At 45.2% G+C, this 144,179-nt stretch overlaps 1 pseudogene; it reads left to right on the top strand.

Moving 5' to 3' along the window:
* Positions 1-40,940: 40,940 nt before the first annotated feature.
* LOC138568818 (ralA-binding protein 1-like) lies at positions 40,941-124,815 on the top strand (annotated as a pseudogene).
* The last annotated feature ends 19,364 nt before the right edge of the window (positions 124,816-144,179 follow it).

The raw sequence follows: 144,179 nt of genomic DNA, 5'->3' as shown, positions 1-144,179 counted from the left end.
GTAATCATGAAGCTAGCTCTAAGCTTATAGTAAAGTAGATTGCGGCAAGCACCATCGATTACATACATAGGTATTAGAGAATTATGGATGTTTCCACTAAACGTATTAAAGCAGTTGGACATTAGCAAAAAGGACGCAGTTCAGTGTGTCAAAGTTAAAAAGCAGACATTAAATTACAGAAGCAGAGCTCAGAAAGGCGAGGTTGTCTGAGCCCCAAAGAGCCAAGGTCTTATCAAACTGGAGTAAACTGACTTTGGATACAAAATCGTGTGAAAGAACAAAACAACATCACGTCCAGAAGGAATGAACATAACAAGGAAGACGTTAGAGGTCTATTGGAATAAAATATGAAATGCACGAAAAGGCTCGATTTTATGGTCTCTAGTCACATGGAAGCATGAAGTTGGACGAACGAAGTGATCACACCTACGCATGAAGGCAGAGTGTGCTCCTCACTCCCTAATTTTCTCAACACTCTCAAGGACGCAGTTCAAAGGCCTAATTGACAGTAGACCACTGAGGTGATGATGGATTGATATGCTAATTGGTGGGAAGCTAAAGTTAAGGCAACCTCACCAGCATCTGGATGGCAGCTGGCAGGCTGCTAATGTAGGTGGAAAAGTACTGAAGATCGATAGAGTGACAACCAATTGTAGAAGACCTGCATATTTGGGGGTCCTATAGTGTGTAAACCAATGAGACGTTGTGTATTTACTAACGTTCATAGTGGTCATTTTTAGGGGAGGGCTTAATTGCCCACCTGATGTTACATAACCAATCACATAGTTACACTTTTTAGACTAGTATGGATCATATATTTAGATATTCACTTAGAGCCAATCACTCCCTCCGTTAGGTTTTTGTAGTTTGCCATGAAGGATGACGTTGGTAGTGATGCAGGTCGTCATTGATGACACATTCTGCTTATAAAAGTACTGTTTTTTCAAAAATGCTTTGAGTTTGAAGATCGAGCGTTTGCATTGATGTTCGTTATGCTCCCTGTTTTAGATAATTGATATTAAAACAGTCTTCCTTTTGTCAACTTCCTGAGTCGACTCTATTATTTGGTGTATGAGTAAGATCTGCATCCCCATCCATCTCAAGGGTAATTGCGGCTCATCAAAGGGGCTGGACTATCCAGTTCACAACCCTTTAAACACACTATGTAAGCCAATGTAGTGAAGCAATTGCAAAGATTTATATTGTGTGAGCATCAGCAGCAATAAAGTTCCCATCTATATACATGTGCCCCAATAAGCCAAATCCATATTGTACCCACTGCCACTCTGTAGCAGCATCTACTTTGGAAAAGGTTGGAATACAGTTCCATAAGGGAAGCCCCCATGGTAAGTATGCTACACCTAAACCTTCCCACATTTTACACCAGGCCAAGGCAGTCACACTCGCAGGGTCAAATGGGAAGGAGTCTGCAGACACAGGGGGGCGCACCAGAGATCTAATATCTCATTCAACCGCAGAATACCTTTTTGAGCCCAACATGTGGTTTAGGTGCATTCTGCAAAAAACAGAAAGCTGCATGCAGCGCCTGAACCACAAGCCAGTATACCTTGAAATCAAGGGCGGGGAGCCCTCCCTCTGTGTAGGGTATAGTCAGTGGATCCCACTTGAGGCACACTGCCCCAGAGTGCCAGACAAAAGTGTTCATACCAACTTGCAGCTCTTTAAAAAAATTTGTTCCAGGCCATATCAGTATATTTTGGAAAAAGTAAAGGAGTTTTGGGAGGACTATCATTTTGAGCAAAGCTAGTTTACCTGCAATGGTCAATGGCAACTGTGTCCAAGCCTTAAGCTCAAGTGTGAGGTGTGACATCTATGCAGCATAATTGCAAGCAAACAAGGTAGTGTGGTGTCCAGTTACTACAATCCCTAAATATTCCATGGGAAGCCAAGCAAGTTGTGTGATTTATTTATTTTATTGAGTATTCATAAAGCGCCTGTACAGCAAATGGTGTTTCAAGGTGCCACAACACAAAAGGGGGGGAGGCAGGGAAGAAATATAACAATAACGGTCATACTAGACCTTGTTTCATTCGGATTGTGCAAGTGCAGTATCAAGAAGTGCAGGGGGGATGGGTGTCGGGAGAAGTGCCGGTAGGGGCAGAAGAGATAATGGTAGGGTGGTAAGGGAAGTGCGGGCAGAGAGGAGACATACAAATGCAAGGGGGGAGGCGAGGGGAAGAAGAGGGCCCCTTGGGCTAGGCGAGTGTGAGGGGAGGCCAGGAGGGCAAGTGCCAGGGGATGCATGGAGTGCAGGGAATGAGTTTCACATGCTAAGTGTGAGGAGGGGGTGGACCAGACTCGGTAGGGATGCACACCTCACCAGGCTAGTCAGGAGAAGGGGCCCGGAATGGCAAGTGCAGGTTAGGGGGCAGGGAGACCGGGGTGCTGGGGTAGACTGGGCGAGGAGGGCTTGGTGCCCTGTAGGATTCAGAATGGACCAGGCAGCCTGTCAATGCGTCAGAGGTGGGCTTTATCATGGGAGGGAAAGAGGGAAGGAAGTAGAGAAAAGGAGGGTCTTGAGGAGCTTCCAGAACTTAAGGAGATCTGGCTCAGGCCTGATAGGGGCCGGGAGGCCGTTCCAAAGGGAGGCTCCTGCAGAAGAGATAGATCTTCCCGCCGTTCTCTGCTTGGAGACGCTTCTGCTCTGCAAAGAGTTGGAGCTTGAAGACCGAAATATTTAGGGAGAGAGTGTTGGATGTAGCGAGGTCCCAGGCCCCAGAAATCCTTGTGGATAATGCAGAGGGGCTTGAACTTGACCCTTGCCATGAGTGGAGAGATTTTAGGGCTGGAGAGATGTGGTCCCTGGGCTTGATTCTGGTCTTGATCCTATTCTGGATTAGTTGAAGGGGGCAAAGGGAGGATAAAGGCAGATTGAGGAAGAGGCTGTTGCAGTAGTCCAGCCTAGAGAGGATCAGAGCTTTGAAGACATTGAATTTCTGGGGGAAGGTATGGAGAGAGTGAATGCATCTGAGGAGGTGCAGCTGAAAGTGGGCCTTCTTGGCAAGGTCCACAATGCGAGGAGAGAGGAGTCGAAGATAACACCAAGGTTTTTAGCCTCACAAGAGGGTGAGGGGAGGGGAGACCCATGGAGGGAATCTGGAGGGAAGGAGGGAGCAGAGGTCCCAATGAGAAGGATCTCTGTGTTACTGGCATTATGGCAGAGCTCGCTAGCAGCACACCATGCCTGATAGCAGTCAGACAGTCAGGAGTGAGAGAGGAAGAAGAGGAGGAAGTGGAGTCATGCTTGAAGGAGGGATGAGTGTCATCTGCATAACACTGGAAGTAATGTGATAAGGTGGAGATCGAATGAGCCAGGCGGGGAAGGTAGATGTTGAAGAGCCACAGCAAGAGGATAGAGGCCTGGGGGACGCTCAGGTGGAGAGTGTGGTGGAGGAGAGAAAAGGGCCCAGTTGAACCTGGGAAGTTCGGTCAGAGAGGAAGGAGGTCAACCAGTCCAGTGCCACTGCCAGATATGTGATGCCAAGGGCATCACAGAGCTGATTAATAAGGGTGGCATGATAGACCTTGTCAAAGGCAAAGGAAAGATCAAGAAGGATGAGAATGGAAGGAGAGTTAGAATCGAAATTTGAGAGCAAGACTTCCTAGGTGTTGAGGAGAGCAGTTTCCGTGCCTCTGGCTGCTCTGAAGCCAGACTGGTGGTCATAGAAACAACCAACAGACTCAGTGTGGTGGATAAGTTGGGAGATGACCAGCTTCTCCAAGAGTTTGCCCAGGAAGGGGGTAATGGAGATAAGATGGTAGTTAGCCGAGCAGGAAGGGTCAGCAGAAGGCTATTTGAGGAGAGGGTGCACAAGGGAGTGCTTGAGGGGTAGTGAGAAGGGCCCAGTGGCAAAGGAATGATTCCAAAAATCAACCCAGGCTGAAGCAAGGGAGGCAAGATGACCTTGATAGTTCTGGAGGAGCAAGGGAGCACCTGTTTGGAGGAGACTTTCATAGAGAGAACTTGTTTATTGTTCTCATCCAGTTCTATGGGCGAGAAGGAGGGAATGGGAGAGGGGGGCCAATGCAGGCCTCAGAGTGGGTGAGGGAGGCGGGAGGGGACAGGATGTCCTGGTTTTGGTTGTGAAGTGGGAAGCCAGTGCAGAGGACCAGGCAGAGGAGAAGTGTAGACTGAAGTGGGATTGGTGAGTTCATTGCAGATTTTGAACAGTTCAGCTGTGTTGTTCGTTGCCCCAGAGATGTAGGCTTCTTCAAGCGGATGGAGAGTCTATATTGCCTTTGGAGCAGGCGGCGGGCCAGTCTGTCAGTGGATGTGCTTGAAGCTGCTACTTCCGTTCAGCAACTCTGCATTTGCGTTTCAGAGAGGCTACATCGGAGTCATGCCAGGTGTTGCGCTTGGAAGAGGGCTTCATGTGGATCCTCGTGTCAGGGGAAGGGATGTCCAGGGTGTTGGAGATGGAGAGGTGAAGGTTAGCAAGCGCTGGGTCGATGTAAGAGTCAGTGGCTGGAGTGGGAGGGGGAATGAAAGTGGCGGCAAAAGCAGCAACTGACACTCCCTTCATTGGTCGAATGATGGAGAAGGAGACTGGCATTGCAGGCAGAGGATTAGCCAGGGGACCCAAGGGATCCAGGTGAGAGGACAGGAGAGCATGATCAGACCAGGAGAGAGGTGTGGTGAGAGGGTTGGAGATGGGGATGTCAGCTGAGATGAGAGCATCCAATGTGTCAGACCGGAGGGAAGAATGGTGAATGAAAAAGAGTCACAGAAGTTGCAGAAGAGTCCAGTGGCTACATCAGGAGAGTCAAGGTGAATATTGAAGTCTCAGAGAAAGAGAAGCTTGGAGGTAGAGGTCAGGAGAGTAGAGGTGATGTCAGACAACTCATAAAGGAAGAGGGACACTGGACATGGGGTCCTGTAGATGGTGGCAAGAGTCAGCGAGAGGATGGAATTAAACTAAGCCTGCAGACGAGGCATTCAAAGGAAGAATAGGACTCAGTAGGTATGATGGTAGCAGGGACCCATTCAGGGAAGATCAGGGCCCCTCCGCACCCAGACTGGTTAGGCCTGGGCTTAGAGAGGATCTTCTAGCCATCACGAAGGAGTGTGTCAAAAACAGTGACAGAGCTGGCAGTGAACCACATCTCAGTGAGTGCAAGGACATCAAGGTCAAGGTCTTCAAGGAGGTGACAGATGTCAGAGGAGTATTTAACTGGAGAGCGAGAGTTGAGGGTAGCTAAGTGAAGCTGGTTGCCACCTTTGAAGGTCTTCCGAGGAGGGGTGCAAGGATGTGGTACACCCATCGGTGGTGGCAAAGAGGCCGGGGACTGGCAGAAGGAGAAGTGGCACTAGAAGGGAGGAAGTTGATGAGAGAGACATTAATGATGCACCTGGAGGATGGGAAGTGTGCCAAGAGTACTTCCCATCTGGTTCCACCATTAATAGGTGAAGAAGAAAAAGGGGAGAGGACTGAGACCATATGATGATATGATAGGTTATTTATAACGCGCTTAATACCCAGAGGTTTCTAAGCGCGGACCCGGGGATCGAACCTGTGTTGCTCCATGTCATCATGTTGCCAAGGTGAGCATGTTGCCCCAGAGCTATCCCCCTGAGACATGGGGAGGATATGGGGAGTCCATTGGCCCGGAGAGGGAGCGACAAAGAGGATCTTAGTGACAGTCTACCTAGAGGAAGCATTGACATAGGTGTCAGTGATGGGCAGGCCTGTGTTGGAGACCAGGAGATCTTTCTTAAACTTTCTCCTTCCAGGCTTCGAAAGAGAGGTAGTATACGTGATAGAGATGCAGCTAGAGTAAATAGGGGAGAGAGAGAGCACCATGGAGGGAGAGAGCAGAGAGATGGAGAGGGGAGAGAGATGGAGAGGGGAGAGAGAGAGACAGAGAGAGATGTAGAAACTGTACAATGCACAATTAACTCACCAGGCGTGCTAGCAGCAAAACAGGTGCAGACGAATCGGGGGCACAACGTCCCACAGGTCACCGAAAACAGAGTTTTGCTTTGCTCCAGTAGGAGAGGAGAAAGGAAACACAAATACAGGTGGGATGAACCCTTCTCCCAAATACGAGCAAAGTGCCTAAATCACCAGTCAAGGCACTTCTTGGAGCATGGACAGTAGGTCTTAGTAACTGGTCTTAGGCACCATACCATAAGTGCCTAACAACTGCGGTGCAGAACACTGTGCCCTTTGCCGACGCAGGCTTTGTCGCAGAGGGTTCGTCCTCAGTTGTTAAAGCAAAGGGGGGGGGGGTCAAACATGCAATATGTAGCGTGGTACACAGCACAGCTGTATAAACTGCATATGTCTGTTGTAGAGTGTGTACAGCTTTTGTAAGGCACAAGAATGGTAAATGATGACAAATGACTGCACTCAATCAGCAGGAACCTCAAAATTTTGGAAAATAGATCCTGCTCTCATTCCAACCGCTGGAACCCTGCACGGCCTCTGGAGGGGTAGACATGCAAACCTGCCTTCTGGTACTACTCCTCCATTCGCCAGAGTCCTGCTGTGTTTCTCAGAGCTGTCCGCCACCTCCCAGGCCCCAGCTCAGACTCTAAATAGTTCTAAATGTGACCCGCTAGCCCCTCTCACGCCAGCGCCTCTTCACCATAGCACTTCTATTCCAGGTTAACCCAGTTTTGCATTATGAGTTCAGACTAGCAGACAGCTTCTCTGGTGCAGTTAGTGCTCTGTTTTGTCTTTCTTCAGAGGGCAATCTCACTCCTGGCTCATTGCAGAGACATAACTTTTTAACAGTACTCTGTGGTCTTTTCATTGCAGGTATTCTATAGGTTTGTAAAACTTTTTTTTTTACTGCTTTGTATTATCCTTTATTACCGAACGGGGAGAGGAGAGGGCCTTCAGGGCCCAGTCTAATCTGTTCTGGCATGCCCAATGGGCCAAGCTTCAACCTTGTCCTGTCCCAACGGTTTCTGCTGTATCTTTGGCTCTCTCCTATCAGGGCCTGTAGCAGTGAGTAGTTTATGCCTAATGAGATCTGCCAGTTGTTCTATAATTCTGGTGAATAGCAAGGGCGATAAGGGAGAGCCTTGGCTGTGAGCATCCCATTTGAACTATTTCTTGCAATCGTCGAAGTGTAAAGTAGTTGCAGACATGATGCAAAAGTGGGGCCGAAGATACATTTTTCCAAACGGCATACATGAATTGCCACAACACCGAATCAAAGGCCTTTTGTATAGCAAGTGTGGCCTCCACCGCCTGGGCTGCCGGATCTATTTGAGAGAGAATATTAAAAAAGATGGCATAAATGGAACGCTGTGGAACGGCCGGGTATAAAGCCTGATGGGTCCGGGTGAATTTTGTGAAGCATGTACTGCGTTAAGCGAGTGGCCAGAATCTTAGTAAAGATCTTTTCATCAGAGCTTATCAATGAGAGGGAGCAGTAGGAACCACAATTTTGGTGGGTTTGTTGGGCTTTAGCAGTACCATGATGACTGCCTCTCCCATGGTGGTAGGAAGCATTTGTAACTCAAGGGCCTCAGCCCACACCTTATGAAGATCGGGAAGCAGGGAAGACATAAAGTGCTTATACAATTCTATAAAATTTGGCAGTTAGGCCATCATGGCCAGCGGCTTTCCTGGTAGGTAGAGCATTCATTGCTCAAGCAATGTCTTATAGAGAGATGGGGTGATCTAGCTGAGCTCTAGCCTCTGTTGGTATTTGTGTAAGTGGGAGACCCTCCAAAAATCTGTCAATGTCAGCATCTGAGCAAGTATCTTTATTTGAATATCAATCTGAAAAGAAGGCCTCAAATACTTGATTGACCTCAGTCAGTGTATGCAGCAAGTTGCCCGATCCGTCCTTAATGAGCGGGATGCAGCAACTTCCACTCACCTGATGGACTGTATGAGCCAGCAACCTACCCAGCATTTCACCCTCCCCGTAACCCATCGCCACCAACGGACTGTCAAGGAACCTTAGTTCTCTTGCTTCATCGGCCCTACATTTGTCTAATGCTTCTTTAACCTGTGAAAGCGTGGTGGAGGGAGGATGAGTTGACAGCTGCTTTTCCAAGTGGCAGAGGTTGTCCTCAGTATATTTAATGTCTTGTCTAATAATTTTGAGAACCCCAAACTCAGTGGACATTGCGATGATACAGATGTAGCCCCTGAAGGCTTCCCACAATATACCCACCGAGGATACTGACCCTTCATTGTCTCTAACTATAGCTTTACGCGGTCACTGAGATTAGTTTCAAAAGCAACATCTAAGAATGCTTGAGATTTAAAAACCCAATTGGTACAGGGTTTAGGCAGCCCATCAAGAAGAAAAGTAACTAGAACAGGGGAGTGGTCAGAGTATGTTCTGGGCAATATATTCGCTTTGGTGACACCACAAAGAAGAACATCTGAAATAAGCACTGGCGTAACAGGGGCCCCCGCAGCCCCTGCGGTGCAGGGGGCCCCACCAGCACATGTTGTGTGGGGGGGGCCCTGGATAAAAAAAAGAAACTTTTTTTTTTCAATTTTTTTTTTTTCTTTTTCAATTTACTCTGCGTTCATAAAGAAAAGATTTCTGTAACCGAAATCATTTCTTTATGAAGGCAGTGACTACAAAAATAAATGTTCTTTTTGAAGTCTGAGGGCTCTGCCCCCCCATGGCATGGAAGACCTAGGCTGGAGGCCACCATGTCATGGGGTTGGGGGAGCCCTATGACTTTAAAAAGAAATAGTTTATTTTTGAAGTCACTCTGCCTTCCCAAAGAAATTATTGCCATTATGGTTCGGTCCTTAACAGAAATAATTTCTTTATGAAGTCAGACTGACTTCAAAAAGAAACAATGGGTCTCATTACGGGTTTGGCGGTAACCGTGCCGGTGCTACCGGCAGGTTGCCGCCGGACCCGTAATGATTTACCGGTGCCCGACTTCCCGGGAACACAGGGAGATTACAAGCCTGTCGGTCCGGGAAGTCAGGCGCCGGCAAATGATAAGTCCCCATTTCCATTGGACTCTATGGGAATGGGGTCCACGGAAGCACCGGCACCGTTAATAATGCGGGTGGATGTCGTTCCACCTGGCAGGTCTGGTCTTACCTGCCGGGCGGGATAGCAACTGCCCGCAGAGCTGCCCGCAGAGCTGTAATATGGCGGTCCGGAAATAACGGTGCCGGTAAGCTTACCGGCACCGTTGTTTCTGGACCGGCAAAGTTGTAATGAGGCCCAATTATTTGGGAAGCATTAGGGCTCCCCTCAACCCCATGACGTGTGTGTGTGTAGGTGAAAGGCTGCACAATTAAATGTATAGGTGGCTGCCTGTGTGAGCGTATGGTGAAAGGGTGCACACTTTAATGTACGGGTGGCTGCCTGGGTGTGCCTGTATGGTAAAAGGGTGCACACTTAAATGTATAGGTGGCTACCTGTGTGAGCATGGTGAAAGGGTGCACACTTAAATGTACGGGTGGCTGCCTGGGTGTGCCTGTATGGTGAAAGGGTGCACACTTAAATGTATGGATAGCTGCTTGGGTGTCCCTGTATGGTGAAAGAACGCACACTTAAATATATGGATGGGTGGGTGCGCGTGTGTGTATATGGTGAATGGTGTGTGTGCTGGCGTTCAGGGGCTCAACAAATCTACATTTCGGGGGCTAACTCTTCAAATGTTGGGAGAGGCGCTAACTTCATGGGTGGTGAGGGAGGGGCAAACTTATTTGTTTGGGGCATCTCATTTCTTTACACATTTTAATGAGACTATTCTAGTGCAGATTCAATGTTACAAGCAGTTAACTCTCTCCTTTAAGTTTGAAAGCACCCACGTATGGACTGCTGTGAGAATGAGTGATCTCCTGCTGCCTTCCTACCCTTCCAATCACTCCGCTGGCATGCAAGTATTAAACCCACATCACGATTTCAATTGCCTCAAAAATGTGGCATTTGAATGCAGGTGCTAACAGTGAAATGCTTTATGTTAGTAATTGATGGGCTCTTGTTAAGAGCAAAACCCAGGTGCCATTTAACATCTGTGTCCTGTTCTGTCTGCCAACTGCTGTGAAGGTCGACCAGGTTGAGTCATCATAGCCCAAAATTTGAGGGGGAAGGGTGAGGGAGTACTGAATCCCAGTCAACTCAATGGTGTTGCACCAATACTTGCGATTAATGCCTTGATTACTCATTACACCTAGCCCTATTCTTCCTCGTCCCAGAGTGTATGAGACAGCACTTGTGTAAGAGGCAGAGTGCCTTATACAAAAGTACTGGGATGAGGTAGAGGTACATGGAGGTAATGCCTGACTTAGCTACCTGTAATCATCATTACTCCTAGTCCCACTTTTCCTCATCCCAGTACTTACCTATGAGGCAAAGAGCCTCATCCATAAGCTCTGGGACAAGGAAGAGGGATGTGGAGGTAATTCTCGGCCCAGAAGCTGAGTTTGGAGGTTGGGGTAGGGTTGGGAGGTAGAGGGGATGTTTGTGGTCGGGGGGTGCAGGATTGTGCAACAAATCATAAAGGCTGTCCATGTCCAGGCTAATCAGGCATGATATGTGGTATTAGTGGCTAGAAAGGCATTTTGGTGTAGCCAATCTAGTCATTCCTCCGTTTGGTATGACATTTTTTTAACTGGGCATTTCTAATAAAGCAGTCCTGCTAAGTGAATTACCTGGCTAGAATGCCATTTGGTTGCTGCCAGTCTAGCCGCTTCTTACTGCGGCTTTGTATATTTTTCTGTGCATCTGTGACCAAATGATATGATATAAGTCATTTATAATGCGCCTGTACACAAGTGTTTCTAGGCGCAACAAGACAAGGGCGGGAAAATAGAGGGAGGACAAGACAAACAATCTCACTAGGCTTTGTGCCATTCAGATCGTGCAAGTGCAAGAATGAGAAATGAAAGGGGAAAGCGAGGGGGAAATGCAAGGGAGAGGAGAGGGAAAAACAGGGCAGAAATGCTCTGAGTAAGTGCAGCGCAGCTCTGGGTAGCGCAAGGAGAACAAGGGACTGTAGGGTTACAGATACAGCCCCTAAGTGCGTGGTAGGCCCAGAGGCGGTGCAAGGGTGACTGATCAAGAAAGAGTCTGGACTCAGTGAGACTCTGAGGGTAGCCAAGCAACCAGTCGGTACAGCAGACAGGTAGGTCAGGTAGGCCAGCAGGGGAAGGAGAGAGAGAGAAAGCAGAAGAGAAGAGGAAAGGTTTGAGCTGCTTCCGGAACTTCAGGTGGTCCGGCTCAGGTTTGAGAGGGGCAGGGAGGCTATTCCAGAGGGAGGTGCCTGCAGAGGAGAGAGATCTACCACCCACTCTCTGCCTGGAAAAGTGTTTAACCCTTAGAGAGTTGTATGTAACAGAGGAAAGGGCTTGAGAGGGAAGATATCTAGGAAGAGAGCGTTGGATGTAGTGTGGGCACCAGGCCCAGAAAGCCTTGTGGACAATGCAAAGGGTCTTGAACTTGATCCTTGCAGCAACTGGGAGCCAGTGGAGATCTTTCAGGGCTGGAGAGATATAATTCCCTGGGCTTGAGGCCAAGGATATGCCTCTCAGTCCTGTTCTGGATTAGTTGCAGAGGGTGGAGAGTAGAGGAAGGCAGATTGAGAAAGAGGCTGTTGTAGTAGTCCAGCCGAGAATGAACCAAGGCTCTGGAGACAGTGAGCTTCTGGGGGAAAGTGGGAAAGGGAAGAGTACCTTTGAGGAGGAGCAGCTGGTAGTGGGACTTCTTGGCGACGTCCGCCATCTGAGGAGAGAACGAGAGAGTGGAGTCAAAGATGACACCAAGGTTGTTTGCCTCACAGAATGTCGAAGGAAGAGGACCCAAGGTGGACGGCCAGAGTGAGAGAGGGAAAGCAGGGGCAGGAGTCCAAATGAGAAGGATCTTCATCTTACTGACATTAAGGCAGAGCTCATTAGAGGCACACCAATCCTGAATCGCAGATAGACAGTCAGGAATGAGCGAGAGAGGAGAAGAGTCTGAGGGGAGCCTGAAGGAAAGCAGAGTGTCATCCACATAACACTGAAAGTTAGAGGCGAAGGTAGAGATCAGGTGGGCCAAAGGGGCCAAGTAGAGGTTGAAAAACCAGGGTGAGAGGATGGAGAAGAGAGAAAGGGACCAAGTTGGACCTGGGAGGGGCTGTCCTAGAGGAAGAAGGTCAGCCACTCAAGGGCCTGATCCGTGATGCCCATGTTCTCATGGAGTCGATTGATCAGGATTGATCAGGATGGCGTGGTTGACCGTGTCGAAAGCAGAGGAAAGATCAAGGAGGATGAGGACAGAAGGAATGCTGGAATCAAGGTTAGAGAGCAAATCTTCACAGGTGTTCAGGAGAGCAGCTCTGAAGCCAGACTAAAGGTCATGGAGCACAGCCAACAGATTCTGTGTGGAGAGTAAGCTGGGGGATGGGCAGCTCTACCAACAGTTTGCCCAGGAAAGGGGTGATGGAGATTGGGCGATAGATTGCCAGGCAGGCAGGTTCGGCAGACAGCTTCTTGAGGAGTGGATGCATAAGGGAGTGCTTAAGGGGAGAGGGGAACGTGCCAGTGGTGAAAGTGTGATTACAGAAATCGGCCAAGGCTAGAGCGAGGGTGTGTGCATTAAAACACATATTTATATCGTTCTGCTAGTGCAGTGTGCGGCATATACCTTCAGCAGCACATTCGTGGGTATTGCACAAGCGTGATGATCTATGGCGGCCCAGAGTGTGGTGCGACCAGTGATTTGTTGCTGAGTTGGGGGGGCCCCCCTCAGCATGGCTCGCAGGGGGGGGCCCCCAGTTTGTGTTACACCACTGGAAATAAGGGGAATAAAATGCGTATGCACAGTCGCATGGATTAAAATCCCTCCACATGTCCACCCTGCACAGCTAAACCATTCTGCCACGTACTATTTGAGCAGCCTTCGGAAGTGTCCTACAGCTCCGGCCAAACCTGTCCAAATCTACATCCGAGATGGTATTGAAATCGCCACCCAACAGTGAAGGTATCAGGGGATAGAGAGCTAACATATCTGTGATTTCAGTGTAGAACACAGGGTCATGCAAATTAGGACCCTACACATTCAAGAAAATCATCTCCCTACTGGCCAGCACCCCATAGACCATGACATATCGTCCCAAAGTATCTGTGTGAACTTTCTTATGCTTGAATGGCAGAGAACTGTGAAGCAGGATCATCACTCCCTTAGATTCCGTGGAATATGTGCTGTAAAGACAATGTTGTCCCCAGTTTTGGCAAACCCTTCACATTCCGCAGCCATAGCATGGGTCTCTTGTAAAAACAAGAGCTTGGGCTTATGACGTTCAACGTGGTGTATGAGCTTTCGCTTTGTAACAGAATTCTCAAGCACTCGCACAATTCAGCTCAAGCATGTGAGCTCACCCATCCCACCATGCAGAACATACATTCTCACCTGCCGAAAAGTCCCCTTTAAAAAAGTATATCTCCTCAAAAATTGTCCACGAATCAATAGAACTTCATCATCCAGACTCCTCATTGGAAACATACATTTCAAACATGTCATCGACATACAGGCAAAATGCATTTTTGAAAACCCCAACTCTACCTCCCCACCCTCAACCTGCATCCCCTTAAAACTGGGGTGACGAATCCCCTAAAAAACATACCCAACCACTATTGCACCATTGCATGTTGAAGGCGGATGAGTGGGTGTGGACCTGGGCCACACAATTAACTTTGGAATATGAAAGAAGAATTCACACATTTCCTATACCAAAATCAAACTACAAGGTGTTGGGGAATACTGTGAAATATACACCTCTGCAATACATTTCCCCACAGCATACTATCTAAGAGTGATTCAACTGCTTAGGTGTAGCATAGGAGCAAAGAGAATAAACCTTCAAATAAACTTAGGCTACAAGATGTTAAAGTAATGTCGCAGGTAAGTTCTCATCTAGGAACTTCATAGTTTCCTCCAGTAGAGTGAAAAAATAAACCTTGCCGTTCCAGTCAATTTGTAGCTTGGCAAGGTACAGAATTGCATATTTCAGGCCTTTGTCGCAGAGCTGCTTCTTCACTGCCAACACCGATTTTCTCTACTGTTGCACAGCCACCGAGAAGTCAGGGTAAATATGTAGTTTGGCGGAGCCCAACCTAAGGTCCCCTTGCTAACGGGTTTTTGAAGGATGGTATCCTGATAATTAAAGATTCCTGCTATTATTGGACACAGTGGTGCACCCAGTTTAGGCTTGGGTGTCAGGGATCGATGAGCATGTTCCACTGCAAATTGTGGCAAGATCTTGGGGTTGCCTTACAGTGAGAGGAGAGTGTCCTCGAAGAATGCTTCTAGTGAAATTTCTGTATTATTTTCAGGCACACCCATAATCTGAATGTTATTACGGTGTGGCCACCACTCAAGTTTGTCGTTCTTCTTAGTGACTCTTTTGGCTTGTTTTTACAGCATTGCCACCTCTGCCTTTAAGGTAGAGACATCATCCTCAACCAAGCCCACTCTTGTCTCGGCGTCTGTCAGCCTCTGATCAGTCTTCTCCAGGTGTGACTTAATGGACCCAATTGTTGTTGTGATGTTGTTCAACTGGTTATGCACTGCTGAGAACCCCTCTTGCACACAGGCCATCAGTCGCTGGGTTTCGGTGAATTCAGCAGGTGCAGCATCAGTGTCCAAGGCCGCGGATAAACTCGCAGCATCGGAATTTATCAGGGTATTTTTATCGTATAGCTTTATAGAGCTTTGCTTCTTCACATTGCCCTTCATCATTTCGGTCAGCTGAGGACTGTGTGCCTGGAGGACAAGCAGTCCAATATGTAACTTTTAAATGCATGCTGCAGATCACCGAGTGAGGCAAGCGGTATCTCCTATGGTGCCGCTATATACCTCCTGGGGGTTACCAAACCGAGTGGCGAAAAAGGGTCAACACTGGTTATGTTGCATATACGTGTATCCTTCATCAAAGTCTGTGCGCTTCTGTTGCAGAACTGCAGCTTGATTCCAACACTGGAGGTACTATACCGCCCTGTGCAGCGTGATAAGGCTAGTATCTCTCAGTGTCTCACCCCAGCTGGAGCCCACGGGCACGTAGTAAATTATCCGCACCGTGGTTAATGGTAATCCCCGCAGGAGTCGCTCTGCCACTTAGCCCCATGAACTAGGAAGGGGAAGGCTCCCCAGAGCTCTCCCACCTCCATGACAATGGGATTTCCAGGGAAGCCAGCACCCTCCTAGTAAAAGAAAGGTGTTAAAAATATGGGATTGCTGCGATGCCATAGGGCTGCCAACCTGACCCAGGTATCCCAACCGCTCCCGGTCGGCCGATGTACCTGGATGATGCCGCTGTCACAGGTGTGCTGGTCACAGGCCACAATGTCAGGAAGGAGGGTGCTGGAGGTAAGCCTCAGCTGTCCCGTTACCCGCCGCTGCAGACTTGTGCTTCGTTGTGCTCCATTTCTCCAATGCAGCAGCACAAACTCTTGTCGGGCAATTAGGCCAGCGTTGCAAACATCAAAGGTGCCTATTTTGTTCTTGGGCCCTGTGGCGCGCTGCAGTTTGGCCACTCAGTGCTCCGCTGAGGGGCTAGTCCAGGAATTCATTTTCGGACCAGAAAGCTGCTTGTGTGTTCACGGATGCCTGTGACCGTGTAGAAGCAGGTACACCGGTTTTAGGAGTAGTTATTCACTGTGGGCGCCGCTGGGCTGCTTGAGCTCTAGGACAGAGCCCCATCTTAGAATTCCACCATGGAAAGTCAATGTTACGGCTTTCCTCCAGGCTCTAAGATAAAGACTGGGTAGTATTCCCAAAGGAGGGAAATCGGGTTCTGTAAGCTCTCCATTGCTCACCTATCGATAAACCTTACTGTGCATTAGGGGGGAGGCTCTGGAGAGTAGTGTACCAGATCAAAATATTTTTCAAAAACACTTTGAATTATCGCTTCCAATGGAAAGCTGGTCCAAATAGGTATATTTTAGATACTATATATTCTTTAATTCACATATATCATTACTGTTGTGGGAACCCACTCAATACCTCTGATGCGATTACTATAGCAGCAGCAACAGGGTCAGGTTTGATTTCTGTGCATTTGTAGACAATTGGACAGAGAAACTAGCAGAGTATCCTCCTTCCCAAAAAAAACCCGCAGATTTCTCTGGGTTTTCGTATGGTTTTACACAATGAAAATCATACATAAAAAATGACGTTTTAGTCAGCTACATTAACAGTAAGCTTCCTAACACAACATCCTGGGACTTTAAGGGCATCACGTAGCAACACCATGCTTGTGCAATTCCACTCGACCTAACCACGTGACACAATCTCACCCACGGTAGGTCGCTCCCTCATACTTTATAATCCTTGGTCTGGTTCCCATGTGACCCTTGTTCTGGTTCTCAGGTAAGGGTGCTTCGCCTGCATGTGTGATGTGCCACGAATCACTGAGAGTGCCTGTGTCACCACCATAGACAGACGTCCCTGCCACACAACCCAATGGGCTTTCTGCTTTTTGCCAACCAATCATGCTCAATCGTGGGTCTACTGCGTCATGTATCTAATGTCTGCAGTTATGCTCTGCCCATTACAGCTGCAGGGTCAGTACTAATGAGAGAACATACAATTCTTTTGGTTTTGACATTACACTTTTTGTGTGATTACTAGCACAATCTTGCTCCAGATTGTATTTCTCGTTATACCATCCAATGACATTATTTTTCCTTTGTCATTCAGGGACACTAACTGGGAGTATATTTTCTATCCCTGCCTGGACAGAGTCACTCTAAAGAAAACTTCATTAGCTTGTGTCAGTTATTAAGCTATTGCATTAACATGCATTTACATTAGGTATCTTGTAAGTGCTTAATTTGCATAAAATGAGCCATCACTCATCTGTCTTTGTATCGCTGTTGTTTTCTTCAATAATCGTAAACTCTGTACCGTCTATTAACATCTGAAGCAGTCTTTCAGTATCAAGATGCAGCACCAGCAAAGAAAAAAAGGAAATTTTGGTGGCCGCAATGACTGCAATAAGTACAGCTCACATACATGTTTCTGCTAATTTGAACATATGGGTGACATAACATAGCATAAGACAGCATATGCTTTGGAAGGGGGAGTTTAAAGGCATGTTTCTCTTTTTCCAAAAACACACTAATATTGCTTCATACCCTCAATCACCTGATCTTGGGCCACATTTCTATCAAATTATCAAAACGATATGGCACTGTAGTTGACCAGTCTAAGTCAAGCTAATATTGTATATGCATCTGCATGTTCAATTCTGAAGTCCAATAGACTTTCTGATTTTCAGTTTGCGTGGCTAAAGGAAGGTGTGCACCATGGGTCAGTTTTGGAACACTGTAGATGCAACTTTCATTGCTAATAAACAGTCCGGTTCCATTCATTACTAAACCTATGGCCTCACCTTCCCAGCAAATTCCCCCGCCAACGGTCAATACATGGTTGTCATTTGTACATACATTGAACTTGTGATGGTTTTTTTGGCCACATAGTCCTCTCGTTTTCCCATCCTAACCACATGGAAAATAAACCCACGTGATAGCAGGCAGCCTGCAAATATAATTGATTCGAATATTGTAGTAAAACCCCAGACATTATACTCAGTCTAGACACTGGGAAATCATTTAATTGCATTAATTGTAACTGTCGTAAAGTGTATTTAAGCAGATTTGTACAAACCAATTAACAACATTCCTCATCACAAGCTATTTTCCTCTTCTATGACTTTTGCCCCGCACCTCACGTGTATGCCTAGTGCATGGAACCATTCACCCAAAAATACTAGTCGAACGAAAATATGAACGGGCATGAGGTTTAAGGCAAACATCATGTAACAGTGTCATTTCCGAACAAATCCTGTGGGTATCTGCTACTACACTGCCATGTGTTCGCAATTACACTAATTCAATTAAGAACATAATTTATACACTATACCTAAGTCACTCAATCTCTCAGAACCCCAAATTCTAAACCGACAGCTGATTGGTGCATACGATTACACACTTGAGCATCAAGTAAAGTTATGTACATTGGTCTAAAATATATAATACCCTTTATAAGTATGAGTGTAATATTCCCCATGTGCTTATTGACTTCTAAACTGACCTTGGTACATGGAGAAAAAATGACAACTCCTTCCCCAAGGAGACTGGTCAAACTGAAACCTTTGGCTAGATTGTTTGATGTCGATTGACTGTCTAATAGCTCAGATAATACTTGGCTCCTCCCACAGGAAAAACATGTTACTATTGTCTTAAATCCAGTAATGTGATTTCCTGACTAAGCACTGCATTGCAGCACTGGGACATGGAGATTTGGAAGTATAAGGTGATGTTACCTTCCTCCACTTTACATATAGGGAAATGCTTTTGTGAGTCTCGTAGAGGAGGCCTTAAGAACTCGAGACATCAAATGAAGGAGAGAAATCTCTGGCAGAAACTCAAGGCAGGGGCCCGATTCTGTGCAACCAGCAGTTGATGCAGTCCTCGAATGTGATCAACGTAATTTGCAGACGCGCAATGCAAGATACCTGCCCAGATGAAAATCTCCAATAGTGTGTGGCTTTGTTGGGTGTCGCCAAAGATTTTGTATTAAACACACCAAATATGGCTGGCAATATGGCCACCACATTCTGAGTCTGGAAGTTGTATTTATTTACTGGTATTTTCCTTACTTCAGCACACACTGCAGGTATGTAGATGTTTTTCTCTGCCACATAGACTCCATTGTGCAACGCTCCTTCTTGACTGCTTAGGGCATTGGGTGGGGTGATCGGGGACTAAACAGGGGGGTTTCAGGGCAAAGGAACTGGTTGGTATGCCTGTAATGCCAGCAACAGCGACAGTACATTCCTCTCCTATGCAAGGCGAGTAGGCAAGGTTTGTGGGGTTCTATTTATGAAGCAGCCACGGAGCATGGATGAACGCCCTTGGCCCGGAAGAACAATCCTCTGACAGAAGTTCACAAAGTTGATCACAAGCCACACTCTCCTCTGTCTCTGTTTTGAGTATTGCTCTGACAATGGATGAGTCTGCCTGACGTACAGATATACTAGGGGTGGCTTTAGTCGAGATACATGAGTGACAGGATGTATTTTTAAGTCAGTCAGCTGTAATTGCATGCAAGATAACTCGATTGACAACTTCAAATAGTGTCAATGGGAAAGGAATAAGGTTGGTCATTTTTTTCTGTCCCTGGAGTTTCATATGATGGACAGATAACCAGTTGGTAACAGAGGACCTTTTTACTTTTCCTTTGCCTTTTGTTGTCCATAGGGCTGCCTGCATTTGCTCAGGTTGTATCTTAACCAATAACTGCTGAGGGGTTTCCCTGCCAGTGCTGAGCCCTTTTCTGGAGATTTTGTTATGTCGCATTCAACCCATTGTAAACTTTTTGTTACCAGAGATATCTTGGCCAAATTTGTCCCCTTTTCTTCCCACATGTAAGCGGTCATAACGTTACAAAGGAATCCGAGTTTGCCATAGGGTGATGAGAGAAAATAACAAAAAAGAGAGCAACATTTGTATTTTTTCAGAAAATGACAATAGCATGATGTGATTTTATTCTTGTAATAGCTACGAACAAATGGTTTGCAGCTCTGAATTTGTCATTTTCCAAGCTTTCAAGAACAGGATGAGTGGAAACAAAAAAACATTTTTCTATAAGGATACCATTGGTTTTGTGCGAGGTAGGCGTTTTTTCCCCTTTTTTTAATAGGACCTGCATGGATGGAATGGAAGGGGATGGTAGGAAAGCTTGCTGGGAACCCAGAGAGGCATACATTTCTGAAAAGTAGACACAATTCTAAGTTCAGGAAGGGGTGATTTGCACAGGTCAGGAAACAACTATGTACCTAAAATTTCGATAATTTGGGAATAAATTGGAAAATTGAGTGAAAAAAGTATGTGCTGGACATGTTTGGACTGCTAATGTAATGGCTTCTGACAATATTGAAGAAAGCAATGCACGGTTACATTCCCCCAACACATCTAATTAGGAGATCCCACATTTCTGGTAATGTTTCACAAAACAAGCAATACCACGAGCCAAAAACGGAGCCATGCTACAAAGGATATTTATGCTGACTGACTAAACAAACATACTTAGCATTTGAAAATAAGGAAAACGAATGTTTTGAAGAATGGCAAGCATACATTTTTGGAAAGGACATAGGCAGCCCTTTTGGACGCTAGGTAACTTGTGCAGGTTACAAAAGAGCTGTGTGCCTAAAGCAGCGACTAAATGTATGTCACGTTTGGGAAATGAAAGGGCTGTGCAACAAAGTGCAGTAGGAAATGTGGGAAAACCGATGGAAACCAACAAATGCCCTACCTTGCCACGTTCCCACAGGTATCCCGACAAAAACGGTACCTCGCATGTTTGGGTGCACCTACATGGATGCAAAGGGGAAAGGCTAAACCACTGGTACACCAAGGGTCTAGGAAGAGGAAATTCTTATGGTATTTGGTTTTGTGGACAACCCACAGATTTGGGCCAGGGGTGTCGTGGCCACCAAGTAGAACAGGGAACCCCATACATTTCTGAATAGAAGATACCCGGGGTAATCCAAGAGGTCTGACTATCGCACTAGAATGTATTACCCACAAGGCCCGGCAAACTCCAAAAACTGGTGAAAAAACCTCAATTTTCAGACATTTGCCACCAGGAAACCACCGAAACACGCTGGAAACAACACATATCCTACCTTCTCATATTCCCACAGGTGTCCCAACAAAAATAGAACCTCACATGTGCCAGTGCACTTAGCAGGGCGCAAAGAGAAAAGACTAAACCACTGGAACACCAAAGGGCCTAGGAAGAAGACATTCTCATGGTATTTGGTGTTGTGGACAACCCACAGATTTGGGCTTGGGGTGTAGCAGCCACCAAGGAAAACGGGGAACATCATACATTTCTGAAAAGAAGACTCCCGGGGGAATCCAAAGAGGTCTTATTTTTGCCAATTGCCATAGAAGGTATTACCCAAAAGGCTCGGCAAACTCCAAAAAGTAGAGAAAAAACACAATTTTCAGATATTTTCCACCAGGAAACCACTGAAACACACCGGCAACACCACATATCCTACCATCTCATGTTCCCACAGGTGTCCCAACAAAAACGGTACCTCGCATGTGTCAGTACACTTACCTGGCGCAAAGGGAAAAGGCTAAACCACTGGTACAACAAACGGCCTAGGAAGAGGACATTCTTATGGTATGTGGTGTTATGGACTACCCACAGATTTGGGCCTGTGGTGTCGCAGCCACCAAGGAAAACACAGAACCCATACATTTCTGAAAAGAAGACACCTGAGGAAATCCAAATAGGTCTGACTTTTACCAATCGCCCTAGAATTTATTACCCGCAATGCCTGGCAAACTCCAAAAAGTGGAGAAAAAAACACAATTTTCAGACGTTTTCCACCAGGAAACCACCAAAGCATGCCGGAAACAACACATGTCCTACATTCTCATGTTGCCACAGGTGTCCCAATGAAAACAGTACCTCGCATGTGTCAGTACACATACCTGGGTGCAAAGGGAAAAGGCTAAACCACTGGTACACCAAAGGGCCTAGGAAGAGGACATTCTTATGGTATTTGGTGTTGTGACAACTGTAAAGACTGGAGAGGGGTGTCTGTACTCCTGCTCTCTATATGGCAGAGGAGAGCCACAGAGGACCCCATCCAAGATTCTCTATTGTTATTCAATGGACAAGCAATACAGGCCTAGCTTCTCAGTAGGGGATGTGGGCGGGTTCTTAAGTAGTGTAGTCCCCAATCACCCACAAAGGAATGTCCACAAACGGTATTAGTTGAGATACAGTCTTTATATAATTAAGGTTCAAAGTTGTATACACAATCACAATAACTCACTTTGTGCTCAGTAAATCGAAAATGGCAAATATATACACAGTTCTACGTGGTACCACAATTACTTTGATTCCAAGTGCATTAACTAGACATTGTTTAAATGTCACACAAATCAATAAATCCAGTGAACCAGCGATAGACTTAGGAGGAAAGCAGTTGGTTAGAACAGTTAGGCAGAACAGTACTTTAGTTACTAAGTCACGGTTCTGTATGAGGATCCCCCACCAGGGCAACCTGTAAATAAAGATATATCATACAAGCCCAGTTCATATATTGTTCACCAGAGTGTTATTTCCTTCTAAATAGATCTACAACCGCAATGTACCTGGAATAGCAGAGTTCAACGTCAGGTCGTTAACGGATCCTTCTTGAGCGGCTCCCTTTAAAGCAGGATCCATGGATCTTCGAGATCCCATGACGAAAAAGGGTGAACACTGTCGTTGCGGCAGCAGCTTCAGTTCTTGCGGTGCTCGTTGAAGATTGGTCGAAAACGTCTTGCAAGCTGAGGGGTGCGGTGCACCTCGACGATGAGTGTTTGTTTCCACAAAGAGTTACTGACGAACTTTGGCCCAGCAAGGGCGTCGAGTTGTCCGGCGTCTCTGCGGTCTTCGCATGGTGGGAAACCCACCAGCGGATTGTCCTCATCCGTCAACGGCCTTAACTTTCTCCGGCAGGACGAAAGCAGTCTTCGATGATGAACAAGGGAGTCCTTGGATCAAATGTTCTTAGGCAAGGGGAGGACAGTGGCACCGGTCGGCGACGGCTGTCATAGACGGTGGACGACTGTCTGGTGCTTCTCTTCGTTCTCCTCAGCGGTCCCCTTCTCCGATCGGCAGCCTTTTTTAGGTCTGTCTTCCAGGGAGCTTTGGCAAAGATCAGCTGTTGCACGATGGTCCCTCGTAGCTCGGGAAGAGGTCTCCTAGCTAACTCCTCTCTTGGATCAGTTCTTGAAGGCACAGCAGCTTTCAGATTGCAATGAAGGGAACAGCGGTTCACCTTCTTCTTCTGGCTCGGCTTCGAGAATAAGCATCAAGTATCAACTTCAGCTTCTGAACGATTTCTAGCAGTGTAAGGCCCCCAGATATACTGTTGATCTCCCATTCAATCTGCTGGGTCACACTCATGTAACCAATCACTCAGAAGGGCAGTCAAGCAGCCAATCAGGCACACGGTGCATTCAGGCCATTCTTCTCCATCCAGACACTCACAAGACAGAATGTGGATTCGGACAAATACTCTGCCATTCAGCACTACACACTGCATTCATACCAGTTTCTGGCAGGGCTGTCGCAGTCATTGTGTCAAACACCAGATACTAGACAGCCATAACACAGAATGCGTATTCGTGACATACTTCATTCACCCAGGTAGCACCCCACTGGCGTACCCATAACATACAGTCATTGGGAAGGCTCCTGCCAGTCTGGCCTGGACCTCCCCACAACACCATATATGTAACTTCCACCCAACAGCCAGTCAGGGGGGATGGACAGAGTCAGGGCTTCCCGGGACTTTGGGAAAAGTAAGGTAACAGGCGATAGAAAGCAAGAGGCCACAGGGGCCATCTTGTTTCCTATCAGGAATCCACTGACAAGGCCTGGGCATCCCAAAATGGAGGACCCTCAGGGCACCTGTCAATTCAGCACAGAGCTGCCACCACCCCGTACCCTGCTCTGTGGGCCACACACAGGTGCTCAAAAACATACACTAGGAGTACAGGGTCGTACTCCCACGCATGGGTGTCATAAGGGTATCCCAAGGTTCTGTTCACCAAACCAAATACGGGAAGAGCCACACCGCCAGGAGTCCCAAATGAACTCCTGCGTGGAAAACAAGTAGAATATACATGATAAAGCAATAAAGGTCAAGGAATCAGAGGCCCTGTCCCGCTGATGCATTTCCAGCATCACAACAACCCACAGATTTGGGCCTGGAGTGTCGCAGCCACCAAGTAAAACAGGGAACCCCATACATTTCTGAAAAGAAGATACCCGGGGGAATCAAAGAGGTCTGACTTTCGCCTATCGCACTAAAATGTATTACCCACAAGGCCCGGCAAACTCCAAAAACTGGTGAAATAAATGACATTTTCAGACATTTGCTACCAGGGAACCACCGCAACACACCGGAAACAACACATGTCCTACCTTCTCATGTTCCCACAGGTGTCCCAATGGAAATAGTGCCTCACATGTGCCAGTTCACTTACCTGGGTGCAAAGGGAAAAGGTTAAACCACTGGTACACCAAAGGGCCTAGGAAGAGGACATTCTTCTGGTATTTGGTGTTGTGGACAGCCCACAGATTTGGGCCTGGGGTGGCGCAGCCACCAAGTAAAATAGGGAACCCCATACATTTCTGAAAAGAAGACACCTGGGGGAATTCAAAGAGGACTGACCACAAGGCCCGGCAAACTCCAAAAGGTGGAGTAAAAAACTCAATTTTCATACATTTGCCACCAGGAAACCGCTGCAACCTGCTGGCAACAACACATGTCCAACCGTCCCATGTTCCCACAGGTGTTCCGATGAAAACAGTACCTCACATGTGTGGGTGCACTTAGCTGGGCACAAAGGGAAAAGGCTAAACCACTGGTACATCAAACACCTTGGAGAAGACTGGATTTTGCCGTCTGGGTAACCCACAGATTTTGGGCCTGGGGTTCGAAGCCACCTAGGAAAATGGGGAACCCCATACATTTCTGAAAAGAAGACACCCAGGGGAATCGAAAGGGGTCTGACTTTCGTCAATTGCCCTAGAATGTATTACTGACAAGACCTGGCAAACTCCAAAAAGTGGTGATAAAAACAAAATTTCCAGATGTTTTCAACCAAGAAACCACTGAAACACACTGGTAACAACACACGTCCTACCTTCCCATGTGTCAGTGCACTTACCTTACTTACGAAAAGGAAAAAAGGCTAAACCATTGGTACAACAAAGGTCCTAGGAAGAGGACATTCTGATATAATTTGGTGTCGTGGACAACCCACAGATTTGGGCCTGGGGTGTCGCAGACACCAAGGAAAACAGGGAACCCCATACTTTTCTGAAAAGAAGACTCCTGGGGGAATCTAACGAGATCTGACTTTCATCAATCGCCTTCGAATTTATTACCCACAAGGCCCGGCAAACTCCAAAAAGTGGAGAAAAAACCTACATTTTCAGACATTTGCCATCAGAAAACAACTGAAACACGCCGGCAACAAAACATGTCCCACCTTCTCATATTCCCACATGTGTCTCGATGAAAACGGTACCTCACATGTATCAGTGCACTTACCTGGGCGAAAATTGAAAAGGCTGAACCATTGGTACAGCAAAGGGCCTAGGAAGAGGACATTCTAATGGTATTTGGTTTTGTGACAACCCACAGATTTGGGCCTGGGACGTCGCAGCCAAAAGGAAAACAGGGAACCCCATACATTTCTGAAAAGAAGACACCCAAAGGAATCCAAAGAGGTCTGACTTTTGCCAATTGCCCTACAATGTATTACCCACAAGGCCCGGCAAACTCCAAAAACTGGTGAAAAAAACTCAATTTTCAGACATTTGCCAACAGGAAACCACCGAAACACGCTGGAAACAACACATATCCTACTTAACCATGTCCGTCCCCAAGTCTAGCAGCAGTCCAAGGGAGCCCTGCAGGGTCCCCATCACTACCTAGAGGGAAAAAGGGTGGGGGGAGATGTTCTCGGGCAGGGGCACCTGTCTCCCATGTTGGTCGGCCATCCACAAGCCCAGCAGTGGTCGCAGGGATCCCCGGTGGCATCCTTGTCCTTCCCTGGAGGGAAAAGCTGTAATACGGCATAACCAGAGCTCCAGGGCGGCTGGGGGTGCTGCCAGTTACCTTGGGCACCTGTCTCCCATGTGGGTTGATGGTCCCCAAGCCCTGCGGCGGTCCCATAGTGGAAGTCACTAATGGACTCCTTCAATCATTGGGAGTATATATAGAGAACATTTTGCAGCCGATTATCCAAAAGTACACAACACACATCAAAGACACCACAGATGTTCTCAATAAACTCAAGAACATCAAATTAGAGGAGACAGGCACAATGGTAACCATTGATGTATGCAGCCTACATACATCTATTCCACATGGCATGGGTCAACAAAATTGCTATTACTTCAAGAGGAAGAGGCAGGATCATCTAAGTAATGGATCATCATACTACTAGAATTGATATCTCAGAATGCGTACTTTGAGTTCAGTGGCAAGTTTTATCTACAAACTAGTGGCACCGCCATTTGTGCCACCATGGCTCCGGCATATGCAAATGCTTTCATGCTAAAGTTTGAAGACAAACACATTATCAGGCATCCATTGTGGCACAACTGCATTCGATACTGGGGTCGCTACATCGATAACATTTTTATGGCATGGAAAGATACGCCAACAACATTGACTTCATTTTTGTCGTACCTTTACATCATTTATAATAGAATCCAAATCGGAAAAAGGTAATCCAGACATCGACTTTATGGATGTACAAATCTTCCCCAATGCCCCAGGGTTTAATACTACTCTATACCACAAACCAACGGACCACAATAACCTCCTCCACATGACGAGTTTACACCCCCATCCACCATCAGAAGTCTTCCCTACAGCCAATTTCTACGAGTGAAGCACATAGTCAATGTGGAGTCGGAGTAGACACATGAACAGGACTGTATGTCGTCCAGATTCAGAGAAAGAGGATACCCTGAAGACAGCTAAAAATAAAGTAGAGACCAAAGAACGAACAGCACATCTAACACCAGTAGACAAAACAACCACGACAGAGGGACCGCTAGTATTTGTTAGCAAATACATCATTTAGTCACCTAAAATAAAGAAAACCATATTGAAACATTGGCCAGTATTGACTTTTGACAGCAAGTTACAGAATCGTTTCACTGACAAACCCATCTTTGCATTTCAACATAGCCGCAATCTCACATATTTACTAGTTAAGACCAAACCACCAATGGCAAAAAGGCAGAAACCTAAAAGAAAGGGGACCTGCCCATGCATGACATGCAACAATTGCAATAGCATAGTTAAAGGAGACGTGGTTACACATCAAAGTACAGGAGAAAAGATCAGACTGCAGGATTATGCTACATGTAATACCTAACACATGATTTATTCAATCAAATGCCCATGTGGCCTCCTCTACTTTGGCCAAACCTGCTGCAAGGCAAGAATACGGTGGAATGAACACAAATCCAATATCAGGACTCAAAATCAGCAATCTCCTGTTGCTAGACATTTCCAGCAGCACAGACACCAACTATCACAGATCAGATTACAAATCCTCGAAGTAATAAGTACCACCAATCTGAGAATTCCTTGTAACACCAAACTTGAATAAAGGGAGGCATACTGCATCGATAGACGTGACACTGTATCTCCAAATGGCCTAAACAAAGAATTAGATTTATTCTGTTATCTGTAAGAAGTTACCCGATTGTCAGTGGATGACTGCACCTGCTGTAGCCATATCATAAATTCACAGAAATGGTCCTTAATATTTGTTTGCAGATACATTGATTGTGCTGGTCAGACAATGAACAACAAGTAATATGCATTCTGACCATCATCGTTTAGATGAAAATCATAATCATTGCATGACAAATGTCATTCATTCTGTACTTCGTCCTTGCTATGTTTCTGTGATCTGTAACCACTGCATGACACATTTCTAATGACAATTTCTTTTTTTTAAAACTCTTTTTTATTAATGGTCACGTATAGGCCGCCACATCACAGCACAATTGTTTAACAGTTACATCAAGGGTAGAATATCCGTTACATTACACATAACAATATTATGAAGACAAGTCAGGATCGGCAATCATGTTACATAGGTAGGATCTGAACGGGCCCCAAATGTCCTTGGGCCTGCATGCCGAGGGGCGGGTTAAAACAAACTGTTCCTCTGACTCGTTGACATGTGTCAGTTCTTGAAGGAACTGGTTTAGAGTGGGCGGGAGCGAACCTTTCCATTTTTTAAAAAATACATTTTTTGGAAATAGCACATGCAATGTTAAATAATCTTCTAATTTTCTCTGGTTGCTTGCCAATGTCCCCAAACAAGTATTTCTGAGGAGTCAAATCGGGGGGAACCTCAGTGAATTCCTCCAGGAGCTCAGCCACCTCCTTCCAGAATCCCCTCAGTACCTGGCAGTCCCAGTACATGTGAAAGGATCCAGCCTGGGGAGCATTACATTTAGGACAGGCGTCAGAGGCATCCGGTACAAACCTTGCGATTCTGGCTGGCGTATAATGTAGCCTGTTCAGGATTTTAAATTGAATCACCCTTAGACCAGCATTAAGCGAAACCTTCTTGGATAACGCACAATAGTTGGCCCATTTCTTTTCTTCAATGGTCCCCTGTAAATCCGCTTCCCACTGCTCCTTTATCTGATTTAATGTGGGGGTATGAGCTTGCATGGCTGTGTACAACCTAGCAATCCCCAGGCCATTCTTAGATGTTATCAATTGCACACATGGATGGGGAGGGGGCTCATCCGGGAAGAGCGGCCACCTCTTTTGGAATGCAGACCTCATACGGTAGTATTGCAACGTTTTCAGGGGTCCACCCCCCAGTGCCCTCAACAAGAGGCCCCGGTCCGCAAAAGTACCATTCACAAACATGTCACCCAGTTTCATTTCCCTGTTAGGGTCCCAGGACTCCTGTATGTTAGTATCATGCGTGGGGGGTATGCCCGGGAAGTCCCAAAGTGGCACCTCTGGGTTGTAGGGGACCTCCACACCTAGCCTCTTAAATATCGCCATCCATGCCCTGACTGTGCAGCTAACTGGATTGTATGCACATGTGTCTTTATACTTTGGATCGAAAATGACTGACTGTATATTCGTGGGATGTGTGGTGTGTTCCTCTATCCATGCGTGGGGTGTATCGTTCTCGTCATTGTACCAATATTTCGCAAATTGAGCTTGGGAGACGTAGTAATAAAGTTCGAAATCGGGGGCCGCCAACCCTCCAGAGGCATAGGGTTCCGCCATCCTCTCCCAGCTAATCCTAGCAGTCTTACCGTTCCAGAGAAATGTTACCACCATGGATCTAAGCCTGGAGAAGAAGGCCCTGCCCGGCCATATAGGAATGTTAACAAATAGGTATAAAAGTTTAGGGAGAACCACCATTTTAAGGATGGCAACACGGCCGGCTAATGAAATTGGGAGCCGCCCCCAGATCTGAAGCTTGGAGCCTATTGCCTGTAGGGATTCCTCGTGGTTATCTGCGTAGAGTGTGAGCTTGTCCCTGGAGACCAGTATTCCCAGGTATCTAATGTGGTCCGCGGACCACTTGAGTCCCACTGTGTCTGTAGGGCATTGGGTGGCAGGAGTTAGGGGAAATATTTCTGATTTCGACATATTTATGGTATACCCGGAATAGTCTGCAAACCCCTGGATCTCAGTCATGACGGGTGCTATATTAGCCTCAGGTTCCCTGACATATAATAGTGTGTCATCCGCGTAAAGCGAAATTAGTTGGGTGGAGCCCTTCATAGTGATCCCTTTGTCTGAGTGTCTAAGACGGACCGCGGCCGCCATAGGTTCAATGGTCAGTGCAAATAGTAGAGGCGAGAAAGGGCATCCTTGTCTGGTCCCCCTTTCTAGGAGGAACATCTCGGAAATGGTCTTATTGGTCAGGACCCGGGCTCCAGGTTCCGTATATAGGAGTTTTACGTATCGTATAAAAACGCCTCAAGCACCGAAAGGAGATAGACCCATGACACCGAGTCAAACGCCTTTTCAGCGTCAAGGGATATGGCCACCGCGCTCCTCGCGGGGTCGATCTGCGCATGATACCAAAGAGTCGTCTGAGGTTTAGGGCTGTAGATCGAGTAGGGACAAACCCATTTTGATCGGGGTGGACTAGGGTCGGGACTGCCGGCAGAAGGCGATTCGCCAGGACCTTTGCAAAGATTTTAGCATCTGTGTTTATGAGTGATAAGGGCCTGTAGGACGAAACGTCCTGTGGTGGTCGCCTGGGTTTGTGGAGTACCACTATTATGGCCTCTCTCATAGTTGAGGGCAATCTGCCGGATTCGAGCGCTTCCTCCCACACCTGTAGTAGTATCGGCACAAGTTCCTCGCGGAACTCCTTGTAAAATTCGGCACCTAACCCATCTGACCCCGGTGCCCTGCCTGTTGATAGATCCTTGATTGCTTCCCCAATTTCTTCCATCGTTACCGGCTGGTCCATTGCCAGTCGTACTTCGTCCGGGAGCCTAGGGAGGGAGAGGGCCTCAAGATAGGTCCTGATTTCCACTGACGTTTTCTTATCTTGGTTAGAGTATAGCCTCTTGTAAAATTCCATAAATTCCCCATTGATGTCTTTATCCCCAAGGAGAACCCTCCCCTGTTGCGTGCGTATGCTCGTGATCTGTGTGGGTTGTTTATCGTGTTTGATTAGGTTGGAGAGCGCCCTGCCAGCCTTGTTGCCCTCCCCGTACCTGCGTGCCCGAATCGGGGCCGCAACATATCGGACCTCCCTTAAGGCAAGCTTGTCAAATTCCTGGAGATTAGTGTGTATGTCGGCTAGCACTTTCTTGTCTTGCGTATTTGAATATGCTACCTCAAGTGCATCCAACTTGCCTTCCAGTGCCGAAAGTTCGGTCCTCACAGCCCTTAACATACCCGTAGTTCTAGACATCAGCAGACCCCTCATCCAGACCTTCAATGACTCCCATACCATCGAGAGTCTGTCGACCGATCCGATATTATTGGACAGAAACTCCGAAATTTCAACATGAAGTGACTCCACCACCCCGGGGTCTCTTAACATTCCACCAGACATTCTCCACCTCCTAAAGGGACTCGGGGTGTTCCGGAATAGTAGTTCCAGCAATACTGGGGAGTGATCGGAGAGGGTGCGGGGTAGGATTTCACATCGCTCAACAGAGGGCGTCATAGGCGTGGGCACCAACCAGTAATCAATCCTGGACTTGGAATCATGTACCGAGGAATAAAATCTTCTGCTGCCCGGGTGAACCTCCCTCCACGCATCAACCAGTGAGAGCTGTGCAATGACATGTCTGAGGCTCAATGCTGTCCTGCTTGGGGGTCTCATCACCATAGAGGATCTATCAAGAACCGGATCAATGGTCAGGTTGAAGTCCCCCCCCCACAAGACACCCAAAACATCCAATGCTGTAACCATCTGATATATATCCAGGTAGAAGGCCGGATCATCAATGTTGGGGCCGTATGTATTAACCAGGAGAAGCTGTTGGTTAGCCACCTCCCCCCAGACCATGACAAATCTCCCCTGGGGATCGACCTTGTGCCCACCAACCCGGAACCCAAGGCTTGGGTGAATAAGGGTGAGTACCCCTCTGGACTGGGTAGAGTAGTCCGTGTGGTACCTCTGGGGACCCCACCCGGGCAGGATGTGAGAATTGCCTGTACCCACTGCATGGGTTTCCTGCAGCATCAGTATTTGTGGATTGTGCCTGGAGACGTAGTTGGATATCTTCCTAACCTTAACTGGATTATTCAATCCCCTCACATTCCACGTTAACAGCTTGACCAGCAGCCCGTCCCCGGGGACCCGAGATGTCATATTAGCCATTTCCAAATCTCGCAGGTGCATAGTTTTCGTGCCATGTAAACAGTGCCAGCCCAGCCGCGACCAAAATTTTCCTTTTCCAACAACAAGCCGTCCCCCTCCATCCTCCTTTCAGAGGTAGCTCCGGAAGGCAGCCAAAACTTCCAACAAAATGTCCCCTCGAGACCATCCAACAACTGAACATAACTTCCCCCCCACCCTGTCCCACCCGTCCCCCCTCATCATCACCCCCAACTTGACGATGCGGCCCATATAACTTATGGAACATTCCACGGGTGGCCATGTTGCTTCACATGGCCGCCGATCAGGTCCAACAGCTCCACCGACCAAAGTGCCTGGTGTACCTCAATCAGTTATTCATATGGGCCCCGGGCCCGTGCCGGGTCGACATACAAGTGTTACTCATTCCACGGGTCTGGGCCTGTCATTTTGTGCTGGTCTGCCCCCTCTGGGAGGAAGGGGTATGGAAGTTTCAATATAATGCATGGCCTCTGCTGGGGACTCGAAGAAATGGGCCCTTCCTGCATGTTGAAGCCTCATTTTTGCCGGAAACATTAAAGCGTATGGGATCTGGCGCTCTCTTAGGAGCTTCTTGAGTGGCTCATAGGACCTTCTGCTCGCTTGTACTCCAGAGGAGAAATCAGGATAGAAATGTATGCGACTTTCCTCATAGTAGAAGGTTCCCTCCTCTCTTGCTTTTCTTAGGATTGTGTCTCTGTCTCTATAGTTTAGAAGCCGAGCGATTATGGTGCGTGGTGGCGCACCTGGTTTAGGTGCAGGGGCCAGCGTACGATGTGCTCGTTCGACCAAAAATTGTTCAGAGAAGGCCTCCGGCCCAAACAGGGTTTTAAGCAGTGTCTCAAGATGTGTCTCCATTTGGGCCTTCCCAAAAGATTCCGCTACACCCACCACCCGAATATTATTGCGCCTAGAGCGCGATTCTAGGTCCTCGCACTTGCTCTGTAGCTTCGTCATATTTTCCTTAATTTGGGTGATATCGCGGCTGTAGTGCGCGATAACGTCTTCATTAGTGCTGATACGGGTTTCAGTTTCCGTTATCCGTAGGATTTCCATCTCCACTCTTGCCTTTAATGAGCCGATGGTAGAGACTATGTCATCCAGCTTAGAGTTTATCGAGCGGAACCCGTTTTGAACTATAGCTGTTAGGTTGTCCAAGTTCTCACTGGATTCAGCTGCAGGGATCTCGGTGTCGGCCGAGTGGGCGTCGGCCGATATGGCCTGTCCCTGACCCCCCGTGTAGGCGTCCATGGGGCCCTTACTCTGCTTTCCCGGAGTCTTGGTGCCCTTAGCCGGCCTCTGTGGTTCCCCCATGAGTAATGGCATTCCAGGTGGCACAGCACGCCGTATTCCAGTTATCGGTAGGGGTTTGGTATTCCGTCCGCTCGGAGACTTGAGCACACCGCCTCAACAAGGGTGGTTGCGGGTCCGATTTAGTTGCTGCCCGGCCAACCCCGCAGCATCCCACGTAGCCCCCTCTCCGCCCAGCCCCGTCTCCTTACCGGTCGTGCGTGTGGGTATTACTACTGCGATTCACTTCGGTTCTATGGGGCTGAGCATCCGCGGAACCACCACAGGGGCCGGGTCGGGCCTGGAGCAGATACGGGCCGGAGAGTCATCCACACCGCCGCAGCCCAGAAGCCGTATCGTGTCGCCAGAAGAATGTCAGGGCAGAGCCGGGACAAAGCTCCTCCCCTTTTGGGCCCAGTCGTTCCGGTCGCGCCGCGGCTCTGTAGTAGTCTGCTCTGGAGCTCGCCTCCGGATACCTGTCACTCCGCGCGCTGGGCAATCTGAATCGTGCCGTAACTCCGGCGACCTCGGACCCCGGGCCTCAGGATTTCGTCTGGTCACCCACGGGCGGCCGGGCAATCACCCCAGCCCGTCCGAGCCGAAACAGGCAGCGCTGGACGGATAAACTAGCTCAGGATTTCTCGGTGGAGCGGGAGCTCTTAGATCAGGCGGCCATTTCCAACGTGCGCAACAGCGCCCCCCCTCTAATGACAATTTCTAACGATCTGTGATTCTATGACTAGTGGATATCCATTAATGTTGTTCTGAGAAAAGTATATGAATTTAAAATGATATACTGCATATAGTAATGGACTATAATGTATACTAGTTTGGTTCCATCTCGTTTTGTGTACAGCAAAAGACGATATGCATCTGTTTTGCCGGTTATTTATTGGTCTGTATCCTCAGTTCTTGTCAAGAGACAGGAATACCAGGTTTTTGTTCAACTCTGTACTGTGTAAAACAAGAGACCATACACTTTTGCATTATCAGATATTTCTGTACGGAATTTCATTGATATTGAGTCCTCACAATAATGGTCCATTTCATATAGAAGCATTCATAGCCAGATGACATACCATGAAGAATTTGTGCCAGCACACAAGATGACCAGCTTCAACCATTAATTGTTGCATCACTGACAACTGCACTGGGACTACATTACCCACTGACCTTAGCGCTACGCTAACACATAATACTTTCACAAACTTACCGATGGCACAGTCATTTTACGGATGGTAAACATCCTTGTCAGCACGCTCCTCACAGAGTGATGCCAGCATTAACCACAACACTGACCAATGAGAGGGCATCTTTGAACTCCCACTACATGTTGCCAATAGCGACCGCACAATGTATATGTAGGTTACTATGATAACAGATGTTTTCTGAGGCAGTGGACACAAATTACTTTCATGCAGGACAGCAGATATCGATCTGCCTCACTCAACGGATCCCTTGGCCTACGCCACAGATACTACACAGCGCTGCAGGTACATACGTTAATTCCTTAGATGTATCAAGCCATTATGGCTTGACTACACCTTAGCTAACATCAGAACAGCTTATTTTAATAAGCTGATGTGCACACTTATGCGCTTTCCTCTGAGAAACCCAGAACACCGTAGACCCCTCTTAACGATCTCGTGCAAGTATTCAGGGACCATAGTCCCTCAGCTTTGACTCTCACCCAATACACTGGCTTCTGGTTCCAATACACGGTAAGAAACCTAACAGTGAGAAAATAATTGTTTCTGCTACTGCTTGGAAACTGGCATGTGTCCTGCACACAATATGTCTCCTATCCCTTTTTATGCAGCTTCCAGCTACAAACATGCATTATTATGTTATAGGAAAATCACTGGCAAGATGACATGAACCCTCAGCCGACCTCTGACTAGACCAACGTACTACCTTTCACTGTATGTCCAGTGACGACCCCCACTACATCTCACCCCAGGTACCCATAAACACAAGTGTCTGTGTCTCTTAATAAGACAGTAATGTACCTTAAGTTTAAATAGTTGACAGAATATGTACACCGGACACTAAAACATTATTGTTATGATTATGTATTTTTAGAGCCTATCCTGAAGAAGGACAATTCGTCCAAAATACATTGGCAGAGAGCCTCTGTACAGCACCAATGAAAGATGCAAAATTAAAATGAAGAGTTAATTTATCAGATGAGAAGTTATTATTTGTGTATACTGTTATAAATGTTTATAATTTGCAGTAGTCTTTACAACACCCCATAGCATCCTCAGGTCTGGTTTTATATTAGTAATTGTTCATATCACTATTATACCTTAAGTAGCTCAGTGGTGCCCACCCCACATCTCCTTTCTTCACCATCGTCCCCAAGCCCAGCGGTGGTCCAAGGGGGCCCTAGCAAGGTCCACATCCCTCCCCGGAGGGAACAGTTGTAAGGCAGTGAAGCCAGAGCTCCAGGACGGTTGGGGTTGATGTCCCAAGCCATGGGCGCCTGTCTCCTATGTGGGCTGAGCGTCCCCAAGTCCAGCGGCAGTCCTAGACAGCCCCGGCAGGGTGCACATCCCTACCAGGAGGTAAAAGCTCTAGCGCAGCGCAGCCAGAGCTCCAGGAGGATGGGGGGGTGAAGGCCGGGGGCATCACCACCGACGATCCTGTAGTTCTGACTGCTCTGTGTTACAGGTTTTCCCTGCAGGGAGGGATGGGGGCCTTGCTGGGGCTCCCTCGGACCGCCACTGAACTTGGGGACGGTCAACATACAAGGGAGACAGGCACTCAAGTCCGGGGCCATCACTTCCAACCATCCTAGAGCTCTGGGTGGGCTGTGCTTCAGCATTCCCACTTGGAAAGGATGGGGACCCTGCCGAGGCTCCCTGGGACCCACATGGGAGACAGGTGCCCATGGTCAGGGGCAGCAGCCCCGACAGTCCTGGAGATCTGGCTGGGTGCGTTACAGCTTTTCTCTCTGGGGAGGCATTGGCACATTGCCAGGCCTCCCTGGGACTGGTGCTGAACTTGGGGATGGTCATCCTACAGGGGAGACAGGCACCCAAGTCCGGGACCATCACCATCGACCATCCTAGAGCTCTAGCTGGCTGTGTTACAGCTTTTCCCTCCTGGAAAGGATGGGGACCCTGCCAGGTCTCCCTGGGACTGCCGCTGGACTTGGAGATGGTCGTCTCCCATGGGAGACAGGTGCCAAAGGCAAGGGGCAGCAGACCAGACCCTTCTGGAGTTCTGACTGGCCTGAGTTCCAGGCTTTCCCTTTAGGGAGCAATGGGGACCCCGCTGGGGCTCCCTGTGACTGCCGGTTAACTTGGGAACAGTTGACCAACAAGGGAGACAGGAATCAAAGGCCAGGGACATCACCCCCGTCCATCCTGGAGTTCTGACTGGCCAGCGTTACAGGTTTTCCCTGCAGGGAGGGATGGGGACCCACCGCGGCTTCCTGGGACCGCCATTGAATTTGGCTACAGTCAACCAACAAGGGAGACGGGCGACCAAGCTCGGAGGCAGCACTCCCGGGCGTCCTGGAGCTCTGGCTGGGCTGCGTTACAGCTTTTCCCATCGGGCAGGGGTTGGGACACTGCTGGGGCACCCTGGGACTGCAGCTGAACTTGGGGACAGTCGACCAACAAGGGAGACAGGTGCCCAAGGCTGGGGCCATCACCCCCGACCATCCTAGAGCTCTGGCTGGGCTGTGTTACAGCTTTTACCTGTAGGAAGGGATGGGGACTCTTCCAGGGAGTCACTGGGACCGCTTCTGGATGTGGGGATGGTCGACCCACATGGGAGACAGACGCCAAAGGCTGAGGACATCACTCTCAGCCATCCTAGAGTTCTGGCTAGCATGCATTACAGGTTTTCCGTCCAGGGAGGGATGGGGACCTTGCTGGTGCTCCCTGAGACTGCCACTAAACTTGTGGATGGTCAACCAACAAGGGAGACAGGCGTGCAAGCCAGGAGGCAGCAGCCCCACCTGTTCTGGAGCTCTGGCTGGCCTGCATTACAGTGTTTCTGTCTGGGAATGGATGGGGACCCTCCCAGTGCTCACTGGGACCACCGCTGGACTTGGGGATGGTTGCTCAACATGGGAGACAGGCGCTTGGAGGCAGCACCCCCGGCCGATACCGGAGCTCTGGCTGGCCTGCGTTACAGCTTTTCCCTCCAGGAAGGGATGAGGTCCCTGCAGGGGCGTCCCTGGGACTTCCACTGAACTTGGGGATGGTCCACCAATAAGGGAGACGGGCACCCAAGTCTGGAATCAACACCTCCAACCATCCTAGAGCTCTGGCTGGGCTGTGCTACAGCTTTCCCCCTGGGAAAAGATGGGGACCCTGCCGGGGCTCCCTGGGACTGCCGCTGGACTTGGCGATGGTCGACCCAAATGGGAGATAGGTGCCCAAGGTCAGGGGCAGCAGCCCTGACCATCCTGGAGCTCTGGCTGGGCTGCATTACAGCTTTCTTCTCTGGGAAGGCATTGGCACACTGCCAGGCCTCCCTAGGAATGCCACAGAACTTGGGGACTGTCGACCAACAAGGGAGACAGGCGCCAAAGGCCGGGGGCAGCAGCCCAACCATCCTGGAGCTCTACCTAGCCTCTGTGGAGGGATGCAGATCCTGCGGGGGCTTACTGGGACCACTCCTGGACTTCAGCATGGTCAACCCATATGTGAGACCAGCACCAAAGCTGGGGACATCACCCCTGACCGTCCTGGACCTCTGGCTGGCCTGCGTTACAGTTTTTCCCCTCTGGGGATGGATGGGGACCCTGCTGGGTCTCCATGGGACCACTTCTGGACTTAGGGATGGTCAGCCCACATAGTAGACACGCACCCAAGGAATGGGACATCACCCCAACCATCCTGGATCTCTGGCTGGGCTACATTCTAGCTTTTCTCAGCCGTCCTGGAGCTCTGGCTGGGCTACATTCCAGCTTTCCCCTTCTGGGGAGACATGGGGTTCCTGCCGGGGCTCCCTTGGACCGCCGCTGGTCTTGGGAATGGTCGACCCACATGAGAGACATGCTCCCAATGCTGGAGACATCTCCTCCGACCATCCTGGATCTTTCCAGATCTGGCACACTAAACGTATTGCGGAGGACGAGATACCGCATCCTTTGCACTTAAGGGGTTAAATGCTCAGTCTAACATAGAGGTGAGGGTGGCAGTAAGAATAACTTACCAGGCAGGAAGAACATGGGTTTCTTAGTGGAGCTATAAGCACTGATTCTATGTGCTACCTGCATGATCTAAAAGCAAGTCAATAAAGCTGAACTGACAGTGGATATCTCTTTATATGACACAGAACAGGTCGATTTGGTCAACATGTCCATCTCACTATGTTATAACTCTTAGATTTCAGGCAAATTGGCTATAATATTCATACTGTAGTGGAGCAGGTAGACGCAATGTAGAGGAGCAGGTAGATGCTTTCTCACTAGTTCCCGCCCCTCACCACTGTCATACTGGACTAGCCGGAGAAGAGCAGTAAATGGGACCCCCTGTATTGTTCCCATACCACATTGAGTATATGAGAGACGTTATGCACTCAAACAGCCATACAGAATGTACCCTCACTGAAAGTGTGGAGGTATGCTACATGGAAGGGTGTCAGCACACACCTATGGATATCATTTAACATTAAGGGAAATCTGACAAGGGCAGGATGATGTCATAAAGAAGATATATGAACCTATGCTGAAACAATAGGAAAATACTTAAAAGTGATGATGCAACTGAAGCACCAAGAGAAACATGTACCTAAAGCTAAAGTAATCATGGAAATAAAGATGAAGTAATTTACTGGCCAATAGCTGTAAATACACAGTAACTCAAAGTAGAAAGGAAACGTATAGAAGCTTGCTATATAGAAATACATAATGTAGCTCGGAAGGCCATAATAGGAAAATGGACGCTAGCTCATGTCGAATTCAACCAAGCTACCTCAGAGACAAACCAAGGCTGTAGAATTAGGAGACACAGAAGAATAGTCCTGTGTGCAGAACCGACGATGAGTCAAGGTTGACCCAAAATTAAAGATAATATTTTAATGAATAAATACATAGCACAAAGGGAGGTACATGGATAAGCTCTGAATGTGGGACATACCTCATAGATGGAAGAAGAAGAAGACATCTGCAAGAGCCAACTGTTGGTCAATTAAACGTGTACCAAGTTCATGTGAGATAGAGTGAGCAAGTCTCTAGAGGCCAAGAGGAGCAAGTGCACTCAGCATAATTAAATCAAATAGCAGTAAATAAGAGGCTGAACTGGAAAAAAAATGGTCTCTTCATATGTGACTCACAAGTCGAAAACAAGGGCTATTCTTTAGAGCCTCAGACGAAGATAGTGGTGTTCTCACACTACCTTGAACGTTCCAGGACAGTGAGCAGCCTGCAAGGTCAACTACAAACGGAAAACTTTGGCTCATGGCCGACCGATGAGAGATGATGGACTAATTGGGAAAACGTGGACTAGTCTGATGGGATTCAAACGTCGAAGTTTTGTTTCATGTACGTGCTGTTAAAGGATTGAAAGTCCAAGGTTGGGATAGCATGCCAACCAATCAGTGAGTTTGAGGGACAACCTAACATACAATGTTGCATAGACAAATTCACTGCCATTTTGTCCACTATAATTAGTACTGTACGTATTTAGAGGTAGTTCAAGCCGTGCCCTACAGATAAGGGGTAGCCAATGATGCACTAATCCTTATATGTTCTATAAGTAGATACATTCCATCAACCAATCTATTCCCTCAATAGGTTTTGTATTTTGCCACGTAGAATGACGTCATTGATGATGCACCTTGGGGTATAAGACCTTTGCATAATCAAGGTTAGTTGTGAGTGAGCATGCATCAGTCTGATGCCTGTCATTTCTCCCTGCTTTATTAAATGAGAATAAATTAGTACTTTGCCATATTCCTTGAGTCTGTCTGATTATTTGGTCTGAGATGATTATTTGTAGTTCCATCTAGCACAAAAGACGCTTCAATGGGGTAGAGCACAATACCAAATGCCATGGTGCCAGAGGCTAGGTACAGACTACACATTTCCCCATTTTAGTGAGATTGGTCTTTGAGTGTGTACAGCTATTGTATGCATTAATGTGTTGTTAAATTATCTTGTTACGTTTGGCAACCCAAACTTCTGTTGTATGAGTAATAATGACTTCCTGTGTCATGAAAACAGCTAATCCCGCCCCCTTGAAGGGCCAGAAGCTGTAGATTAGACATAGGGAGATGCAACATAATGTACCCTATGGTAAGGCAGAACCACTTCGTTCACAATCATTTGGGCGGTTAGATATTTGTTCAAAACTTTGACAAAGGCGTCTGGTATTATGTTCGATAACGAAAGGATGGGAGGAATGGTGTGCTGTGGTGCCTACGCTTACAGTGCATTTGCATTGCATTTTATTACACCATTACAGAAGGTGACAACAAAGTCCTAATTGGCAAAACACTGTGATCATCAAGGCTTCACACTACTCCTGTTGTGCGTTGCTTTTAAGAACTGTGGTTTGCAATCATTCATGAGACTGGTCATAGTTTAATGGGAACCAATTAGATGGTGTCACCATTCCTGAAAAGCCACGTTGATGGCTAGCAGTTCCCTGTCAACTATTGTACATTATGTCCAGCATAAGCCATTTTGCAAGAGCAAAATGCCCCCGATTGTAGCGGATGATAAATGGAATTCATTTGGGATAAAATAACCGATATGAAGAAATTGAGGTAACCTTTTCAACAATGAAGCAAGGTTACAAAAGGTCCGAGCCGCTTCCGGCTCGGCAGTCGAGACTAGCGAGACTCCGTGGTGTGTGTGTTCTTTGTGTCAGCGCCATGGCGGCGCCCCACCACGTGTGCTGGGCCCAAGGAAGGGGCCCAGCTCCAGGACGGTGCCCCTGCCGGGCAACGCCGTCCGGACGGTGCCCCTGCCGGGCAACGCCGTCCATGTGTGTCTCCCTGGCCCTGTGAGTCGGGCCAGGGTGGCGACCCCGGCCTGGGTGCCCCCAGAGCCGGGGCCGCGGTAAGCCGGTTGCCAGCCGGCCATGTGGTGAGCTCCGGTGTCCCGGAGCGGGTGGGATGAACCCCCACCCTATATCCCGCGGCGTGATCGCCGCACGTCACCGTGTGGCGTCGGGTGCCACCCGACCCGAACACGGGGCTGCCCGGTAGTCCGGAGTAGACCCCAACAATGGTGACGAGGCGAGGGGCCCCGCGTGCCCCCAAGAGGTTTTGATGCGGGCCCATTTCCAACGGGGCCCGCGCAGGAGAAATGGCGTGGCGGGCCCAACACCAGATGGGCCCGCGGAAAAGGAGGATGGCGTGCTGCCTGCCTGTCCCCTGAGGTTGTCGGGTGAAGCCCGCGGCATCGCCGCGTGGAGGAAGCGGCTGCAGGGAGGAGGCGATCCCCGCCCCACCCTGAGGAAGGATGGCGAACTACCCGCCCGTCCCCCGCGGGAGACGGAACAAGTCGGCAGCTGCGCCGCAAAAGAAAGAAGGAAATGTGGTCCCGGGAGGAGGAGTGGCTGCCCCCGTGCGAGGGAGACGGGTGCGGCCCGCTGCGGCGATGGGCGCCGCATGAAGAGATATGAGGCGGGCCCAATACCAACTGGGCCCGCCAGGATATTGAGGTGCTCGCTCCGAGGAGCGGGCGGGAGAGATGTGGCGGCTGCGGCAGGAGTAAGGAGGTGAGTCGCCGCCCCTCCCCGCAGGGAGAGAGCAGCGAGGTTCTCCGTAAGGAAACAACGGAGGCCCGTGGTGGGTTTTCCCATCGCGGAGGAGGGGGGGCGGTGCCTGAACAACCCGGGCCCGCAGCGGTGAAAATGAAAAAAAAAATGTGCTGAGGCGGACCCACCACCAACTGGGCCCGCAAGGACAAGGGGGCGCTCGCTCCGAGGAGCGGGCAGAGTGGATGCCCGGCGGCCCTTCCCGTAACAGAGGTGAGCTGCCTGCCCCTCCCCCACGTGCAAGCTGCCGGAAAGTAAGTGAAAACACTGGGGCCCCTGCTACGGCCTGAAGCCAGACAAGGGAATGCTGCATTGGCCACGTGAGTTGCGGCTGCCCCCATCGGCCCGCGATAGAGGAACACATGAGGCGGGCCCAAAACCAACTGGGCCCGCGCAAAAAAAAAAAAAAAAGAGAAAAAGGCGATGATGCAGGCCCAAAGAAAAATTCCAAGGATGCAGGCCCAAACCAAACGGGGTTTGCTGATGGATCAAAGGAGGCACTGCCCCTCCCTCAGCAGCGACACGGAGGGGAGCTGCCTGCCCTCACCCCAACAGAAGCCGGGCCCATCCCAATCCGGGCCCTCAATGGAAAAAGAGGGGTGTGGATGCGGGCCCACCACGGACTGGGCCTGCAATGGAAAGGAGAAAGGGGACAAAGGCAGCGGGCCCAACACCAGCTGGGCTCGCAAGGACACGGGCCCTGAGGGGTGTTGCCCCCATACAAATGGACCTAGCCGATGTGGCCCCTGGGCCTCCCCAGGTGCGGCTTTGCCGGCCCCTCTTTGTCTCTGGTGAACGTGAGGGAGGACACAGACGGTGTCCAGACACGGAGATGCAGAAGATGGACGTCATCATCAGCGTCCTCGATGAATACTCCGGGGCCTGCGGAAGTGGACCAGTTCGAAATGGCCCAGTGGGGGTGGGGGCAATGTGATGTTGTGCACACTGGCACGCTCGGAAGGCGTCGGGGAGTGCCAGCGCCTCGTAGTTCTGTTGTCATAATAAGACCACTCACCCAGGTTAATAAAGGTGTATTAGTAGGGTGGTCATAGGAGCAATAGTGCGTAGTTAGTGACATATGTTTTGTTTTGCTGTTATGGAAAAGGAGGAGTGTTGCATGGCACCCCTGCAAGGGGCCATGGTAGATTCCACGGTGTTGTTGTGTGGTCACATGGGCAACCATGTGACCAACCTAATAAAAGGTCCGAGCCGCTTCCGGCTCGGCAGTCGAGACCAGCGAGACTCCGTGGTGTGTGTGTTCTTTGTGTCAGCGCCATGGCGGCGCCCCACCACGTGTGCTGGGCCCAAGGAAGGGGCCCAGCTCCAGGACGGTGCCCCTGCCGGGCAACGCCGTCCGGACGGTGCCCCTGCCGGGCAACGCCGTCCATGTGTGTCTCCCTGGCCCTGTGAGTCGGGCCAGGGTGGCGACCCCGGCCTGGGTGCCCCCAGAGCCGGGGCCGCGGTAAGCCGGTTGCCAGCCGGCCATGTGGTGAGCTCCGGTGTCCCGGAGCGGGTGGGATGAACCCCCACCCTATATCCCGCGGCGTGATCGCCGCACGTCACCGTGTGGCGTCGGGTGCCACCCGACCCGAACACGGGGCTGCCCGGTAGTCCGGAGTAGACCCCAACAGATGGGGGCTGAAGTAAAGAATGTTTTTAAAATGTGAATTGCCACTTTGGAGGTCCTCTCAAATGGTACTTATCTGCTGGGAAGCTTGGTTGGAAGAGTCACTTTTCTCAATTAAACACCCATCAAAATGTTTGAATTCGAGAAAGGATTGCCTTCCGTTAATTAGATACTACCAACCATAATAAGATTACATTCACCTGCTTGGGAGTCATCTGGACCCCTTATGGCATAAGATGTTGTGCACAAACACCACTACAGTCACATGAAACATCACATTTTTCCAACTTCGCTTACAAGCAGTGTCCTGAAAATGTCTGTTGGAGGGTGTTGACATGTTTCATCCATGTGCTCTCTTTCATCCACTAAAAAGATGAGCATATCATCATGAGAGCCAGGCATGTTAGAAATCTGCTTATGCATTAAGCTTATACCAAACGGCATCACCTGGTTTAGTATATCCCAAATATTCGCCTGTAAGCACTTTCCAATTTGTTAGCTTTTTACATGATTTCCAGATAGTAAGTTCCTCTTAATTGCAGCTTGGTGTACATTTGAGCAGCCTTAACATGATCCAGAAGGACAGAAATGAGTGGCAAAGGAATAGGTTCTAAATGCTACCCCTGTTAGTAGCCCTAGTGTCGATACAGTTGCTCGGGTCATTGGATTTCTTGGAGAGGTCACAATAGAACGACACGTGTTTTTTGTGACAGTCCAAACGCGCAGCACTTGTTTGTTGTGTAAGCAAGTCCGATATTAATATGCCCCCATAAAAGCAGCGTATTTTGGTAAACTGTATTTTGGTCCTGATAGGGAGTGCTTGCAGATAAAAGACATCCACAAAGTTTGCTATAGCCCTTAAATCAGTAAACATTGCCACTCACTCACTTTGGTTCTTCCAAAATAAATTGCAGGCTGGAACCGAGACGTGTGGTACTGCAGCACAAAGTATGTTTCAATGCTTTGCTGGACCTTCAGACTGCCGTCTCTCTGCAGGTGGCATTCAGCTATCTGTGGGCCATGCCATGGGGCAATCCTGCACAACATTACCTGGTTTCCCATAGTATAAATACAACATATGTTCCTCTTTTTCCTCAGGAGAGGGCCACGTAGGTTCCTGATCTGCATGGGTTCCCCTGCATTGGGGCCTGAGTTTGTATATGCTTACTCCAAACACTTAAGAACCCGCTAACAATCCCTAATGTCTATTTTGGTTCAGTTAGAGGTGGCACGCTAAATCCATCATTCCCGGGCAAGTGTGTGGACGGGATCATATGTCTGTACCAAAGACCTTTTCAGTGTTCCCACATACCTACTACGTCAGAAAGATTTGGGACCTAGCATTTGTGGCCGCTATGGTTGCTGAAGGTGGCTATTAAAGCTGGTTCTCGACTGTTCTTGAGTACTATAGAAAACAGGCATGGGGACATTTAGAAAATGTACTTTGCTCGTGAGAGAGGCTATATTAGCCCGGGCTACTGAGAGTTTCCCTTGGTAGGCATGATAGTTTCTGCAAAATTCTATACCACCGGTTGGAAGTTCCTATAGGTCTTTAAGCATCTCACACATGTTTACGACCATTGAGTCATTAGGGCAGAGTGGTGATTTATGATGCCCTTTTTTTTTAACACATTTTATTGACTTTTTTTTCAAGATCCTACTTTTTATTGTATTCCCTGTCTGGTCATCAACTGCATAGCATGTTTTTTCTTATTATTGAGTTTTAAAAGCTGTGATCAATCTATAACAAAACACCATAAAATGCATACAATCATTGCATTTTCCACGGGAATGTACTCACAAATGAACATCAGCATCTACTGGATCATGGGGAACATACAGCAACAAACTCCCATCTACTTCATATTTTACAACATTTCTGGGAACTGTTTCTTGCTCTATGTACCTTTTCCTTTAACTACTTACACATGTAAGGCCCTTCTTTCCACATATTTCCACACATGCCTAATCCCTCACTTTGTTGTAATATCTCTTTTCACTACAGGGAGACTAACTTAAATAAACCGGTTTTCCTATTTATGAAAGGGAATGTACACCCAGACACTAAGCAACATCATGTGGGGATCATCCCCCACAGGCTGAACCAATACCACTTCCATCTGCCTTAAAACCTTCCTCCAGTAGCTCTGGATATTAAGGCAGCTGCACAGTACATGCAACAAGGACCCAATCTCATGGTCACACTTTATGAGTGAGGAGCTTGGCCTACTTTATGAAGATCTCTTGATTAATACATCCTAAGAAATCAAAATCTAGATGACATAAATAACTCTAGGGCACCCGTAATGGCATCCAAATATCTAGGCGAGATACCAATCTCTAGGGCACACATAAGGGCATCCCGCACACTTCGTGAGCCATAGGTCCCAGATTCATCTCCCATTTAGCTTTGAAACTCTGTAGAGTGTGAGGGGTGAAAGTGAAGATGGCATGGCATAATGTTGAGGTTGGTTTGCCAATGACCTCCTCCTTGACCTTGCGGGTATCAAAGTGGGAGATGATAGTTTAATTAAACTGACCATGTAGTGCATGGCGCAACCGCAAATATTGCTAATACTCTGTATTGTCCAACTCAAATTTGGGCCTAAGTTCTTGAAATGTAACAATGGTATTATTAGCTTTCAAGTCACCAACAGCATTGATTCTCTAAACATCCATGACTTGATCTGCCCTATTTTCGTAACTTTCGGTAGATGTGAGTTTCCCCATATTAGAGCCTCAAGTGTTGCCTTCCTTGCCCACCCCATTACCTTTGTTACCCCTCTCTTATTTTTAATGACCAGTCTAGAGCCTAAAGGTTGTACTTGTGCGTGTAAATCGCCATAAAGAGTCTGTAGTGGGGTGCTCTGATCCATCAGTTCACGTTCAAGAGTGTATATTCTGGATTGCAGAGCCACCATGCAGCCATTTATCGGCAACCACTAATTGTGATTCCCAATGGTATCTCTCAATGACTGGGGACCAACCACTCCATCCCACTCTGAATTGTAAAGTGTTTGAAGTGTAATGCGCGGTTGAGTGTTATGCCACAAAAGTCGTCTTTGCTCTTTTTAAACTTTGATCACATTTATTTTTAGGAATTGTAAACGAGGTATTCTGGAGAACATAAAATTACCCAGGAAGATTTAGCATTTTCAGTAGCTCTGCCCTGACTAAATATCAAAGAGGGAGTGTCTATCAGTGTGGTGACTCCATCTGAAACTGTTTAGTAATTAGTTCTAATTACATTGTATTTAAAGGTATCCGTTGCGATTTTGAATTAGTAGTTAATGGCCACTGCCTGATCACCAACTTGAATTGGAAAAATAATTGATTTCATCCAGTTTTCCTTAAGACCAGTGTGGTTACCAAATTCTTGTGAGACATCTATTACCTTTGGTCCTTGTGTCCCATAGAGACTTTTGCAACACCCACATTACCATAGGTATCTATGCATTTGATTCCCCCTGAGCACACAGGCACCATGTATTGAATGCATGAGGGTCCAGGAAGAATCTTTCATTTGAGAGACAAAATCAAATTAGTATCCCAGCTTATCCAATTCTCTCTACTTCCCCTTTATTCAAAATACTTACTCAATAGACGTCACAATTTCAGCAGCATTCTAAATACTCAATTGCAACAAACTACTAGACCTTTATGTATGTAGATGGGTTGTAGAAAATAAAATGAATGTTCAACATATAAGTAGTGTAGATTTCTATTTGATTATCACGTAAAAATCTACCTTTCACACTTTCAATGGGAAACTTTAAAGACCGAGAGAATGGGTAGCAAATAATCACCCTCTCACTTTGGTCTGGAACAACTTAGCTTTAACAACAATATTTTGCTTGATGGTAAACCCAGGAATTACTTCAATTACATTCTGTTTCTAGGCTTGCACAAAGTGAGATGTCCATTTAACTCCTCAAGAATTTTTTGGCACTATATGTCATGAGAAAGAGTGAGGATATTTTACTGTAGACACACTGTGCCTCATAGCTATACATTATATATTTTCCAGAAGCACATATACTTCTGAAATGTTCCCTAACTTCTCAGGAATGCACAATCAATTTATATATTCCCACCCTCAGTACTGACGTATCACAGGGGCCAGGGCAACCCCACTATACTCCATGGAATCAGACAGATAAAAATAACTTGATAGATAAACTGCCATCACTGACATCAGGGGCTATCCGCTGGATCTACAAGCTAGAGCGAGGGACAACTGGGCTAGCATTAGCTATAGGTGACATGAAAAGCCTATTTGCACCCATATTGGGTGACCAGGCAGAGGACGTGTGGAAGCGAGCAGGCTATTCTACAGTGAGAGAACATAACACCGCTAAATATGACGGGTCACCATTTAATTATTGCAGAGCTAATGTATGGACAGCACTGAGGGTGCTATTTCCAGATCAATCCAACATGAGTGCCATAATGTCTAGGAAGATGGGGCCTACTGCGGACCCCGCGGCCTATATTCAAGACACCTTAAAGAACGTTGGCATTTGGAAACTAACGACCATTTGGATAAAATATACCCGTGTTTTATCATATTCTATGTCAGGGCCTACCTGAAGAAGTACAGAGACAGTTAAAACAGATTGTGGGGATTAAAATGAGACCATGGCCAGAGATTCAACTAACTATTGTCCATCACTGTAGGTTAAAGCAGGAGAAGGATCAAAAGACAGTAGAGGAAAGGCAAAAGGAAGAGGCAAAATTGGTACAGAAGAAATGGCGGTCGAAGGAGCAGTATTGATAAATAAAGGAGAACGGAATAATGGACAGGGAGTTGTCATGCCACAGCAGGGCAGGGGTGGATATTTTGCAGAAAGAGGGGAGAGTAGTTTTTACCCAAGAGGAGAAGAGGATTTGGGTTTGGTGGGGGACAGCACCGCTTTGGAGGACCTGGGGGAACTGGAGCAGTATGTTGGACATTGGGAAAGTAGGACACATTTCACAAGTGTGTAGAAGTAGAGGAGCAATGGAACAAGATGCAATGCAGTATGGGTCAAGAGGGGGGGTGGAGTATCCAGCACCATATGGTGCACTACCACAAAGCTATGAGTACTATGACTACACACAATACTCAGCAGATCAGACACAAGCACAGCAGGTGCAGCAACCCCAGGTGCCACAGATACAGCCACAGACAATGCCACAACAACCACAGAAGACATTGACACAGAAACCTCAGAGTGCAGTACAATCACAACAAGCAGTGACACAGTGGGATAGAAATATTCTGCCACAGAAACCACGGATAGGAGGAGTGACAGTGTTTGGGGGGAATCCTTCTACGGGGACAGGCCTGAACATGTATCCCCAATAGGACAGCACGCAGAATAGTTTATGTGCCCTATCGTATCAGCAACCACAGACACTGAACAGGAACAGAAGGTGGAGATATCTACAGGTGACCAGACTCTGTCTTTCTTTGTTAACACTCGGACAGCAAAACCCTGTGACAGTAGGAGAGTAGACGGTAGCTATCCCATTCCTACATTCCAGGAAAACACCTGTTAACATACTGGGGAGAGATCTTATGGTCAAATTCAATATGTCAATATCATTAACAGAAGACCGCACAATATGCTGTACACCAGGCATATACTTCCAGACAGAAAATAATACATACACGCCTTAAATTGAAAACAGAGAATACAGGGGCGCCACAACAAATAATGTTAGCTAAAAAGGTACCATAATTTATGGAAAAAGATTTGCCAAGGGCACCAGGCACACTATGGATGACCAGTACATATGCTGTGGTGTTGTTAAAAGAATTGAAGCAGTAAAAATAAAAGTAAAGAAAGGGTCACATTTACCTGAAGTAAAATAGTACCAAATGTCCAAAGAAACAAATTAGGGTATTCATGGAGAAATAAAATGGCTCATTAAGCAGGGAGTGATAGTGCCATCAGAATCTCCTTACAACACTGCTGTATATTTAATGAATAAATATCAGGAGGGTAGTGGAGATTTACTTATTTATTTTACACTTATAAAAGCATAAAACTCTTGGGCATCACGGTTTAGCAAGATTAGCAAGCTTGCACCTGACTCCTTATGAGTTGGTGACAGGCTGTGGGATGCATGTGCCCATTACCTCGCCCATGCGCGGGCAGACAGATTCCCAAAGCACTACGACTGTTTGTAAATGTTTTACAGGACTTGTTGACAGGAAAGGAACGGCAGGCAAATATCGCAAAAGACACGGAAAAAGACGATAAAATCCAAAGCTACTGCAGAAGTCAATGTTTTTTTTTATTTTTTTTTTCCTATGGGCCAACATAACCAACATAAAAACGATAAAAGAGTGCCGCCTCCCTTCCCAGCTACCAGTACCCTGAGGGAGAAGAGAACGAAGCCACACCCAGGACACGAGCTCAAGTGCATGCTGAGAAAGAAGATAAAAGGAGAAGGAACTTGAGAGCAAAGGGTCCACTTGAGGAACACTAATCCTGAACTTTGAGGATGAATGTTAACTGGAACAATAAGAAAGGAGTTGGTGCTTTGACTTTACTTGATTAAAATTAATTAAAAGTTTCTAATGCGCATGTCCCAAAGGAACAAAGCGGCAAGCCACATCTAAGTGCAGAGTTAAAATTACAGTATGCTGAGGACTTTTTGAACACATCACCAACACAGTATTTCTGCTGCTGCTGAGGACTATTGTTCACAAGAACGACCATCTATAACAGACTATTCTCTCTACTTTCCTACCTCAACATTGTATTGGGACTATTGTATATACTATTTTTCACAAGGACAATCATATTTATCTGACAATTCTCTCTACTTTCCTATCTCTACATTTTTATTGGGACTATTTTTATACTATGTAAACAAGAGCATACATCTACAATAGACTGTTTTGCCTACTTTTTATCTTCAAATTTTTTATTGGGACAATTTCTATTTTCCACATTTTTATTTTCAGGTTTTTATCAGCACTATTTTTTTAAAAAAAATGTTTTTCAATGAACCACATAATAGTGAAAGTGGCTTGAAAATCATCAATCAAATATTTTATTATTGTCATTGGATGTAAAATGTTTTTTAAACCAGTATATACATCACACCTCACACACTTGAAGATTCACTGTTGCCCGGTACTAAGCAAACTGTACAAATGTTTTCATATACTTATGTACCTAATCTCTTCATAACAGCCCGTTCAGTACACCTCAGGACACCTCTACAAACAATTGACATCATGGCTATTGCAGTACTTCTGTTTTCCTTTCTCTTTTGTTGTTTTTATTTCTTACTTTATCTCACATTGCATCTAAATTGATTATGATGTGATGAATGTGTCCCTATGGCATAAAGTTAGTGAAGAAGTTAGTTAGAAAACAAGTGGATTTCCAGTTAGAGCAGGAAATGGTATTACGTCCAGTTGTGGAGACAGTAAGGGCTATGACAAGTATTCCAGATGAGTATTTCATGAGAAGGTATTTTGATGATTAGATACATATTAAACAAAAGTAATGGTGTAGGTCAATGGAGAAGGTGGAGAAAGAGAGAGCGATCAAGGAAAAGCTGTTTTGTTTGCTCACTTATCCCCTATTCCATGACAGCGTCTCGAGCATTTATACTTCAAGAAGTACCTGAGTACACAGCACACTGCTTGGTACATCTCACAGTATGCCAGACAAGAAGACAATTTCAAGGGCAATCGGCCATGATAAAGTATGTCACAGGATCAGAATTCACATATGTAGATAACTATGTAAAAGAAGCACACATGATGGAGGGTATAAGAATGAAAAGTAATGTACTCAAGTACATACTATCAGGTTCAGAAAGAGGAGATGTTGAAGTAGTGGTTCACCAAATATTTAGGTGTACAGATGCCCAATTTAATTTGATACCTCATTGTGCTGACAGACCACAATCACAAATAAAAGGGAAAGTATATTCCTCAGGAGGATGGGTTGATGGAATAATGGGATGCAAAGCAGAGGCAAAGCAGAGGCAATATGGACTGCACCAACTGAAGTGATAAAGAAGGCAGACAGACTACAAGCACCAACATTATGCTTTAGAAATAATGGGTCAGTGAAGCCTGGTGACAATGAAGGGTGCAAACGCATTATGGATTTGCCAGGTATGAAAGTTGGCACAGCTGTACTAATGGACCATTAGTGGGCTTGCGGTATGAAAGCTTATGTGCAGCTTCCAACGGGGGTGGCATATGTACCTGTATATGATGATGAGAAATCAACCTTGACAGAGGCCACATACTCCTTGAAGGAGCGGCATGATAAAATGGAGAAGGGAGTAAATGACATTGAGGAAGATAGCTGGTTCAGTTATCTATTCTCCTGGATGCCCACATGGCTGACAGATGCATTACAATTTCTGTTGGCAATTTCGGTGCTGGTCCTAAGGCTTTTGCATCTTGAGAATAGCAATAGGCCAATGTAAAAAAAAAAAATGGCAAGAAAGCACTCCAAATGACAGTAATGGTTGATGTGGCTGACACTGTCCATCAGTACACTTAAACTGATGAGCAAGATTACTGTCCCATGTACCCATTGGGGCCACTAGTGAGACAAACTGGAGCAATGTTTACATGCCCAAAAGCTACCCATAACTATGACGTTAGTGAGTGCTGGCTTATGACATGCAGTACAGCAGAATACGTAGCACAAGGTGGTAATGTGAGGGGGTCACCAGAGTGTGGCTGCCTAAGGATGGCTTTAATATGATAAGAAAAAATGGAGGTGGTCGATGACTCGACCAGAGGGGGGAATATAGTGGGGCAATTGTTGGCTAGAAAGCAGGTGCCTCCCTGCCCTCCCCAGAAAACACAGAATTACAGAATCAGAAAGAGCACACTTGAAACTGTACTTTAAATTCTCCTGTAAAAGCAGCTGCCACAAAGAATAGTTAGCTTTGCAACACAAATAGGGACAGAGGAGGCATTAGCTTGCACAATTAGTGTACCCTTTTAAATAGAATAGACTAGGTGGCAGGAAAGCACATACCAAGAGAGGGTCTCACTACACATGTAGGGGCAGCATGGCTATAATAGGTAGGGTCATGTTGCAGCGTACCCACATGGAGAAATGTCATGTGGCAGCCATGCACCAGGCTGGTAGGCAGCAAATAAATGCAGAGCTAATGTGTGTTGCAAAAGAACCATAAACGTGACCAAGTGCCATTTTAAAGATTGCACCAGCGGAGAATTCAACCTTGCCACTTTAAGAAAAGCCAAGTTGAACACACTTGAACAAATCAGGAAAAATGCTGTAGCCCGCTTGAAGGTGACTAAGCCAAAGGAATGTCAATGCTGAGCTGCTGCAGGAAGTGCACATGGCGCATTAAGATATTATTGTGTTCGATCAGTTGTCAGATAAAGCAAGTTACAAGGACACAATAAACCGTTTCAAGTTTATACCATCCCAGGAAATCAGAAGGAAGTGACAGATGAATGCATTTTGCACCCGGCTAGGCGTGAAGGGAAGATGCGAGGAGCGTCTAAAGAAAAACAATTAAATACTTAAATGAAATCTTAGCAGGATGAGTCACATAATAATTATCCATAAATCTGTCAAGAGCAGGATGGCAATTACGGATTCCGAACAAGGCTTTGAGCATTGCATGGGAGGTAAACATGAGCTATTTGATTTAATTAAAATAAGGTGATGCACATGTCTCTCCCGCTCTCTCACCTACATAAATGTGTCAGCATGCAGCCAGTTCATGGATACTGTGACCGCATTGTACCCCATTGGCACATGTCTTTTTTTTCAATTAATTTCCAGATATGATGAGGTAGCACTTTCTTAGAGGAAGGTACAGGGGTGGGATTTCAGATAACGATTATCCAGTCCCTGGGTGGACACATATAGGTTCCATATGTAGGTTTTCATAACTGTGACATCACAGGGACCTTTCTGTACTATATAAACTCTTGTTGTCTGTTCATACATCAGAGAATTCTGGAGTGAGAGCACGGCTTTTATCTTGATTTTTCCCCAGGATATTGCAATAAACTGGTTACCCTGCATTCAACATACCACACTCTGTGTTGTCTCTTTTTTGACAAATACCAGTTAGAGGGATTTTGGCTTTTAACCTCTTCTTATCATTTTCTTATGAATTAGACTTCCCTACAAGGCACATTCATTAGAAGGCTTAACTTTCTTGGGGATAAAAACTATTGTTGCTTACTTTAGGTCTGGGATAATTTGCCCCTGACCAGCTTGATAGAAACATTTGCAGAAAATGGTTACACACCTTGTCACCCAATAGTTCTCAGAGTTCTACTCAGAAACCATTGATCCCCGGACTTGTTCCTGTTTGAAGATCAGCGATTGCTGCAGAATTTCCTCTTTTGAAATATGCTTTTCTAGATTTAGTTGCAGCACAGGAATATCTCTCATAAATGCATCAAACCCCAGTTTTGCTCATTTCTATAAGCCTGGTACAAATGTTTATAATAATCAGCAAATGCATAACCTACAGCCAAGTCATCTGACCCCTTGCAGCCATATTCAAGCAGAATTTCCTGTCCGTAGCAGGAGACTTCTTCACTTTTTCAAAATAAAGCATTCTCCTTACTTTATCCTCTACCTCCTAAAGTCTCCACATAGGTTTCGAATATGCCTGCCATGAGCAGTCAGTGAATCAATTTCGGTATTGTTCTTTTATATTCAATAGACCTCCATGCATTTCTGGGTTATTAGGATATATAAATCCACCCTCTGACTTTTCCAAGTCTTCTTCCAGTTTTTCCAGAGTTTTGATTTTAACATTTGCTCTCACTTTAAGGATTTTTACTCCAGTTTTTCCAGAGTTTTGATTTTATCATTTCCTTTTGCCTTGAGGATAGAAATGGCGTTGCTTCTTAGCCCTTTTTTAAACCCTTCCCACGGGATCCTACAATCAACCACCAAGGATGTACTTAATTCAATGTATTCAATAGTTGTCCTCTCTATTTTGAATATTATCTTGAACTAATAGGACTCTCCTGATCCTGTTGTCTTTTTTTCTCTTTTTTCCCAGTTCTAGATTTATTATGTCTCTCTTTTATTTTCTGATGCCCATTCTATGGGCCTCATCACGACTTCAGCGGTAACCCTTAAATCCGGCGGTAGCGCTATTACCGCCAGATTTAAGGGTCCGCCGAAACAGGGCTTCACTGGGGGGAAGCTCTGAGCTGGGGGGAAATCCGTCGAAAATTTGCGCTATTACTGCCAGCGGGAAATCCGCCGGCGGTATTAGCGCGAAGATTCCCCATTAAGCCCAATGGGGAATGGGGCATTCCCGAATGGGCTCAGTGGGGAATGGGGACTTACATTACTGCCGAACTCGTGATCCGGCGCTATTAGCGCCGGGGAGTTCGGCGGTAGGGCTAATACCGCCCGCGCTAATAGCGTTACCATTACCGCCCAAGTCGTGATGAGGCCCTATGTTTTGAACAATTTCTCAAACTTACATGCAAATGTCTCTGCCACTAAACTTAGCATTGTCTTGAACTGATTTGCGTATCCCCTTGGAAGATGGCTGTATAATGTATTCCATTATGTGTACTCCTTCCTTTCTAGATGTTTCAATGTTTATGTATTATTGATGGTGTGCTCAGTTCTTCAGTTACTTATTGCTGTGTAATGTTTGTATGTCGGCGCCCTTAAGCCTTAGGGTCAGGGGAGCGCGATATAAATAAATTTCAATTCAATTCAATTCTAGCATCTCACAATCTCTGGGAATCCCAGATGATATGCAGTGAGGTGCCAGATAACACGAGCCATGGGAGCCTTCCCCCAGGCATTTATTAGCATGGGTGAATGGGAAGACATTTTACCCGGCGACCGTGTGCGTGGTGAATGGTCAGTGATTCCTTAGGGAAGACATTTTACCCGGGTAACCCTGTGTAATTCACTCCAGAATTGGAACCCTCTCTGATCGGGGTGAATCTGTCTCCAAGTGTTAGCATGACCCATTGATTGGGTAAAGTTATTAAGTTATGTGTGCCCTGTTGGAATTCCTCTACCTTTGTTGGAGTGATCTAAAATGTGATTGAACACATTATTAAAATCCCCCTACTATCCAAAGGTCAGCCACATGATTCAGAAGTAGACCTTGAATATCTTGCAATAATTCTAAACTCAGCAATGGAGGAAATTCCAATGTTCTTGCTCTGCAGTTCCCCTATAACCATAACATGCCTCCCGCTATTATCCCTTTTCACTTTAGCAAGACTTAGAGGGAGCCATCTCATCAGCATGACCATCTGCCTCGCGAGCCTCGGATAAACCCTACATGAAATAATAGGTTACATGGTGATATACTGAAGAATTAGCAATCAGTGCCTATCAAATGTGTCTCCTGTAGACGCACAATGTTAGGTGTATAGATATGCACCAACTGTAAAACCGTCCCTCCCTTCGCTCTATCGCATACTCCATTTCAGGTCAAGCACGAGAAGACACCCCCACAAACGTATAACTTTGTTCCCCCATCAGTTACATTATGAATCAAAACTGCGCCTACTATACACCTTCTCTGGCCTTTTCCCAACATGCTGAGCAAATACTGTAAACATAATGCACATTATATACACACACCATCATCCTCAAACCCATACTGCAAAAGGAAATATCTGTCACACAAACGTTGACACCAACCAACCTAAAAATTAGAGGGGTAATCGATCCTTACCAACTACTCTCCACATATAGTTAACCTGAACATGTATTATTGCAACCATCCAGTCTGCGTTTCTGGTATCACTTTCATCATGGTGGCATCAAGTGCCATTCATGTGCCATCCAACCTGACCTCCTCTTGTAGATCCTTACTTGTTGCATCAGAAACCTTTCTGTCCAGCCAGAAGCCTGCTTCTCCGAGGATCTAGAGGTACCATGGAGACCCATGTTAGTGTCCTTTGTCAGCGCCACAAAATTGAGACCTCTTCCATCAAGGCCTCCTCCTCTTTGAATTTTGATCCAGTCCCATACTACATTTGGATCTGTAAAGAATAGGGATTTCATGTCCATAGCAATTCTGTACATAGCCGGGAAGACCAGGACCTACTAGATATCTAGCGAGCACAACTTCTTTTCTACCATCTCATCTGATTGCTTGGCCTTTTGAACATTTCTAGTGTAATCTGGGAAAACTGTAAAACAAGCCACTCAGCCTCCGGGGTAGCTTTCTTCCTTGCCACTTGTAGAATAACATCCCGATCTCTGTAAGTGCTTTGTCCTGGCAGCAGTGGCTTAGCTGGCACGCGGGGCACTCGTTCTGCCTAGAAGAAGTTTGAAAGTCCTCTAGGTCCCGCAATTCTTTGAAAACAGTCTTGCAAGTATCATTCCATTGAGGGCCATTCTGACCTTTCAGGTGTGTCTATTACACAGGCACAACTTCTCCTAATCCATCCTTCTAGTTCTCCCACCCTTTCTTCCAGTTGTGTGGTTTTGCTTTGCAATTCTGTAGGTTGTTTCTTTGCTATCACCAAGGTGTCCTTCGATTCTGAGATACTTTCTTCTGTTCCCCCCACTCCCATTAACATGTTCTTAATGTAAGTCTTGATGCAGCAAATTCACGTTGCCCCAATCGTCAGAAAGGGAAAGCATGCCTGTTCCTGCTTGAACCTGGGCAGGATTTTTTCCATCGCCTGCCCCTGGGTGATTATTTTTGTCTTGTGGAAGTTACCATATAGTAGTTATCCATCTTGGTTTGGAGACCTTGCTTCTTAGCCATTTCCTTCAGCATTGGAAAGTACTGAAACAGTGCTTTGGTATGTGTGTATGGATATCCCGTTTCACTGGGTCTGATTTATAATGATTTCACGAAGGGTGGCGTATCTGTAAACCTTACCAGGCCGCCCCACAGCAGAAGAACGCAAGGAGGGTGCAGAACAGCCCGAGCAGTGATTCCCAGAACTCCTCTTCTCTAAGCCTGCTGGGTCCTACAAACCAATCGCCCGAGGCCCCAGAAATATTTGCACAGAAGAAATGGCGTGCCAGCATTTGCTAAGGCTCTAAGACACCCATTTCCCATCTACCATGCCCCAAAGACGCACGGGGGGAGACAGACGAGGAATTCAGGGGTACCTTAGGTCTTTCTTGTCACACACGCCACACAAAGACCCTGGGTTGAAGGAAAGGAGAGGGGAGGCCCCTCCATCTAAGCCCCCTTTACGGACAGTCGCTGTGGGAAGTGGGTATCTTGCCAGCAATGCCCCATTGCACACGTCAGATTTTTTTCTAATTGCACGAGTTAGAAGCAGTGCAAAGTCAACCTCGCAGGATCAATTTTTAGGGGGGGGGGGCAAGTCTTCAGTATCGCTTACTTTACATTATATGTTCTTATTAGCATGGAGTGAAAGTCAATTAAACTTTTAACATGTTGGCCATGGTAAGATGATCGCCAGGCAGGGATCAGGGCTGCCCTATACTGCTCACTAAAGAGTTAATGGTGCACCTTAAATGCCTAACACGATTAAAAGAATAAAATAAGAAAGGAGGAGATCGGTGATGAAAGGTAAACTGCCTGCCTGTGTGTGTCTGACTGAAAGGAAATAGAATTCACCAGGCCAAGCAAAGCTGGGGCCTGCACATCATGGCGGCCTGCGCCGGGGGAAGCAGTTCATAATTAAGATTTCATACTGGAAAGACTTTCATCTACCTATCTGAGCAATCGCCGCGTGCCAGCGCGCGTCCCATCCATCAGGGCCTATTTCAAAGATGAAATGGGCAGATCAACTCTAAGATTGGGCTCCACAAAGTTAAGCATTCGAAAACTCTCGTTTGTCTCGTTGGTGGATGTGGAATTTAGGCCTTTTTTTATAATTAACAGCGGGGAGTAATTACACACACAATTAGCGAATTAATTCCTGGGCCTACAATGTCAGATGTGGAAAATTAAAATGAAATAGGAACACACAAAAATGAAATACTCTACAGTTGCAAATGCCTATTTGAAAGTTCACTTTCCTTTCAGCTTATTTCCACGTAGAGGTCCGCGAAACAAAAACATACTAATGAAATGCTTCGCTGAGTGGGAAATGAAATGCCTGCTTTTAAAGCGGCGCCTCGGTTATGAGACATTGTTCTGATAGTCCTTGATGAAAGGAGTCACTTTCAAATTCACACTTAGCAGTGTTTCCAAATATGTGCAACATGAAAAGACCTGTGTTATCCCAGCACAGCAATCTGTTATTTATCTGCTTTTTTTTGCTGAAGAGGACATATTATTTCACTTTATTCTCCCTGTCTTTATATCCCTCATCACATTTAAGGAAGTCGAATTTTGTGGTGCGAAACCCTGGGAAAAGGAAAGCACTCACGAATACCAAAATTAACTGTTTCGATTTTTAAAAAATCACAAACATAGCAGTGAATAATTTTATTTTTTTCGGTTTTGTGTGTGTGTGTGTGTGTGTGTGACAGTCTCAATCTGTTAGATTAGTGCTCATATGAACTTTGACCCTAGAAAGCCTGCCTTGGTATGCCTGTCTAGCAGAGGGACAAGGGGTTTCAAGGTCACTTGGGCGTGAAGGAGCATATAGAAGAAGGAATTTCCTTAATGTATGGTCCATTGTTAATATTGGGAGGGGCTCTGCGATTGTTAACTGTTGGATACAGGTCACATATTGCTGCTGCCTACGGATTGCTATACATTTGATACTGTGACTTTTCTTTTCTTTTAATTATTTTATTGTTGGAAGGTCTCACCTAAATCGAGAGCAGTGGACCGCTGTACAGGTTGTGGATAGGCAGCATATGGGCTGGCATCTTTTACCAGTAGCACAGTACTGTGAGGTGTGGTCTCTGCGTCCATTATGATTACTACTTGGTCAGGTGTTGGAAAAGCCACGTTTTGAGAGATTCGTGAAATTGCAGAGTTGAAAATGGATTCAAAACTGAGGTACTGCTGCTGGGACGACTGATGTCCAGCTCAATCCCCAGAAGCGGCCCTTCAAACCTTCCCTTTAATCTCCAGGCACGTAAGGAATCTGGTAGTCATCTTGGAAACAGGTCCCCCTTTCGCATCACAGTGGTCAAAAACATCAAATTCCAGCTCCCCATTCTCTGAAAAATCCTACCTCAACTACAGTATGAAGTTCAAGTAGAATCAAACAGAACAATGATCATGTCCTATCAGAGTGATTGTATTACCATCTACACCACTCTTCCAAAGAAGTTCACGGCAGTATTCCGAAAGCCAAAGACCTAAAAGCCAGATGGTGTCTAAACCTCTAGAAACAGGACCACTTAAACAGTCTTGAAACCTCTGCTTTGACTGACAGTGGTAGCCAGGATTAAGATCAAGATTCTAGGCACTGTTCACAAAGCCTTTTGGGGTAAAGTCCTAGGAACTCTCTAGAATCCAGCTCCTTATTACAACCAAAGCCGAGGTTTAAGATTAACCAGCACCTACCCGGTTAATCAAAAACCTTTTATTTGGAGGCCCATCACATAGGGTCGAGAGCCCTAGATTTTGGAATGTTTCAGCATAGCCTGATTACAGAATCTTATCAGTGATGGTTTTGGAATACGTTTGAGAAAAGACTTTTGAAATGAGATTATCATCAGAGCAGGACTTGAACAGGCCATTGGTTAATAGCACAGGGTTGAGGTATAATTTTCTGATTCAATTGCATTCTTACACTACACATTTTAAACTGCCTTTGTTGTTTTCTCCACTGATCTTGCTAGCGCTCTGAAAGGAATATTAGGTGAGATGTTTAAGCACTATACTGATTCCCAAATAATATTAAAAAAACAATGGGATCACTCTGTCTAGACGGTATGAAAATGGAATTGGGCTTGATAATAGAGGAAGTGAGAGAAAATGCAAAACCCATAAAATCAGCCAGACGAACCAAGATGAAGGCAGGAAATCTAGCCAGCAAGAAGTCCTGAGTCCAGTCATCTTGTAGCAGGATTTTCATGGATTGAGAGAGAAGGCTGCCCAATGAGCAATCTAAAGCACAGGGACTTTCCAGAACTAAGGCCAAGGGAGCAGATACGCTTTAGTTACCTTACCTATTTGCATAAAACAGGATCAACAAGAGGTGACATTTAAGAAAGACATGCATGGGGCATTCCAAGTCCTAATGGTTCCCTCTGGTTCAGCCAAGTGGTGGTAGCCAATTTCAATATAATTCTTATTAGGACCAAGGAGTAATAATAAAAGTGAAATGTGACTAGCTGCGAAAAGCTCAAGCACTTTTTGCTCCAGAAGCACAGTGCTACATGAAGTGTTTTGGTCACAGGGCTCAGTAATGTAAAGTGTGAGATGTTCCAATGTCTGATGAATCAAAGTTATTATACAGTAATTAATACATGTTTCTCAGCTACTTAACAGTTGGCATCTAAGGTATACAATGAGGTCGTATTACACAAACTAAAATCCTCCGAAGCCAATTCAAAGAGTCAGATGTCGCACAGGTCAGTGGGGCTGGGATTCATTTTTTCCTTCCTTGACATTTAGGCAAAACTGTTGACTTCCTTTGCTGCAAGACTAATCCAAATACATATCCATGTAGCCGATTATCCTGTGACAGACACAACTCCATTTGCCAGTTAATGACTGAAAAACACGGTGGGCCATTTTGTAAAAAGTGTTAGATTCATTGGGTGGACAGCCAATATTAGCACGTATGTGCTGTTGCACCACACATGGAATTTTCCACATTTACAAAAGGTAAAGCAAAAAAATGAAAGAGTAACAACAGGCGATATTGGCCTTGCATTTTCAGGTTACTCTTGGCTTTGTGAAATATGTAAATGCTGCTTGCTAATTACACTTTACAGGAAATTACATAGCGGGAATGAGGAGGAGAAATCATGTTTCCTCTCCTGTCTCCCACTCTGCCCACAAAACACCTTACCAATCCCCTGGAGTGTAAGAGCAAGGCGTAAACCACTTACACCTTAGTTTGCCATTCTACTTTTCCATTCTGTGGGGTTAAAAATGACCCCATAGTCTAACTTCAGCCCAATACCTATTTAGCGTGGTAAACAAGTGCACTTTGTGTATACATCTTAGGTTTCCCTTTTATGTAATTTTGTGGACGTTGCATTGTGTTACTGGGTAAATCAGCCCTATCTCTTCATATTAATGATTCAAAATCGTAAACAAATAGTGCATACAAGTGGGGTCCTGGTTTTGCTACCAATGGATTAGAACAAACTCAAGCTGCATATGTATTGCTTATGCTGTTCATTTCCAAGCAAGGTTACAATAACTGAGAGTGTAATATAATTCATGGATTGCTGTAACTTTTTGCGTCATTGACTATTAATAACAAATCTACGTGCCCTATATTTGTTGATAAAATTCACTTTATTAAAGCTGATGTTGTTCGAGCTCCAGTCTGAAAAATAAATCTCGACCCCAGTGTTAGGAGTGACCATGTTATTTTCAAGATAACTATTTTACCCTTTGTTTCCTCAGAGATAATTAGATCAGAACCTTGTGTCACATTGTTCAGTTTAGTAAGAGAGCTAGAAAGCCACATGCACGAGAAGAGTGAATATGGCACCCAGATTGGGTTTGGCTTTTCTATGGGCTTCCCAGCTCCTTCTCTGACAGTCTGGTGGCTAAAATCAATCCCCAACAGGCAGACTCTAAGTTAGTCACATTAACGCCCATATACTTTGTTTCATCAAAATGTGCATTGTTTCTTCGGTCTTCGTTTAGTTTGTTTCCTAAATACTTTCTCTTGCACTGATTACTTGCCACATGAAAGAAGTACACACAATGACTCACACTGATTAATTCTGTTGAGATTGTAATTGCACACACTGCAATTTAGTTTCTTCTTTAATTTCAAATTTATTTGAGTTCCAGGAATGAATTATGTTGATTGCGGCTAACAGCAAGCAGACACAAAGTCAATATCGGCTTGAAGCAGATATTTCTTTTTCTCATCAGATGTTAACACTCTAATGATACAGGACACCAATATGAACTTAAATGTTAGTAATAGAGCTCCTTCTGTATCCCGTTTCTCAGTTACATGAATACGAACAACAAGTTGTCAACACCAGAAAATCAATAATTGATTTATTCCATGAGCTGGAGTTGGCAAATAAGAGACTTCAGGAAGATACTGTGGTTGCTTAAGAGACCACAACAACCTCATCCACAGCTGCAGGAGCTATTCCAGCAGCCAGGGAACTTTGGGATAAGTTGCAGAAGGAGGCGAGGCAGTGTTTTATATCCCAGCCACACCCAAGATGGACTCCCAAGATGGACATTGTCCCAATGGCCCATCAACGAATTGCAGCTCCTGAGTTGCAGTATTGGTTCTGCTGGCCATTAACCTGTGCCCATAGCCATAATGGTTCAGGCACAACAATGGGTTCTTCTGCAGCCCTTAGAAGCCCACCAGATGCTCTAGAATCTCACTAAACATAGCACACAATTATAAAATGTCAGTCCCAGGTGTCTTGGTTCTCAGGGCCCTGACAGCACAACCTTTTGAGCCATCTTCCACAGTTTACACTCATCGTGCTCCCCACATTTCATTCTTACACACAGGTTACACAGGATGCACATCAAAGAGGAGTACATTGCATACATTCAATCAATTTTAAAAAAACGACTCTCACAACACACACACATCCCATGTCCCAAAAGCCACTCTAAGTAGATAACAACTGATAGACCTCATGGATACCTCGCTTGCATCCAGTCGAATATCACATAGTAAAAACATCTTGGCGTTTCTCCATATGCTCAACCCATCATTCAAACAGCACTTTCTCAAACAGTAAGCATGAGGTATGCTAAACCAAATCTCACACACCTCCACACCCCACATGTCTCACACAATGCCCGCTGGGCAATATGTACACTGTTACACACGAAAATATCGCAGGGACATTAGAGAAGTTAGAAGGTAGTCTACCTAGATCATTTCCCTCATAACAGACCCTGCCTTTAGATACACAAATTATGCCAACCAATATGCTGTACAAGCCCAAACATTAAACAATGGCATAGAACACATGCAAGAAAGCTCCCCACACAACACTCAGGAGCCATCACGAAGGCACAGTCATACGTCTCACATGACACACACTATCCGTAAAGACACCACACATGCCTTAAATTCGTTGCCCTCAATGAGGTGGTAGGCCAGAAGCCCATGCAGATCTACCGCATGGGTAACCCCCTATCAACATATTTAATTCAGTCATTCAAACAAGGGCAAGTCCCCCATTTGACACCCAAATGATCCACATGGAACAACACCCCCGCAAACTATTTTTTGATCCTTATAGAAATCCTTTTTTTTAGCACTTTAAATCTCCTCGCTTGCAGCGCGTAGTTGACAAAGGATTCTTCTGTACTGCTAAATTGTATTATAATGAAAGTCTAAAGCGTGTATATGTTCAACAAAACCTAACAACGGGCAGTGCTGTAGAAACTTTGAACCAGTGCAAGTGCAATTACAACTCAGGAAATATTGACTAGCGCAAACACAATATTGTTTCAATGAAATGAAAGAATGTATTTCTTGCACTAAAGCTTTTTTTGCCCTAGTGATAATTGCACTTGCAATGGTGCGCAGTTTCTGTAATTCCGCGTACACTGAGTAATACTGAGAAAATAACATTCCTGCCATTAAACTTTCTCTTCTGACTATTCTCCTCTTTCAATAAGAATCTATAACAGCAGAGGCACATTCTGTACTGTATACTTCCAACTACAATAGGGTGGTGAGTGTACACTGCAAGCTGTGGCAGATGGCATTTTGGGGATTTCTGAGGAAGATTGGGGTATACTCTGAAATGTGTTTGCCTTTTATAGAGTAAAATCCTCCACCTCCCTATCCTCTGGCTGTCCCTCCTCCTTCTGTATCCCTTCACTCTGGCCCATATCTGCAGCCTCCTTCTGGCCTGCAATTGCCTTGTGTCCACCTCCTGCTGCCCACCCTCATCCACATCATGTTTCTTCTCTTGCCCGTCATCTTCCTCCTCCTGTTCAATCTCCTCCTTATGTTCCGCCTCCTGCCCTCTCATATCCTTTTTTCCACATCCACAAACTCTCCAGCCACCTTCTACCACATCACTGGAATGACCTGTTTAGTAGAAAGCCCATGATGATGTAGCCCATAGCAACTATTGCTGGCTTTTATGGGGTTTTGCACTTTATTTTGCTCCAAGCCAGGCTTAGTGCGTGGCTATGTTTTCATGTGCTTGGCTTTAAATCTACCGTTGACTCCAAAGGCAGGGGTACTGCCAAATAATGCCCCGACTTGCACAATTGTTATTCCTCTGTCTCTCTTCACTTTCTCTTCTCTTTTTGGGCCTAAATAGTAAAGGTGTTGCTTTCCTGTTACTGCTTGTTCCTTTCTTCTCATAAGCTCTTTGAAGAAGATGTGGATCAGCCTTTGAGAATGCACTGCGTGCAGTAACATCCACGCAGAACCTTAATTCCTTGTTTCCAGCTTGAGAGATCAGCACAACAGAACTGGTCCAAGCTCTGTTAGAATGCTCCTTTACACCCAAGTCCAACATCTTGGTGTCCTCTGCCTTAACGTGGTCTCTGACTTTGTCACACACCCTGTAGCTCCCGCATTTCACTTCAAAGTGCACTTTGAATTCTTGATAGCAATCTGGGCCTTTGTCAGGGCCTGCACATTCTGAGTGAGTGGCTCATATGCTCCTTGCAGGAGTCAATTCAGACAGTTATATCACGCAGATAGGCAGATCAGAGGTTCTCAAGATCTCACTTCAGGCTACTGGCAAATAGCCTTAACAGATTATGCCAAGGACAAAACAGCATTCCCCACCCCAGAAGGCTTGTATCATTTGAGAGTCATGCATTTTGGACTAAATAATGTACCTGCCTCTTTTTAGCGACTGGGGAATTGTGCTTTCAGTGGTCTTGAGAACCTCTTTCATGGGTACAGTCAGTCTAACCATTACATATGATGGCATGACATTTTTTACTAGGCATCTATGATACAACAAGCATAATAAGTGTTATGTGGATAGACTAGCTATTGGGTGCAGCCAGTCTAGGCATTTCATACTGTGGCATGGCATTTAATACTTGGCATTTATGATAAAGCAAGCATTATATGTTTTATTATGTGGCTAGACAGGTATTTTGATGCAGCCAGTCTAGCTATTTCCTACTGTGGCATGGCATGGCATTGTTTAATGCCCAACTAAAATAAAGTTAGGATGAAACGGGTTAATCCATGGCTAAACTTGTATTTTTGGTGAAGTCAATCTAACCATTTCGTATTCTGGCATGACATTTTTACTGGGCATCTATGATGAAGCAAGCATGATTGCTGTTATTACATGGCTAGACTAGCATGTTGATGCAGCCAGCCTACCCATTTTTTACTGTGGCATGACATTTATTTACTGGGCATCGTTTATATTGTATTTTAGTAGGAATTTATATAGCACCTTTTACCATTTGTAATGCCTCAAAGCACTTTGTGGTAAGAATGCTCTCCGAAGACCAGGTATGGGAAGGTTCTGAGAAGAAGCTTTAGACGCGTGTGTGCACTGGGCCAAGATAAGGGCTTAGGAGGGCTGGCTAAGCTCCAGTAAGCAACCCAGGAGGTCAGGCATGTGGGCGGGTGCTGAGGGAAGTCACGACAGAGCGCTAGTGCAAGAAGCTCAATATGTACCCATCGAGACCAAATTTGTCATAGGTTGTCATCTTATTCTAATGGCAGAGGTGTTGAGGCAAGTCTGGTGTTTCAGCGCAAAGCGGTTATGTGACCAGCTAGACCACATTTGTAATAGTCGTAGCTCCATACTAGAGTGTGTGGATGGATGGGCGTGCCTGCTTCAGCTGTCCGCCAAAGTGGTGCGTTTATACATACTTTAAGCTCAGAGGGAGCATAATTTTGATGTTGCTGTGTCATCCGATCTTCTCTGAAGTAGAAAAACCAGCTACCTTCATAGACTTTTCTAGGTACTATGAACCGGTTACCCTTAAATCTAGCAAGGGCAATAGGCCGGTTATCCTAGAACATCTTCTATGTGGGACAGACAGGCCACAATAGAAACTAGGTTTATAGGATTCTCTGAGCACAATATACATATATACTTAATAGACATAGATACTACATATCTTCCACATTCTACAGACGCTAAACAAAGCAGTCTAATAAGCGCAATATGAAGGATATCTGCACGTAACCACTGTGCGTTACAATGGCTAACCTAAGCAGTTATAAGTGTAATGGGTGTTACTAATATATATCTTTGAGATCATGGGCAGGCTAAACATTGTAGGCGTAATGCTCTAAGTGAGCCACGTGTGTTAACTTGCGTGTCCTTTCTTCTAGTTGCAGTGCCAGGCTACCCGCATATCTAGGTACAAACCCATGGCTGTCCTTACAGGTATTGTAAGTGGGATAATATCAACCTGTCAGGTCAAGTACCAAGGCCCTGGAGCAGAGGCAAGCTATCCTGATGTTTTTTTAAGGACAGAAGGGGCAATCCTAATACATCTTCTTGGTGCAATTAACAGTCTGTCCTCAAAGGGCTTTAGGTGCATTGGGCCGGTTCTCATCTATGACATATTTCCCACCTCCAACCATCTGTCTAATTGAGTCACGTTTCATACCTCCAAAATCCATTTAGCGCATCACCATTCTTACCCCCAATAATCCATCTAAGTGCATCACATTTCCTACCCCCAGTAATCCATCTATTTGAGCATTCTGAGTGCTTTGGCAAGCCCCTTTGATATTTGATATGAAAGGGGCTACCGGTATGGGTCCTCAAGGTATTCACCTATGGCGGGTGTTAGGACGTGACACCAGTGCACATTTCATGACCTGACCGGCTATCCAGAAATCTTTCAATGGAAACATACAAGCTGCCATCAGATTGTTAGGTGTTGTGTACCAGTAACCACAGCACACAAGTCAGCGCGAAGGAGGCCCGGGGGCTGATGTATGATTGTGTGGAAGGAGTGGACTGGGGGTTGAGTTTAGCAGGGCTGGCTCCTTCGACAATGGCCGGCTTACGCCTGTGTATTTGTATATGAGAGGTTTTCTGTGATTGATGTATGAAAGGTGGGCTGCTGTGACAAACATGGGCGTAGGACATGGTTGGCGAAGGAGGGACAAATACCCCCCACATTTTTAAGTGGGGGGATATAATGGCATTTATCCCCCCCAAAATATGTCTGTGATTTTTTTAATTTAATTAATACATTTTATGTAATGAATGTATAAAGCGCCAGAGGGCTCTAAGGCGTAAGGGCATTGATCTACAAACACTGGGGTAACAGGGGACCCCACATCCCCCACTAGCCCATGTCCTGGGAGGGGGGTCCCCACTTGGAGAAAAAAAAGAAAAACAAATATTTTTTCACTTTATTTTTTTAAAATGTTTCTTTTTGAATTCACTCTGCCTTCATAAAGAAATTATTTCTGTTACAGAAATTATTTCCTTATGAAGGCAGAGAGACTACACAAATAAACTTCCTTTTTGAAGTACAAGGGCTTCCCCCGCCTCATGACATGGAAGACCCCAGGCTGGAGGCCTCCATGCCATGGGGTAGGGGATGCCCTATGACTTCAAAAAATAAATTGTTTCTTTTTGAAGTCACTCTGCCTTCATACAGAAATTATTTCCGTTATGGTTCGGTCGTTAATGGAAACAATTTCTTTATGAAGTCAGAGTGACTTCGAAAAGAAACAATTTCTTTTTGAAGTAATAGGGTTCCCCTCAACCCGATGACAGGTGCGTGTGCGAGTGTATTTTGAAAGGATGCACACTTAAATGTATAGGTGGCTGCCTGTGTGAGTGTATGGTGAAAGGGTGCACACTTAAATGTATGGGTGGCTGCTTGGGTGTGCCTGTATGGTAAAAGGGTGCACACTTAAATGTATGCATGGCTGGGTGTGCATGTGGGTATATGGTGAATGGTGTGTGTGCTTGTGTTCAGGGGCGCAACAAAACCTACATTTTGGGGGGCTAATCCTTCAAATGTTGGGAGAGCCGCTAACCTCACGAGCATTGTGGGGGCAAACTCATTTATGTGGGGGCATCTAATTTCTTTACGCATTTTAATTAGACTATTCTAGTGCAGCTTCAATGTTACAAGCAGTTAACTCTCTCCTTTAAGTCTGAAAGCAGCCACTTATGGACTGCTGTGAGAATGAGCGGTCTCGTGTTCCCTCTCTACCCTTCCAATCTCTCCCCTTGCATGCAAGTACTAAACGAGGAGACGTGATCTATGCATCTATGCGAACAGAGGTAAATTATGCTGTTTTCAGAAAAAAATCTGAAAACATCTCTGTTTGAATAAACCAACTACCTAGACTGTAAACTTTTTATGTTTGTATGTTTTGCGCCCTGATGCCTGTGGGCCATGGCGCGGTAGAAATGCAGGTACTAACAGTGAAAAGCTTTATGTTAGTAATTGCTGGGCCCTTGTTAACAGTGAAACCCAGGTGCTGTTCAACATCTGTGTCCTGTTCTGTTCCGGCAACTACTTTGAAGGTCAGCCAGGTTGAGTCAACATAGGCCAAAATTTCAGGAGGCGGGGGTGCTGAAGCCCAGTCAACTCAATGGTGTTACTCCACTACTTGTGTTTAATGCCTTGATTCCTTATTGGTAATCATCATTACTCCTAGCCCTATTCTTCCTCGTCCCTGTACTTGTGTATGAGGCAGCACTTGTGTATGAGGCACTCTGCCTCAGACACAAGTACGTGGATGAGGTAGAGGTACATGGAGGTAATGTCTGACTACCTGTAATCTTAATTACTCATAGTCCCACTCTTCCTCATCCCAGCACTTACCTATGAGGCAAGGAGCCTCATACGTAAGCTTTGGGACAAGGAAGAGGAACGTGAAGGTAATTCTGGGCCAAAGAGCTGATTTTGGAGGTTGGGATAGGGGGTGGGAGGGAGCGGGGATGTGTGAGGGATGGGATTGTGCGATAAATCATAATGTTTGTCCATGTCCAGACTAAGCAGGCACGATATGTGGTATTAGTGGCTTGAGAGGCATTTTGGTGCAGCCAGTCAAGTCATTTCTCAGTTTGGTATGACTTTTTTTAACTGCGCATTTCTGTTAAAGAAGTCCTGCTAAGTAGAATTACCTGGCTAGACTGGCATTTTGGTGCTGTCAGTCTAGCATTTTCTTACTGCGGCATTGTATATTGTTTCTGGGCATCTGTGTATAAGTCATTTATAACACACCTGTAAACAAGTGTTTCTAGGTGAGACAAGGGAGCAAAGATAGAGGGAGGACAAGACAAACGATCTTACTAGGCCTTGTGTCATTCAGATTGTGCAAGTGTGAGAACGAGAAATGCAAGAGGGAAGGGAGGGGGGAATTGCTCTGAGTAAGTGCAGCCAGGGCAGTATGGTTCTGGGTAGTGCAAGGAGAACAAGGGACTGTAGGGTTACAGATACAGCCCCTACGTGCGTGGTAGGCCCGGAGGCAGTGCAAGGGTGACTGATCAAGAAAGAGCCTGGACCCAGTGAGACTCTGAGGGTAGCCAAGCAACCAGTCGGTACAGCAGACAAGTAGGTCAGCAGCAGAGGGAGAGAAAGAAAGCAGAGGAGAAGAGGAACGTTCTGAGCTGCTTCCGGATCCTCAGGTGGTCCGCTCAAGTTTGAGAGGGGCAGGGAGGCCATTTCAGAGGTAAGCACCTAGAGAGGAGAGAGGTCTACCCCCCCACTCTCTGCCTGGAGAAGCATCTAACCCTTGGAGAGTTGGAGGTAGCTGGGGAAGGGCTCGAGAAGGAAGGTATTTTGGAAGAGAGCGTTGGATGTAGTATGGGACCCAACCCCAGAAAGCCTTGTGGACAATGCAAAGGGCCTTGAACTTGATCCTTGCAGCCACCGGGAGCCAGTGGAGAGATTTCAGGACTGGAGAGATACGATTCCTGGACTTGAGGCCAAGGGTAAGTCTTGCTGTCCTGTTCTGGATTAGTTGCAGAGGGCAGAGAGTAGAGCAAGGCAGATTGAGGAAGAGGTTGTTGCAGTAGCCCAGCCTGGAGAGCAACAGGGTTCTGGAGACAATGAGCTTCTGGGGGAAAGGGAAGAGTCCCTTTGAGGAGGAGCAGCTGGTAGTGGGACTTCTTGGCGACGTCCGAGATGTGAGGAGAGAAAGAGAGAGTGGAGTCGAAGATGACACAGTGTATTTTTGCCTCACAAGAAGGCGAAGGAAGAAGGCCCAAGGTGGGTGGCCAGAGTGAGAGAGGGAAAGCAGGGGCAGGAATCCCAATGAGAAGGATCTCTGTATTACTGGCATTACGGTAGAGATTGTTGGAGGCGCACCAATCCTGAATCGCGAATAGTCAGTCAGGAATGCACGAGAGAGGAGAGGAGCCCGAAGGAAAGCTAAGTATCATCTGCATAACACTGAAAGTTAGAGGAGAAGGTAGAGATCAGGTTGGCCAAGTAGAGGTGGAAAAACCAGGGTGAGAGGATAGAGCCCTGGGGAATGCCACAAGTAGAGAGAGAGGTGGGGGAGAGAAAGGGAACCAGTTGGACCTTGGAGGGGTAGTCCAAGAGGAAGGAGGTCAGCCAATCCAGGGCCTGATCAATGATGCCCAGGTTCTCACATAGTCAATTGATCAGGATGGTGTGGTTGACTGTGTTGAAAGTAGAGGAAAGATCAAGGAGGATTAGGACAGAAGGAATGCTGGAATCAAGGTTAGAGAGCCAATCTTCACAGGTGTTCAGGAGAGCAGTTTACGTGCCTCTGGTAGCTCTGAAGCCAGACTGATGGTCATGGAGGCAACCAACAGATTCAGTATGGCGAGTAAGCTGGGAGATGGCCAGCTTTTCCAAGAGTATGCCCAGGAAAGGGGTGATGAAGATTGGGCAATCGCTTGCCGGGCAGGTAGGATCGACAGACAGCTTCTTGAGGAGTGGGTGCACAAGGGAGTACTTAAGGAGAGAGGGGAACGTTCCAGTGGCGAAAGAGTGATTACAGAAATCAGCCAAGGCTGGAGCGAGGGTGTCAATATGGTCCTTGATGGTTCTGGAGGAGCAGGGGAGCACCGGTTTGGATGACACTTTCATAGATCGGACTTGTCTAGAAACCTTGTCAGGTGTTGTCAGCGAGAAAGACAAGAAAGGAGGAGGAGAGGTAGAGATGGCCAAAGTGGGGCCGAGAGAGGAAGAGGGAGAGGGAGAGGAAGAGGAGATAGAGGACAGGATGTCCTGAGTTTTAGCGGAGAAGTAAGAGGCCAGAGCCATACAGAGGGCCTGAGAGGGAACAGGAGAGGTAGAGAGCGCAACGGGATTGACCAGTTTCTTGCCGATTTTAAAGTGTTCGGCCGTGTTGTTAGAGGCTGCAGAGACCTGGGCTTGAATGTGTGCTCTCTTCTTGATGAGTGTTATTGCTTTGACTGGCATTTTGGTGCAACCAGACTAGGTATGTCTAAATGTGGCCTGGCATGCTTTAGTGTAATGTTATGTGTCTATGCTGGTCTACATTGTGCAGCCAGTGGGACATGTTTTCAATGTGGCATGGAATTTTTAATAGAAAAGCATTCATTTTCCTGTGCACTGTTGGTGACTTGCATGTATTGGATTGGTGTTACCCTACAAAACAATTGCAAACACTCTGGCTTTTTAGCTAATTTTTCTCAGAAAGGGTGCTGTATATTGTATTAAAACACATATTTATATCTTTCTACTAGTACAGTGTGCGGCATAGCCCTTCAGGAGCACGTTCATACGTATTGTGCCAGTGTGATCATCTAGACTGGCACAGAGTGTGGCACAACCCGTGATTTGTTGCCGAGTTGGGAGGGGGGCCCTCAGCATGGCTAACAGGGAGGCCCCCACATTTTGTGTTATGCCACTATCTACTAAGATGTGCCACTGGCACCATCTGAGGAGCACAATGGCACAAGTAAATGTCTCTCTGCTGTAATCCGAAAGCACCAAACTGGTTAATAGGAAAACTCCCCCAACCAATAATGACACTAATGAGGAACAGCTCTCAGATCATGTTTTGTGGGCTCTGGCATGTGTAGCTCATGTCATTCAGCATCTCTGCACTATACATTGAAGACTTCAGGTACCACAATGCAATACGATGTTAACTTAAAGCAGTCACATGTTTATGATTTTACACCACATTGGGCCACTTGGGATCTGTGCAAGCTGCCCTATAGGTTGTGCTACCTTCAAGACATATATACAACCTAGAAGAGAATGTGTGATGAAGTCACTTACCTGAGAGAATTGTTTGGCACAGACATGTATCTTGCAGATATACATAATGTGCAAAACGTTTAATTTACACAATAAGTCAACATAGTTTATGCTCGTCAAAAAAGCAGAAATGAACCAGTCCATGTTTTAAATCTTTTAAAAATAGGTTTATCTTGTGATTCAGTTTAATTTGGCATAGGTATGGACTGATAATTAAACGTGGTGCTCTGACGAGCAAATTGCCATTTGAAGTGCTAATGACCCACACTTCAAAACTTAACCAAAAGCAGATATTTACAGAGACAAGGTTACTAGAACATTCTTTGTGATGTTAGCCGCAGCCATTTCAACCAAATACTGTGAACATTGTGATTTTCAGGCCCTCTTGAGACAGGTCCACGCCAGTCATAAAGTCCCAGTCTCACACTGTGGCAAACTGCCCCCCAAATGTAACAGGCAACACTGGCAGTATTGAGTGACGTTACCGACTATTAAGCTGAAGGCTGGAAAAGGTGCGCAGCATCACAGAAGGAGGCGCGAGGCACGTTTGGCTCCGGTGTCATCTGAGGAAACTCTACCAGTGAGAACAGGTATGAGGCTTAAACCTTTGACAGGAGCCCTTGGCTGCCTGACGGTGGCAGCCAGCCCCTCTGAAGTCTGGAGTGGGCTTGGGGAGCTTTTTCCTCTGTGTTCTGCGTGGACTGCGCACACCACGTGCTTCAGTTGTCAGCGGCGTGGGCACTGGGGACACTTCGAGGCAGTGTTGGAGGACAGCTAGCTGGAGGTGGAGTAGGAGCTAGGGTAGCGTTCTCTTCCTTCCTTATATCTCCCTTTTAACTTTTTTTCTTCTCTCCCTGCCCTTTCCTCATAGTTCTGGCGCCTTCCTTTATACGGTTTGCATATTATTTGTTTCATTTACTATAATGTTGAAAATGTTGCATCAAAAAGCATTCCTCAATCCTCATCATACTTTGTTCTCTTTATTTCCAATTTTCTTGCCGCACTTCCACTCTTCGGTGATTCACATCTCGTGCAGAGTATCACTTCTGGCCTCTCCCTCTCAGAGTCACCAACATAATCTTCTGGGAGCCACGCCACTCTATCACCATTCTTCTCCCCCTTTTTTGCTTCCTCTCCCTACCACCTTCCCTTTCTCCTCTCACACGCCACCCTATATTTACAAAAAGACTTGTGTCATGCTGCAGGGCCATGCATTTGTTCAGTGTTCACTCCGACTAATGGAGCGTGACACCTGTGTTTGCATTTAATTCGCAGATAATTTCCCCCTGTAACTGTGAACTAGTCAGCAATTAATTGTACACACTGGCTGTAAATGTTACTATAAATGCACGGTCGTCGTTTCCTGCACAATATAAAATCCAGGTTAAAGAATTAATTTATGGAAGAACACCAAACTGACCAACCAGGTTCAAAACCCACTTACATATTAAAAAAGAGCTATAATTGTTTGTCATTGTAACTTTCATATTTGATGTGGTTTCTTGCCATGTTCTTTAGGACAGATTCGTGATTATATTTTGTTCAGCTTTTAGTCTGGGCAGGGTCTTTTCTTTCCTGGTTTCATGGAGAAGTAGTACTTACCGTGTTTACCTGGGGCTACAGAATCTAATATCTCGACCAGTGCAAAAAATTGGGTAAATGCTTAGTATGGAATGGAGCAGACAAGCTGTGTCACAATACGTATTATGTAAAAAGAAAAGTACTTTACATTAGCACAAAAGGAATCTGATGTGTGCACTGGTTTGTTACATAACATAAACGTGTTTACTACATTTGAAGTTAGAGAGCAAATATCTACAATACATTTTCTTTCATTTTAACCCCAGTGAACCATTTTTTTAAAATAATAGGGATTGGGGCTAAACCTGTTTGCACCATGTCATGTTTTGTATACTTCAAAAATAAGTTCTATATTAAGTTGCTCTATTTTTTTGCACAAGAGCAAAGTTTTGATAATCTGGCACCAGATCTTTTCTTAGCAGTTCATATGATAAAACACACGGAGGGCGGTCAGACCGCAGCCGGACAGCAGTACATACCATGATTTCAGGCAAAACTCCAAACGTAACGTTGCACTCTCTAGAATTGTGGAAGATAAATGAACACAGAGAACCGTTTTCATGAGCCTGCACTGTGCTTCAAAATAATACTACGTCCGTCGTTAATTTTCTGGCAAAATGCACATCAGCTAAGTAGAGCACGCATTAGGAAACAAATGAGACAAGCTGCACCCAGTGCAAAGGATTACACGATTCTGGCACGACAGGCTTCCTCTTATAACTGGTCTGAAGTGGGACTGCATGAACATCTCACTCTTTAGCAGGGCATTCAAAGGTAGTTAAGGTTTTCCAGCCAAATTAAAGGATTTTATACGCTGAACTGCTTTTCTTTTTCTTAATTTTCTTCTGTTTTCTTTTCTTCTTTTCTCTTGTTTTATACAGTGATGATATATGTAATTTAATACGCACTGCTATTTTAATTTTGTAATTTTGTGAAAAGTCGAGTTCTTTGACTAAAACACAATAAATAAAAAAAAAAAGCAAAGTCCCCAAGGTGTCCCCTGTCCCCCCTAGATTGTATGTGTCTCCTACGCCCCTGACTACCACGCTGCAGGAGTGCAATTATTGGTAGTGGCTAAACCACCGACTCTGACCTCTTATTACTACAAACCAGCAACAGGCACAGTACATTTTCGCCTTTTGTGGTAACATGGGTGGGCTATTTTCTTAAGGGGTTGAATATGATAAGACAACAATTGCAACCCAAACAGTAATAGTGCAGCGGTCCAAGAGAAAGGAATGTTGAATCAAGGTTCAATAAAAGTATACTTTAACAAACCAATATGCCATCACTCTGGAAAGGCCAACAAATATGCATAATGCACATGCTGCATGCACTGTAAAAACTTTAGCAGCGGTGATGGGTAAGAAATTACAGTCTCCAAAAAGGATGTCTTGATGAAAGTGCAGATGGGTGGCTTATAAATCGCCAGGGCCCTAAAATTGGACCTAGGTGGCTGGAGCTGCGAAATAGTGCACTTTTCTCTGCTTTTTTCCCCAGTTCCGGGGATGTTCAGAGGCAGCTGGCCTTGTTGGTACAGGCACAGAGTAGGTTTGAAGCGGAGCTCGGTGCAGTTTGAAGGTAGCATTTGAGAGATGTTTTACTTCATGATTTTTTGGTTTTGGTGCATTTTGGTGGCATAGCTTCCACCACCCATGCACACCTACCACCTCTAGCTCTCTAGCGCCACCCAACCTATACCCTATATTCCCACACCCTTATCTCCTCTCTCTATTCCCTCTCATCCTTCCTCTCACACTCTCACTTTATTTCTTGCCCCCTCGCCCTTTCTCGTGCATATTTCCTCTTGCTCATCATCGATAGCACCTTCTATCAATGGCTTCCTCCCTTGCTCTATTCATTCCCTTTCTCGTTCTCTTGCACGCCTGCACAACCCTTATCACATCCTACTTTAAAACGTTGCACTCTCCTCCTTGCATTGCACCCTGGTGCCTATAAATGCATAATGCAAAGCACAACAGCAAACACCAAAACTATTGGCATTGCCAATGCGTGGTTTCCCTTCTGTGCACCCAGATGTAGTGTCTTTGCATATCCAGACACGCAGAGCAGACCTTCTTAAAGGGTCTACATGACTGGCTCCACACACCTCAGCGATATCCCTTAGGGGCGAGAGGCTTTACTGTCGGCTGTCATTGCCTTTTACAAATACCACCTAAGGAAAAGGTTAGCTGTAAAGAGGATTCTCTGAAGACTAACGGGGTTCTCCAATACCACACTGTCGAACTGTGCATGCGAATGGCGTCCTTCGTCTACCACTGATTAAAGCAATGGCGCTGTGGAGGAGCTGACCCCAGCTATGAGGACATATAGCCTCCCCTGCTCTACTTAATGCTCCTTCTGAAGCCACTCAGTCTAGGAAAAGCCACCAGCTAAGGTGAAGCTATAGATTTGCCTCCCCTCTGCGGCTGTTTTTAGACACAGGTTCTGCTGCCTTCAGTCTTCTAGAGAGAGATTGCTGACTTGATAACAGTGACTCTGCAAAGGTCAGCCAGGATATATGAGAATGACACAGCGTGTACAGAAAATGAGACAAGCCTGGCTGTGCCGTCCATTTCCCTCTCTGTGTACTTTAGCGCGTTAATTAAGATTGATTGCGCGCGCGCCCCCCCACTGTCTGACGGGAAACCTTCAGTCACTATACGTTCTTTACTTTTCAGTGACTCTTGCCTTCTCCAGAGCTCAAATAGTCTTCAGCAAGTAGTCCTATACCATGCCATGTTTCTCTAAGACTCTGCAAGCCTCACGTTTCTCTGATGCATATTTCATATAATACGCAACATGTGTTCATTTAAATCAAACGACAATGCTGATCTCCTGAAATAAAAACAGCAATATATTATTTTTACCTTATGTTTCTTGTGCGTCAAAGCAATATTTTTAGAACTTCAGTTTTGTGCCGTGAAAATATACTGCCTTATTAAAACCGAATTATTATAAGAAAGGAAAGGTGAATTTCTCTTTGTATTGACTGTGATATATTATGTTGCCTACAAAATGCGGAACAATTTACCTAAATGCTTTCTCCTGCGTCCATTCTTTTGACCTTGCATAATCAAAGTATCTTTTGTGATTGTACCGTTAGACTAGTCACTGCCATTTGGTGTAATTCTATTGCCATTCTGGGTTTCAGTGATTCACTGCACCTGGCAGAGGCTTCCTGTGCATTCAACTGTCAAGAAGCTGTGTTTTACCGAAAACAGACCATTTGGGTGTAGCCTCCTGATCCCTTAGGCACCTTCCCCAGAAGGGAGGGAATACACTAGGTGGTAGAGGCAGGACCAGTGGTTCAGAAGGAGAGCCCAGGTACAACTCCGAGGGTTCACACCAGCGCCAGAATGACAGGAGTCCTTTGACGTAGAGGGACCGAGGAACGGGGTAGAGTTACAGTAGCTGAGGAAAGAGCTGAAGTCCAGAGAGGTGTCCCACCAGCTTGGATATTGCTAGGGCTCGCAAAATGATTATCCTCTCTGCAGACAAAGCACTCTGGGTATGACATCACCATGAAGAAGATTGTGTGCACAGCAGCCAGGATTGGAGCTTTTAAAGAAGTCTAGAAAGGGACCAGTCTACTTTGGCTTTTTGCCTTCATTTGGGGAAATGCTCCCCATAAATGATTCAGACACTTAAAGAAGAAGGATACACCTGGAACTCTGTTGGCGGTACAGTCTGCCCCAAAGTTCTCTTTCATAGAGGTGAAGATACAGAGATCCAAGGAAAGGGCCAACTGTGGGATATTTTCAGCCCAGGAAAATTAGCAGGAAGGACAGGTTAGGCCTTTAATGCGAAATACAGTCTCTTTATGGAAAGGCACACTGGCAGAATGAAGAGCCAGCCACAAACATTAACACGACCAAGTTGCCTAGTGAATGCAGATTGTGTGTTTTCTGCAGTTGAAACAAGGAGTATGTGAAAAATAAAGACAGACTGTGGAAAGGAACATTAAAAATGCACAATGTACATGACAAAATTAACAGCAGTGTTTCACTTTCAGTTGCCCCGATGAAAAAAATTGTGTGTGCAAGAGAAACCTATTAAAAAGGGCCTTGCATGTGCATTTCACAGCTACAAAAATAAAGATATGGAGGAATATGTTCCCTTGGCAAAATAACATATTATGAGAAGGGCCTAAACAGTGATAAGAGAGATGCAAGTTATTACAAATAAATAAGAGGCTTCACATGACAAATTAACGCAGCAGATTAAAAAGACTGTATTTTCTTTCAGATGCAACATGTAATGGGCCCGGGAAATGTATGACTGTACGTTTCGATTTCCTGTGGAGGAGTTTGTTGCTAGGCAGAACACTCAAGTGACATCCTTTCATTACAGATCGGCTGTGATCTTTAGCTCTAAGTCTGATCTCTTTAAGGCCATAGCAGAAGGATTGTATGGGGCGGCTGCTATGCGACTAGATCAACAACAGAAACAGCCTTGGATGGGTGCAACTCTTAAAAATACAAACGTTTACATTTGAAATGTGGTATGGTCAAGATTTGAAGGACAAATGACAGAACTCCCTCATCATGTTCAGAGGGCAAAGGTGAGCCATGTGGCCTAAAGGATACGACATAAGAATCCCTACTACAGACCCTGACTGGAAGGATTGGTTAAGGACTTTCTTTAATTGAAGGCAAAGTCAACATTGAGAGCGCAGAGATGCTTGGACACATGTTTCAAGAGAAATGAAACCGAGGGGACCAAGGAACTGAAAAGAACAGGCATATAATTAAGAGATATCAATATGAGTGTATGCAGAATAATACTTTAGGGATTTTCTTAGCAATGGTAAGACGCACAAGGCCATTCCCGGTACTATTACTATTTTCAGGGCTGGTGCAAGCGCTGCGCAACCTAGGTTGCTCCGTAGCACTCTCGCCAGCAAGAGGTGCCAAACAACATGATGTCATCTCTACTGTTATGGATTACATACTATAATATGCAACTTAATGTTTGATTAGTTGCTGTGCCCACCAGAAAGGAAGGGGGCCCTCTCCTAAAAACAAAGTGCTTACTGATGTAGTAATCCCTCTATTCCAGATCAGAAAGCAGTGAAAGTAAGCCTGCCTTAGTTGGTCACTACTTTTCTGTTGCAGCATCACACAGTGCCTGGAAGGTAAATACAGAGAGAAGCGGTAGGCAGAGGTTTTGACATAACATGAGAGCCTGATCACTCCAGAATCCCAGTTGCTTCCAACAGGACTTGGATCCTCTGGTGGCAGGCACGAATCAGGAAGCAGATAACTCACAGAAAAGGCAGGGGGGCTTGGTGGGAGCAGTGACGAGGGCCTCTTATAGAGTGGCTAAAGGGAGCCGACAATGGTCTTTTACACATAGGGCCTCATTATGAGGAGGGCGGTAAGGGGTTAACGGCGCCGGTAAAGGTGCCGGAGCCGTTAACCCCTTACCGCCCCATTATGAGGTCCGCTCGCGGGACCCGCTCAGGATGCCTGATTTTACCAGACGTCCTTAGCGGGTCCCGTGAGCGGCCCAGCATGCTAACAACGGGTCCACAATTAACGGGCCCGTTGTTAGCCTGCTTCCCATTCCCACTGAGCCCTATGGGGTCTCAAATGGGAATGGGGATGGACCGGGTCTGGGTTCCCTTAGTGGGGAAATACCGGGCCCTCCAAGGTCGGAATGCCCCGGTATTTCCCCATTCAGGGAACCCGGGTTTGGGGGTAGCCATGCCCTTACTCAGGGCATGGCTACCTCCAAACTCGTAATGAGGCCCATAGTCTCAGAATATGATGGATCAAGTCATGCTTGTAGCACCTTTGTTGTACTCTTTTTATTGGCATAAACCTATTGACATCAATGTATTGTGAGGAACCTGGGGGAGTCCTCACTTCTTTTCCCCCAGAATCCCTCTCTCCGGTGGCCAGGGAAAGGCCATCGCTTTTTGAGCTCGACCCTGGGGGTGGATATGAGAGGGAGGATCACCTGGGTGGAGGGAACATTTGGCGTGGGGAGAGGACTTCCTTAGGTGAGACATGGTATCCCCATTCCCTTTCTAAAATTAACCTTCTATCCCCAACCCTTCGTAGGCTACTGTCAGCCCTTTCCTTATTCTTACATCCAAATGTCCCCCAAAATTATCCTCTTCAGACTGGGACGAGGAAGAGACCAACTAGGAAAACATATCATCATATATGTGAGAGAAACCCATATTCACCTTATGTTGTTAGTTCAGACACACATCTGTCAAATACCAAGAGTAGGAGGCTGCACAGAGTAATGCAAACTTCCTTTTCAAATCTCCCCAAACACCACTTTGGTACTCAGACGAAGTAGAGGGCTATGGAGTTTACCGATGGAATAGCCATGCATGTCCAGCTAATAGGTTTTCGCAAGGTCAGGCAATTAAACTAAAAACCCACTAGATATTAGAAGCCTGACTGCACAGCAGGGAGATCACAGGAAGGAACCCAGAGGCAGGTTGCCGACACAAGCGGAGGAGAGCTGGCTGGCGAGCAAGAGGAGTGGGAGCCGACAGAAGTGTCGTGCAGGAGAGAGAGACGCTGTGGCAGAGGCCTGCCAAGAGAGGGTCTACAAGGCCTGCCAACCCTCTTTGTTAGGTGCACGCAGCAGGAGTTGTGGGCACCGGGACATACTAGCGGCTGCAGAACGACCGGAGAGCAAGCAGTGCTCTCTCTGGTCTCTGCGGAAGAAGAGCGGGACCAGAGAAGCCAGACAGCAGTGCAAGGAACAGATGAGAAGCCGAAAGGAGCCCCTGTACGGAGCCGGTCAGTGATGCAAGGGAAACACTCATACCGGGGTGCTCCAAGAGCCTGACGTAAACATTTGTAGTTACCGAATGAATGGGAAATTGTTATAAGCACTTTGGGAATGCAGAAACAAGTGCTTTTGGAAAAGTGAACAAACTGAAAGTGACAATTTTGAATGCCCTATAAAGCAAAATCCAGGTATTTTGAATACCAACAAAATTGAAAGACATTGTGAACTATTTTGAATGCTGCATAATGCAAAAACTAGTTATGAGTATTTAGGAGTGAATGGAAACAAGGTGGTGCAAGTGAGAGATACCATGGTGTGCATTGTTGGAAATATAAGTGTTGGCAAAAACCAAGGAAAACCCAAGAAGGGTGTGCTAAGAATGGTGTAACAAGGTGTGACAAAGTGCATGGTGTAACATTGATGCAAGGAACGAGTTTAACTGTTCAAGGAGAGTAAAAGGCAATTGTTAATGGAAAACACATAAGAAAGGGTATCGGTTGCCTGACCTGTAATGGGTGGACCGTGTGGTTGGACAATTGCACCTAGACCGAGAGCCTTTTGTGAACAGAGCCCCAATGTATTCCTACAGAAGCTTGTGTGGGGCAACAGCTACCTATATGATTCTGAAGTCAAGAAACAGACTTTTTTTGTGAACCAGTGAAGAGTGCAAATGACCAGAGAGTTGGGAAGTGTCCCAAGGAACTGTATTGGTTTGGTAAAGCTCGATAACTTGAACTCTTGGGGAAGAGAACCCCAGTTTTTTCTCAACAGTATCGAACTTGGGGAAGGGGGAGCTGAGCAGAAGCTGAGAGCAGGAAGAGGCTCTACGCTGTCTTTTGAATCTTTGAACACTATTCATTTTGAAGCTGACACCCTTACACATTGTATATAGTTAGTTGTGAGGGCAAGTATAGGTTTTGGACAGAGACAGTTATTTGGTTTGGATATCCCGACACAGACTATCCTTAGTTTTCTTTAGGTAGGGAAATCCCACCTTAGCATAGGGTAAATTAGGCCTTACTACGCCCTAAATTTTGAGTTAAATAAAACTTCTGAGTACACATTTAAATCTGTTGTCTGTGTCTTGCTTCATGATGCCTTCACAGTATCGAAAAACCTATAAAGAAATACTGCATATTTCTGCTTCTAAAGTAGAGACTATATGATTGATTTGTTTCTGTACTCGCTTTCAGGATAAAAGATATTCAATCATGCACTTTTAAAACCTCTGCATAAACAATTTGACTTTATTTTGGGCAATTTTGCTACTTGCATGTTGCCAAACAAAGCATCTGGGTAACTTCACAGGTGCAAACATGCTCTAATATTTCTTGTGAAGTTAGCAATGAAAAGCTGCCCAAGTGAATAGAATGACCACATAAATAATTACTGGTCTTCTATTTTCGTACCACTTAACCCTATGGCAAATGCTGCACTGTCCCTCCAATACTGTACATGTGCTTGACTGAAAAGGATGATTGTTAGGCAGAATTATATGCAGTACCCTTTGGGAATACCACACACAATTAAGACTACAAGTGACAGTACAAATTCACCTTTGGTACAAGCCTGTACTACACAGTAAAATGGTAGCCATGGTTGAGCAGCCAGACTTATCTCAAGAGTAAAGTGAGTAGTATCAATAGTTAAACAAAGGACAACAATTACTATGATTCAAACAAACACTGACTCAAGGTTTCTGAGTAAAAGAATATACCTTTATTTACACATCAGTTATTGAACATTTCACTATTATCAAGCAGTTGAAAAATCACGTTACTAATACACTACACCGCACCCAATAGATTCTGGACAAGTTAGGCTCAAAATGAAGTCTGAGCGAACTGGCACTCCAGCAATTTAAAAGGGAGGGAAAGACAAAAGTTAGACAGAACTTGATCAGCACCAACAAGTAAGTAAGCAGGGCAATCTAGAAAAAGGAACTACAATGAGGAAATCAAATTTAAGGGGCCTGGCCCATAGTCAATGGACCAATAAACTGCCATCCCATGTGGATAAAGGCAGCACCTGTATAGGTTCCAAATCAGTCGCATGGGTGTGTACTACATGTATTGCGTCATTATGACAATGTTTTGCCTTACAAATGTTTCTGCTTGTACTTCTTTTCAGTAGAACATTCTTGGCAGCAGAGTTCTGTGCTGTCGCTCTTATCTGCGCATGAGATTAGAACTTGTTATCCTTACAAGATCGACTTGTGCCTTTTTTCCCTAGCGGGTTGTATTTTCTCTGGTGTGAGCCTTCAAGGGCTTGCCTTCAATTGGTGACCCCGACGTGATCCCAGCACCCCCTGGTACCTGCAGAGGCTTGCAGGCCACTTCTCCAGAAGGAGCCGCGGCCACCTACTGTGACCGGCCCCCAAAAAAACATGTGTCCCGAGTGGTCTAGAAGTCGCCTTTTTAAGAAAAGTCCTCTCTGCTCTTAGAAGCGGGAAGCAGCTCTGAGCAGAGTGCAGGCCGGTGCTGGAACCCCGTGATGGAGGAGTTCAGGTCAACACACACATGTGAGTACACTTTTGTAAGAGATAACAAGTAGGGGACGGATGCGTGGGGAAGTGTGAACGGTATGAGAGCGAGATCATTGATGTGACGTGGATGAGGTTTGGGTTATTGCTGGTGAAGATTTGTTTTATTAGTTGCTCGATTCGGTAGGGCATTATAGGGTAAGGCAAAGGTAAGGCAAGGTATCCCCTCCACTGAAGGGGAGGGAAGGTGATACCATGAGGCAGAAAAATATTTAAATGAGGGTCATTGAAATACAAGGTAGTGGTCTCATATAAGTAGTAGACCTGGAACAAGTAGCGGGTGTTGGTGTAGCGCATTGATACAGTTTGTGGTAGTAGTATTTTTTGGGTGAAGTAGCAGCCCCTAGAAGGGGCGGTAATCGTGTGACTCATGGTGGGGCGAGATGTTTTCTCGATCTCTTGAAGCAGCATGTGTGTGTATGGAAGGGTGAGGGAGAAGGATGGGGTTTGATTCTTTTGTTTCTGTTGTTATAAATTAGCGGGAGCGTTTGCTGCGCATTAGAGGGGCTTTTGCTGGGCTTGTAAGAGATAGACGTCAATAGCATGGGGGGAGGATCACCAATAGAGCACATGTATAAGGCCCTGCCACTGTATCTGTACATGGTGCAAAAATATCATAAGCAGTGGATTGCAGAGACAGAAGAAGGGTGGAGGCCCTGCCCATGGCCAGGGCAAGGCTCACACAATAAGACTATTTTGGAACACATGTCCACATTCTTAGTAGCGAAATCCAAGGGGAAGCAGTTACAAAAGAGAAAAGAGTTCTTGATCTATGGTGTATGTTCAAAGATACAGAGGACCATGGGAATGGAGCCGAGTCTCAGAGGCAGAGAGATGAGAGTGGCGGAAAGAGAGAAGGGGAATGTGAGATGCAGGCAGGGACTAAGGGATTATATTCCTTGATACCATATCATGCAGAAGGGTACACTAATCCAAGCTATGTACCCGCTATGATAGGGGTCCCTCCCATGGCAGTAGGGTCTCCTGCAGTGTCAGCAACATTGCAGGCTACCTCTCTGCCGCCTCCGTACACCCACCCACCTGAAGAACCAGCATCGATGGAGTACAGGTCTAGGGCGTTTCAGGATAGGTTGAAAGGTTTGATAATGGAACTACAGAGGTTACAGACATCCCCAGAAAGAGGAAGGGAAGTAGGTACAATAAGAACGAGGGCAGGAGAGTGGACATTGGGGGAAATGTTTCTTAAAATGTACGTTGAAGGTATACAATGTGTAGGGGTTGAGAAGGAAAATAGCCTGGGTGACTGGATTGTCTTGGGAGAGGATACTACGGTGCTGGGAGAAAATGCAGAGGGAGGGTATGCTGGCATGTTCACAGAGCATATCACAAAGCTGACGTGGATTGCAACGATGGAAATGCCGGTGCAGGTGCACGAGGAAGAAGAATACAAGCTCTATTTCCGCAGCAAGGGTTCAGTCTCTGTTGGCATAAACGAACATTGTAATAAGACTCTCTTGATCACAGACATGAAGAAAGGAATGGCTGCATTGATGGATTACTACTAGATCAGTGGTCGTCAAGCTTACTTGCACCTCACAGCATCATGGAGAGGCTGTTTTTCGCTGGCCACTTTGCATTCAGCGCTATTATTAATCGCAGAAGAACACCTGAAGGGGGGAGTACTGCCTGCAGAGAGGCCAATGAGTTTTCCCACAATGCAACCTGAAGATAAGAGTTTGGTGCCCATGCAAGAGCCCAACATCCGGCTAGGAAAATGACAGTTCCAACAACCGCAGAGGATGAAAATATCGAATTACATATCTAAAGACTCTTCCACTTTGCTTGCTGAGATACCAGAAGATTATCAGCTCTTCAGCTCAGCAGAATCCTTCTTTGCTTCCCATCTCTTGCCAGAGGTACAGGCGGCAGCCAATGACAAATGGCTACAGATCATGCAGCGCAAACTGGTCCAGCTTGCAAACGACACAGAGAATGGGTTCAACGTGATCAAGGTTGAGTTACGAGCACTAAGATTTACGACAATGCAAAATATATATGTGTTCGATATGTTGACAGCAATGGAGGGTGGGGTTTGCAAAGCTTTGGCGATTCCTGTTGCACGTTCGTACCTCCAGAAGACACGGAAAATACATCACTATCCCACATAATTGCAGCTGTCCATGGCTTAGGTGTTCGTAATAGGAAGGAAGGAGGAAATCAGGACAATGATTGGCAAAGCATGACTTTCAATTGGGCCCCATTGTGGATGGGAGCAATCATGCAGATGGTAATGCCCATAATTTTGTTCATCCTGGTCATTTTCTGCACGTGTCAGCTGGTTCTTCGATGCTGTGCCACTGTGGCACCCGATAGGGCTAGAATTATGGTATCAATTGGGAGTTCAAAAGCACCTAACAAAACAAAATTGAAGTACAAACTGATGTTTCACTAGGTGACCCGAAGTATGAAATGTGGCCCATCGCGTATGGAAATGAGGTTGATTTGGGGGTATCAACTTCTTCGGCCTCACAACCTATTTAACTTTTGGTATATTGGTGTTGTGTATATGTGTGAAAGAGTTTGGAGGAACCACTTCCCCAACTCCGTGGTTAATGCATGGTTTGTTGCTTTCACAAAAGAACTGCGCCACAAGTTTTAATTTGATTTCAACTTTGAAGCCGACGGGTGGAGACTAAAACTCAGACTTTTGAGGTGGGATTCTAACCCGAGATATTTATGGAACCAAAACCCTATTTATCAAGGAATGAATATGAATTGAACTCATGTGAATGTGATATATGCCCTCATTTGAAAAAGGCACATGACCTGCTGAAGCACTTGTCATGCAAAAGGGATCTCCTTTGGGGGACTGGACAGAATTTTTTGAATTATAAATCTGAAGTTGAGATCAAATTAAAACTTGTGGCGCAGTTCTTGTGTCAATCAACACACCTTGATTCTTTTGTACCACACTGTCATTTCCCAAGCCCCTGATCCAGAGAACCACATAGAGGCTTGGTGGACCTGGTTGGGGGGAGGAGGTGATGCATTTACATGACTTGCTCACCTGAAGAGTACGCGGGTAGGGGGGAGAGTTTGCGATCAGTGTTTAGGGCATGGGTGCCAGTAAATAGGAATACGCCATATGTGGATGTAAAAACTGGGTAGTGGGGGCACAGAGTAATTCCAGAATTTGTTACTGTAGAATTAATGAAAGGGGGGAATGTTGGGAAGGGGACAGCCCCATTCCCCCTATGCATTTTAAAGTAAAGCCAGATGCATTTGAGGCACTGTAATGAACCAGGGTATAGGAGGGTCAGTGAAAGGGTTGTGATCCCGTTCAGTAGGACCCCGTGCTTACATCATCAATTATTGTATATTCACATGGTGCGGACCAAGGTGCGGGCAGCATTGCTATTTTGTGTAGATATTAATATTTCTAGGTGGAAGAGAAGGCTTTTGTGGTAAGCATTATTAAGGGCGCCATTGCATGCACTAGGCCCAAATTCACAAGGCAATGGAAATCTCCAGTCATGCCCGAGCTCCCATGAGGAAAGCTTGGACCCACCACACTGTTTGTCCATTGTTCATGAAATGTGTTGCGAAGATGTGTCGTTCACCCAAAAGGAATGTTCCCTACAAGGCCACGGTTAGAGGCTGGCGTCTGCTGGGCATGTTATCTAACTTTGGCCAAAGCATGACCCGGTGCATTCCAGGGTTACCACGAGTTATAGCCCATATAACTGACTGAATCTTAAGATCCACAAATTCCATGACAACAGGTGCCCTTTGACCATCAACCCCAAAGTAACATATCCTGTTCAAAGAGGATGGCCAGGCTGTATTGTTGCAGTGACAATCGTGTGATTTGTATTGCGAGGTGCTGGGAAGGATACATTATAGTTATAACGAGGGTGGAAGACCTGGGAGTCGGATGATGCGGAGGGAGTGAGGGAGATGTGCAGGTGAAGGTTGGAGTGCCCTGGAACCTCCTGTGCTTCTGTTTTCGAAGCCTGCTAAGTGCACGGTATGAGTGATAAACAAGCTGTATAGTAGGAGTAAAGTTTATTTGTTATCTGACCTTCGACGTGAGAAGAAGATGAACCCTGCAGTGTCCACGTGATGGAAGATGAACGCTGGTACCTGTATAGGGTCCATTCAATCAGCCATGCAGGTGTGTACTACATGTATTGTGTCATTATGACAATGTTTTGCCTTAAATGTTTCTGCTTGTACCTCTTTTTGGCAGAACGTTCTTGGCAGCAGAGTTCTTTGCTGTTGCTCTCATATGCGCATGAGATTAAAACTTGTTACCCTTACAAGATCGACTTGGGCCTTTCTTCCCTAGCGGGTTGTATTTTCTCTGGTGTGAGTGTTCAGGGGCTTGCCTTCACTGCCTATTTTATTGTAACTTTACATCTTACATCTGTCTTAGATCTGTGCTACTTGTAACACCAGATTGCACTTACCATTGACCTAATTACCTTGAACTGCCGAAGTAGCCCCTAGCCCCTCTGGGTAAGGCTTTTCCGGTGTGTGTCGATGATATACTACTTTACTGATCCCGAATTTGCCTGCTCTGTCTTCCTTTGCCCACCACCCTCTAATCTGGACCCAGTAGGTAGGGCCTGTTTTAGCCTCCTTTGGTAGACGCTAATCCGAATGTCGTTTAGTAAATGGTATCAGGCTTTTGAACTATGCATCTTATTACTGCCTTTCTTCTTTGTAACTTGAAACAGCATATTGTACCCCATTGCATTGTACTGCCGATGTAGCGCCCAGGCCCACTGGATGAGGCTTTTCCGGTGGGCGCCTTGTGACCCACTACACTATATTTGCTGGGTGTGATCGCGTATGCCCACCTTGCTCCAACGTGGTCCCATCAGGTGGGACATGTCTTAGCCTCTTGCAGGCAGTCTCCAAATTGAATGCTGTTCAGTCCATGGTTACTGTTCTGTGCCATGTATCCTAGAACTATATTGTAATTGCAACTGTAATCTTCTTGTAACTGTAACTAGCGCTTTGATGCTTCAAGGCTGTGTGAGCTGCTATGAATGCAAAACTAAATGATACACCCCTTGCCGTAATATGTGGCCTGCTGTCTTGGAGAATTCATTTTACAGACACTATGCATGAGTTGCGCCAGCCTGACATGAGTCCAATTGCGAGCTACAGCGTGCTATAATCAACACTAGGCAGTGTATTGCTTTTGTTGTATTGCCATTTTGGCCTTTGGGCTGTGAGCACTAAAAAAGCAGGACTCCCATAAACTGGCATTGTGACCGCCAACAAAATTACCTTTCCAAAACAGGCATTATCTTTCTAATATTATTTGCAAATGACCTGCACCAGTAATTGAAATAATGTTTGCAATGAATCTGGTATTCTTCGAGCACACAGAAGCATTGTACTTGTGGAAAGGATTGACGGTACCGACCATTAATATGGAACCTAGCGAAAGAAGTGCTGGCCTGCAACAGCAGACAATGTGCAAAGGGACAAAGACTTTCTAATAGAACAAATCTAAAAGATCGAAAAATAATAAGCCTTCAACATAAGGAACAGCGGAAATCCAGCAGAACCATGTTGCTGCCATACATTACATTATGTTTTCTTGCATACAGCACCCCACTATTTACATAGGGTAAATACTGGCTGCGGTTGAGCCGCTTTCACAAACAGAGATTTGGGGGTAGATCTTTATCTTCTGCAGGCAGCTACCTCCGGACCAACCTCCCTGCCTCTCTCTGTCTTGAGCTGGAGCACCTCAAGTTCTGGAAACTCCTCAATACCATCCTCTTCTCCTCCTCCTTCTCTCTCCCTCTCCCCTGCTAACTGCCTTTCTTTTCTCTCCACCCTCCTTCCTTCTCCTCCCTAACTCTCCCAGTTTTTTTTATGACTGGTTGCCTGTTTCACCTCCAGAACCTTACATGTCCCAAGCACCCCCCCGTTAGTCCTTGCACTTGCCTCCGGGTCATTACTGCACTTTCTGCTTAAGCTGCAGGTGCGAGGCAAACTCTCTGCCCTTAACCCAGAGCCAGTGGTCGAAGTGTAAGAAAAGAAGTAGTGGAACTATGTTCTCTATTAGCCTGCCCCGCTCCTCACAAACGCCATCGCCCTACCCCCTCCTACACACAATACAAACCCCCAAACACATTTGCCTGCTGTTTAAGGAAATGTCCACTGCAATGCATTGAAAGTGTTTGTTTCAACCTCTTCCTACACTGTTATTTTAAAACGAAACTGTTCCGGAACAGTTTCTTTTTATAATAAAAGTATAGGAGCTGTAAAACTTTATTTTAAAAAGTAGAGGCACACCGCTCCCAACTGCTCCCGCTCACTTCGATCACTGCCCAGAGCCATGTTGGACCGCACCCGTTTCTCCTCCACCCCCTGTTTCTCGCACTTCCGTCTGTATGCATGCATGACCTAAATGTATTGCAACAGTAACACTTCATGCACTTCCACTAGGAGAAATGCCATCAGGCCCAGTATGCTATTTCTCTGTTCAGATAATTCGGAAACTTCAAGGCCTAAGAATCCTTACTGTATTCCCTTGTTCCCTTCCCGCCTTGAAGTAATTTGAAGCACTCCACCTGTGTATAAGCCTGTATAAATAAACAATTACAATGGCGTTGCCCACTTTTCACTTTGTAGTACAGATGAGAGTTTCTTTTCTTTTCTGTGGCATAAAACATGTTGTGTTCTGCCCCTGTGTAGTTTTTGCCACTGATAAATGAATAACCAGGAATACACCTATTGTTTATATGAAGCATACAATGCTTTCCTTTAGTAAATATGTGCATTTGTCTCTGCAGAGGAGTACTTTTCCTAGGCACTGTGGCAGATCTTGAAAATTGTTGGATTGGTTTTTGAGCTCTCTTAGACCCGCAGTTAAAACATTTTTTTTAGACAATATATTTGGAAAATATGCTGTATACTGATTTGTTAAGAATTGCATTATTTGGGAAAGGACACATTCCCTTCCCCACTTAATACAGAGTTGGTGGCTCACTAACTACACAAGGACACAAAGTGGCTTACCTCGGTAATCCGTTGGGCACATTAAAGATAACATGCATACACGATCAAAATATATCCATATTTAGAGAGAAATAATTGAAGGGAATGTTACTGACCACTGCAATCCATTGCAATCCAGGCCAGGTGATTGTGATCAGTGAGCACTGGTTCCAGATTATGGGAGTGTGAAGGGAGGAAGTTCAAAGCTAGAGAACTATCAGGGGGGAACGCCCCCAGTTCCTCCTGTTGGTGAAGGAGGTGGTCTGATGGGAGGTGAGACCATGTACCCCTCGCATGCTTTAAGCAGCACCTATGAAGAGAGCGGCATTGTCCTAGAAGACCTGAGACAGTTTAAATGCAGTGTCCACCCACACTAATAGCATGGATGAAGAGAAACAGACTGGAACAACCTGAATAGATGAGGCAGGAGCATTGTGGCAGAACATCACAACCAGTCTACAGCACAGTTGGGTGCTATCACTTGTCATGTAACCATGGACGGACCCCCTTAGTGCATGTGATGTATTGGATGATTGTGCTGTCAGGCAAATTGTGCTGGGCAGGAAGAGGAGAGAGGAGAGAGGAGGGAAGGATGGAGCAGGTTATGTTAGTGGTTAAAGCACTTCGCACCACTGTGAGGGCATCTGAAAGTTCTGTAAGTAAAGAGTAGAGAGGGAAGGGAAGCAGTGGGAGAGATATCCCTGAACAGTGTCCTTGTCATGAAGTGCCAAGGGCGAGTATGCTCATCCTTTTTGCATAGACTTGCATAATAGCCTGGCACTTAAGGCTCTGTTTCTCCCTTCTTTGAGTAGGTGAGCATCCTCAGTGAATATATTCCTATAACTCTGGGCATGTCTTTCCAAAGGTTCATAGTCAAAACATAGAAAAACAAAAGGTCGAAAGTCAAAATATTGAGAAAAAAAAGGTCAAATTTTTTTATAACGTTTTTTATTCGAACTGGGGGCGTTCCCCCCTAACACCTCCCCTTTTTTTGTTTTTACCTTTTTTTTACATACGAGAGCCAAAAAATAAATAGAAATAAAAAAATAAATTATTCAACTTTTTTTTTCGACTTTTTTTTGTGACTTTTTTGCCTTTCGACATTTTTTTTCAATATTTTGACTGCACACCCTTTCCAAAGTATACATGTCCATCCTTCTTGTAGTTCTTGCTCTTTGGTTTAGATGTCGTTTTTGGTAATGGGTGTAGATGTCAGGATATATGTCCCTACTTGCTGTGTTGTATGTTCCAGCTCATGCAATAAGTAAATCCTCAGGATATTTCTTCCTCCTCAGTGTGTATGTCCCGCTATGGTGTGTGTTTCCCTTCTCAGAGTATGCATCCCTCCTCTGTGGATATGTGCACATGTGATGCCTACTCTTGACGATTGGTGGGTGGCAAACAGCATGAAGTACTTGATGTACTGTCACTGCTGGTCTCTTGAACTGGGCTTCAAAGTATCTTTGCACCGTACGTTAAATCTCATTTTTTAGACTAGCATGTGAGAGCATTTGCTCTTACAAACCTATTGCATACCAATCTTACGTTGACGCTCTCGTCCATACATTTCCCTGCAGCATATTGTCTTTGAAATGGTTCATTGAGAAGTTGGACCTTGGCTATTGATATTTGGCTTTACAATTGGAATGTTGCTATTGCGCGATGTACTCCTCAGCAAGCAAAACAAGTGCTTCTTTACTGTGGTGGTGTATCAGTTGAAGGAAGACAAGGGGTGCAACCAGTGTTTTCTCAATGATATGCACTTGAGAGCTTGCCTCGCCTTTGTCTTACTGCTGCTTGCCTCACCTTTGTTTTACTGCCACACACAGAGGGAGTATGGCTTTGAATTATGAAGGCACAGTCAATCATGGGCCTATTAGTGCTGGTGTGTGGTACATAGTGCAAGTGGGGCGATGAGCGTAACACCCTGTTGAACAATGCATAGCCTATTGACGCTACTCGCTGTGTTACTTATAGGTTATTGTCTGTTATTTTGTGCACAGTGTGCATATTCGCAGTTAAGTGGTGGTTTGCCGACATTGCTCCTCTGCGTTTGCACACTTTGCATGCTGATGCAAAGTGCAGTGCATCTCAACCATCGGAAGGTGGAGGCCATTGTCTGTTCAGGCACATCACTAGCTCCCCAGATACACTAGCACAGCAAATAAGTGGTTGCAGTGCTGTTTGAGATGTTGAAGACTGTTACCCGAGGGGGGATTTCAGCTGAAATTGGAAATGCTTTTATGAGGAAAGGAGAATTGTGAGTCATAGTTATATGGAGAGAGTGGCAGTCGTACAACGCGCTCCATGAAGAGCAATATTTGGGAAGGGCGTTGTCCAAAGGGAATTCAGTGGCTATCACTGTCAGTGACTTTGCAGCCTATATGTCTGGGAGAAAGTGGCATGTTCAAATGTGCATGCCGGTGGCACTGGATAGGGGCGTCACCAGGGCCTGATGTCCTACCACAAACACAGGATCGAGTTCTTGCCATGGTGGATACTTGGAGTATGGGAGAGATAGGAGCAGTTGAAAGTTCAAATAGTAGTGTGAGCAACTGTATTCACGTTCACCTGTGTATGGTCTTGTTCCCTGTTGTCAGTATTATCGTACCCTGTTGTGTTTGAGGAAGCATATCAATGTGGCATTTTCAGCTTCTTTTCTTTTCTGGTAGTCAGCCCCCTGTGAGTTGAGTTAGTGGCTTGTTGTGAGATCTGGTTCTCAGTTACCAGGGAAAGACATTTTGTGATGAGGTATCTTATGACGAAGGACTTCAAGGGCCTGTCAGTGTGGTTCTTAAGATTGACTCTGGCATCTAAACACCAATCAGGAAGAAATTGCCTCATCCAAGCAACACCAGCAGCAATATCAGAGAAACCAACAACTGATGGACTAGGAAATCAGGTGACAAGAGTGTGTGTCATCCCTTCTGGTTATTGGCTTCACTTTCTGTCTCCAACTTCACTGCCATTGGTGAATGACATCTCTCAGTGGTCATCTTGAATTGGTGACATCACTTCATGCCTCCATCTTGGATCAACGCCATCCCCAGTCGAAGGCCACAAGAGGTTCCTCAGGCAACACCAATCACGAAGAAAGCACCTCATGTTAGCAATACCATGGACAATATCAAAGAGACCAACCACTGTTGGACTAGGCGATCAGGTGGCAAGCACGTGGTTCAGCCTTTCTGAACTCACTAGCGTTGTCCAGTCTGGGGCATTCTAGTTAAGGGTGGAACTGTGAAGGGTGAAGACTAGCCATTGACCAGCCTTTCTTCCTGTTGCACCTGTGAGTACCCCAAGCTTCCTAATTACCGTACTGGCTCTCCACACTGTGCTACAGACCTATAATGCATTAACTCCTGCTCTTCCTGCTGCTCCTCCTACACACCTCTCCCTACACTTTCTCTAATCACACTACAGCTTCCCCCTTTCGTATCCCTATCATAAAATTCACAAATCAAAACTCCCACTACTCCATCTCTTTTCCACCTCCTTCCAACAACCAAAGCCAACAAGCTAACCATACTCCCTTTAACACCTATCCACCTCGCCTCTCTTCCTCTGTGACTCAACTTCTTTACTCTTCCTTACGGCATCAACTGAAAATTGCATTCTGGAATTCTCAGTCTGTATGCAACAAAACGTCCTTTATCATTGACTACTCTTTTTACACCAGCTCTCCTCCCCTAGACCTCCTTGCTATCAGTGAGACCTGGTTTTCTCCATCTGACACTGCCACTCTGGCAGCCCTACACAGTTCCAGACTATCCTTCATTCAGTCTCCTTGACTGACTGACAGAGGTGGAGGCGTCAGACACCTACTCTTTTCCTGTCTCAATGCCTCACAAATCTCGAATGCCATGTCCTCTCCTACCTCTTTTGAATTTACCATCTCTACTATTGCTCTGCCTCACTTTGTTCACATCATCTCCATCTATTTCCCTCCTCGTCTCACTGGATCATTCTTGGATGACCATGGGCAACTCCTTGATTCTATTTCCACTATTCATCACCTCTTCTCTTAGGTGACTTTAACCTTCCCTTTCCAACTACTTCTTAGAAATCTGAACTTCAGTCTTTTCTTAGTGACCACACTTTCCACTTTATCCATAACTTACCTACTCACACAGGGGGTAACTCTTTGGATCTTTTATCCACCACCACCTCTCTCTCAGCCACTAATACTAATGTCACACCATCCATATTTGAATACTCAATTGTTTCCACCCCATCTCCTTTGAACTATTTGACTAAACCTTCTGCCATTCCCCCTTTCTATCTGACCTACAGTTCTAACTCTCCTCCTTCACACCACACGCCTTTTCCATCAACACTGCCTTCTCCAGCTTCCAATACCTACTATATGATTCATTCTTCTGTCACTTCCCACTGCTTACTCTGACCTCTAAGTGTCCGCGTCCTCAACCATGGGTCACCCCATTTATGCACTCTCTCCTCACAGACATGCGTCGGCTGCTGCGTAAATGGAGGCGTACTCACTCGCATGAGGTCCAGCACCCCTACTTCTCTGCCGTGAACTCACTCAAGTCCACTCTTGATAGAGGGCAAAGGGAATTCTGTCTAACCCTCATTGACTCTCAATTCACCCATCTTCGCAGGTTACAAGGCACCCTAAACTCACTCCTCACTCCTCCTAAGCCTATGACTATCAACTCCACTCTCACAGCTAATGACCTAGCTGAATACTTTGCCCCTAGCGGATAACTTAGGGGATACATCTACAACGGAAAAGGAAGCAAATATATGTGATATAATGGGAAATAGAAGTTGTATAATTAAAAATTTGTACAAAGAAAAAGAGCCCAGATGGCTAACAAGAACTGAATTACTTACAAGACTACACTCAATACCTCAGTTTAGGGTACTCAGATCAGATGACTTTGAGTATGTGGAACCCTTGAAATGTCCCAATCCTAATGTCTCAGCCCTCCATTGTAAATTCTTAGTGACTGCGCAATTATTGCGCAGCTACAGAGAAAGTCTGATGGTAGTAGATATTGAGCTAGATGTAGACCCTGATAAAGGAGACCCAAGCTGGCCCCTGACCGACGACAATGTAAGTAAAGAACTGCAATCCATACCGTTACTGAAAAAAGGAAAAGAACTACAGATGACAGAATGTCTTGAAATGGTTGACAGAATCACTGCCAACCACAGTGCATAAACTGTGAGATTGTACTTTCATGTCATGGAATTGCAGGGGCTTTTCTCATCTTTTCTCTGCTGATGGATCACTGCCATTTATTATAACTCATACTTGCTTTTGCCTTCAGGAAACATGGTTGACCTCGCCTATGATATTAGATGGGTACGAAATCTTTCAATCCATGGCTAAAAAAGGAATATGGGGTCGACCGTATGGGGGGCTGGTGAGTGGCATATCGCAAAAAGTTAAAGCTGTCCGTAAAACCTCAAAATATGTAGACAATCTGATTGCTGTGAGATAGAAGTGGGCAGTGACGATTCAGCATGAAAAATACTATTGATCAGACTGTATAATCCTCCGAGAACTAATTGGTGAGAACCCTTGAAAGAGGCAATGCATGAACTCTTGGCACTGTGGTGTATAGTACCAGGGAACAACATAATAATAATTATGGGAGATTTTAACTGTCATATAGTTGGGCGTAAAGGGACATCCACTAATCCCTACTTAAAAGTCAGAAGTTTAATGTCACATACTATTGTCGACCCTAAGGGACAAAACTGGTTGAGTTTTTTCCATGCTTGGGACCTGGAGATGGTAAATGGAAGAACACTGAGTGACTAAACAGGGAAATGCACATGGAGAAATGCTAATTCCCTGAGCTCCTTTGATTACATATTTGTAAGTCCAACACTTGCTATTAAAATCAGGGATATGAAGGTAAATCAGAACCCTTGACCACAGCTCGCTCACTCTTACAATCGAAGTTGACGATTCTTCGAAGGACCCCAAACCTATGGGTGATATTATATTGAATCATGCAGCATCTCATATACGTTGGTCGGAAACCAATATTAACAAGGCAGCAATAGCAGTGTCTTATATGAGTATCAACAATTTTGAGGTATTTGAAGCAATGTCGACAAAAGATATGGAAAATTGGATTTCGCAATTTACGGACACACACACCACTGTGGTAGTGTGGAACATTGGTCTTCATCAACGTAAAATTAAGTATTTTGATCAATATATTAGAGACGCCAAAAGAGATCGAAGATTTGAAATCCGATTGGCTAAGAAATCATGTGCCACCCATAAAGACCTTTTCAATAAGTGCACAGAAAGTAAAAAGAAATATGGAGCCCGAATTAAAGGTAAAAGATACTTGGACAAGCTTAATAACTGGCAGAAAATGGTCCAAGTGATATGTACCGAAAATACTAGAAACATCTGGGCTCTTCTGGGGGAGGCAAGGAGTAAAGGTAAAACACATATGATTAACCCGATAGGTGCGCAGCATTGGGAAAACTGTCTGGAAAGTCGCAATCTTTCTGGCAAGGAAGAAAAAAGGGTGGAAACACTCATTATGCCTAGTAAACCACCATTTAGATTGTCATATGAAATATTACTAGCAAAGATCCAGAAACTTAAATAATCAAGGGCACCAGGGCCTAATGGATTGGCAAACGTAACACTCAAGAGCCAACCAGGATTTTGAGAAGAATTGTTAAAAATACTTTTACAAAAGGTATTGGCTGATGGCATTATAACCCTTCATGGCAAACAGCCATCCTGATCCCAATCTTTAAGAAGGGAGACAGGATGGACCCTTGTAATTATAGACTGCTGCCCATGAAGGATTGCACGGGCAAGCTGTTTGCATCTATACTGCTAGATGCATTACAGACATGGGTGGATAAATCGGATTTACTATGCCAGTTTCAATCAGGCTTTAGACGAGGATATTCCACAGCGCATAATTTGGCTGTTATGGACATACTTCGTACTAGAGCCAGATCAAAAGGTAAACCACCACTCTACACTCTTTTTGTTGATTTTAAGGCAGCGTTTGATCTTATTCCCAGAGAAAAGCTTTGGTCTAAACTTAAATTAATGGGCTGCCCGGAGGGATTACTATACTATCTCAGATTACTACATCATAATATTATGGCAACCTTGAAATTAGATACACAAGGGAATAGGACTAATTTCATAAACCAAAAAAAGGAGTTAAGCATGGTTGCATCACAGCACCCCTAGTTTACAATCTTTTTGTGTATGATTTACCTATTGCAATAAAAGCTGTGCATAACTGTCCGCCTTTGATAGGTTCTGCACATGGTCCGGTCTTGGCCTACGCAGATGACCTAGTAATACCTGACCATACCTTTAGTGGCCTCTGCAGATCAACTGAGGCACTATGGTCATTTGCTGAGACCAATGGTCTGGTTATAAATCGTGACAAAATGCAATTTATGGTATATACCAGCAGGAAAATCGCTCGTACCAAATTGTCGATAAACGAGTTGGAGATCTCATAGACCCCAATGTATAAGTACCTGGGAGTTGAACTGAACGACAAGGGAAATTATTTTGCATGTAAACAAGTGCGGGTAACCAAAGCTGCCCAGACAACTGCCATGATATATCGTTTTACCCCCTTAACCATGGGGGATACACAGTCTGGGCTGCGAGGCAGTTATATAATCAAGTATTAACCCCAATGATTACCTATGGCCTGGAATCACTGCTGACTATAGAACTAAAGTGGTTGCAGATCATAGAAGGCAAATATTGGAGGAAAATATTGGGTCTCCCAGATTGTATACCGATGGCAATAATTAGACTAGAGCTAGGCTTGATATCATTTAAAGCTATAGTATTGAAAAAACGGGCAGAAATGTATAACAATATGTGCAATAACCCCAAAAACAGATTGCTACTTGCCTTACATCAGGAAACACTTAAAGAAGCAACGATGTGGCAGTTAAAAAAAAACATGGAGTCACTTTTTAAAGAGATATGTTGGATACAAAGGGAAGGACAATACATCGTAAAAATGAGACATGCTCTTGCTAGACGTAGTGAGTTGTGGGACTAGCTGGAAAATTATGAACATTTGAGCACCGTAAAAAAGTACCAGTCTGGATCCCACTTACTATATACGTTCAAGAAACCTCAACAGTATATGAACCTTTCACCTTCCCCAAGACTCAGACATTTTATACTGTTATTAAGATTGAACCATCTGCTAGTGCTGTCAATAACTGGGTCTTTTACCAACATACCATAGTGCGATCGATGGTGTAGGCTATGTAAGAACAAGGATGCCATTGAAACGCCTAAGCATGTATTGTCAGAATGTGCTAGCCTCACTGAGATATATATAATATATTATGGGAGATATGTACACAATTTTGACACCATAAAAAATATGTCCTTTTGGGCACAATGTATCAATACAAATAATATGAAGGTTTATATCGCAATGTATAATGTCTGGCAAACGGCAGCAAAACTCTTGGAAATAAGTATATAGCAGAGATTTCATTTATCCTTGCCCTTACTCTTCTGAAGCCCAAGCTAGGTTGGAAATAGATGTAATTTTGGAATCTGTATATTGAATTTGTATATTGTATATTTTTAAATTGATCAATTGAGACTAGTATGGAATTATGTATTTTTTATTTTTTTATTGTGATTTAAATGAAATGAAATATTGCATTTATGTGATAATAATGAATGATATAGAAATGATTGAGTTGAATTGTATGTACTTATTGAATGTGAAACGTTTACTTGTAAACTATAACACAATAAATAAATAATAATAATTGAATACTTTGCTGCAAACATTCCCAAACTTAGAGACTCTCTCCTGACCATCCACTACTATATATAATACCAAATAAGTGTTGGTACATCATGGGCAGAGAAAGTGCAAGCTTATCTCACAACCAGGTGCGGGCACCAATAACTGGGTTAGTGCAAGCTTCGCTCACATACAGGTACAGATATATCATGGAATTGAGAGGACTAATGCAAGCTTCACTCATAACAAGGCATTGCAAATGTATGGAAAACGCCAATTCTACTCACAAACAGATGCAGGTAAAGCATGGGAAAGGTGGATGAAATCTTTCCATGAAAACTGTACAGCATGGTCCAAGACTGTGCAAGCTTCCCTCACATGTGTGTACATGTGCAGCATAGGAATGGCACGCCAAGCATGGTCTGGCCCAGTGCAAGCTTTCCCCACCCTTGGCTACATGTATACCATTAGCAAAGCAAGGGCAGTGTTAGGGAGAATTCTCCAGAATGGCTAATTTCCCTTACCTACTGGGTCCCTCAGCAGCTTTGCTGGATTTCTAGGATTTATTTTTTTCACCTGGTAAGAGTGTGAGCCTTTTATGCCACTCTTATATGTGTTTTGCTGTGTGTTTTTAACATTTCTTGTGTTCATAGACTGTGGAGCCTCACCTACTCCATAGGCATCATCTTTTTACTGTGTGTTACACAGCACCTTCAGTGCAGTGACACAGGGTTGTCTTTTTCAGACTTTCCAACTCCGACTCCATTTTCTGAGACTACTGTCTTCCAGAACGTAAAATTGCCTGTATGTCTGAGGGGGCAGGATGTGAGGGAGGGGTTTCGGACTCCCTGCACAGGGTCTCCTTGGAGACCCATATCGCACTCTGATATGATTGGCTCTGGTGACTGTCCCGGCGGAACAGCCACCCTGCTGTGTGATTGACAGCCAGGCTGTGTGAATGGGGGAAAACTGCAAAAAAACAGGTCTCTTTGACTGAGAAGGCAGAGTCGCCACTGGATCGAGAGAACCAAGGAGAAGCTGACATAAGAGGACCTCTACCATGACTGAACCGCTCGGTGAAGTCTGCTGCAGGTCCGAATCTTCAACTTCGACGACAGGGAAGATCTGCAAGGAATCTTCTCCCTTTGAGCTGGTGGGAACAACCAGTTCACCAAACTGCTCGCCAGGCCTCCCTTCTCTGGTCGAATCTGCTGTACAGAACTACAGTGAACTGGATAGCCAGGAGGAACAGGCCCTGCTTGCATTTTAAGGAGCGCACCTTTTATTTGTTGCTTTGCCCTGCTGCTGGTTTCTTCCCTGGGCAGTGAAGGACCATCCAGTCTTCCTTCTTCTTGTCAGTCTGACAGTTGCTTCAGGAACCGTGAGCCTGCAGGACCTGCCAGGAAGGTCTGCCTCAGCTACAGCATTCTTCTGCTTTAAAGGTACTGTGCTAACCCGGTTGTTCGTTTCGTACAGCCGCGGTGAAAGTGTGTGAAATCTTTCGCCAATCCGATGGCTTATCCTTCTCCATTCTTTAAAGCAACTTTTCGTCCGACCAACTTCATTCCGAACTATTGGCAAAGACTTAACCTCAAACTACTCTGAACTGTGTGACCCTCTGCAAAGATTTTGGTCCATTGACTTTGGACCAGGCCCCTTTAATTTGACTGTGGAGCCTCACCTACTCCATAGGCTTCATCTTTTTACTGTGTGTTACACAGCACCTTCAGTGCAGTGACACAGGGTTGTCTTTTTCAGACTTCCCAACTCCGACTCCATTTTCTGAAACTAACTACTGTCTCTCAGAACATGTAAAGTTGCTACTGACTTTATTAGTCGCTTTTAAAACTTACAGACCCATTACAAAATATCTTACACAGAGTTCTGGAAAGGGTTAATACTTATCCCTTTTTGTCTGTTTCTCTTGGAACATTGTTTTGTCCCCTTTTCATTAAGACTTGGCTGGTGGCAGTGGTAACTACCCTATTTTTCCTACTGCGGTTTTCTTAAATAGCCCTGGCATTGTTTTAGGCTATCTTGGTAGCCTCGAACTTAAACCCGCTGAACCACATAGATTTTTATACGGTTCCGGCTGGGTTTATTTGCCATTTCTTTTTGTAAAAGTCTTTTTCGGGTTTTACTCTGCGTGCCAAACCAGGATTGGTTTCTTTGTTCGCTGTCCTTTTGCAGGCTTCTGCACAGAAGCCCTCCTTAGGCGCCTGTATGTCTGAGTGGGAAAAGATGTGAGGGAGGGGTTTAGGACTCCCTGCACAGGGTCTCCTTGGAGACCCATATCGCACTCTGATATGATTGGCTATGGTGACTGTCCTGGCGGGACCGCCACCCTGCTGTGTTATTGACAGCCAGGCTGTGTGAATGGGGGAAAACTGTATAAAAAGCAGGTCTCTGGGACTGAGAAGGCAAAGTTGCCACTGGATCGAGAGAACCGAGGAGAAGCTGACATAAGAGGACCTCTACCATGACTGACCCCGCCCGGTGAAGCCCTTCTACGGTTCTGAATCTTCAACTTCGGTGACAGGGAAGATCTGCAAGGAATCTTCTCCCCTTGAGCTGGTGGGAACAACCAGTTCACCAAACTGCTCGCCGGGCCTCCCTTCTCTGGTCGAATTTGCTGTACAGAGCTACAGTGAACTGGATAGCCAGGAGGAACAGACCCTGCTTGCGTTTTAAGGAGCGCACCTTTTATTTGTCGCTTTCCCCTGCTTCTGGTTTCTTCCCTGCGCAGTGCAGGACCCTCCAGTCTTCCTTCTTCTTGTCAGTCCGACAGTCGCTTCAGGAACCGTGAGCCTGCAGGACCTGCCAGGAATGTTTGCCTCAGTTACAGTGTTCTTCTGCTTTAAAGGTACTGTGCTAACCCGGTTGTTCGTTTCGTACAGCAGTGGTGAAAGTGTGTGAACTATTTTGCCAATCCAATGGCTTGTCCTTCTCCATTCTTTAAAGCACCTTTTCGTCCGACCAACTTCATTCTGAACTCTTGGCAAAGACTTAAGCTTAAACTACTCTGAACTGTGTGATCCTCTGCAAAGACTTTGGTCCATTGACTTTGGACCAGGCCCCTTTAATTTGATTTCCTCACTGTAATTCCTTTGTCTTGATTGCCCTGCTTACTTACTTGTTGGTGCTGTTCAATTTATGTCTAACTTTGTCTTGTCCTCCCTTTTAAATTGCTGGAGTGCCATTTTGCACACACTTCATTTTGAGCCTTACTTGTCCAGAATCTATTGGGTGGGGTGTAGTGTATTAGTAACGTGATTTTTCAACTGCTTGATAATAGTGAAATGTTTAATAACTGATGTGTAAATAAATGTATATTCTTTTACTCTGAAACCCTGAATCAGTGTTTTTTTGAATCATAGTAATTGCTGTCCTTTGTGTAACTATTGATACTGCTCACTTTACTCTTGAGACAAGTCTGGCTGCTCAGCCATCACTACCACTTCACTGTGTAGCACAGGCTTGTACCAAAGGTGAACGTGTACTGTCACTTGTAGTCCTAATTGTGTGTGGTGTTCCCAAAGGGTACTGCATATAATTCTGCCTAACACTCGTGTACAGCAGTGGGATCAAGTATAGTGATTGCACTTAGAGTGCTGCTATTACCTTGGATCAACTAACCACAAGGCTAAACATCACTAAAAAGCAATATTAATCATGTCTGATATGGAAAGCTACAGTCAGAAGACCCTGCTTAGTTACAAAAATCTGTGTAGAGAAAGGAATTTCTCTGTTAAAGGCAAAAAGTCTGAATTGATTGAAAGGTTGTTAGAGAAACAAAGTCTGGAAGTTGGGTCTGAAATACCTGACCCCTCAGCGAATGTGGAAAATAATGAGGATGAGAATGTGTCTATTATTGATGAGTTAGAGGAAGTAGATGTGTCTCATAATGTAGGCCTCACTGCTCCCTTACCTGCTCAACAACCTCAACCCTTTCCACTGGGACCCCTACAGGTCCTACATTCAGTCCTGAATCCATTGCTCTAGAAAAGACGGGGCTTGTATTGGAATTCAAATGTTTAAATGCTCAAACTGAACAAAAGCATCAAGAACTTAAGCTCAGAGAAATGGAGATGAACCATGCCTTAGAGATGAAAAAGTTGTCTATTGAAAATGCTTCTCTCCCAGAGTCTTCTAGGTCTTCCGGTCCTATGAGACCCTGTATGCCTAAATAAATTGTGGGTATGTACGAGGTTAAGCTTGATTATTTTGGATTGGTTGGCAATGTTTTGATATAACCATGGGATTCAAGACATTGCAGGGAATCAGTTGCTTCCTTGGCTCTTCTCTAGGCTACCCACTGGTGCATCTGATGTTGTGATTGAGTTGGGGGAGGTGGATAGGATGGATTATGAGTGTGTGAAGCTAGCTTTAATTGCTAGATTTGGGAAGACCCCTTCCCAGTACTTTAAGAGGTTTAAGACCCTCAAAAAGCATGATGATACCCCTTGGGCTACCTGGGTATGTGAATGTTTGAAAAACTTACATGGTTGGGTTAAGGGTTACAGAGTACACACTTATGAAGGTATGAGAAATCTTGTTATGTTGGAGTCCATTTATGATGCCTGCTCTCCTGGCTCAGACAGCACTTGGCTGATTCTAAGGAGATAGATCCAAAGAAGTTAGCTAAGGCTGCTGACTTGTGGGTTGCCAACAGGGCTACTCACAAGGATTCTGGAGCCACTCAGAAGAAGGATGAGGGAAAGCAGCCAAAGAAAGATAACAAGGAGAATTTAAATACCTCCAATCCAAAAGAGGGCCAGAAACAGCAACATAAGGGTAAACCACACGGGAAACCGAATCAGGCTAGTGCACCATCTGGACCCAAAACAGATGGAGGTCAGAACAAACCCCCATTCATCAAAACATTTGGGAAATGTTATGTTTGTGGGTCAACTGACCATGTTAAAGGGGATCCCAGGTGTAAGGGTAAACCTTCAGGGGTCCATACTGTCTCCTTGGCCTTCTCCCCAGAGGAAGAAGTACCTATGGCAAGTGGAAACTTTCACCTACTGGCTGTTGAACCCATCAGAGCCTCAGCTAGAGTTTCTTTAGTGTCCCTGGGCGTGTGGGAACAACATAATTTAGATGTCTATAATTCCATCCCAGATAATACTAAAGAGTATTATAAAGATAGTGTTCTTGTGAATGGCCAGGAGACTCCTGCCATCAGAGACACTGGAGCCAGCATAACTGTGGTGGATGAATAATTGTTCAAGGTGAAGGCTGTTGCTAAGGCACCCAAATGCCTCACCAAGTTAGCTGGAGGGCCTGTGCAAATACTTCCCCAGTTACCAGCTCTCATCCAGTGTAATGATATGACTGTCAGGATACCTGTTAGTGTGCAATCTAAAGTACCTGGAAGGGTGCTGTTGGGCAATGATCTTAAAGATCTTGGAGTAGTGTCAAGTACCCCCCAGGCCTCCCAGTAAAAGAAAACAGGAGCTCACTAGGCCTGCAAGGGAGAGGACCTTGAGAGGCTCTCCAGAGGTGCTGATAGAGGAAACTATCACTCCCACTCCACAGGAGTTGCTCACTGCTATTCCTGGAAAGAAAGAGGCAAAGGGGAAACTCAAGACCTCATGGAAAAAAACAGACAGCACCCCTGTGCTACCAACAAGGACATCCCCAAGATTGTCCAAGGTCACACCTGTGACTCCTCCACCTCCTGAGGCAGAGTATGAGGTACACCCATGTGTGGTTGATCCAGTTTATGAAGAGTCAGATCTGGAGGAAGACACTGTTTTGTTTGGAGATTTTGACCCTGTTGACCATCCTGAGCTGCAGTCTTTACTGGCAGAAGGTGGACCCAACAGGGCAGACTTCAGCAGAGGACAAAGAGAGTGTCCAGCTCTCGAAGGTCTTCGACAACAGACTGCTTCTCAACTTGATGTGCAAGAAGTTGGAAAGCTTAGGTTGAGCTGGGAAGATGGCCTCTTCTATAGTGATAGTTTTTCTACAGGGGTAACCCCCACGTTCTGGTGATATTCCCTCCTACTAAGTGAGGATAAATAATAGTATTTAAACAAAAGGAAGGAACATATAACAAACTACATCAACACAGTATATATCCTCAGATAGCAATTTCTTGTAGCAACCACGAAACAAATATGGGCTGCATTATGTGTTCTCAATAATCATCAAAAAGCAGTATTACCAAAAAATATCATTTTTAATATATTAATCTCTCTTCAGCACAAGAAATACACTCATTTGTTTAAAAAACATATACACATAACATAGTCATATACATCTTAAAATCATGCCACCTCACAGTGTACAGAATTAAATGCCAACAATTTCATTAGCACAACACAACAATGGCAACTCAATTTTTCTCATTCCCCATTTTGTGAACCAGCCCAACTTATATAAGTTTCAGTCCTCTGTGTTTCAAAATAAACGGACATTCATCAGGGGCAGAAGTAATCCTGTGCTCCAGGTCGATTCTTCCTACATATACACCAGGTTGCTATCTCTAAGGATAAAAAGACAAACACGTATCACTAACACGGGCATAATCAGTGTAATCAATCACCATAGCCAAACCCTAATCACCAATAGGGTATCTAGTACACACTACATCATGTACTGGATCTGAGGTCAGAAGAAACATATGTCTTCGATCGTATAAGCCAAGTCAGTACTGGCTCTTCACTATTACAGCAGCAAGTGAAATTCGAAAGTGAGTACCTAGAGGAATTCTACCAATGGTAGTATTTTTATTCACCTCCTAATCCCGAGCACAAGGAATTTAGGGAATGTCCAACCACATTAGAGCCTGGTACAACAACAGAAACCGGCTCACCCTCAGGTGTTAAAGCTGTTCTTTAGTTGGATACAGTCACAACTCAGTGGCATTGTCATCCATCATCTATCTTTCCGATTTCCTAAACGAACTATCAGTGCCTAAAATACAACAAGTTGAGGGTGAGATGCCTAGCCCCAGATGTCAAGTAAGCATCTGCTTCTCTAATTAGAAAGGGCCAAAAAGGGTCTTACCTATTTAGGCGGTTTTCAATACTCCGAAAAACACTACAGTAAAAGCCTGTATAGATAGGGCCTCTTCCTTCTAAAATTCCTCTTGCTCTGAAAGAGTAAAAAAGCTAAGTAAATACATAGCAAAGAATAGGGGCATCTTCTACAGAGTGATAGAATTAAAATTACTTCAAAAGGCATCCCCCCCGTTCTTACCTTATCTATGCCAGCTGATAACCTGCAAACAGGCAGAGTACTACATCTCACGCCCGGGATGATAGTGGATCAACACCCTGAGACCACGGTCAAAAAACCGTATTGAAATCCTTATTCCGCGTCACTAGCGTGACGCAATGACGTCACCACACTCCGCGTCACGTGCGTTGGAACACCCATTCGAATCAGGCAAAACAAGAGGTCTTGCGGCCTTAGTTGCTTAGCAACTCGGGCATGTTTTGTCTGATTCGAATGGGTGTTCCAACGCGCGTGATGCAGAGCGTGGTGACGTCATTGCGTTACCGCGTTCCGCAGAGCGTGATGACGTCATCACATTACGCTAGTGACGCGGAATAAGGATTTCAGTACAGTTTTTGGCCGTGGTCTCAGGGTGTTGATCCACTATCATCCCGGGTGTGAGATGTAGTACTCTGCCTGTTTGCAGGCTATCAGCTGGTATAGATAAGGTAAGAACGGGGGGATGCCTTTTGAAGTAACTTTAATTCTATCGCTCTGTAGAAGATGCCCCTATTCTTTGCTATGTATTTACTTAGCTTTTTTACTCTTTCAGAGCAAGAGGAATTTTAGAAGGAAGAGGCCCTATCTATACAGGCTTTTACTGTAGTGTTTTTCGGAGTATTGAAAACCGCCTAAATAGGTAAGACCCTTTTTGGCCCTTTCTAATTAGAGAAGCAGATCCTTACTTGACATCTGGAGCTAGGCATCTCACCCTCAACTTGTTGTATTTTAGGCACTGATAGTTCGTTTAGGAAATCGGAAAGAAAGATGATGGATGACAGTGCCACTGAGTTGTGACTGTATCCAACTAAATAACAGCTTTAACACCCGAGAGTGAGCCGGTTTCTGTTGTTGTACCAGGCTCTAATGTGGTTGGACATTCCCTAAATTCCTTGTGTTCGGGATTAAGAGGTGAATAAAAATACTGCCATTGGTAGAATTCCTCTAGGTACTCACTTTCGAATTTCACTTGCTGCTGTAATAGTGAAGAGCCAGTACTGACTTGGCTTCTATGGTGAAGACATATGTTTCTTCTGACCTCAGATCCAGTACATGATGTAGTGTGTACTAGATACCCTATTGGTGATTAGGGTTTGGCTATGGTGATTGATTACACTGATTATGCCCGTGTTAGTGATACGTGTTTGTCTTTTTATCCTTAGAGATAGCAACCTGGTGTATATGTAGGAAGAATCGACCTGGAGCACAGGATTACTTCTGCCCCTGATGAATGTCCGGTTATTTTGAAACACAGAGGACTGAAACTTATATAAGTTGGGCTGGTTCACACAATGGGGAATGAGAAAAATTGAGTTGCCATTGTTGTGTTGTGCTAATGAAATTTTTGGCATTTAGTTATGTACACTGTGAGGTGGCATGATTTTAAGATGTATATGACTATGTTATGTGTGTATGTTTTTTAAACAAATTAGTGTATTTCTTGTGCTGAAGAGAGATTAATATATTAAAAATGATATTTTTTGGTAATACTGCTTTTTGATGATTATTGAGAACACATAATGCAGTCCATATTTGTTTCGTGGTTGCTACAAGAAATTGCTGTCTGAGGATATATACTGTGTTGATGTAGTTTGTTATATGTTCCTTCCTTTTGTTTAAATACATACTCTTCTATAGTGAACCACCTGAGTCTATCCCTGGGGACTGCAAAAGAATTGTAGTGCCCCTAGACAACAGACTCCAGTTCCTACAGTTGGCCAACGAGATACTTTTGGCTGGTCATTTGAGCTTCAAAAAGACCAAGAAAAGGCTTCCCTTATACTTCTACTGGCCTAAGATGGGTTAAGAAGTTGACAAATACTGTAGGAGCTGTCACACTTGCCAAACCTCTGAGAGTGGAGCCAAGAGGACTGTTGCGGCTCAGGCTGTGGCTAAGGCTCTACTTGGTATTTTTATCAGAGTAGGGTTTCCTAAGGAAGGGATATCCGACAGGGGATCCAATTGTATGTCCCACTACATGCAGGCCATGTGGAAAAACTGTGGTGTCACTTACAAGTTCTCTACAGCCTACCATCCACAGACAAATGGACTGGTATAGAGGTTTAATCATACTATGAAGAGCATGATAGGTGATTTAGAGGAACCCCTTAAAAGAAAGTGGGAACTTCTACTGCCATGCCTTCGCTTTGCTTATAGAGAAATCGCTCAGGAGGGAGTTGGTTACAGTCCCTTTGAACTTCTCTATGGCCATCCAGTCAGAGGTCCATTGGCCCCGATTAAGGAGGGGTTGGAGAGTGCTTCTTCCCCCGAGCCAGTGAGAGTGACTGACTATGTGATAGGTCTCCGGAGGAGAATGGGAGTATAGCATAGTCTGCCTCCTTGCATTGGCGTAGTATGTCACGATTATCTGTTTTCACCCATCCAAGTGACTGAAGTCCATGTTTTAGAGCTCTGGTGCATTTAAAATACTCTTATTTAATGAACCTCTGACGTCTTCAGTGTTCTCGTGCCCGTCTTCTGAACAGGAGTTCATTCTTTCACATATTTGTAACTACTGTCTGATCATTCCGGCCCAGAGTGTCCATGGCTTCTTGGGACTGGTCCAGCCTTGCCCTTCTCTGATTCACCTCTGTAATTCATTTGCTTTTCAACTGCGACATATTGGAAAAGCCTTCCTTTTTCTGGTCCAGCTCTACTAAAATGCATAGTGGAATCATCCATAGTTTGATCACTCCTATATATATATATATATATATATATATATATATATATATATATATATATATATATATATATTCACTGAAAAAACTTTGTTAAAGGGACGTTATGGTTAAATTGGACTAATAAAAACCTATGAAATTCATTGAAAAACCTTTGTTAAAGGGACGTAATGGTTACAAGTAAAACCGAAAAACCTCAGAAATTCGCCAGTTATGGTAAGCTAAGCACCCATAACTCACGCTACCACCGTGCACTGCTAAGACTAACATCCAGGGCATCAAAGATGATATCACAAATGCCTCAAGTCAACGCTTTGTGCCCAAATTGTTTCGGACCTGGTCCGATTCCATTCAGCGGTGTGGGCTGTGCGGTCTGGCAAGAATGTACCCTTTTTGTCTATGGGAAATTAATGGGAAGCAGACCACAACATATTCTTTTTTTTCTTAATGACTTTCTTAATGAATCTTCACCAAAATTTGCAGTCTTTGTGGGCCCGAACGTCTCTAATTGACTTCAAAATTAGGCCAAATCGGTTGCACGAGTCAAACGTTATAAGCAATTCATTTTTTCGAGGTTCCTACAGGAGTCCGACTCACCTTAACTATAGGGCGGTGGTAATAGATATATATATATATATATTCACTAACAAAAAACATTGTTAAAGGGATGTTATGGTTAAATTGCACTACTACAAACCTATCCCCTTTACTGAAAGACTATGCTAAGGGAAGGGTCTGGTTACAGTGGCCTACTAAAAACCTAACAAATTGAGTGAAAAAACATTGGTGAAGGGACGTTATGCTTCAGTTGCCCTAAGAACAACCTAGCAACTTCAGTGGAAAAACAGGAACGTTACAGTTACTTTGCACTAACAACAACCTATCCATACTATGATTACAAGTAAAACCGAAACCCCCCAGAAATTCCCAAGTTATGGTAAGCTAAGCATCCATAACTCGCGCCACCACTGTGCACTGCTAAGACTAACACCCATGACATCAAAGATGACATCACAAATGTCATAAAAACACGATGTCAGCATCCAAAATCGTCCAGAGCGGCACCTTTCATGCCTTGGACCATGCACAGAAGAGTCTACTGCTTGCCGACACCCATCTCAACATAATGGAGCCATGCATAAGAGCATGTGGCCATAAACCACAATGCACAAACGTAACATAGCCAGCAGAACTTCTACCCAACCCCAGCACAATAATACAGTGATGCATGGAAACATGTCATAGTTAGCAGATTCCACAAACATACCACTGCCTCCACCACCGCTACCCACTTCCATGTGCAAAGTATTATGTCACTTTAAACCAAACCGCACAATCCTCACAACATTGGGCCTACTCCCTGGAAGCTACACAAACCAGAATGTCCAAGCACATTGAAGATTCACTTCAACCCTACCCTCTCTTATACTGACAGTGTTCCGACACTGCATCCAGTGGGCACACTGCAAGACATTTCACTGCACAAGCTCCAGCCATACACCGAAAACCATAGGATGTTACAACAATTACCTCACCCATGGAACCAACAATGTATGCATGTCAGTGCATTTCTGGCGCTCTATGAAGAGTAAAATGTGCTCCAAAACCATTCCGTGAAGGTGACCACTCTCTGAGAGATGCAGTCAAAACTGCATTGCTGCAGTGGGTGTGGTGAAGGCCTTGGCTTTCAGGTGCATGGCCTATGGCCAATGGCCTTTGGCCATGCACCCAATAGTCTAGGCCTTGGCCAAACCCACTGCAACGTAATGTAGCCATGCATGGCAACATGTCCTCAAGTACCACAATCCACACACATACCACAGCCACGGGCACTCCACAGCCTCATATGACTATGCATAGAAAGATTCACCTTGTACCAGAATCTACAAACTTAACACAGCCTCCAGCACCCCCACCCACTTTCATTTACATATGATGGTGTTACTGCCAACCAAACCAACCAACAGTATTTGCATGTCAGCTGACTTCTGGTGCTCTATGAAATGTACAATGTGCTCCACAACCATTCTGTGAAGGTGAGGAGTCTGTGACAGATGCAGTGTACCTTTGGCCATGCACCCAATAGTCTTTGCCTTGCCCAGACCCACCGCAACATAATTCAGCCATGCATACCATCATGTGCTCACGTACCACACTGCACACATGTACCACAGCCACCACCACTACTACCCAACCTCAACACCATAATACAGCTATTCATGGAAACATAACACAGCCTCCGGCACCCATACCCACTTTCATTCACATAGTACATCACCGAGCGCTCTATTCAGTACAGAAAAGCAATACGTCATACTGCAGTACAGAAGTCACCACTCCACGCAATGGGCACTACGCAATTCATTGCTACATGCAGTTTAGTCCATCTCCACTTCTATGCACACACTATTGAAGAATTGCACCCACTTCACACACTGCAGTATCCATGCACATAGAAGGTGCACTTCATCCCTACCCTCTTTGATACTGTCAGTATTACAACACTGCACTCAGTGGACTCACTGCACAACTGTTCACTCCAGTAGCTGGAGCCATCGATTAAACACTGTAGGATGTGCTAAGAAGCACCACACCCATGCAATCAACCATCTATGCAATGCTAACGTACCACACACAGAAGGGAACAATGTGACACCTAATTCCAACCACGGTACATAGTTGTCGCTGCAAGACCGCCATCCATGCAACACACCGGAGTACACGCTATCTTATAATGTGCATGTCATGTGCAATGCACTCCTTTTCTGTAATTGAGCTACCACTAGTCACCATGGAAATAGGTCTCAGCACGAGCTATTGTGGCGTAACGAAGCCTGCCTGCATGTAGCACACATGGGAGGTGACTGTGCAGAGACCCGCGAATTGGCAGTGTACGCAAGGACACTGCAGGCACATCAACATCTTCATCCACCTATTGACATATCTCAGATTATTCACTTCTCACTTCCCCACCGTTTCCATCCCTTCCTCCCACCACCACATGGCATAATATATGTTTTGCAATGCACTCCCCGTCTGCTATTCAGGTACCACCAGGCAGCACTGTAAGTGGTTGCGGCACGAGCTATCATGCCATAACGAAGGCTGCCTGCATGCACCACACATGGTTGTGGCCTGTGCAGGGACCAGCGAATTGGCACAGTACGCACAGATACTGCAGGCACACCACTGTCTTTGTCCACCTAATAATCACATATCTCTGATTAACCACTTCTCTCTCCACCACTACATGCCGTACATTATGTTTGTCCGTCCCTTTCGGTGCCGCACTGTCCTCTGATCCGCCATGGCGGCATTTCCCAAAACTTTGACGCACAGCACGCTTTTCTCCAACCAACCACCGGCTGCGTCCAAATTTCATCGACAGCACGGCGTACTGCAAGCCAATGAGCCTTCTGTCCGCGGAGTGAACAGGGAAATGGGTCCGCGGAGTGGAGCCAGATATCACTAATTTTTTGAAATGTACATTTCAGTTCTTTGCAACAAAAGTACTGGTCGGATTTCCACCAAACACACAAAAGCATGCTTTCTGACCCAAGCCCCTGCTCCTTCCGCAAACTTGGTGCAAATCCGTCCAGCCGTTCGGCCTGTAGCTGTGCACAAAGTTCTCGCCCATTCAGTTTATGCAGAAAAAAAATGATTTGGCACGCCCCCTATACCTTTTCACCCCCTGCACAAACCTCACCAAACTTGCTGTAACAATTCAGAGTGGGCCTTATACTTTTTTTTGCAAATTTTGGTGAGGATTCCTCCAAGGGGAGCGAACTTATAAGATGCCGAAAAAGTGGTCTTCCTATGAGTTTAGCAACTTAACCATAACTACACGGCCACACTCAGGGGCCGTGTAATATATATATAAAGTACAGTTCCATGTCTTTACATCTACTGAATTTCCATATTTTTGGATATTCATCTTTTTTTAAACATGGGGAAAGCCTCAGCTACACCTTTTAATGTTTCCATACTCCCTTACCCTTTGTTACATCTGTTTGCTTGTTCCCTAAAAGAGTTAAAAAGCCAATGTTATGTTATGTTGATTTATACCACACACCGCTACCACTCAAGGGCAGTCTCCAAGCACTCATGTGGCTCTGCAAGAAAGGAGGCCTGTGTGTGATAGTTGGGATAGGATGATAGGATAGGTTCAGAGCCAGAAAGAACTGGCATCTGTGAGCATTGTTTTGCATGTGGGAGATGGTTCGGGAGGCCCTGTGTATTGTAACCGTATGGGTAGACTCAGTGCCTCGGATGTGTCCTAGTGTTTGTGTGGGTGTGTGTGTTGTGTTTTCTTATGGTGGATTGGTGTTGTGCGTGCTGGCTAACTTAAGGCTCCAGAGTTGCGGGTGGCTGTTGGTCTATGACTAAGACTAACTATTGTGTTGGTGTGTAATTGTGTATTTGATGGATTTATGGACTGTGTGTCGCAAAGTTTGTTTCCAAAATCTCAGAGATGGTAGGGGGTGCGAACATTAGATTGATTCTTATTGTGTTTATGAGTAGTGTGGCTAGACCCTAGTCAGATGTTAATGGCGTTGGATATGTTGGAGGAGCAGTTAGTAAGTCAGTCAGTTTGGTGAAGACTCTGGTGTGAGGTTGCCACTTAATGATTATCTACCAACATTCTTGGTTGTTGTTTGTTGGCCCATCTTGCCTCCTCTCTGGGTCTGGATCAGGGGGCTGACCTCCCTGCAGTTATGGTGACAGGTGAATGGGTGTACCTGGTTACACTTTCAGGTTAGTCATGGCCGTGGCCTGGACCCTTGGAGCTGATGTCCGATCAGTTGCCCAAAGGAGTTATAACGGTAGGGGGGCTCGACTGGGCAGGTTGGTTGGGGGTGGCACAATGTAAATACTGCAGTAAATGCACATTTTTTATTTGCATTTTTAAGGCGCTCACACTGTTACAGGAATATGTCTTAGTTGCGTATTTATAACGCGCTTAATACCCAGAGGTTTCTTAGCACGGACCCAGGATTCGAACCTTTGCTGCTTCGTGCCATCTTGTTTCCAATGTCATCATATATGTTTTCCAAATGAAGGAATTTATTTAAGAATGTTGCAATAGTTATTTACTGACATGTTGGCATAGTGATATTGCACCTATACTGTATGGCTATGCCAACAGGCTTAAATATTCCATTTTTAGTTTAAATTGGGGCTTATCTTGCCTTTGATGCAATTTTCAGGTTTATTTTTCCTATTATCAAAGAAGAACTAAAAGGCCCAGAATGCAAAGAAAAACGCAGGAGTGGATGAGCTACTCGTGACTGTTCTGAAACGGTTTGGGGTGAAGCCACAGAAGTGGCATCTGTGTGTGATCTTTTGGAATTGGTGAATTTAGAATATTCTGCCTCGACGTGCCGACTTGTGCTTGGAATGTGACTGGTTTCTTTCTGCTTTGCTGTCGGAATTTCTCCTAAGAATATTTTTTTTGTTTGTTGATTTTCTACACCAGAGGAATGTGTAATGAAAATCCATGCAGGGTGACATGACATGTGATAGCACTCTGATGTCCGAAACATACAATGTGACCAGTCAATCCAAAACTCTGATGAAACTGACATATTTTAAGCCCGTAAAGAACAGCTCACAGACAAAATGTGTCTCCTCTGCACGAAGAAAATATATACAATTGAAGAACATTGAAAAATAAAATAAACCGATTGTAGGGTGTCTGACATTTGATGAATCAAACTAAGGCGAACTGTTGGTTCAAAGCCTCAGGGTTCTGCTTTATACTGTACTTAATAGCGACATTTGGACACATAGCCATCCTTTCACAACTAGTTTCTCCTGTTCACTGAAAAAAGCGCATTCAATAGAGGTAATCTTGCATGCACATGGGAGCGCTGTCCCCAATTTGCACTGGCATCTCTGGCAGAAAGTAGGCTCATACATACTTAGGCGTGACTCATTGCCTGAGCTTTGGAGGACCAGTGTTATAACACTTGTCCGCAGCAGCTTTTTGGTCATTTCCACAAAAGACCTCGTAATATTAGTGTCCCTTCCTTCATTATCAACTATTAATTACAAGATTCTTTGTGCAATATGAACAGCCATTTGCCTTTTCAGTGGGACTCAATTATGTTTTGGAGATAGTTGGCCAAGAGTTTTCTTTGCATTGCATGTGCAGTGCTTTACATTAAGCCCTGGAAGAGATAAGTACCCACTAAGCGGGTGTAAAGACTACACATTTGAGAATACTGCATAGTTACATTGCTCCTTCACGTTCTCCCACAGTTGCAGGCATTCTCTCCACCGCCTTATTTGTTCAATGTAAGCATGCTTCTCTTTGCCTTCCTGCGGCCGCAGCATCCCCTTTAGGCTAAGGGGTGGTGTATTCTGCTTTGTGGGACACTGAGCAATCCTCACTCCACTTTTTATATTTCCTAAACCACATCTCATGAAACGTGATGGAATTGCCTCAACACCGGGATGAGTGTGAGGGGGTGCCAATGTTTTACCTGTAGCTGTGTGTGCTGTGTGGGAGAGGATTGAAACCTGTTTCAGCCACTAGGGTAGACTTTTGGGGGAAACAACCTGGGGTTTTGGCCCCTTCCCGATTGCCTGGTGAACACCTGACAGACACAAGGGCAAAGGAACTGGCAGACCCCCTGGTCACGGCTCCAAAGCAAGCCAGAGTGAGGTCTGAGCCAGCTATCAGCCTACCCACCAACATTCCAATCAAGATGAAATGCCCCCTGCACTTTATATGTCCCTTGCAGCCCTTCCTATGAAATGAAAGCTTTATGTATCCCAGAACATTTACAATTTAAATAGGGTAATGATTGCCGTCAGCAGTCAGCCCCCCTCCCCTCATCTGCCATTCTCTGATCTATATGAGAGAGAGAGAGAGAGAGAGAGAGAGAGAGAGAGAGAGAGAGAGAGAGAGAGAAAGAGAGAGAGGGAGAGAGAGGGAGAGAGTGAGAAAGAGGGAGATAGAAGGTTTGAAAGTGGAAAAGAAAAAAGGAAAATTGGGAACTGCTTGCAGAGGCCAGTGGTAGGAGTGTGGGTGTGGGTATGAGGTGATGTGTAGTCTTCATGACACAGAAGCTTGACTTTCTCGGTGTATTGTGTCACCGGGCCGGATGATGGCTGAGAACCATCCACAGCAGTGACGTTTTCTGATTTCTGCTTCTGTCGGAGAGGAAGGCCTATTCGGAGAGCCAAATCTTGGTCAATGTAGTTACCCACAGCTCCACAATCAATACATGCCTCCCAGGTATGTATTTTTGATGGTTGCTTGTGATTCACCAAAAGCACTGGAAGGACTAGATGTGAGGTCTGTATGGATTCCTTTTTCATGCTCGACAAGCGGACCCCTACACTTGCCGGGCATTGGTGTTTCCCGAGTTCTGTTCTTCTTCTTCATCAGTTTTGTCTGTTGCCCCAACCGTTTTCTTGGGTGGTTTTACCGGAAAGTCACAGAGGAAGTGACCTGCTTGTTCACAATATAAGCAAAGCTGTTGTTGTCTTCTTTTTTCCCTTTCTGCTTTGGTAAGGGGACTTCGTAATCCACCAATTTGCCTTGGTTCAGACTGTTCATGTGGTTTAGTCTGATTCTCACGAGGTCGTACGTAAACTGACCGCCCCTCTGATCTAGCTCGATCCATTTTCCTATTCTGCAACCTATGATCGAGTTGCACCGTCAGGTCTATGTAGTCCGCATACCTCTCAGGGGGATTCACCACTTGCGCCAACACATCCTTAAGTTCGCCATGTAACCCTCGGTAAAAGAGTATAGCCTTCTTCTCTTCTGGCCAGTTGGTCTGGGCTATGAGATGATTGAAGGTTACAATATAGGTTAATAGATCTTGACTCCCTTGTCTGAGTGACAACAACTCGTTGTCCAGAGCTTGTCCTTGAGTATGACGGGCAAACAATTTTTCCATCTCATGTCGGAAATTCCCAAAGTTCCGGAGTAAAGGGTCATCTTGATTTACCAAAGTCATAGACCAGTACGCCGCACTACCTCCTAAATACGAGAGTACAAACGCCACTTTGGCTTGGTCATTAGGAAAGGCTCCTGGTCTGCACAAGAAATGAAGGCAACATTGGTACATAAATACAGCGAACTTGTTTGGGTCGCCGATGAAGTGTTCGGGAGGGGCTAGAGGCACTGCTCCTGGAAGAACCACCTGAACCGGTGTTGATTGTTGTGGTGTGGAAAAATTTGAAGAATGGGTCACTCCAGGCAGTGGAACCTGTCCTGCTTGTGCTTGTAGCATTTGTCTTGCCAATTTGTCAGTTCTTTCTCGAGTTACAATAAGATCCCTCCGTAATGCATTGGTTTCCTGTCTTGAAGCATGTACTTCAGCCTGTAATTCCCCTAGTAAGAGGGCTAACTGATCTGTTTCTGAAATTTCCATAACGTCCAGGCAGAGAGTATTAGAGGCTTCGCGTTCTGTTATGCTCACCTGGTCTCTGCGGAGGCCTTGGGGCACGGTTGCAGCCCTCCTTGAACTTGAATCACCCCCTTCAGACCTCTGCAGCTGTGAGCGGTGGTACGTGGTCATACTGCTCCTGCATGGAGATAACAGTGTGTGAGTGCGCCATTCTGTGATTGTTGTACCTCTCTAACCCTTGACCCCAAAGTACGGTTTCTGTGAGTATACGCCGGTCCATAAAGCTCACCTGTAAATTATGGAAGATAAGCTCTCCGTCCTGCTACTTCTGGCAGGGGTGCGTCGAATGGGATCTAGTTCCTTCACTGATCCCTGATAAGGATTAGTCCAGACCCGCTGCGACTATGCTTCTCCTTATGATTGGTAAGTCTTTCTTGAGCTCTTGTGATGCTGTTCATTCTTTTTAATGTCTTTATATGTTGCTCCTATTTATGCCCACAATAATGTCTCTCTTATGTTTTCTTCCCTTAGATGGAAATGCGGCCTCAATGCAGCTGTGAGACGCGAGACGCGGCCAGATGGAAGATGGATGATACCGCATTGTTCGACAGCAGGTAATTGATGGTTTTATGGAAAAGCGCGAAGTATGGTGAAGCGCAACCTTAAACTGACTGTTTTTTCGATGTCTGACCTTGTCTTCTGTTTTTCCTTGCAGGCGCTGCTGTCGACGATGGAGTGTGTCGTGCTGTGGTGCCAAGATGAAGATTTCGGCGTTCCTGAAACTGTAGAGATGAATACTTGGTCCTCCGTAGAGATGTACAGGTAAGAACAGCTTCCCCCAGTTGGTAAGTATGTTGGCAGGAAGCAGGATGTCCAGGAAGCAGGATCTTCAAAGGTAAGTCTGACCTCAGGTGACGGTGAGCATTACGCTGCTTGCAAGTGCAGAATAACGCGAAGCATCTGTCTTGGATCGTGGCAGCTTATATAGCTGAGATCTGGGCCCGCCCATTAGTGCCGGTTTACCAGCCACACCCTGCCTCTCCTAGAGAGTGAGCACGTGCAAAGGCAATCCATTAGCAGTCACACCCAAGAATACACTTGGGGCTGCTAAATGGATGGAATGTTCAAGGTTAATGCATCCTGCTTAATGGATGGAATGTTCAAGGTTAATGCATCCGAAGTGCTATGCCCATAATAAAAGCTTTTTGGTGTTAAATGGATGTTCTTGTTTACCTTTGTTCATGAGTCTGGCGCCAAAGGCGCAAGGACAGTGTCCACCCAGGTCTCCTGTGCATGCGACCCCTGCATCCCTGTGCCCCTGACTTCATGACCATAACAGCAGCTGGTTCCAGTGCTTGAGTTTAACGCATATTGCTATAGTCAGTGTATCATAGTTAAGGGAGCAACGAGGTTGGCCCATCTCTCTATCTCTACCCCTAAATATCTGACCTGGTGGGGAGCACATCTTAGCCCAAATAGATTGCTTGGTGGCTTTGTGTTGTCTGTCAATGGGAATATTTCAGACTTATTCATGTTTAATCAGAGTCCGGAGAACCTTCCAAACTCTTGTACCACGGTTATCACCCTCTGGAGATATTTCTCAGGATTCAGCTCTATATGCCCGGCTATGGAGATACCCGCCCTTGCATGTCACGCCCTCATGAGATCTGCCAGGGGTTCAATCACAAGTGCGAACAGCAGGGCGGTGTGAGAGTGGGCAACATTGTCTTGTGCCACCTGCCAACTGCAGTGCCGACGACAGCACCCCATTTACAGGCACCCTAGCAAACGGTTGTGTATAAAGGATTTGTACCCAACTGATAACGTTAGGACTGACTCTGTAATTGTGCAGTACTCTAAACAGGAACAGCCAGTACACAGTATCGAAAGCTATCTGCATATCCAAAGATATGGCTACCCCTTCAGAGTTTTGAGGAATCTTCGCGAGAACATTATAAAACCTACGAATATTAGATGCCGTCGATCTCCCCACTACGAATCCCAATTGGTCCTTGTGTACCATGTATGGCATCACTGGGTTTTTTCGGTAAGCTAGTATCTTGGCAAATATTTTCGCATCCGTGTCAAGGAGTGACAGCAGGCGGTACGATCCACAGTCCTCAGGTGGTTTCCCGGGCTTCAACAGTAGGGTTATGACTGCTTCTTGCATTGATTCTGGCAAGATAGCAATGTCTAATGCTTCGGTCCACACCACCAACAGGCGAGGTACAAGAGTTTCCGCGAATTCCTTATATAATTCTGCCCCAACCCATCCGAGCCTGGGGCCTTCCCACCGGGTAGTTCTTTTATCAACACCTTTATCTCGTCGAGTGTTATGGGTGTTTCCACAGCATTGCGAGTCTCTGTTGATAATAGTGTTGTGGGTATCGCAGAAAGGCATTCATCAATCTCTAGGTCAGAGGTTGTGCGTTGGGGCAAATATAGGTCACTGTAGAAGTCGAAGAACACTCCACTGACCTCTTCTTTTTTCATAAGCACCACACCATCATGCCTGGTTACATACGGGAAAGTCGTACTGCCTCTCTCCATGTGCACCAAACGTGCTAAATGTTTGCCCTGTCTCTCCTGTTATCTACGAGCCTCCATCGGCCTATCAGAATGGTGTTTTCCCCTGTCTGCTGCCTCGCAATATTTTTCTAGTTGTGTTTTAATTTCCACATTGACCTGCGGGGATGGGTTATCTGAGTACTCTGCCTGCAGTTGGGCTATGGCGTCTTCTTGTCTCCCAAGTTCCCGCCTGATATCGCGCAACACCCCAAATTCAGTGGACATTGTTATTCCTTGCATGTATACCTTGAATGTTTGCCATAGAACGGCCTGCTTGGTTACATATCCTTCATTAGTTTCAAAGAAGTCTGAAATATGCTGCACTAAGCTAGTCCCAAAGACTGGGTCTAGGAGTGATGTGGGTTTGAACCGCCATTGCGCTCTTTGGGGAGCGCTATCTGGGATATCTATGACAAGCGATACAGGGGAGTAATCCCACAGCGTCCTGGGAAGAATCTGGATTTCTCTAACCCAGCTCAGGATTGTGTGCGATGTTTGCCATAGGTTTATACGGGAGTGCATGTCATCAGAGACGTTGCTGGGGCAGGGTGCTGAGGGGGCTATTGCCATGGGTGTTTTGGTTGTAGCCCCAGATAGAAGCTCAGGGGTTACAACGAAAAAGGCTAGCTAGCCCCCAGTCCCGACAGTCCCAAAATGAGCATACACCCGGATCTTTTACAGACCTAGCAACATCCCTGCATGTCATGAACAGATGAATAAAAGGTAAAGGATTTCTTTGTCCCATGTAGTGAGTGCTAAGCGTCTCTCAGTCCCAGATCAGTGATATGTGTGTGTATTGCACACGCCACGTTGGTTAGCGGTCAGGGGGTAGTTGGTGTGCAGTCTAGCTCTGTATTGAGTATATTGTTGAAGTCTCCTCCACAGATCAATTGCGCAGTTGGGTACTTGGCGCACTTGTTAAACACCTGTTCATAAATATAAGGTCATCTGTATTGGCACTATAAATATTCGTTAACAGTACTTCGGAACGCCCCAGTTTCCTATGCACTAACACGTACCTGCCACCGAAGTCACACTCTGTGGTGTAAGGGTTTGTTAAGGATTTCAATCAGGCAACACATACACCTTGGTCTTGGCCTAGTATGTAACGCCTAACTGAGGTGCTTTTCTCCTTATTTATGTGGATTCAATTTTGGGAAGATACACCACTCATATCACACACCCTTTTCAAATACCCCGGGTCACAATGGACCATGAACCAGGCTGGTTGGTCAAATGCAAGATTTATTTATTTTAAAATTCAAAAGAACTCACACACTTTTTAATATGGGGCAGCAATCACCAATGGGATGAGAGGTACAATGAGAATGTGAACAATGCACTGGGTTTGACTTTTTAGTGGAGCATATACACAGCACAGTAGAATAGGAGCACTTTTTGATTTAGGACAGATAGCACCCAAGTTAGAATTTCTGCCTGCAATGTTCCCTCAACCCACCAATAATCATTTCTGATTGGATACAAAGAAGCAGCAGGTACTCAGAAAAAGAAACTGAAAACAGATCTACATCTGACCTTCCCTCCCCAAATAAGAGAGAAAACGGATTTTAAACCTCTTGCAATGTGGCGAAATGACACTCGGAAATGGATAAATCAATAATGAATGTGTGTTAAAAACCTTAGAGCAAATATAATTCCTCACTAGAGCAACAATGCAAATACACTAACAATCAGAAAGAATGGATTACCAAAAGCATACAGTTCAGAAACGAGTGGAAAATTTTAAACAGATTGCAGTCAAATAACACGTTTAAAATTTACACTTTTGCAATTCCCGCCTAAAATTACCCAAACGGTTTTTAATAAAACGGGTGAAATACACTGATTTGGAGTGCAGTTTTTATGTTGGGGGATAGATATTTATCAAAGGTACAAAACGGAATCAAAAGTAAGTCTCTAGCTGGTAAATTATGCAGTATAGGAGCAGGGGCGCTTTGAGTAAAAGGAAGGGTGAAATTGGAAAGGAAATCAGTTGGTGAAAAGAACAGTTTTACTTTAAACTAGATTTAATGACTAAGAAAAGAGGAACGCCACCCGTGAATTCTCTAAGTTACGCTGCAAATGTAACCTTTAGCCAGTGTACCTCTTTTCTTTAAGGAAAATTACTTTATTTAATCAAAATATCGGTAAGGACATAAGATCTATGCAAGACAAAAATGAAGAGAAAAGTAGCGCTGATACTTGGAGATTAATGACAAAATGCACAGAGAATTCTGACAGTTGCACCAGTTATCATGGATAAGTATAGGATGACTTATAGAGTGGGATGAGGACAATGCAAGACCAGGTATACTAGGGATTAATATGGGGTGATGAAATACTCACAATCCACTTTTCAGTTTTGGGCTTTTTGGACAGTCAACCGGGTCGAGTCACTACACGGCAGGGCACCTGGCAAAAAGCTCTGTGGATCTGGTCACCGGCTGGCAAGGACTGGACGGGCAATTCTGGTCACTGGATACTACAAGTCATCAGGATAGCAGGATTGCAGCAGCATTCAGTGAGTGGTAGAATGCAAAAGTTACCACAGCTTTCCCCCTGTTAATGGGAGATTTATTGGGTTTTATATATTTGAGGCCTTGCTGGGAATGGGTTCAGCACTGCTTGGGTTTTGCAGTGGGCCCTGGAGTAGGATCAGCAATGCTTGGCCTTGTAGTTGGAATCTGGATCTGGAAGATGACGGGAACAGGAACACAGTGCAGGAAATCAGGAAGAGTGTGTGTGTACAGTCGTCAGTGACCCTTATTTATAATTAGGGTTTCCTGTTTTAGGGGTTTATTTTTTTTTACTTCCGGGGGTGTTATTCCAGTGTTTTCAAAAAAATTCAGAATCTTTGTTTATCAGTGTTTTCCCATTTTCCCCTTTAAAAAAATCGCGGACAACTGTTTTTTCAGGTGGAAACACACACAAGTTATTTTATTGCTTCACTGCACGCATATGTAGGGTAATCTCTCAGTGCAAGATGTTCTAAACAATTTCATGTTAATCCAGTAATCTGTTCCATTGCTACAAGTCAAAATGATTGTAATAAATGATACAATATTTCTCCAAGGACTCCTTGCCCATCCGTGCCCTTTCTTTTCTTCCCATAAAGACTTTTATTTGGGAAAACAACCTTTCCACATTGGCACTGGACACGGGCAGGGCCAAAATATCCAACACACAAGCTGATAAATCTGGCCACTGTTGGCGCTTTCCCACCCAATACTCATGGACCCGAAGCTGCAGATTCTCAGACACAGGCTCTGCCAAATAGGCATTAAACTGGCTGCACACAGTCTCAGTGTCTTTAAAATGGTTAAAAATAAATGCATATTTTTCAACGTTTTGACTAAACTCTTTTTTGCGGAAGGGATCTAGTACTTGCATGGCATACCACAAAGAGGCTTCACTCACTTCGAATGACATGGTGGCTGATGGGATCTTTCGACACAGCATTGCTTGCTATTTTTCATGCATTGTTGTGTAGAATATCCTAAACTTCTCCTCAACAGTCCTTTGTTTTCCAAGTGGCAGACATTCCAAAAGTGCACATGTTACTGGACCAAAGTCACTGAAAGTGTCACCCAACTTTCTTTCAAATAAGAGTTTGACCGCCACACCAATGACATTGTACACTTGGTAAACATATGTGTTTTCGGATTCCAGCCTCTTCATTATATCAACGACAGCGGTCATGTTCTCTTGCAAAAATCTGAGAACACAGTAGACTGTACTTTTATTCACATCAGTATCAATGTGTGCCCTCAGATCCTCACATTTCTTGCCCGAGGCATCATCACTAAGGAGGAAATTGGTAAAAGGTTGCCCGCCACATCAATAGTACGGCAATCACTCCCTCTAATACAGAGAACCACTGGCTAAAGGAGACAGTTGGGATAACCTTTTCTTTCAATTCATACAAAGTGCAAAATGATAAGTATTTGCGTTTCAGTTCACGTGCATATCTAAATAGAGCACCATGGAAAGAAGAAGGGGAAATTTAAGAAGAAGGAAAAAAGAACAGAAGGTTATGCTGCCTTTCAAGAAGACAGCTCGGTAGAAGAAGCTGAAACTCCATCTAAGATGAAGAGATCCAAAGGGTTCCATATATTTAAGAAGCCCAGTTTTTCAAAAAAGAAAGAAAAATAATTCAAAGTTAAGGAAACACCATAGGAGGAGAAACATAAAGAGGAAAAACAAAAAGAGGAAAAGCACAAAGAGAAGAAGTGAAAGGACTTAACAGCAGCAGATATTGTAAAACAGTGGAGGGAGAAGAAGAAAAAGAAGAAGCCAACCCCCGAGCCAGAGCTTCCTCCTGTGGAAGTCCCAAGTGTTTGGAATTCCACTGATTGAAGATGCGGAAAGGACCATGATGTATGATGGGATCAGAATACCCTCAGTGTTTCGTGAATGTATAGATTATGTTGAGAAACATGGCATGAAATGTGAAGGCATCTACAGAGTTTCAGGTATAAAATCGAAGGTGGATGAACTGAAAGCAGTCTTTGATCGAGAAGAGTCTCTGAACCTTGATGATTATGAGCCAAACACAGTTGCTAGTTTGTTGAAGCAGTACCTGCGGGAACTCCATGAGAACGTGCTTATCAAAGAGCTGTTGCCACACTTTGAGGATGCTTGTGGGAGAAGCACAGACAGTGAGAGAGTTCAGGAGTGCCAACGCTTGCTGAAGGATTTGCCTGAGTGCAACTACTATCTTATTTCCTGGCTTATTGTGCATAAGGACCACGTGATCACGAAGGAACTGGAAACCAAAATGAATATCTAGAACATTTCCATTGTATTGAGCCCCACTGTACAGATCAGTAACCGTGTCGTATATGTGTTTCTTACACACGTGCAAGAGCTGTTTGGCGGCATGAAACTTAAGCAAGTGATAGAACCCCTTCGTTGGTCAAACATGGCAACTATGCCCACACTGCCCGAAATGCAAGATAACGTTAAGGTAGAAATTCAGAGAAAGGAGTTTCTTTTGAACTGTTTACATCGAGACCTTCAGGCAGGGATAAAGACTTATCCAAAGAGGAAAGACTGTGGGAAGTGCAAAGAATTTTAACTGCACTCAAAAGAAAGCTGCGAGAAGCTTAAGGACAAGAGTGTGAAATAGAGCACCAGAATGGACCACAAAGTCAACTACACCCCTAACCAAATCTGAGGACTTTAAGGCTGCTTTTAAAACTCCATCAAGCAAGTGGCAGGGGTCTCGCACGGGGAAGGCCTTGAAATCGGCATTGCCCTTGGACAGATCATCACATAACTTTTTCATATAACTTGCCGACTCACTACAAATGCACACTACATCTCTCCAGCCCTTCCCAAACTTGCTGAGGATTTTCTGGAGTAATGCCGCTACTGAAACTGCATTGCAAGTTTCAACCACCTCTAAATCTGCCATGATAGTAAGGCGCGCCCATCACTTTTTGGGTCACAAAATGTGAAGAGGACTGAAACTGCTGGATCACCATGCATCTCGGGCGTTTCATCGACAGTGATTGAAATGTTTACGTCGCCTTGGACTAACTCTCTGATGTGGCCAATGTCTGTCATAAAAACCTCAGTTAGATATTTCTTGTACATTTGTGTGGATCGGGGTAATGTTGCTGCTGGGGCCCGTCTGCGGAAAAGATTACCAATCGGGCCATCTGCCTGGTGCAAGCTGGTTCCTGCATGCACTAAGGCACGCACAAATTCATGTGCCACAACTTTTTCCTCATCGCGTTTTCTTTTAAAATGCGTCAGTGTCTCTGTAAGGGACATTTGGCACAGACCACTCTCAAATTTTGGCAGATATTTCAACCTGAGTGGGTCTTTGAAGAAACGTGCTCAGCGATTCCGTTGTGTTCCTCTACTGTAAAATCTTTGTGTTCCCGTGCGTAATCCTCAGCGGTCTTGCTTTTGCAGGGCATTGCTCGATGTCAGAGAAGCTTATTGGAACAATTACAAGAGGAGACTGCTTACACTTAGCAGAAGCATGACACTAACTGTGTCCTTCTAATTCAGTCTCACCCCATTGACAAGGACCTATGCCCTGCACTCTTAATTTTTGCAGGTGTATTTGCACCAAAAGTGTATTGCTTTCCCTGTGAAATCTATAAATAATTAAATACAATCAATTAAAAAACATCAGTTGACCTCAGCTACCTCAGCTACCTACATAATGTCACGTAGTGATGACACATGACACCACTAATGTTCGCTATTTGGCTGCTGTCTTTTAGGGCTAGAGAAGAGCTGCCATGCAGTAATGTAGATAACAGCGATAGATATCCCAACACAACAGCAAGTGCTTGGTCAAATGAACATGTCTGGGCATACTTGTGTGTAAACGTACCTTCAGTGAATTCAGGTGGCTACTGTTCGGCTTCTTCGTTCCAGTGACTACTATTCTGATTGATTGATGGTGCCAACCTTCTCAAATCCAGTTTTGTTTGCTGCAAGGGAAAAACCATATTAACATAACACTGGCAGGTTGTAAAGAGTCCCAGTATAGCAAACTGTCTACATGGCTGAACATGGTCTCCCCTGGATGGGTACAGCTCGCTCGAATCACCCAGTGTGAGAGTCTTTGCCCCGTAGCGAAAATCAAAAGCTGCCATACATTAATAAATGCGCAGTGAGTGAACATTCCTTAAAGTGAAATATAGTTTAATTGACATGCGCCCTTACACATGGGGAGTGAGTCAGTAGTGGTGGTGCATGCATTACGTGGGAGATAGAGAGTGAGTTCCAGGGAAGAGCCACACTGGCTAAGGAGACAGCAAACAAGAGCTTGGAACACAACAAAGGACCCATCTGGAAATCAGGGAATTAAAGGCCAGTTAGGACAGACCATGGCTGCCAACATACTGGTCATATCTTGCCTCCTCTCTGAAATGAAATAAAGTCTGTGTTGCAGGATGTGAGGAGCTTGAATGCAAAACAGCCAACACCTGGTGGTCACATCCATGAGGGAACTGAGACGTCATTCAGAATCCCTGAGTGGTAAGGAGGAGAGCCGCCATGCGTATCAGGGGAATCCAATGCTCAAGACAATGCAAATGTTACTCAAAGTATTCTTAGCGGTGTGTTATCCACATACACAGACATCTAAACCGTCATAAATGATTTAGTAATAGAAATGTGCCTTCATAGATGTTGTGCTGTGTTCTGATAGGACTCTCTCAGTGGAATCCAAGTAGGAATGTTTACGTAGGAAAGTGTCACCTGGTTGCGGTGAAGTCTGTACCTCTCAAGGCTGGGGGTTGCTGTATGAGTTATCTTGATAAAGCTACTGCTGTTAAGCTAAATATGTCTGTGGAGCCATCCTCATTTTAAATAGCAATTACATTTACGATTATCTTGGACTGCTTAAATATGAGACTGCCAGCATTAATCAAGCATCATCAGCACAACCTTTTCTGAGTTTTGAATACTGATGTACCGAACAAGCCCTCATTGGTCTTTGGGGTTGATTGTGGGTGTCCTGTTGGGAATAGTCTTAATTTCAACATTTGGTATTTTGGTTGTTAGCTTCTAGTTATTAAAGTGCCCAAGGTCACTGAAGAGATTATCCCCCATTATTGTTTTTTCTTAGCATTCGGACAATTTTAGTCCCAGACTTAGCCATAGAAAGCCGAAAAAAGCAAATATAAATGTGACTGTAAAAGCTTGAGGAATGTAATCTTAAAGTGTGCCACAATGCAGATTCAAACTCCTCTGTCGCAGTTAGCGTGTATAAATAAACCATGCTCTGTGCAAGTGATGTCACATGGGGACTCTTGGCTCGTTGGTTGGTGGTAGGGAGATAACATTTTAGGATTAAGCTTGCTGCATCTCGAAAGTGCCCAAGAGGGAGTTTATTTTTTAGAAACCAGGCAAGGGTTCTACAGGCAATATTTTTGTTCCTTTTATGCAAAAAGGAAAACAAAGACATATGGTTACGTCCGCTGCAGAAGCAGAGAGCAGGGCAAAAGGCACCCAGGACTGAAGTCGACTGACTCAAAAACACATGTCTGAGATGCCTAACAGAGTAACACAGTAGCCACATACAATTTCGATGTGGCACCTACCATTAATTAGATGACGGCAAAACGTTGGAAAGGATGCACCATTATAATTTGGACCACAGTTTAAACTCTGCTGCTGATTTTCTTACATACCTGAGAGTTGTACCCTTTTTTAACCATGGGATGGGTACAAAGCTTAAGACGGAGGGCAATCACATTGGCAAAGTACACGCACAAATCACATTGGCAAAGTACACGCACACGGGAAAAGGGCACTCACATGAGACGAGTGTACTCGCATGAACATGGGAAAGGGTTCACTCACTTTTACTCACTTGCACACGGCAAAAGGGCACTCACATGTTCATGGGAATAGGGCACTCGCACACGGCAAAAGGGCACACATGCACATGTTAAGAGAGCACTCAAATGCACACAGGCAACGGCATTCACATGCAGATGGGAAAGGGGCACTCACATGCACACGGGAAAAGGCACACACATGCAAATGGTAATGGAGAACTCACATGCACACGAGAAACACCTGGGGAATTGGGACCCACATGCCCACGGGAAAGAGCACTCATGTGCCCACGTGGGAATAGAGCACCAACAGGCACGCGCATAGTAAGGTGGTCTTACAGAGGAGCTGTGCAGACACAGTGATAAAGGGCAGGTACAGAGTGGGGCATCGACAGGCTCCAACATGGCACAGACCATCATCTGGAGGGCACGGAGAGGCCCATATTTGGATGATATCAATTGGGGCTTGGAGGGCAGTCACATACACATATGCAGAGTCTGGTGGGTAAGGCACACTGACATGGCCACGCAAAAGTGTCTCGAGGCACAGGCGGGCATATGGAACACAAGTACACAGAGGACATGGGCAGACCCTCAGAGAAGGGTACCGAGGACGGTTGTGGTGTTACGGGGGAGGGCAGCAGGCAGTCGCCCACACAGGTACCCCATGCAGAAATACCCCTGGCTGTTTTGCTCCTTTCGGAATGTAGCTATTTCACACATATGTACCAGTGCGGCCAGCGGGCCACACCTCACCACACACTCGGAACAGAACCCCAGGTCCACCGAATAGTCCCATCTGACTGTATTCATTGGAGAGGAGTTGCAGTGTGGGGGCTGGGGGGTGTCTTCCAGGTGCATCCATGGCTCGGGAGGGAGTGCTTACTCATGGCGTGCAGGAGTGTGTGTGTGCTTGTGTGTGAGACGGTCGGACCGCCCACACATCGGTTCTCCTTTCCAGGGTCTCGAACTACCAATTTGTTGTCCTTGGGAGCCCGTTGCCAGCCAGTGTGGTCTTATCTCAGAAAGGCATTATAGCACCTTGGCTCAGGGGCACGGGTTGTGCCAGTTCCAAGCTCGCTAGAAAAAGCCCAGAGGTCCTGGTGTTTAAAATGTGTGTAAATCAAACCCCCACCACGTCGGCATCACACACAAACATGCATACAACTTACCTTACAAAGGGTCCAACACGTCCAGCTGAGCAAAAGCGAAGGAAACACTGGAAAATACCATTCAGCAGGTTCAGTGAGCAGTGAATGGCTCAAACGGGTGACGCTGCTTATGTGGGGCAAGATTTCACGGGCAAACATGTACGTGCAGCCTAATTACCCATGCAGGCCTCAGAGGTCATGACTGGAGGGGGTACATTAGCCCTCCTCCTCACAGAGATGCACACATCATCAACAGGAGCATGCCCCCTGCAGTCCTGCTAATATTCCCCTCCCAAGAACAATGCCAAAGCTGGGAGAGGCACACAGAGCTTAACGCTCAACCGAAACCAGGGTTTTCCGGATTGTCCAGCATTGCAGTTTGCAATGTGAGGTCCTTATGACTAGGCAGTCAAATTGGCATTTGGCCACAAGGTGGCAAAATGGGATAATAAATTGCCATTGCAGCGTTAGTAGCAATGTCAGTTTCAATAGACAATGGTTTAACAGTGCTGCTACGATAGCTCACTGGCAACGTGTGTGTCTTGGAAACAAGACACCATGGTTTCGATTCCTGCTCCCAGCACTATGAAATACAGGGTTTATCGGAGTCCCCTGAGGAATTTTAAAGATTTAACGGGGGTTATCCCCGAAAACTGGACACCCTATTTATAATGCATAATGACATCATCAAAGTATAGGCTGGGCAGGGTTAACTAAGCAGGCCTCTTAACTACTTGTATTGGATAGGGGTGCTAGTCTCAGCTTTGCTCTCAACTGGTTGTATTTTCAAGGGAATGATGTCAGATTTATGAGGTGAGTTTTACAATGTCCAAAAACTCCCACAATTACTTAACTTAAAATCTGATTTTGCCAAAAACATACATTTATACAATTGCAATCTCTTAGCAAATTATATACACAGGTTGCATATTTTGTGCAGCCCATATCAGTCCAATCCTCCAGTCTGTGGGACCTTGTTTTGCTCTTCTGATACATTTTGGTAATTTTGAGCATGAAAGATTTGGCCTAAAATTCCATAACTTTATACACAGATGCAAATTATCCCAAGGGATGCATGTACAAAAATGTATGTTTGCAACATTGATACTTTTCTATTTATCCTCAATATGTAGCCCTTCCTGTCCCTAAGGTGTCAGTGAATTATACCATGTCTCAAAAGAAAGCACAAAAAAATCACTTTTAAACTGCAAAACTTTTACAATTTTTCAAAGTCTTGCTGCAGAGATAGAAGTCTTTAAAGTTTATTCCTGAAATAGTCTTTGGGAATAGATAGCAGCCCCTTTGTCCCTGGGTCCATTTTTTTTTCTTTCCTTCAACTGCTGCCAACTGTCATTTCCTTCAGAGCATGGTGGGGCTTTCTCCCTTGATTGAAGTTTTATTGCCCCTTCACACTTCAGACTTCCTTCCCTGGGAGCTTCATTGTCAGGGTCCCAGCAAAGACGAAAGTCTGTTCAACCCCTTAATTGTCAGGGGGTTATCAGTATCTGCTGAGAGAGAACCCTCCTTTTGGTGCCACCCTCCAAGCAGAAAACATGTTTTTCAACTTGCAACTCTAGCCACCATAGTTTTAACCTTTATTTTCTGATTTTAGATCCATAATTAAAGCAAGCCTGTTGCGTAAAATAACCCATGTTATATAGTCTCACCAGCAACAAACCCCTTCATATTGCTAAAAACTAGCAGGCTTTCATTCATCAGTGTTCTGTTCCAACACACAGGCATTTGTTTTTCGTTAATTTGCAAAGGCCCATTGTTTTACACGTGGTACAGCTGGCCTTCCTTCTTAAATTCAACTTTTCATCTCCAGAAGATTCACACACTGTCTTGCAGTTATAGTTATTCTCTTGAATGCTGGAGTTGGTCTTGTAGTATAATTTATTACATTTTGGAGTACAGCGCTCCACTGAATGTGATAACATTATTGCCAGCAATAATGTGGCACATATAGCAAGCCCTATGTTGTTAGCATAACATATTGGTATGCAAATGGACAGGCTGCAGGTTTAAAAGTACACCAGAATATATTTTATTTTCTCTTTTTCTCTTACTTGAAATGCCTCATTCACAGGAGACTACATTAGCTGTCTAATTGACTGACTTAATTAACAAATACTAATACTAGTACTAACTCAATAACATTATAATGTAATCTCTATGTGGAAAAGAGGAATACATTTTATGAAATTCGTTTTCAAACGCGCATTTGGATTTTTTTTTCTTCTCTCTTTGTTTACTGTGTTTGCAGAAAGCAGAATCTACATGCCAGGAAATTATTTTAGCTACAGTTTCTTACTGTAAAAATTGAGCTATTGTGGAAGGAAGGGTGGGGTGATATGGTCGTTTGAATTTGATTGGTGCAGAGTATCTGCAGTGGTTCCATGTAGGCAGAGGGGGACGAGACAGAGGTTGGCTGGAAGAGTCTGGCAGAAAAAAGTTCAGATTGCTTTTTCCTGAGCTGCTGACACGGACCATCTGAGACTGGGCTGTGAGGAGGCATTCCCAGTCTCAATTAGCACTGGCTTGAGAACTGCAGATAACTGGACTGCATGTACTCGCTTTGCACTTCAAACTTCAAGATTACGAGGACAACCCTGGGCCCATTCCTCAGAGGCGAGAGAAGGGAGGTCGCGTGTGGGAGAACTACAGATAGCTGGTAAATATCCAAAGTGAATTGAGGTTATTGCGTGCTGTATGATTGTCCTTCTATAAATATCAGGCAGGGAGAGTAGCAGAAGGGAATCCCCTGTGTTTAATTGCCATGCTATAATGTTGCAAAGTGAATGTTGTTCTATCGTTGTGTTTTTTCCTCTTCTGTTTGTTACAGATGATGCAAAGTGAATTTCGTCCTATTGCTGTATTTTTTTTCTCTTCTGTTTGATTCAGAGAATACTGTAATAAGAAAAAGGTAAGATGTTATTTTGAAATGCAACTGTTTTATAATACAAATGTAATGTACACGAACCGTGAAGAGTGTTTTTGCTTTTGTTTTTTTTTTGGTGCATTTAGAATAATATTTCGGGAGAGGGGGAAGATTTTTAGGTAATACTGAAAGGGGCCCCTGACGTCTATGGAAACAAGGCGAGTCACCACACACGATAGAGACGCCAGACACGAGGTAGTATTCCCAAAGCTAGGGTTTTATTGCAAAGCAAAAGTCTCAGTTGGCCAACTCGGTCTCAACATCCCGCGACGTGTATCGCTAGACCTCGAGGGATGCAAGAGAGTGAATTACGTACATCAGTTACATATATACAAAATGTATATCAAACAATCAGCTATGAAATGTATAACACCCCTCTTCATTGGGTTTCTTTGAACTTGGTTTGATGATGGACATCTCCGACCACTATGACACCTTCAAACATCTATTCTAGTAACAATTTGCAATTTGTGAGTGCGTAGGCATCTTTCGGTTATTGAATAGAACATGGCGCTTCTGTTCTTGCAAGCGAGCTACATGCAGAGGGGGTTGCATTCCAGACCTTGCTATCTATCAGGTGCTATTCGTGTCCTGGGAGCCAACATGCTCTTAGCGGGCTCAGCAAAGGGGGGCCGTTAGAAAAGCATAATTCAAGCCTTTAGCGGTATTATTCTAACATATTCTACCATATAACGAGACTGGCTGGCAGCTGTGAAATGATTAAATGCCCTGCGGTTCTGCTTCAAGGCTACATTAAGGAGGGAGCCGGGCATTCTTCCTGGCGCTGCCTACGTTTGTGTTTCAGCGAAACTCTTGTTATCCTCTCAGCCCTGTGGCCTTGTCCTTTTCATATACAGACAGCAATGTTTCACAGTCGAGCAGTTTAAGCGGAAAATATACTGTGAAGCAATAGGCACAGAAAGCAATGAGCAATGGTTAGAAAACAAAATGGCAATTCTTGTTACATCAAAATGGCTGTTCATTGGAACACTCAAAAACCTATATTCTGTCGTATCGTGCATGAGACGGTTGGCCCACGGCCACCAAAATACGTTTGCGGTCTCAAATTAGATTTCTAGACCGAGAAACCCTCCTTTGGCCATATGCCAAACGTCTCATCTATTTATTGAAACATCCTCTAGTGATGATGAATCTGAAATACTTATGTCTGAGTCTCGTATGCCATCGTGGTCATCATTGCCTTCAGTAATATCTATTGCCATCAACTATTTCATTACTCTCATCTCATTTGGGTCTGGGCTAGTTTGATCACGAGGTTGTTTTTTCTTTGTTATCATTTGCATGCATCCTTCCGTACATTCCTCAGTTACCTCTGCACAAACTATGGGTAAACAATGTATACAACAACAACCCGTTAGGAATATTCCGAACACCACTACTAGTATTGAGATCAGCTTCCATCCCCAAAATCGTAGTATTCCCCAAAACCAAGATCCTATTTCCCAGCTCCCTTCTCCCTGGGGAGTTCAGAGCTTAGAACTTGCATTTTCTTTATTGCTTCAAAGATCGTGGCGGGAATAGTCATCGACATAAACGCAGCATGCTGATCCCACTATTTTGCAAATACCCCCACGATCAACCAGGATAACATCGAGAGCCATTCTATTTTGCAGCGTCATTAACATGATTCCTCTTTCTTCCAACTTCATGTTGAATAATATATCTGTTGTTGTGTTTATTGTATTCTTTAGGATTCTGGACAATTGCCTTATATTATAGGAGTTCACTATCTGTCCTAAGAATGGAACAAATGATTTTGATACATAAGTTGCTATTAAAACACCTTCGTCAGTCCTTTTGACTCTAGTTCTGGATAATTTGGCCATGGCTGCTTTTTCCAAGAGGAATACTCCTGGGAACAATAGCCTGAGATAACATGTACCTCCCCAGTTTCTGGGCAACCAAGGGTATGCTTTCTCTCCACATATAAAATAAACTGGATCACCTACGTATACTGGTTCTATTTCCCATTTTAGTACCACCGTAGTCATGCAACCAGTATATGTTTCCACCGAAAAAGATCCTTTCTTTTTCAGGCAAAATGGGACAGTTCTTGGGCTATAATTCACCGTGTAAGATGGGGGAATCGCATCTTTGTTCCCTTCTGTTCTTACACGAAACGTCATTACAGATGTTTTTTCTGGCAGGGACAATCTATCTCGTCTATTTTGTCGTGTTATTTTTCGTGTGTTTTTCCTTGTGGGCTCTGGGGTTATTACTTGTGCTTTATGGAAAATGGAACAACCCACAGGCTTCATTTTTATCTCCTCAAACTCATTCATGTTGGTTCTGTCTAATTGAACCGTATTACTCTTATTCCACTTCCCATAGAACATTGCACCTAAAGATGTACTACATGCAGAACTTAATGGTAACGGCTGCACATACCACCCTATTCCTTTCCCAGCATGCTGCGGTAAATGGGCACATACCCAGCAGTTTGTTTTCTTCAGGATTGCATGTGTCATGTTCATGATTAATAATAATGTATTATTCCCAAAACCTTCCCTGTGTTTTTCTTCCATTGGGGGTAGGGTATAAGTGATCACCTGAACCGGGCTTTCAGTAGTGGATATATTAATTATTGGTAAAAACATTTCTAATGGGTGTATTGTTTCTACCCACCATAATATTAGGGCTGTCGATATTGGTGCTACCACGATCATAAAGCACATCATTATCGTTAGTGTCAGCATACAATTTGTTTTACCATGCGTTTTTCTTAAAGTTATAGTCTTTATAACTGACTCATCTTCAGCAGTGCTGGTGCAGGAGGAGGCTGGAACCGGTCCCGGCATGTTTCTCGTCTTCTTTCTTCTTCCTTATCACAGTTCGTTGTGGATATCTCTCTTCATCGCGTTTGCTCTGATGTCTATAAGTTCAATGAAATTCTCCCAGTTCAGTTTTGTCTGCCCTTTTTTTTTTTTAGCCTGGATTCGATTATTCGTTTTTAGGCGAGATCACTTATCCCTTTTTATACTGCTCAGAGGACCTTTGATCAGTTTTTGCCTCAGTATCATGCGCGCCCAGCTTGTCCGCTCTGGTTCCGGACACATGTACTGTTAATCAATTATCTCACTTGCCATAGTAACATGTGCGCCCAGCTTTTCCGCTCTGGTTCCGGACACATGTACCTTTATGACCGCACCGAGGAGCCGCGAGTCTTGAATTGTCCGACTTGCACAATTCTCACACTTCTCTTCTCTACACCCCTGATTCCTTCTCCGTCCATGAGCTGAACCAGAGGTTGACATAAACACCAAAAGAAAAAGAATGCGGATCACTTTGTCTTCCGAGGCCGCAGGTTGTATCGCCTTGCTCCTGGTATCGTATGATCCGTGAACGGTGCCGGTGCACTTTCAGATTCAGGCTTGAAGTCAGCCTGCGGCGCTTCTGCAGGTGCTGGTGTGCGCCGCGCCAATAATGCAGATTCGGTCTTTGGCGTCCTGGCAAGTGCTGGTGGGCGCCAAAGGGGTACACGATTTGTTTCTGCTGGTATTTGCAAGGCAGATTTCACGTCGGTCAGCAGTGATGTCGATTCTGCTGGGCAATGTTGGGGCACTGTTTGCCCTTCCCCCTCTTTGGCAATTGTCTCAGGCTTTGTTTCGAGTTTCACTTCATGTTTTGGCAGATAAGGTGGCTGCACACTGGCAACAGTTTCGTTTGTCTCTGCGACCACTGTCTCTTTCCAGTCACCGGTGTCAGGCAAGACTTTCAGTGCAGTTGGAATCTTCTTGGCATGGATGGCATGGATCCACGACTTCCTTCCATCCACCCGGATTGCCGTTTGCGTCGCCAAAAGTCCTTGATAGGGCCCGCGCCACCTGGGTGCTAATGATGACTTTCTTTCGAAGTTTTTTAGCAGCACCCAGTTCCTGGCTCCAGCGCGTGCCCCGGACTGGTATACCGCACGGGTAATGCCTCCTGCACCTGCTGATGAATCAAACGCAATTTCTGCATTAAAAGGCCACAATAAGTACTAAGCACAGGATGTTCTGTCTCACTGAGCCGTTTTGGCTGAGGTGCGCACCATACATTTTCCGGCCTCCCCATTATGACCTTGCATGGGGAGAGCCCAGTTTTAGCCTGTACAGACGCACGCATGCATAATAGTGCTATTGGTAATGCATGGACCCAACTCAACTTGCTTCCCGCACAAATCTTGCTAATCTTTGATTTAAGTATCCCGTTGCGCCTCTCCACAAGACCGGCAGAACTCAGATGCCTTGAACTGTGGAATCCCTTATCAATCTGGAGACCTGCACATAGCTGTAATACCACTGCACCCACAAAATGTGATCCATTATCGGACCATAGGACACGGGGCAAGCCAAATCTGGAAAAATACTCCTACAACATTACTTTTGCCGTACTCATCGCTGTGCAGTCTTTTAAAGGATATGCCTCCACCCACTTACTGAATGCACAGATTACCACCAAGACGTATTTTAAGTTTTGGCACCTTTCCATCTCTATGAAATCAAAATGAACTACCTCAAACGGCATGGCGGGCGGGCCAAAACTTCCTGTTGGTGTCACGTGATACAGTTCTGCACCAACCTTTCTGCATTCTTTTTTATGTTTGGATTCTGACATACTGTAGATAGGTGCTGTATCATTTTCTTGGCACAGATGTGCGTAGGACTGTGGGCCATTGTGACCATTGCAGTCACATATGAATTTGGCAACATCCAGTTTCTAGTTCCCTTGTCCACCCAACAACCCTCCAAATCCAACTCAGCAGATCCCTCTGCCCATCCGTGTATTTCATTGGCTGTAGCTTCGGCCTGCATTTCTTTGACAGTCGCAACTCCATCTTCTATTATACAGGGTACTTCCTCTGTCTGAACCGTCATCATCTTGGTATTTAAATCAGTGGCAGTTTGTTTCGCAATCCTGTCTGCAAACGCGTTTCCCTCTCCTATTTTGTTACTTTTTTATGTGCCTCGCATTTCACTATTGCTAGGCGCTTTGGAAACGTGAGTGCAGACAGTGATCAGTGATCGTACAATCAAAGGGCCATGTTGAATTCTGGCACCATGTGATGTCAGAAACCCTCTCTCAGCCCAGAGTCGTCCAAAGTTATGAACCACTCCAAACGTGTACTGACTGTCAGTATATATATTCACGTTCAAATTTTCAGAAATCTCGCAGGCTCCGGTTACTGCTATCATTTCCGCAGCTTGTGCTGAATTATAGGGGATTCTTTTACTTTCTACAACACTCTCTAGGGTAGTGATAGCGTATGCGGCAGTTGTCATGCCATCTGGTAATTTAAAACATGAGCCGTCACAAAATAACTCTCCATCCGGCTGTTTCTGTGGAATATCACTTAAATCAACTCTCCCCTTGGTTTCTTCCTCAGTGATCATTAAGCAATCGTAGGGGGGTGATTCATTCTTCCCAATTTCTGTTATGGTTAATGGCATTAATTCTGCAGGATTCAAAGCGCTACACCTCATAATTTGGATATGGGGCGCAAACAAGATAATCTCATATCTTGTCAATCTAGCAGTGGTGAGGTGTTGCGTCTGTGTCCTATTCAATAGAACGTCTATGGCTTGTGGCACCATCAGAATTAAAGTGTGTCCAATACTATCCCTTCCGTTTGTTTCACTGACGCAGCAGCCGCCGCGACAGATTGCAAACATCGTGGTAGTGCGCGCTACAGGGTCCAGCGCAGATGAAAAATAGCCGCACATCCTATTTCTTCCACCTTGTTCCTGTGTCTAAACCGCCAATGCACATCCTTCACTTTCACACACAAATAGTCTGAAAATGTTCTTATAGTTCGGCGTACCCAAAACTGGAGCTGAGCATAATGCAGTTTTCAATCCATCAAATGCTCTCTGACATTCCTCATCCCACTGCAAAGGCATAACCGCATCTTTTCTAGTCAAATTCACTAATGGTTTCACAATCAACGCAAAATTACCAATCCATTGTCGGCAATATGAAGCCATGCCTATTATGGCTCTGACTTATTTTTGTGTCTTTGGAATAGGCATACAAGAAATACTTTCTATGCGTTCTGGCGTTGCAAAAGTACACAACCCACGGGTAATTCCAGCATGTCTAGCTGCTCTTTTAATGCTCTACTGTAAATACTTGGACTTTCCGTGTAACCTTGTGGAATCCGTGTAAATATAAATGATCGTCCTCCTAATGTGAACGCGAACAAGTATCTACTGTCCTTGTCGACTGGAATACTAAAGAATGCGTTCTTCAAATCTATTACCCTAAAATATTCTGCTGAAACAGGTATCATTGTCAATATTGTAGTGACGTCTGGCACTAAAGGAAATTGCGGATGTACTACCTTGTTTAATGCGCGTAGATCAATTATGAAACGGTATGGTACCTCATTACCTCCTTTTTTATAAACCGGAAGGATCGGGCTGTTACATGTACTGCCTGTGATTTCCTCTATTACCCCTAATTTCACCAAATCGGTAACAATACTCTTCAATCCTTTCTCACCTTCAACCGAAATTTTGCATTGGGGTATTCGCGGTAGGGTAACACCTTCTTTTGAAACAATCTTTACTGGCTCTATCTTTAAGCATCCCACATCGTTGTCATGCATTGCCTATATACAGGTTGGTACTTTACTTAGTTCCCCTGGTAACGCTTCGGACATGAATTCTGACACAGGGGCATCGTGTGGCCATATCGTTAGAAACACTCAACATATTTTCTCCACAATTTTCTGTTAGAAGGAAAGGACAATGTTCAGTGAATGGTCCTATGGTAACTGGGACTGGTTTGGACACTGGGCTTATGACTGGTGTACCTGCGAACCCTACAGAAATATTCTTTTGCCCTGACCGTGGTATATTCAGAACCAAGTGATGGTCTGTATCTACAAGAAAGCGGTGTTCCTCATTCCCGACTCTCATTTCTACGTAGGGTCCTCTCTGATTCACAGGAATAGACACTGGTTCCGACCCCTGTCCTGGGCTGTCCTATTGGGGAAATAACACATCGTCCGATGTGTAATCATTACTATTACTGTAATACGTGTTTGGCTGTGTATCGAAAACATTTCCACTCTTTCCTCTATTTCCCCCACTCTGATTTTCATATTGTTGATTTTGCTGTCCTTGACTCTGGTTTGGGGCATTTTGGGTTTGGCCTTGGTTTTGATTACCTCCATTATTATGATGCTGCTGCATACTATTCCTATTTGGTCCATTCGCTCCTGGGTGTCCTCTATGCTGTCTCCTCTGACCAGACCCATTTCTGTTCTGTAAATGCGGGCATTGCGCTCGCCAATGTCCTTCCTCTTTACAATATGCACACTAATTTGGCCCCCCTGTTCCCCCATGCATATTCAAACTACTCCTCACTTGTGCGTTCCCTCGCCCTCTATTATGTCCTACTACTTGCTGCATTAATACCCGTGTCTTTAGATTTACCCTATCCCTCTCTTCTTTTTCTTTCCTGCAGTCACTCTGCGCTCATAATATTGGGCCATATGCAGTACTTCGCCTAACGTTTTTGCTTGCCATGCACTCTCTGATGTCATTATTAGATCCTGAATTGGAAGTCTTAACCCCCCTCACATATTTGTCAACAAATAACCTCTTCCCTGCTTCTGAACCCACATCCTGCCCGCTGAAGTCTGTGAATACTTCTTCAAATCTATTAAAATAATCTGTAGCCAACTCATCTTTGCCTTGTACACATGCAGTCAGTTTGTCCCATTGGATTCTTTTCTCTGGAACAATCGTTTTTAACTTCTGTACTATACGTGCTGGTAATGCCACCAGGTTTGGTCCTGGTGTTCCTCCAACCGCTTTATTCCTATCCTCTATCATCAAATCCGCCCATGTGGCGCCAAAGGCAGTTGTGTTATCTACTTTCCTTATTTGTTTCCATATATCTGCTGGCAAAATCACTGGGAATATTAGGTCTATATCACCCATGGTAAGCACGGATGACTGTAGGCAGGACTCTACTTCCTTGTAAAACCCTGCAGGATTCTTTCTTATATCCGGAATCGTCTGCTTTATGTTGTTCACCTCTTGTCTGGAAAAGGGAACATGCACGTATTGGGCGGTGTAATGGGCTGGTGTTACCTGCGCCGCTACATTGCCCGCTGCGGGAACCTCCACTTTGGGCACAAAGGTAGGTGGGACCTCTCTCATAGGAAATGCCCCACTTACCGTCCCTCCTCCTTCTCTTAGATGCAACAATATTCCCAGATCCAATGATAGGGCTGTTTCTCCTGTTCCTCGTTCTAATGCTCTCCTATATACTGCCATTATTTCAGGTGGGCTGGCCATATCATTTTTTATATCTTTATCTAATAAGTATTCAACCATCGATTGTAGCGCTTTTCTTTTCATAGGCATAGAATATTCATCAAATATCTCGAGTATCTCCATTGTGGCAATACTAGGATCTGACATCCATCTAGACGCTTCTCGCATACATACTTTTAACTTGTTGCCCCTATGTACTGAGGACATCGAGTGTCGTCGCTGTATATATGGCTCTACAGTTTCCTTTCTATTTCTCCCAATATCTTTACTCCTATATCCGGGTGCAGTAAACATTTCGGCATAGTCATTATCTAATTCATCCTTTAACTCAAAAAGTCTATACACATGTTCTCTTACTTCTTCATCCCTCTCCCTACAGCGTGCTAATGCATTCAGATCTAACAATCGCTGCGGTGGTAATTTCCCAATTAGCTGCTTCCACCTCTCCACCAAATATTCACCCATGCATTCCAACACTACCTGTCTTTCGTTGCTTCTACGAAAGTCATGTATCGAAGCCAATGTTGCCATCCCATCATTCCCGTCTATGTGCATCTCTGCCTGTTGCTGCAATTCCACCTTCCTTTCTTTGCTGATTGCGCTGCGGTTTACCCTTGTGCACTGCCGTTGGTCAGTCCCGCCTCCTGCCCCCATGGTTTCAACTTCAACCCTGGGAGGAACGGACGGTACCGAGTCTGTGTCTAAGGCGGGAGGTGCGGATGGGACAATGGGAACAGCGAGTGTCTGTTGTGGGCCTGGTTGGCTAGTAGGAAGTGTTACGTGCGCGGTCTGTGGCTGTGGGAGGGCTTGAGCTACCGGAGGGGGAGCTTGAGCTACGGGTGGGGTCTGGGCAATAGTTACTAACGTATCTGGTCTTTCTTCTGATCTTGGGCCTTGTTTTGTATGAGTCAGTATATTTTCTATCAATTCATCTGTCATGTGCAATTCTAGTTGTGGGTATATCTTTTCTATATTCAACTGGTCACGCCTGCCTGCCCTTCTTAGACTCTCAGTCCACTCCTCCTCTTCTTTTTCTTCCGCTACCTCACCTTTCGCTTTATGCCTGCGTGCATGCTTTGCTCTGCTTTTAAATCGGAACATTGCTTCCTTTCTCCAGTCTTTAATAGTTTCAAATGCCGCAGGACGCGCTTTCTTTCTTATCAACACCCTTTCCAAGTTATCTATCCTCGCCATCTCAAAACTACCATTAATCGGCCACTGGTGGTCTTGTTGCTTTCTGGTTTGCCTATGCCAAGTCTCACAGAATATTATCGCACCCACTCCATACTTCACATACATCTCATACGCCGGCGTTCCCCCAGGTGGTACAATTTGGCCATCTTCCAAAGATTGTCTACCACAGCGGAAAAACCCCGCTAAGGTGGACAATACCCCAGGCATGTTTCAACCTTCCCCTTGGTTAATCAACCTTACCTAGGGCATTTGATTTTGCAAAGTCAACTCTCAACCAATATCAGGATGCTATGAATCGGGGAATGACTCACCTGATAAATCAAGTCGTCTGTATACTGACACACCAAAGGATGTCGTGTCTGCGTTTCTTAGCTTCTGCCTCGTTTCGGGACCCTCGCCTCCTTGTTCTCTAGCCAGGCACGTCGATCAGGGATCATATGTGTGCAGATATGCAAAGGAGTCTCTCATCACTTTTACAGGGCGCCCCGAACCCCTCTTGATCCCGGCTCGATCGTCCCGTCCTCGCCGTTCTCTGCCTTTCTCAATTACAACGTTACGTGAAGGAACAAGTGGGGGAGGGTCCCTATTCGGGCGCCATCTTGAAAGGGGCCCCTAGGAGACCCTGAAGTCTATGGAAACAAGGCGAGTCACCACACATGATAGAGACGCCAGACACGAGGTTGTATTCCCAAAGCTAGGGTTTTATTGCAAAGCAAAAGTCTCAGTTGGCCAACTCTGTCTCAACATCCAGTGACGTTTATCTCTAGACCTCGAGGGATGCAAGAGAGTGAATTACGTACATCAGTTACATATATACAAAATGCATATCAAACAATCAGCTATGACATGTATAACACCCCTCTTCATTTGGTTTCTTTGTACTTGGTGTGATGATGGACATCTCCGACCACTATGACACCTTCAAACATCTATTCTAGTAATAATTTGCAATTTGTGAGCGCGTAGGCATCTTTCGGTTATTGAATAGAACATGGCGCTTCTGTTCTTGGAAGCGAGCTACATGCAGAGGGGGTTGCATTCCGGCCCTTGCTATCTATCAGGTGCTATTCTTGTCCTGGGAGCCGACATGCTCTTTGCGGGCTTAGCAAACGGGGGCCATTAGAAAAGCATAATTCAAGCCTTTAGCGGTATTATTCTAACATATTCTACCATATAACGAGACTGGCAGCTGTGAAATGATTAAATGCCCTGTGGTTCTGCTTCAAGGCTACATTAAGGAGGGAGCCGGGCATTCTTCCTGGCGCTGCCTACGTTTGTGTTTCAGCGAAACTCTTGTTATCCTCTCGGCCCTGTGGCCTTGTCCTTTTCATATACAGACAGCAATGTTTCACAGTCGAGCAGTGTAAGCGGAGAATATACTGCGAAGCAATAGGCACAGAAAGCAGTGAGCAATGGTTAGAAAACAAAATGGCGATTCTTGTTACATCAAGATGGCTGTTCATTGGAACACTCGAAAACCTATATTCTGTCGTATCGTGCATGAGACGGTTGGCCCACGGCCACCAAAATACGTTTGCGGTCTCGAATTAGATTTCTAGACTGACAATACATGTGTCATGTTTCCCATGCAGATGGAATAATAGCACTAAGAGTGATAAATAGCTGTGTGCGTGTTTCTACTCAGCGTGTGGAATCTAATACAATAGACATTGCTGGGCGTACATGAACCAGCAAAGAGGCCTATGGAAACATAGTTCGCTAATGTATATAAATTAATGATAATACCACAGATTATTGAGAATGCTATATATGAAACTGTGGTGTTCCTGAATGTAGGTCCAAGGCCTCTATAGATCACACAAACAGTCCAAGAATAGGAAGAATTTGGTGTATATTGGGGCCACAAATAAAACAGAAACATTATGCTCATTACTAAACCACCAACAATAATGTATACCACTAAATGATCCTATATAATGTAATAAGGAATGGTCACTGAAAGAAAGTAAAGCCAAACCCAATCTAAATGCAAGGAGTAGTCATCCCCAAATTACCATTATTTTTGGCGCTAAGAAAATAACGCCAGACCCCAAATCTACACAAAATATCCAACAGTCTGCAGCACAGATACATTGAAGCAGACATCAGACATTGCTCAGCTAATTAGAGTCTCTCTCTGAACAGTTTTGGATACTTTTGCAAAGAAAATGACTGTGTTTCCTGTGTAAGTAAAAGTAAAGTTCCTGGTTGATTTTTTTTTTTTAGAGTTGGTGTGACAGGCCTTGTCAATTCAGAATCATGCCTGGTTTTCCTGAGGCACAGCGAGACAGACAGGGCTCGGTAGAGCTTATTAATCACAGTGGTCTTAAGGAACAGAGAGAATAAGCATCACAGCCGCAATTTTTAAAGGTGAAAGAGGGTTTCTTTTCAATGGAGATTTTGGCTTTTGCAGCAAAGCAACGCTGCTTTTTCAACTTTCTTCCTTTTGTGAATGTTGGAACAGACTGGCAATCTCCTTCAATGTGCCCCTTGGTTCCATCCTGCCCGATGTATGCCTGAAAGGACGGTGCAGCCATTTTTGTTGTTGCAAAATGCAGTTTTGAGCCATGGCACTCACAGGAACCACTGCAACCATTTTGTGGTT

The sequence above is a fragment of the Ambystoma mexicanum genome, chromosome 2q (genome assembly GCF_040938575.1).
Source record: "Ambystoma mexicanum isolate Mex_15411 chromosome 2q, UKY_AmexF1_1, whole genome shotgun sequence".
Classification (NCBI taxonomy): Eukaryota; Metazoa; Chordata; class Amphibia; order Caudata; family Ambystomatidae; genus Ambystoma; species Ambystoma mexicanum.
This window is presented reverse-complemented; position numbering and strand designations above follow the sequence as displayed.